Source organism: Ptychodera flava, chromosome 7 (assembly GCF_041260155.1).
Source record: "Ptychodera flava strain L36383 chromosome 7, AS_Pfla_20210202, whole genome shotgun sequence".
Taxonomy (NCBI): domain Eukaryota; kingdom Metazoa; phylum Hemichordata; class Enteropneusta; family Ptychoderidae; genus Ptychodera; species Ptychodera flava.
Window position 1 is genome coordinate 34089225 of NC_091934.1, and position 126094 is coordinate 34215318.

Below are 126094 nucleotides of genomic sequence, written 5' to 3' on the forward strand. Positions count from 1 at the left end.
TCACATACAAAGCATGTCAAAAACCTGATACTTTACTGTTTTTTTTTTAATATGAGAATTCAGTATAAAATAACATGTACAATTTTACGAGGAGAAAAATGACAAGATATTATTCATTTCCATTTTCAACTGTTATTAAAAGATATTTTTCATGAGTAATATGACATTTAACAAACTGCAGTTTTTGCAACTATACGGCGTATGACGACACGTGGCATATGAATATCTATTCTGTCAAGGTACGAAAGATTTAGCACAGGGGACCCAGAGATCTGGTTGTTGTTGTTGTTGTTGTTGTTGCTGTTGTTTTTTTGTTTATTTCTATTAGTCGCGTTGTTGTTGTTGTTGTTGTTGACCAATAAAATTCAACGAACATAACTGTACACTCTCTTCACATATGAAGAGAGAGTACGTTGGCAGAGAGTTGCATTGGGTCAAACAATGATGGTGTCCTTGTAGTGTCCCTTTATATGACATCTACATTACATTTGAAACAACAACAACACCACAACAGTTATGTTCGTTGAATTTTATTGGTCAACAACAACATGACTAATAAACATAAACAACAACACAAACAACGACAAAAACAACAACAACAACAACAACAATAAGATCTCTTGGTCCCCTGTGGATTTAGATCCAATGAGTCGGCGTGGGCTCCTTTCACAGCAACCAAGCTATCCGGACAGCGTTTCTTGAAACGAAGGGGCGCCGTTTTGATGTATAACAGTTTTTCGGCGAAAGCTTCCCGTGTCCAAAATGCTGCGTATATAGCGTGGCAAAGGACAGACAACGGTAAGCTGGTTTACAGTTTACAAGGTCATCGATGATGCCTTCTGCAAAGGTGAAGTCTTCAATCCTGTACCTCTTACATGTGTTACCGCCAGATGTTGAAAGAAGAACTTGACCGAATAGTTGGGTTCCTGTTGTGGGAACCTATGAATTTTGTCATAGCTTGTATTTCAATTACATTTCAATATTTTCCTATAGTCATTTTGACTAGGTGGATTGGCCACATTTAGTCCAAACTCGGCCAATCCACCACGTCTATTAATAGTGCATGATTTGCCCAGTGCAAACAGTTTATAGAAAACACCAGCGTCTGTATACAGTTATACGCGTTTCCTATTAAAGCTGCAGGGCTGTACGTAATGAGGCAATTGTAGCAAGGGGGCGACATTATATACGGCCTCGGGGTCAGACTAACGGTCGCGAAAATATATCCGGCATCGTTGAGAAGACTCCAAATTGTAGCTCACGTGTTCAGACACACTTGTTTCGCAACGATGCCGGTCTGCCTGTCTGTCTGTGTGTCTGATTCTATGTGTTTAGTTGTCTATAATTTTGTAAGGCACAATAAAATAAATTGTTATTTAACAAGATAAAGATACAAGTATTACGGTAAGAATATAACTTATCTAGTTTGGCTCATAGAAATAGTCCACAGGACTAGTTGAGTCTATGGCCTACTATCAACTAATAACAGTAAACTATAATTCCATACAAGGCTTGAGTAAGGACAAAAACTACTAAATGTCAGAGACAAAGAGATAATGAAATATACAATAAAATAAACAAATATATCAAGATAAAAGATACAAACTATTCTGTGTTCATTAAATAGCTTAATTCCAGTTTAAATGTTTGTCTACGCGTTATTAAATATAGAATAGGGCTCGAGAAGAATTATCAAGGGGAAGGGCTACTGTTTTTCAAAATGAAACCTACCCTAAAATTAAGGGACATACTTTGACTGATCGCTGTTATTTTAATAATTCAAGGTGCATAACAAAATACAAGAGCCCTATTCTTGTGTTTTTAATAATTCATGTATTTAAAAACGGCGACCAGTATGACTTCAAAAATGTCCATATGACCTCAAGTGCGTCATATTGCAGAGTAGTATATTTCTATACAGACACTAGCCCTCTCATCGTTAATTCTGTCCTTAACCCCAATTTTGTATATTTATTATCCAATTTGAAGCATTAAATAGCAGCTAATATTACTTCAGAAATGTCTATGTGACTAAAAAGCTTCCCATTATGTGGTGGGTATTGTCAGAACACCTCCGAGGTTTTATTACACGCATCGACCCTGTCTTCCTTCGAGTTCAATGTCGTTGCGCTGACCCTTATCGTACAAGCCAGCAGGTAAAATATACTCGCTTTTAGCAAATGTCCCGACTTCGTCATGTTCGTTTGTTTATGCGCTGTTTTCAAATGTTGGCATTACTTGAATACACACGGGTCGTGATCCGGAAAAAGCAACAGTAATAACTGACCCGTACCATTCACAATGCTGTCTTTTTATGATCCCTGATTTTGTTTGCGAAGCTAAATTGGCTAGTAGTACAAGTTAACATCAAATAAGCTTATTGCAGAATGAACAGACATTGAGAAGAAATACTGAGTCATGTGAGTATATCGTTGTCGTTGACCGAAGACCAGGGATTCCCAGGAATTTACATGACTGAGGTGGGCCGTTCGGGGTCCAGACACTTCGCACCAAAACCAGTTAGCCAAACACAACTTCGTCCCAAAACCATGCATTTCGTATCAAAACAACCTCGTCCCAAGTATACCGTACTACCTCGTCCAACGCCACTTCGCCCCAAGTACCACCTCGAAATAAGGGAACGAGCACAATTAACGGCAGGGGGGCTGGAAGAGAAAATATGTGGTGCATATATTTTTTACAGGCCCCCCTAACACCAGCAAAAATTTTAGTGCCCCCCCCCCCATCACCGGCAACAAAATTTTTGTGCCCCCCTCCCCAAAAAAGAAAGATTACATAGGTACAAAGTTGTACACATATATATAATCCTTATAACTTTTAATATATGCTGAGTGAAAACAACATTCTTGCATTCTTGAAATAAATAATAAACAAATAAATATATAAATAATAAACAAACAAAATAACATATGTTCAAGCTTTACTACTTATAACACCTACAGCTACTTTTCAGTATTGTGTTGTGCTATTTTAATCTCAAAGAATGATGAAATTACCAAATACCTTATAAACAATCTACAAGTTCATTCAGTGCTGTTATAGTTGTTATAGTTGAAGCATTGATTTAGACATGAATTATTTTTAATGATGACAGTGTTCACTGCACAGTTTAATATAGTTTTAAATTAACCCTTTACTCAAAAGTCATCCGAACAAATGGTAACACAGGGGTCATGTACATATTACCCATGGTATATAGAATGAATGCATTGTCTTTTTAATTTCCAAAGTATGATACAGCAAAGAGTAAGAATTTTAGGACAATTTTGTCACTGAGAAGACTGAACTGAACTGCATAATTATTTTTGAGTCTGTTTGCTGGTATGCATGTTTAGCATTTCATATACCGGTATGTCTATGCTTTACTTCAACTGAGTATCTGTATGATGTTTTCAGATGTTGGGGAAAAATGTATAACATGACCATTGTGATTTCAATGCACTTTCCACAACCCAGTGTCTGCCTTTCTATGACTACCCAAGATATTCAATGTTACTCCACTGTAATGACAGTCTGCCATTGGAATAGTCCTTCATGGGCTAACTATAAAAGACCCATTAATGCCATTTTTTTCTCTCTTTTTTTCAGTATTTTTTTTCCTGTGTGTCCACTACGTATTCTAGTTCTTCCTGTAGCATGATAACCAGTTTCAACCTAGCCTCTGTATCATTACCAACCATTATTATTGTTGACAAATGAAGTCAATTTTCAATAATAATATTGCTCATTTTACACATAACAACTGCATTGTGAGGTTTAAGACTTGGTATTTCATCATGCTACAAGAAGTTTAACAAGGAACTCCAGCTTCAACAAGGAACAAAAATGCTGAAAAATATTCTCTGTCTGTCATGGTGTAAAAAATTTTGGTGGCCCACCCCTTACCTTCCCTGGAATTTTCATGGCCCACCCCAAGAACACTCATTTTTTTTTCGTGCCCCCCCCCCCTTTCTCTTCCGGCCCCCCATGCCGTTAATTGTGCTCGGTTCCTAAAACCACTTCGCCCCAAGTCCTACAACAACGATGCCACGATGTATAATAACGTTGTATTTACCTGCAACTTGGAAGCAAATGTGTCAGGACATTCTGGCTACCACGATCCATTTATTGTTGCATGAAACCATAAAAGGTATATTAGAAAAAGGAAACACGCAAACTACTCTATGCTACTACTCAGGTGCCGTGTGCGGAATTGCATGATGTAATTTTCTCGAAATTTGCACACTTTCCAGATTTCAGTCCTGGCATGACAGTTGAAAACTTCGATGGTAATGGTTGGTTATTTTCAGCTTTGCCGGTTGGCGATAAGTTTGGGGCAAAGTGGCATTGTTTCAGTGGTTTTGGGGGCGAAATGGTTTGGGGCGACGTGACTTTTGGGGCGAAGTGGTTTTGGTACGAGGTTGTTTTGGTGCGAAGTGGTTTTGGTGCGAAATGGTATGGGACGAGATGGTATGGTGCGAAGTGGTTTTGGTGCGAAGTGTCTGGGAACAAAATGTACCAAAATACATGTACCCGTAGGGCTGTCACAGTGTGTTACCGGCGTTATAGTGCCTCCCGGCCGTATAACGTGTCGTCGGTAACACAAAGCCCTGCCATGTAGAGCTAATGTACCCGTTGCTACGTGTCGTGACGTCCGCTTGTTTTCTGAATTTCCGCTCTTCGCCTACGTATGGAAGACCGGTCACGACATGCGACATGCGACCTGCGACTTCAAAACTGCGACCTGCGTCCTGCGAGTTTGAAACATACGACCTGCGACTTCGGCATTTAGACCAAGGTGTAGGCCTAACCTGCGACTTCACAACAGCGACCTGCGTCCTGCGTGTTTGTCAAACTGCGATATCAGTCTTGATTTGTTCGCACCATTGCTCTGAACACGAGCCTGAAAAACACGAGGGACACCATTGCACTATATTAAAACAGCTGGTTTACCGCATTCTCGCGACCAGAGCATTATTTTCGCACCGCTGGCCTACGCAAAATTCGGCCAGCGAAAGAATTCAACCAGCGATAGAAGTGCATGAAGCTGTGACGGTAGAGAATTCCACAAACGAAGAGCACAAATTTATTTTCCTTCTTACGAAAGGCAAACCGATCTGAAATAATGCAATAGCAATAGGGTTTTAAACGTCTACATCAGTGTTTAATAGTTTCTGGAACTTTTCTGCCTACATGATCTAAAATATTATATACACACAAAAATAATATGTACATATTATAGTATGTACATATTAGGCTTAAAGACTGAAAATAGGATTGTAGGAGGGTTTAATTATGTCCTGTTTTACAGTTTTAACTCGCGTTATCTATAAAGAACTTGAGTCGGTCTCTGGCTATTCATGGTTAGCAAATATGTTTGCACTTCTGTCAATATCAGTATTATTTTAACTGCTTTACTTTGCATATGTTATTTGTGTAGACAAATGTAGTCCGAAGTTAACCAGTAAGAATATTTTTATTTTTCCAACAGAACAAAAGTTGGATCAATTCGATTTTTTGACGAAAAGTAAAAATGAAATTAGACCAAAAGATGGCAACATCCGATGATCAATCACTAGAGAATTGGAACAAAATTGGAAATGTTAGAAAATGAACGACAATAACTGAAAATTCGAATGTTTGCAATGACACTGACGCAGTTATGATACAGGGGGACAACTGATAAACAGACAGCTAGATGGTTATACCACAGTGAAATGAGGATAAATACCAGAGATTTCTAAAAATCAAAAAGTTTGTCGATAACATAAGGAAAGAAGCGAGGTAAGGCAGACGAAGAATATCTAAAATAATTTGAAATTATAATTTAATATAAACATATAAATGCCTATCACGTAGCATATTATTTTCCATGCATTAACACTGACTGTCAACATTTCCGTCATAAAATTATCTCTCCAGATGAAAATGAGTGAACTGGTGTGTACATGAATTGAGTTTTGCCAGACTTGGTGAACGATTTACCAAAGCGAAAGCAATGGCTTATTAATTGATCGATGTTGAACGTTAAATCTCCATTCTACGTTTTACCCTTTGAGCGCTGTAATTTTCTCCCACCAAAATTTTAGTGCAAAATTTAACCAATTGTATGATTTTTCTGTAATTTTTTGATAATTTTGGACCAAATCGACATCACATTTCATTGGCTACAGGTTTTTCCCAATTTTTTTGCAAAAATTGGAGAAAAATTGACAGGGGTTTATTAGGCCTATATAGGCCTAGGAAGGGGACAAAATAGACTTTGGCGCTCAAAGGATTAAAGTTCACGCAAGACGCCTCCAATCTAATACTGAGGAAAACACCATGAAACGTTACGTGTTGTTGTCACATGTCGCAGTTGTGAAGTCGCAGGTCGCAGTTTGACAAACACGCAGGTCGCTGTTGTGAAGTCGCAGGTTACACGTAGGTCTAAATGCCGAAGTCGCAGGTCGCATGTTTCAAACTCGCGGGACGCAGGTCGCAGTTTTGAAGTCGCAGGTCGCATGTCGTGACCGGTCTTCCATACCTACGAGCACATAGACGTATAAAGAAGACGTGTAAGAAGGCTCCTAAAACAAGCGGCTATGGCTTTATCGAAAGGGGTGGCCCATGATTGAGTAGCGAACCAGCGTTAGAAATGGTAAGAGATGGATGGGGAGCTGAGCAGCGCAGCCAGCGGTAGAGGCTACCATTTCTCGTAATTTACCGGAAGTTGGTATGCGCTTGCGCACCGTCACCCACATGTACACTAGCTTTTCATTTGACGTTGTGTCGTGCTTCAAAAAACTTGTTTATTAAGCTGTTTTTAGAGACCACGATGGCAGACGATGAATGGGCCAAACAAGTAGAAGATCAAGAGAGGGGGAAACTCGAGAATAAGGTAAGTAATTTACCGGAAGTTGGTGTGCGCTTGCGCATCCTTACCCACATGTACACTTGGTTTTCATTTGACGTTGTGTTGTGCTTCAAAAACCTTTCAATTAAGCTGTTTTCATAGACTAAGATGGCAGACGATGACTGGGCCAAACAAGTAGAAGATCAAGAGAGGGGCCAACTCGAGAATAAGGTAAGTAGCCCCACCAAGCACCATGTTGAAAAAAACATCAATGTGATGATGATCGTTGGTGCGGTGATACATCGAGAGTACTACCGTTTATGAACCAAAGGTTTCACTTCAGTTGTGCAAAATAAAGGATAAAAGGGTAAAACCGCATTCATATTTCCATGAAGTTAAAAAGACTCCATGCTATAACCAGAATATATCATTTTGGGGCTTAGAACTGAGAGTGCAATGGGTGTGATTGATCCATGAAAGAAAATAATACAAGTTGAAGTAAGAGAAGAATCCAGATCAGACGGCATGAAACTGAGTCAAAAAGTATCAGTTGCATCTTCAACCGGCTTTTTGCCTTATAGAAACAAGGAAAAGTTTCATTTTTGGCTGCTCGGGTCACATTACACAACACCATTCACATTATTAATGTTGTAGTTGTAGCCGTCCAGATGTTGGAAAATCCTGCAGATTAACCCTTCTTCAATTCTAATGTACCATTTCATCATGAAGGTCAAAGATATGAAAATCACCGTCACCAAATCCAAAGATGAGGGCGGCGGAGGCGGTGATGCCAGGGAAGTCAAAGTTACCGAGACAACTGCTTCCAAGGTGCCGTGGAATGAGAACGACGGAGGATGGAATGATGCTGAAGATGCATCCAAATCAAATGAGGCATCAGGTGCTTCACCGTCAAAGGAAGACAAAGCTGGCGATGAGCCAGGTGTGTGAGGCAAACACCAGCCAAGCAATAAAGCTATAAAACTGAAATTGTACAGTGTGGGAGTAACCCACAGATGAATACTATGTGTTGAATGTTTTCATATTTTCTTGCAATTAATGTAGATCAAATTTACTGCATGCATGATACTGGTGGTGACACTATTGTCCAGTGGAAGTGCTCCATCTTCTGCTGAAAATTAGTGTTTCTTTTGTTTAATGGCCCATGTCACACCTTAATGATTTAGCCAGCATATGCCAACGTACGAAAAATTAGGCAAGTATGCCCAGCGTACGTCAAATTCGTTATGGGTAAGTTTTGTATAATTTTAGAGCACGCTCAAGCACATGTTGTAGTACGGCTAGGTCGTTGAAAAATCTTGTGCATGCTGCATGTACAAAAGTTTTCGACATATGCCAGCGTATGGCTCATACGTCCCGCACACACGGGCCATAAGTTGTAGGTACGTTATGCGCTTGTTGACACACGTTCACACACATTACTTGTAAGTTACTCATAAGTCAAAATGCATCAAGATAATTGTCTAGCGTACCCAAAACGTATTCTTAACCTGTAAGTACGTTATGAATACGCTATGTATACGCCAGAAATCGGTTAGCCAGCATTTAGAGAAATTTTGATACATTGGCATATGCTGGCTAAATCATCAAGGTGTAACAAGACCCTAAGGTAATTGACGCCTTGAAAATTAAAAACATAAACTCTGCTCAAACTTTCCTCAAACTTACTTTCTACCATTCTCTTTCAAAATCAAGAATGAAAATCAGGGATCACTGTGCATGTATTGCATGAGGAGATACTGGACTCATTTATTTGTCAATCATTGTGATTTGTATGAAAATGATATTCAGATGATTTTTGTTGCCAAGTTCGTGGTGCAATTTAGATTGTCTGATATGTCAGAATTTTGGATAACTTTCTATGAGTGCATTTACTAAAGAGTGCCTTTAAATAACAGTTCTTGCAGTGATGACATTTTGGTTGCACTGACTGAAAGTGTACTGAGACAAGTGTATCTTTACCACAAAGGAAACTGGGTCCACTATTCCTCAGTTGTGCTTATTTTTTGACTCTGAAAGATCCATACAGTGGTTCACCAAAGCCATTTATTAAACACTGAATTTTTTCTACTCTTTCAGAGACGTCAAAAGCTGATGCCTCGCTGATGAAAAAAGCTCTTCGGGACAAATTAGTGAACATAAAGCATGAAGTTGAAGTTTTACGAAAAGATCCTAACTCACCTTTGTATTCTGTAAAATCATTTGAAGAGTTGCATTTGTAAGTATTTCCAGTGAATTTGTGTAGTTCAATATTAAAGTCCAGTAAGCAGGGCCATGCATAAGTGACACCAAAGTTTGGTTTGTGAGGGGACAAAAATAAAGCAAAATATTATTAGCTCTAAAAAAGGGATTCTATGCTGTAGTCTTTCATTTTGCAATCGGCCGCATTTGGTTTTCATCTTCACTGGTACATGATAAAACACTTGACATGAACCACCCATTAGTTCAAATTTTGGTCTGCCATGCTGAAGTGTTGTATGCCGTTTTTAAAAATACAACTTGTGGTATTTAAAGAGATCCTAGTATTGTAAAAGTATATATAAAGTTACCTTGTACACAGCTAGAAATAATTTGACCCCTGAAACACATATTTTCACAATGCTGGCATTTTAGGTCTTTATCAGGATATACACACAGTGGGGTTAAAGGTACACTGTCACCTATTCCAATTTTGCCACAGTTACCATGGAACGAGAAAATCTAACCAATCACAGATTTTAAGCGGGTGGCCGCTTTTTAAAAACAGCGCCCTCAAATGGCCATGTTGAATACCAAGGAACGCCCCTTTGACCATATATGGGCATATTTAGATTACAGGTGACTGTATAGCTTTAATGTTAGGGTTAGGCTGTTATATACAATACTGTATAGACAGGTCTTCTACTAGGGGAATGCAGATTAGGATAAATTTTACCCATTACAGCTCTGTATCAGTGTTCACAGCATCAAAATAAGTGTGAATCACTTTACTTTCCCTGTTTTCCCTTGCAGACGACCAGAGCTATTGAATGGAGTGTATGGACTAGGTTTTAATTCTCCATCCAAGATTCAGGAGACGGCACTGCCCATGTTATTGGCTGATCCGTAAGTTTCTAAAAAAGAGAAAATTGTATGTCTCTTGTGTCGGAGGACAAGATTTGTACATGTGTTGTTTACCACGAAATAAGGAGATAATCAAATGTACTCTGTTAATGGTAATATCGTTTGTAGGCATTGATTCACAAATGCATGCAAAGTCTTTGTCTTGTCATCTAAATGCATCACCACCCCTCGTCAGTTCATTTGAGGTAGTTTGTGCCTCGAAAGTGAAACACTTAAACTTTCCTGATTGAAACTTTCAAACATTCTCCTACCAAATGAAGAAGAATAATCAGTGGTTACCGTGCCAAGTTTATATGTAGTACTAGAGAAACAAATTATCTAACAAAATGGCTGCCACCCCTGTTTTAACTCTATTGGGAAAAATAAAATGTCTGATTTTCGAAAAACTAAAGATAGTGAAAGTTTTTCTTACTCCAAGAGCTTTAAAATGAGCCCCCACAAGTGGTAGATCAGAAATGTATTGTAAAAATTTGAGAGCCCAATTATCTGTCCCAAGGCGCATTCTACCTTAATGTCAATATCATTCATATTCCTCATCAAATTACACCAAAAGTAGCTTTTATATGTTGACTACTAATTATATCACTGGTGTGTCATTAATATGGAAAACGTTTATCTGAAATTTTATAAGCCTTTTGAAGCAATAAGGTGTATAAGGCTTATCAAAATGGAACTATGTTACTACAGATGTTTATGTCTGGGAACAAACAATAGGAACAGCTCGAAGCACAACACAAACAAAATATGACAAAATTCTGTCAGGTGCTGCTATTGTCACATATGCGGTGCTATATCAGGTAACGTCATGTATTATTATGATTAGTGTTATAATCTGAGGTATTGTTCTCTGGGTACCTAGGTGTGCAGGAAAATACTCCCTAATTAAAGTAAATTGTGTCTACTTTTCAGTCCAAAGAATATGATAGCACAATCACAGAGTGGCACTGGTAAGACAGCTGCGTTTGTACTGGCCATGTTAAGTAGAGTAGACACTGATAAACACTATCCACAGGTGAGTTGCATCTTTGGTAGGGGACTTCCAATTGGCAGTGTAGTATCAGCCAATTCCATAGTTATTCTTATAGTAGGGGACTTCCCATTGGTTGTGCAGTATCAGCCAAAATCTATCAGTTATTCTTATAGTAGGGGACTTCCCATTGGTTGTGCAGTATCAGCCAAAATCTATCAGTTATTCTTATAGTAGGGGACTTCCCATTGGTAGTGCAGTATCAGCCAATTCCATCAGTTATTCTTATAGTAGGGGACTTCCCATTGGTAGTGCAGTATCAGCCAAAATCTATCAGTTATTCTTATAGTAGGGGACTTCCCATTGGTAGTGTAGTATCAGCCAATTCCATCAGTTATTCTTATAGTAGGGGACTTCCCATTGGTAGTGCAGTATCAGCCAAAATCTATCAGTTATTCTTATAGTAGGGGACTTCCCATTGGTAGTGCAGTATCAGCCAAAATCTATCAGTTATTCTTATAGTAGGGGACTTCTTATTGGTAGTGCAGTATCAGCCAAAATCTATCAGTTATTCTTATAGTAGGGGACTTCCCATTGGTAGTGCAGTATCAGCCAAAATCTATCAGTTATTCTTATAGTAGGGGACTTCCCATTGGTAGTGCAGTATCAGCCAAAATCTATCAGTTATTCTTATAGTAGGGGACTTCTTATTGGTAGTGCAGTATCAGCCAATTCTATCAGTTATTCTTATAGTAGGGGACTTCCCATTGGTAGTGCAGTATCAGCCAAAATCTATCAGTTATTCTTATAGTAGGGGACTTCCCATTGGTAGTGCAGTATCAGCCAATTCTATCAGTTGGCGTGTAGAGATCCAAAGAAAAACCATCATCCACGGAATATTGCCATTTTTTCAGAAACATTCAGAAAAGACAAAGAGTGAGCAGTCATTTTGAGAAGTATATTAAAAAAGTGGTGTCACCCATGCTAGATTTCATGTTAAAATAACAAGATGATTCCTTTCTGTGAAAAAGAACCTGCAAAAAAAGACTAATTTAGCAGTTTTGCTGAGGGCTTTGGATAAATATATCATCGTGTACCTTCATTGCATGGTCAGAAACACACATTTTGCCATAATGTTAAAGTCATTCTGTGAAGAAACGTTTTAGAATTATATGCTGCCAGGACTGAGGCTGAGGACACAGGAATGCTTCAGTCTCAACAGGCTCCCTGCGGGTTTTAGGGTTATAATTTGACTTATTATGGCGCATATTTCTATAAGACGTATCTCACTTTACCCTACAGCATATGCAATTATATAGAAAATACTCGGGTTGTTCCTTCAAAAGCTTTTTGACAAAATATTAAATGCTTTCGACAGATTGACGTGATGGTTTTCCTGTCATTGTTCCTATCAATTAAATCTCTGATTTGTTTATTTCGTTTTCATGAATGTTTAGGCGCTTTGCCTGGCACCGACTTACGAATTGGCTCTACAAATCGGGGAAGTGGTCCAGAAAATGGGTGCACGCATGACAGAGTTAAGTATTCGATATGCTGTCAAGGGAGAAAAATGTAAGTTAGCTGATCAGCACTTTTTGTATATTTTTTCATTTTAATCAATCCTGTTTATCGCTTTCTCATCTTGTTTGCCAGAGATAAAATTCGCCAAGTGAATATTTTTTCAAAGCTGTTTTGTGTTCAGTATACATTTGATGTTGATAAAATTTTGAGTACGTCAGGGTTCACAGATGATTAAATAATGATCTGGAGAGGTCTTGTGAATTCAAGTACTGGCAATACAAGTAAACACTAGTAAAATCGAAAGTAGAGGGAAAATATTGGTTTTGTTATGTGACAAGTCTGATATAGATCTGAGTGCATGCACACTGTTGCACCGCTAGACCAACGGCAGTTTCACCATAGAATTTCAATGTGACTGTTAGGGAGACTGTCATTATATACACTGACTTTGGCTACGGACACACTATCTACTGGTTCAGATTTGTAATCGCTGTTATACATCATGCAAAAATCTATTAGAGTGTCTTTGTTTGTGTTTCAGTGGCCAGAGGACAGAAAATTTATGATCATATCCTTATTGGCACGCCGGGAACGACACTGGACTGGGGTCTAAAGTTCCGGTTCTTTGATTTGTCCAAAATCCGTGTGTTTGTCCTGGATGAAGCCGATGTGATGATTGCAACACAGGGACATCAGGATCAATCGATGCGAATTAAAATGTGAGTTTTTCACCCCCAAGTATAAAGTCATTATTGTTCATCATTTTTGTTCAGTCTGTAAGCAGTAGTTTCTTGTCATACTGTCGAAATCATCTAAAAATACCCGATGTTGAACTTGTCAGCACAGCAGTAGGTATGTTCTTTGCAATGTTACACCACTCTTGACCTTGTAACCCTTTGTTCTAGCAGTGGGTATAATCCTGTAAACCCATTGCCATCCTTTTGCTCTCATGCAAATTAGTAAACCAACATACTGTAATTCATATGAAAAATTGTTTAATCTATACTTTTCTGAATATAATTCATTAGCATATCAAATAAATGGGGGTTTACTAATCTCAATATGAGTAAAAGTGTTGTGATTTACAGATCTGCAAATGAGTAAGTCTTGCATCACGATTACTTGAGTAGAAACAGACATGACAATTTTGTGCAAATTGCAACTTTATAAATATAACTTTCAAGTGTTTATGGTCATATGTTTGAACCTACAGCCTGTTGGTGTATTTATATGCTTCTGACACAACTTGTGAGGTTCCACTGTAAACCCATTCCAACTAGTGGCATTTCCTATAATTATTTTCAACTTTCGTGTTTCTGGCGTTTTGATGCATTTCTTGGTGAGGTTAGGCATCTTGCCACTGTGTCAGAAACAAAAGACAGGCTGACACCTGATCATTCAAAAGTGGGGAAAACATCAATAGCCAATCAAAATGATCGGCTGACAGATCATAGCCAATCAGATTCCATCTTACAAAGTCTGTCAGCATCAAATCACCAGTTTATTTTTAGTCCCCGCGGACACAGTCCAGCGGGAACTTATAGATTGGGTCCCGTCAGTCCATCCGTCCATCAGCAGCTGTTTCTCTGTCACCCCTGAGCTGATTTTTTCAAACTTTGTGCAAGGATAAAGTACTGTGCCATACATATGCACGTCAATTTATTTTACAATACGATCCAATATAGCTGCCGGGCAGCCATTTTGATGGAATTTTTCATGTTTTTTAACCATAACTCAACTATCCCTAAACCGATTTCGTTCAATGTTGGTACACAGATAAAGTTCTATGGCATATATATGCATGTCAATTTATTTTGCAATGGGATCCAATATGGCCGCCAGGTGGCCATTTTGGTACGATTTTTTCATAATTTTTGAACCATAACTCAACTATCCCTGAACAGATTTCGTTCAAACTTGGCACGCAGATTGTATTGTAGTGTGCATGTGCATGTCAATTATAATCCAGTGGGGACTGTGTCATCAGCAATGACTTGTTTAATTTATAAATGCCTCTTGTACACAGAAAACTGAACAAAGACGATTGCCAGATGATGTTGTTTTCGGCCACATATGAAGAAAACGTTATGAAGTTCGCAGAGAAGATTATCCCAGACGCTAGTATCATACGACTCCGACGTGAAGAAGAGTCACTGGCTAACATTAAGCAATACTACATAGATTGTCGAAATCAGCAAGACAAGTTTGAAGCACTTTGTAACATTTATGGAACGATTTCGATTGGACAGGCCATGATATTTTGCCATGTAAGATCAATTTATTGATATAGTACGTTCCTCGAAATGAAAGATTGAAGCCTTGCTCAAAGTTTCAAGTACACTGGAAACTGTTACCTTTGAAAATTGAGAAGAAATATCAGAGGTCAATCAGAGCGTGAAGTTTGGTGAAAGAGAAAAAAATTACCTAAAACTTCTCAATATTTGAAATTCAAAAGGCTGTTATGTTAACTTGGTGCAGAAAAAGTAATTTCCACAAAAATTAAGGAGGTAAAAATTTCCTTTACTCCACAGGGTTCAAAATGAAGCAACACAGGCAACATAACAGCAAGGCATTGAGAACATTTGAAAGTCTGAATATCAATTTCAAAGACACTTTCTCCCTCAATTGCAAATTATTTTTATATTGTTTACCTTTATGTTGTTGTGTAGGTATCTAGCTTACGCTGTGAAAGATTATTTCAAAAAGCCGCTGACCATTCTCAGAGAATATAGAATGGTATCCTGTAATCACTTTTGCAATTAGATCAAATTTCGGAGCCTTCTCTTTCAACTCTTTGTGAAAATTTAATTTTTTGCCACAATTTTGATTTTACCATCCTTTCAGCTGATTACAATGAATGATTCTTTCAACTGTTCTGTTTGCAGACGAAGAGAACCGCAGCGTGGCTGGCAGAAAAGATGTCCATAGAGGGCCATGCAGTAGCTCTGCTCACAGGGGAACTGGATGTGTCGCAGCGTGTCGCAGTACTCGGTAGATTCAGAGACGGCAAGGAGAAACTTCTTATCACAACAAATGTCACAGCTAGAGGTAATATTAAATATTTAAAGGTTATAATTGAAAATATGAAAGTAACCTTTCAACTCTAGTGTTTATTGGTTGAAAGGAATCACCTGATCATATTTAATGTTGCTGATTGGAGGAGAAGAATCACATGATTGATTTGCATATCGCTTAACCATCTAACAGCCAACTTTATTCACAGTCAGTCCATTTAACATATGACAACTTTGCTCCGACTTTCAGGCATTGATGTTGAATCGGTGACTGTTGTGGTCAACTTTGATGTTCCGGTAGACGTACACGGCAATGCCGACTGCGAGACCTACTTACACAGGATCGGCAGAACTGGTAGATTTGGTAAATCTGGAATAGCAATCAACATGGTGGATGGGCCTAGGTCTATGAGTTTGCTCAGAAAAATAGAAGAACATTTTGGTAAGTCTGCTTTTTTCCTGGCATTTTTTCAGACATGAAATGTAAAGCAGTAGTAATTTGACAATCTCTGTCAATCACTTTGGTTTTCTTTATTTTCTTCACTCAACCACCATGACTTAAACATTCAGTCTTCAAATTAACTCCAGTAATTTGACAACCTAACTAGGTCTAGTGAAACTGTCAAGCTCCCTAACTCTTAGTTGTTTGATCTTCATGTACACATAACTGTTGTACAAGATGCATTGAGTAGGGCTCCATCCAAACTGGCAATAGGACAAGTCATTGCAGGGAGAGCCAAAGATGTTGTGACCACGACAGAAAGGACGAAAATATATGAATGTACTCCTTGCTTAATCACCGCTAGATTAGACCCCATGCATTGTAAAATGTGATTAAGATATATTAATTTACAGAGATTCATTGTAGTGGTAGCAAAGAATATAGTCAATGCAAACCCACAGACTAAAACCAATAAACCATTTTCAATACTTTTTCTTGAATTGTAAAAACTGATCAATCTCTATACCTCTACAACAGGTCGCAAGATTGGTAGACTTAGGGCTGATGATGCTGAAGAGATTGAGAAGATAGCCGAGTAAAATACTGGAAAATAAGTCCCTTTTTTGTTTTAACAATATATTTATGTTCCCTTCTATGTTTATCCACTGCTTATGTGATCATTATGAATCAAAAATGCGCCAATCACCGGGCGCAATTTCATCGCGTCCTGTCACCTCATATAAGTTTTGAAGTGAAGACCTTTTGGGAACGGAGTATTTCTTTCAAGGAAGGTACGCTGGATTCATATGGTATGGGAATTTAGATCGACCATTTACCAGTGTTGTAGCTGTAATTCAGTAACGTAATTCAGCGGTGGGTTTTGTGTAAGGTTTTAGCTGTGTCTGTGAGCCGCGTGGCACAAAATGCCATAGCTGTATAATTAGAGCTAGATGCCAGTAACTCCTTGCACAACAACACAAGGTGGAACTCCATCCCAGTTTGATACAGGCTCTGGTTTAACCTTTCCACCACCATGGTTTGACCGTGGTTATCAATGGTGAGTGTGGACTTGTTTACTAGGAATTGGGGGTGGACAGGTTAAAGAAGTGTTTTGCAAAACAGCTGAATTTTCTCTCGCTGACTCGATATGTTTGTGCAAGGCAATAGAAAAGCTTTTCAGCAGCTGTATTATCCCTATTTTATGAGTTATTCTAGCCATGTTAATCAGGTTACATTAGCTTTGGACAATTTTTACTCGGAAAAACTTTCTTAATCCGATAGTGACCCTCATGGCATATTGATGTTTTTACTGTTTCGGGAACATAAGTGATCAAGGCTTTGTAAAAGTATTACATAATTCTGAGAAATAAAAATGATGCGATGTTTTTTTTGCAATACTTTGGCTCAGCTCTAGTAGATTTTTGAATTGATTTTTAGCTCATATTTGGTATGTATATAAATACCAAAAAGAGCTTATATAAGGAGTCAGTGGTGTGTATGTCTGTGTGTATGTACATGTATGTATGTATGCATGTTTGTGCGGATGTATGTCTGTCACATGCAAAAGCTCCAAAACCGCTGCACCTACCATCACACTATTTGATGTATAGGTAGACCCAGGGGTTGAGATGTGACGTTGTTCAAATGAACATGTCAGTGTCAAAAATATGCAAATGAGGTAAGAAAAAGGGGAAATCCTGCAAATGTGCGGCAGTGGTGGCATTAACTGAAACCGCTCATACATCTGAGTTTGAGATTCTGTAATCTCAAATCTTTTTGTATGCAGTATACCTATTATGTGTAGGAGTGGTGGCAGTGACTGTAACAGGCTACTCCACTGACCTTGAGTCATTTCCTGTCATTGTTCATGAACTGATACATATTGGCAGACCTGCTTAAACCATGAACGACTGTGTTGAAACATTCCCCTGCTAAGCCTGTTCCTAAAGTTGACCTCCAGTACCTAAAGTTTCAGACCTTATTTACTTTTGTCATTCTTGTTTTTCTGGTTTAAATATTTCTTGATGGACCAACTCAAAGCAAATATGAGCACACTGTCCTTGACGGTATTTTTTTTAATCAGAACAGTACCTGAAACTTCTGTTAAGGTAGTACATGCCTTGAAATTGAAAGACTGCATTGCATTGGAATCTTTACAGAAACAATAGAGTAGTCCAATATAATGCATAGTGCTGAATGTTTTCGACTGGGACATCATATGCTTTGTTTTCTTTGTAATATTACCAGTTTTTAAAAATGGCGGGAAATCAAAATAACGGCTAAAATTTAAATTTACTTGTCCAATCTTTCAGTAGTAGAGGACTATATCCTTTAAATTTGTAAAATTCAAAGAAAACCAGAGAAAATAGACTCTTTCAGGTCAACAAATTTCAAGAGTTATAGCTACATGGGCTTTAACTCTTTGGGAAAAATAAATTTTTGATTTTTCGCAAAATATAAGCCAATGACAAGTTACGATACTCCATCTGAGCTTCAAAATAATCCCCACAAGTGCTAGACCAAACAAAGTAAAAGTTTGAAAGTCTGAATATCTGGCTATGAGGCGCATTCTTCCTTAATTACAGTTTATTCCCTTTATGAAAATGATACATCTGTTTGTGCAACTGATAAATACAGGGCCCAGTCTCCATCATGTTATCAATGGAGTTTCCCTTGGGATGGGGATAGGGGTGGGGATGAATTTACTCCCTAGCATTATGTTGCTTTGTAAAATTTTGCAGTGTGGGCATACATTGTAGTCTGTTTCAATCTTGCTGGAAGAAACAGCATGATACTTCCATGAACAGATTGAATAAAGATTACCCGTTTCAGCCTCTGAACCAAATATTCATAACTTCTGACTCTTGATTGACAAAGACAGATTTCTGTGTTGTCAGGATCTGTCGGAGTCTGAAATTGTATACTGCAAACAATCAAATATTGTGTGTTGTCACAGTGAATCATGGGTACTGATTGGCATTTCAGGAATATATCATATTGTACTGTCGTGCTGGAAGGAAAAAGCTCAAGAATGGGAAATGTTTTTATATGATATGTATATTGCTTATAACTTGAAATACGTCTAACCTTTACCACTGGATTTTTCACAAATGTTGTTTTCATTTTCACAAAGACTCGTTTTATTGTTGGAGAACAGCAAGTCAGTGACTTGGACCCATATACTATTTTTCTGCTGACCTGAGGGGAATTTGACACCGCTTGGGGAAAAAATGTCAAATCCCCCTGTTAGGCCAGTACTCTACCACCCTGGTGGAAAACATTGATAGATAATTGGAACACACTGACTGCCACTCTCTCACATGTTATATTCTCTGTGTTTATTTGTACTGCAACATATTATGTGTAACAAGGGAATCATACACCTTTTTATATTTCATAAACTTGCTATCATATTCAAAGGCAACGTAATGGTTTAAATCTTTCATAATCATTTAACTTCTCATTCTGGTCATATATAAATTTAAACTTAAGTTTGTCTTTCAAGAAAGCAATTGCAATTGAGCTTTGAAATTTTGTGAGCGCCCTCTAGTGACATCATTTGCACGGAAACCAGAAACATTTTGACTCGAGAGTCTTGTAGTTAATAAGAATTCAAGATAAATAAAAAGTATACCAAGGTCCTAATGTGTGTCCATTTCCCTAAAAGTGTTCAGTTCTCTAATTTCCTGTACAACCGGGGTGTACAAAAATTTCAGTTCCACAAATGTCCAAAGCACAGTGAATTTTATACTACAATATCATATATCAGGCTTTCCAGGCAGTGTGTTCTCTGTGTTCATCAAAATGGGTGGACACATCAGGACAAAAATCTGGGGATGGCAAAGTAACTGCACAGCTAATTGACCCATCACATTTGGTTGTCATTCTAATTACTGATTATGATTCAGTTATAAAATTCTCACACAAAGTCACCTTCACACAGACTAACACAAAGTGTAAATTGCATGGTCTCCAAAAACCAGACTAAAATGTCCTTTTCTTTTGATCTTCATTCCTGCAATTACGTCCACCATGTGAGGGTGAAACCAAAATGGGTGATGGTTTTTCTGCTTCTGCAGAAATTTCACTCAAAACTAATTATTTTCCGCAAGAGCATGTGTGCTAACAACAATACTCTCAATGTACTTTTCATAGGGCTCATCATCCTACAAAATGTTCAGTGCTGACAATGATGTAGCCAACAGAAAACACTGATCATGTCTAAACAGCTCCTCTCTATGAAGAGCAACAAGTTGTCTTGGTAAATAATCAAATGACATCTTGATCTACAAACAGAACATGACCATCCCGATAATGTCCAAAAACCACCAATAGCTAACTGCAACAAACTCACAGAAATCATGAAATTCTTTTCATCATTCATTTATTTCCTCCAAAACAATACTGTGGATATCACAGGTGATGGTATGTAATCAGTATGTATGTGTCTTACAGGTTAGACTGAAAGATCCGTAGCTCGACGACACTCCCTATGCACCCCTCCTGTGAGGAGAGTGTAAAGAGCGCCCTCAAGCGACGGATCGTCAAGTCTACATTCTGGTGTGTGAGAACAGAAAAGTTGATCAACAGGCTTTCGGTATCGTCTCCGACAACGGGAGATGAAAGAAAATTTGTCAAAATTTCCAATGGAATGTAAAACTGATAGGCTTTACAGCAGGTACAGTATCAGGTACATCAGCTTTCTATTTGTGATCTGATAACACTGCAAGACTCCAGACAAGTGACTTTCCAGTGCTTTCAGTAGATTATCGGTCCATGACGATACTGTCCTGTTCATTGCAGTCAATAGATGGTAAACCAGAATGTGATAAGACTGTGATGTGAAATGATCTACGCTGGAGTCACACTTGCATGGGATAAGATGGATTTGAAAATTTACTTTTTCAATCCAAATTTATTATAATCCATCACATAATTGATGGATTTATCTATTGCATAAGAAGTGCGGCAAAACATCACCAGAAGGAGACACTGCAAGCAGGTTTTACAAAAACTATTTTCACTACTTTCTTGGGTTTTCAGGAATGATAATTCACAATTGCACATGAAATATTAAAAGTTTCAAATTCCCCCTTTACATTTCAACCCAGAGTGATAAAATACATTGTAAAGTGGTCTCCAATCCATGTGTGGTTTCATCAAACAAGAATGGGATACATGTATAAAAAAACAGGGTACAAGAAAACTTGAAGTGTTTCAAAAACTATTTCCCATACATCCTATACAGTGACTTTGACTAATATCAGGTTACCAAAAATATACAAGGACCATAAATTGCTAATATTGGAACTTTCCATGCTTGTGAAAATTCAATTCAATACAAGGGGAGGATACATTTTCTCACAAACAAAACCATTTATTCCTGAATTTCAGTGTACTTCAACACATTAATAATTGTCAGGTGCAAAAAAGACTTTTTGCAGTATAATTTATGAAAAGGACCTCAACAAAAAGGAAAATGATGTACCGACACTAGTTTTGAATGCGTAGTTGAAAACATTACTAGAATAACAGGCATACAGGGGGCTTCAAAAGACAATGGTTGGCTTTCCACTCATAGGTACCGGTACTGAATTAGTTATAAGACACCATGAAAAGTTCACTGCATCGGGGGACAATGACAAGCAGTCAATACTTTTCACAGAGAAGTACAAATTTCTTTGCTGATGAACACAAACCCAACACATGTAAAAGTCATTATCATAACAACACTCTAACATGATAGCAAAACCAAACAACGTTCACGTCATTAGTTTCCTTTTTGTTTGAAAATATTTAATTCTCTTCATGACAGGCATATGTATTTTTGCATAGGGCTGAATTGTGTCATTAAAGTTTTGTTACATTTCTATCACAAATAAAATTTCAAATACAGAAATATTTTTCAAATACATTCAAACTCATAAATCAACAGCCGTGTGTAAGTAGTTTGGTCAATATTAATAGATAGTGAGTGAAAAATGTAACACTGTATGTACATAGAGGCAGTCTTTTTATATGACCACTGAGGGCGCTGTGAACCTCTGATCATGTAGGAGCAGGTAAGTACTATGAAGGAAAGGCATTCACAAAATATCTTTTAATTTGATGTTTGGGAAATTTGCTTTAGTTGGAGTGCTGTTATAATTATCAGATCACTACATAAAAGTCTGGTATGATAAAGCTATTTTCATTCCACTCTGAGAAAGCTGACATTAAAAATTTAACTTTGATGGGTGCATCAAAGTGATATAAATTATTTTCTGTACATTTATATACATATTTACACATTTTGTCTGCATTTCCACACAAAGTGTGATACAAGATAACAATTCTCATAAAATAAGTATCTTTGTTTAAAAAAAAATAATCAAAATACCACACATTTATTTTGAAATTGTGGCTAGAATACAGCATGGCTGTTATTTTCCACCGAAAATTCCAATGAGGAACTTTTCAATTTGTGATGGAAACGTCACTTGGTTTGCACTGCTACTCTAATGACTACCAAATAAAGGTAAGTACATCAAAACAAGGGAGGACCTTGGGAAAGTGAATGGTGATGTCCAGATCTTGGTTTTGTTCAGCCCTGATTACAAGTCAGTGGTATGAGAAGTTGCTTTCTTTTGTGTTGTTATTGGAAGCAAAACGGTCAGTAGAAATGAACACCACGGTGATAATTGAAGTTAACACTGTGCACATCTCTGGCAGGGTGAGGGGCATGTCTGATTTTAATCAGACTGGGCCTCTTTAAGCTGTAAATGTTGGATGCTAAAGAAAAACTCAGTGTTCTGTTTCATGTTGCTCCACAGCCTTGTTTGGGATTCAAAATGTATAATCATTATGTACATTCTCATAAGGTATAGATCCTGAGTGTTAATCAAAACAAATGAAGAACAGTACGTTCTGTTGTTTGGACAAAAACAGGACGGCTAATTTACATAACAATACATAATTTGCATATCATTTTGTTGTGAAAATGATTTTTGGTATAAGTTCTTAACACAGGAATAGAGTGCTCAAAACAAATTGTAGCCCACCCCTCAAGATTTCTTGTGGAAAACCCTAAAGTATTAAAGTGAGATCAGCAAATGCCATCACATACCAGGACTTGTACCCAGATCTGAACCACTGCTATTTTTTTAACTTGTTCAACATTCATGTAGGAATGAACAAACATATCTAGATCAATGTGATCATAAAGTCTGGAAAACTTTCAGAAGTAAATGTTGCAATACTGAAGCAAAACTGATGGGAGAAAACAAGTTCACTTGTTACTTAATGCATTTGAAGAGAATTTGTCGACAAAAACTGAATGCTCTGACAATAACTGTCTGGCAAATAAAAAATATCACTGATCTAAATTACATTTCCATCTGACTGGAAGGGTGAGGAAGACAAAAAATTTCCTGTTTTTCATTTCAGTTGTTATTTTTTAAATGATATCTTATTCAAACACAGTGTTCAGTCATATATTTGAATATCATTGTTTGTCATTTCAAGTATGTTTACGTCAAAAAACTGTTCAAAAATTTGAATTTGCTCATGAATAGAATGATAACTATAATTGTCTAGCCCTATGAGAGGACTGGTACCAAATTTTAGAGTACAACAAAAAATTTGCTCTGGTGAGACCAAATCAACGATATTTCAACTTGTATACTCTCTTATTACAGAAATGACATGGTTTGGAAGTATATGTATAACACACACGCTTTTGTGGCATTCACTGAGGACTGACCAAGTTGTTGCATATGCCAGAGAATCAAGGTGAATTTCAAATAATTAAAGTTTTCGCCAGAGGTTTCAGTAAGCTGACGTACAGTAAGCAGTGTTTTCAAGTTCATTATCAGCATTTCCCACCATGTGATTTGAAAATGTAGCCACACAGGGCAAGTGACATGAATCCACAAAGTCCTGAAGCTACATTTCAAAACTTTAACTAAGGCATTGTGCACAAATGGTTATTCGATAATTCGGGAATGTAGAAATGGATATGATGCTAAATTAATCAGTTTTCTTGCCTCTTACATAAATGTCTATTCAATGGCCGATAAGCGATAAAATACCATCTGTGCTAGTGGAGTTTCATTCTGTGACAGTGCATAACTTATTCTCTAATTTTCAGAAAAAAAATCTCAGCAAATGAAGTCCTGATTCACAGTTATTGAGTCAATACTGCATCTGGCAGGATCTCTTTGTATCAATGATGGGTTAACCTTTTGAGCGCCCAAGTTCAATTTTTGTCACCTTTACAAAAATATACCCCAGTCAATTTTTTTCAGATTTTTGCCAAAATTTTGATAAAACACAGTAGCCACTGAAATGTGATGTCCATTTTGTTCAAAATTCTTAAAAAATGTACAGGAAAATTCGTAAAGAATGGTTAAATGTTGCACTAAAATTTTGGAGGGAAAAATTACAGCACTCATTTTCCTAAAGGTGTGTGGCATCAAAGCAAAAAATTTAGCTCTGTGATTATTGTGTAAAATGTACATTGTGAGAAGAAACAAACCCTCGAGGTTGTAAATTTTGTCTGAGGAAAATTATTAGTTAGCAAAGACATTGAGGCCCATAGCTTCGTCTTTACCAGTAAGTTTTATGCAATTGGACGGAATGGTAATCTTCAAAAATCAACAAATTGTTTAAGGTCAAGGAACTATTGGCACAAAGTAAAATCCAAATGTTGTAGCAATTATGGTATATGGAATACAATGTTTGCGTACTAGATGACGTTCTGGAAAGATCCAAAAGAGCTTTTCTGAAAACATAAACCTGTTTGTGATAAAACGGCATCTAACGGTGTAACCTATGTGTGGCAATTACACAATCTTCATGAATGTGAGCAATGCACTTTCTGTTGTTCTGCTCATTCATATATTCAGCCTCATTCCAGACGTGGGAACTTGGAAATGACTGATATACACCAGCGGCTACTAGGCTCCACTAAATAACTGCCAGTACTGTCATACGCGTAGCACAAGAGGACAGAGAAAATCATCAATACTCTTGAAGGTAACCCAGGTTTCAATCAAAACTCCCTTTTCTAGTCATCCTTTTCTTCCAAGTAAATGACCGTCTTATCACTGAGCTTGGACTCATGTATGGATTTACTAAGATCTGTAAATATTTTCCTAGGTACATCATTCACAAACATTTCACACTCCAGGAGGGAATCTTTACTGAGAGAATCTGCATAAGCAAGAATTTCCTTCAGAGTGTTCGTTGGACGGAAATACCTCTGCAGTCTTTCGCCTTCAGGTAACCGTATTGCGAGTAAAACTCTATCCTCATTTTCTACCGGTTCATCCGGTATAGCAACGTTTAATTTGACCCTGGCTATCCTTTCCTGTTGTTTTTGTCTGAGGTCTCTTCGTGTCACCCTCTTTACTGGCACAGCTTGTGGCACTGGCGAAGTTTCAGAGTTCTGACCGGTGCCTTGCACAGTCCTGCTGGAGCCATACTCCCGCTTTGATATACCTGGCCGAGTTTCTGCTCTTTCATTGGCGTTTGAGTTCTGAGGCAAATTTCCGGACTGTAGAGGCTCATTGTAATAGTCAGGCATCGTTGTGTCCTCAAAACTCGGTATATGGACTTCCTGAAGACCTATCATTTCCGAATGACTTTCCATTTCTCTCTCCTGAATGTTCATGTCAGCTGCATGCCTGGTCAGTTCTCCAACCTCATTGGTCGGAACTGGGGTGCTCCTGCTGATGCCAGGAAGTGGTTTATACTTGGACAAGGACGAACCCGGTCTTGGGGTCAATCCACTTTGCATGGTGCCGTCTGAACTGTTTGAATCTGAATCTACAATTTGCCATGGGTGAGGACTCTCCCTGTATGCAGATGAACCAGGTCTGGCTCGCCCCTTGGCTGACTTTGGTCTTGACCTTGGTCTATTTTTTATCGTATAATCTGGACTGACTGGAGGTGTCCTCCCTGGTGGCAAGTCTAGTGACCGTGAGGATCCTAATCTCGATTTTGGGCGAGCCTTTGGATCTGAAACACAAAATTTTGCACAATTAGTTTCCGCCTTCAAAGAGAAATTGAAGAAACAACAATTTATAAAGTCTGCATTGAAAATCAATAAAATATTATATTTCCCCTTGAAAGAGGAAAACAAATATGTTTATTTAAGAATTTCCCTTCAGTTAATGGTAGGTGCAAACAGCAAAGTATTTTATTCCTGACATCCAAATCACAAAAGAAACAATAAATTTGTTCGATTAATGTACTTTCATGATGTATTTTTGTTATCCTCAGGCCTATTATGATGAAAGACTATACTAAGACGTTGAAAACAAACAACAAAGACAAAAATATATAAGCTTTCGATGGTGAATAAGCTGATCATAACTGTAACTATGTATACTCAATAAGTAAACTACACTCATGTACTGACTAACACCTGGCAGAAAAAACCCTGGTGATATATGTATTTTGATTCATGTAGCGACATAGTGTTTTCAATAGCACCAACCATTACACAAAAGATGTAAATACGAAATATTTATATTCCAGTAATATCTTGATTCACTCGTCTTAACATCATTATGGACACTAAAGGTTGACTGACGTCTACTAAATTGACGGTTGGGGTGTCGTTTAGTTAATAAGCCCCATTAATAATGATCATTGTGAATTGAAAAGCCATCGATACAACGTTGACGCGTTCCACTGTCGACCTTGACACCTGCAGAATTTCCATTGTTCACTCCCTTATTGCAATACCAACAACGGCTGCTTTAGCCGGTTCGCTTGCACGCCATGGCAGATCCGAGATTTTTTATTGTACGGCCGATTGGACACAAGTTCAGGTTGACTACATCACGGTCCCTCTGATGGAGGGACCGTGACTACATGTTGATCAGTTGATCATCAGTATAGTGATTCACAACTGGGTCCGATCAGTCTACAATATGTCAAAGAATAATAACGCGGTTCTTGGAGTTTTCCGGCGTTATTATACAGGTGACGTAAAGAATAACACATCAATCCATATCAGTCGGGCAGAAATGTATCGGTCGTTGAAAAGTTCATGAATCTCACAGGTGTAAACAAACTTTGGTTGCGGTCTCGATGAAAGCTTGACGTTCGGAGCAACACAGACGCTTCGAGACATGAATGTATCAAACACATAGAAACGGGTCCTTACAACAGCCGAAACTTTACCTGATCCATAGCGTAAGTTCATAGCATCCAACTGTCCCGAATCTATACCTCCTCCGACGACTGGACTCGGCCCGTAACTGTGTCTACGAGAAGGTTGGTTCCGCGACACAGGCCGAACGTCCGCCATTTTTCCACAAGAGTAAGTATGTCTCGCAAAGTCTCGTTAGTGAAACCTTTGTCCGAAGGTCACATCGAGACTTACGGATTGATAATCCTATAATTCACAGATAAATAAGAGTAGATACATCGATTGTTTCTTTTAATAGAAAGTTATTGCATAGAGAGAGTATTAAAGGTTGTTAAACCTTATGTCTACGAATACTATTCGGTTAGTTATCATGACCCACAAATCCGAGGTTTCACTTCCGGGTTCATTTAGTTTAACGCGCGTGAGTCGACGAGCAACACACGCTGTAGTGCAAGTGGGCGAAGTGGTTGACAACACTTGTTTTCAAATATACTCCTTGAAAACTCTCGCAATGCTTGAAGATATTCTACACGGACGGGAGTCGTCGCGATCAATTATCATTTTAGGTACGTGTAATGTCCTTTAATCTGGGATTATTTTTCCCTCGTAAAAATCTTTAATTTTCCGGGCGAACGTAGATACACGGCCAGTGTATATCTGTATATTATATGCCACAAGTTACCAACAAAGGAATGAATGAAAACTGTTCGCATAGCATGACGCTGAGACAGCGAAAGTGGTTTCGGAGCGACATGTCGAAATGCCCTTCTGACTTGCAAGAAGTGTATCTATTGCAAATGCTTTGAGGCACAAATGTGTAAAAGATTGGCGCAGTTAGCCACTCGCCACCCAAAAAAAACCCAAAAACAGTTGATCGATGCACGAGGTTTTTCATGGATTTATTATTCTGTTATTTCACTTCCTGAGATCGGGAAACTCCTTAGGTTGGCTTTCCCAGGTTAGCATTTTAATCCATTGGTTTTCCAACATATTGAAAATGTCCAGCGTTCGTCCAAAGTCGCAGATAGCTTGGGAAATTTGCTTGGCGCGACTTTGCTCTCAGTGTTTATCAGAACTTGGGTGATTTATTGCGAGCGCGTGTGCCAGTGACGTTTTCAGATGCGGTAGTGAGATTTCAGCTCGGTAGGGAAACAACAGGCTTTGGCAAGGACAATGGGCAAACATTGTAACATATGAGGGATCCTAAACATCAGATAAATTCATCTAATTTATCTTAAAAATTATTGGTTATTGCGAAAAGACAGCGGATTTTTTTGTTCAGTCGAAGTACAAGTCGAGCGTAAGAAAGAAGCCTTGTGGTTTTTCTGCGCAAACCAAGGATGCGCGATATCGATGCTACCGCAGCTGTTCTGAATTTTTATCTGCAGAGTCAAACAAAGCAGTCTTACGGCCTTTAAAATCTAAAGATGTAATCGCTCCCAAATCCGTTTGTGCATACAGTTGTTTAAGAAAATTTAGCTCAAAACTTTTAAAATTTTGTGATATTAGCGATTTTCAGTGAAAATCATGTTAACAAAAGCCCCCCCCCCCCTCTTCTGTCAACATAAGTGCATCTGAATCTGCCTGGATTTTCACAAAAGTCCAAACATATGAGAAAAATGAAAGAAAAGTAACATACATTTTCTTGAATTTATCGGTGATGGTCAACATTTAGAAGATTGATAATTTATACAAAATACAGAAGTAAAAATAAAATACAATAAAATACTGAAAATACTTTCCCATCTCCTATCTTCAGACGTTCACTTTATCTTTGTAAACAGATTATCAAAATATTTAAGTAAGTCAAAATTTGATAACTACAAAAAACCAATTCGTCGTTGTCATTTGCTCCTCAATTATACTGTATATATACAGATAGTATAGGAAGTTATCATTTTGATGAACCAGCAAATTTCTTTATTACAATAGGATATTGCTTTGTGATACTAAACAGAGTTATAACATCAATTATGATAACAATAGCTATATTACACTACTATATGGTCTGTGGATACAGTATGGTAAAAAAATACCAATAATTCAAAAAAATTGCAGTTTACATCCAAAAAAACAAAAGTTTGCAAGGTATGATTTTCATAAGTACACATGCACATACATCAATAAATGTATTGCATCATTTGGAATATGTTTGTTGGTACACACACAGTCGTGAGTTAGAGGGACTGTGGTACACATCAGGGCTGCAACCATTAGAGAAAGAGTCGGCGTACATATTAGTAATGATAGATAGGATGGCAGGATGTGAGTGATTGTGAACAACATAAGTCAGTCAAGGCATTTCATAAGTCAAGGCAAACATTTTGACCATTAATCAGTGGTGTTCAACTGTTAATGCTGACTATGATGACACCTCACACACAGCTGTCTTTTTATATCTTTTCCTGTTGCCAGTCTCGGGACAACGTCATTCTGTTTCCTGTTTGTCCGTGGTCCAAGGTATTTTTGTTGCTCAGAATTCATCCAAAGTTGTGTACTCTATGCTTGTTTGTGTGTATATAGATAGACATCCTGACCTAGGAGCTCCTTGTAATTCAAGTACTGAATTATTAAACGAAGTGATTGTATTCGCTGTCTGCATCACACACAGCAAGGCACTTTACTCTATATAATATCCATGCAGTGTGTAATCTCTATCCTGTAACACTGACAGACAATTTCCAGCTTGACATGTTGTATACAGATTGTATTCTTAATATGCACATTTCTACTTTTGAAACAGTGATCGTTGTGATGCATTACCACAGTGTAATTCTATGAAATGGGAGAAAGACTTCATTTCTCACGACTTTTGTGCACCTGGGGGTTTATGTCATTAGTCCAAATTGAGTTATTTAAATTATGAATATTCAAGAGTGATTTTCAAAAAATACATAAAACTAGCTGGGTTCATTGTAGTACATGTTTATAGTCATGGTGGAAGTTGGTGTATGTGCAGGTTCAGCATTCAGTGTCATTTGAACTGTCTTGTCACTGTGTATAGGTATACTTTTTGTACCGGTACAAATCTGAACAGTGATCTCCCCAGGATTTTCTGATAGAGTGGCAGCTAATTTGCATAACAATAAATGCAACTGTTATGGTAATGAGTTTCTATTGTTTACCAAAAATTATAGAGTGGCGGCCACCACTCTATAATGGCTCTGGGGAGAACACTGCTGAATTTGAAAAATTGTGACCATTTCATTTCTGATTCCCTGTAAACAGGTCCCAAGTCATCCTTGATAACAATGGGTTTGGGCTAAACCATTATGATGAAATGGTTGAAGGGTTATAATACATGTGTATTATTTGAAAGAACTGTATGGATAATATTTTTTGCGGCATCACTTTCTAAGTGTATGTGTTCCAGTTTGTGTGATCTGCATATTAAATTTTCATCTGTGAGAAACGTGCTCTACCCTAGAACTGTGATGATTTGTCATTTAGTCATTGATGTCCCAGACCCAATGATCAAAACTCTGGACATATCAAATGCACCCTCCCCTCATTTTCCCCACAAATACAAAATATGACTTCATGAGGGGTTTTTCATGGATAGGTCAATCCTGTGTTTCTGGCAAATCTATTCATATGTTAATTCCTACACAAAAGAATTCAGACTGGAATATAAAAATTAGGTATTGTGCAAGTTTTGCGACTCTACAAGCACACTGCAATGTATTTGAAGCAAGACACTCAAGATAGTATTTGTCATGCAGGCTATACAATGATGCAATCTGTCTATACTAAGCTCAATTTCATGTGGATAATAATTACAAGCTTGCATCAAGGTAATTTGAACCCCATTGCTGTCAGTCCAACAAGAAACCCTGCATACTAACCTTGTTATCATCTTCAATTCTTTATTATCCATTCGTTTCTCAAATAATTGAAGCTGTTTCGTATACAGAGTATCTATTTTATGTGTGCAATTAAATCTGATATGAAGACACAAAATGAATGCAGTCCATATTGAGTGACTTCACGTTTCATGTGTGCAGTCTGATTGATGAATTTCTCTGATTCTGATATATCACAGATAAATGAAATGAGTTGTCACCAAGAAAAATATTGCAAGTCTGCCGACAATTACTCTGTTGTGTTCACAGCATTACTGATGTGTACACAAATCTCTCTCAATTGCATGCAAAATTACGCCATAGAAAAGAAAATATGATCATAATCGATTAAGACATGTGTCCAAATTGGTGTAAGTAATCAAATTCTTAACAGGTGATGCATATTTGTAATTATTATTATACGGCAGCTCATGCAAACATGAAAGCAATGAAGCAAATTTAACTGCAATGAGGCAAATGTCAAAGAAATACACATATTATTATGGGATTTCTGTAGATGAAATGGGGTTGCCTGGTTCCGTATGTGGATATCATTGTTTTCCTGAAATTGATATCTTATCTTTCTGTTTCAACAGAGTCCTGGCATGATAAGTTTTCAAATGTGCAACCCTGTGGGGTTATGGAGTTACACTATCACTTTGCATGCACGTCAATTCTTGTTTTTTTTCTTACAAAATAGTCAAGGCAAATAAGCCATATAGCCTTAGCAAATATTCAGTTGTAGCCTTAATAGCACTACTGAAGAAATGATGTGATCGGAATTTTCAAATTTTCTGGTCACATCCTGGTTCCATTAGATGAATTCACCATCACACCCTGAGATGCCTGATGATAATAATAATTTGCAATGAAAGTCACAAGTCGCAGAACAGCATCGAACAGATCATGCAGTCTGTGTAGTGGAGAGGTCAAAGGTTAAACCACTGGGACCATTTCAGCACATGGGTTCATTTTTCCCAAGACGATATTCTGTTTTCAATTGAGTGTTCTTCCTGACATTCAATATGTCTCAGTGTTTACTCATAAATCAGGTTTCTGTTTCCGTATTTTTCACCCTTTTCTGTTTTCCTTTGGTTTCACAGACAGTCTCAAACATTTTGGAAGGACGCTGCTTAAGAGTTTCACAAAAAGCTTAGCCTCTAGGTGAGTTACACAATTTTTAAGAAATGATAATTATTATAATAATAATAATATTTTTATTGCTTGCTTGTAAATATAGGATTTACATCACATTTGTGGCAATAAAAGTGTGATACAAAAATAAGTTAAAATTTTCTTCAATAAAGATAAAGTATTACAGTATAATAATAGTAGCTAATAATAAATATAACTAGGTATTTCTTTGTTTATATAAAGTAAAAATATAATCAGCAAGTTGTTCATTAAAAGATAACTCTTGTTTTGTTAGTAGAGAAATAAGCTGATTTTCAGTATCGTCGTTTGGGAAATTGATTTTACTGAAAAAGTACTTTCTTTGGACTTTGTATTTCTGACAGATTAATAAAAAGTGTGTTTCATCTTCAATACTGTTGGTGTTACACTGATTGCAGTATCTTTCAGTAATTGGGGTTTTTGGAACAGTGTGTCTCCCTTTTTCAATTGCTAGATCATGATTGCTAATGCGAAGTTTGGTGAGCAATTTTCTTTTCTCACCTTGCAACTGTGTTAAGTAGGGTTCTAATCTAAAATTACGTTTTATTTTGGCATACATTCTTAGTTTACTATTTTCATCAGTGATCAACTTTTTTCCAAAAGACTTCATAATTGTTTGTTAAATTTGTTTTCATTAAACCAGTTATAACTTTGTGGTGTTTAAGTGATGGAGCTTTATCAAGGAGAAAGTCCATTCCATTGTCTTTAATTAAAGCACTTAAACAGTTAAACCATGATCTATTGTTAGTGTTGTTTACCATTTGCTCCAGAAAAGCTTCTTTAGCAAGATTACAATGTGGCAGTTGTACGATTATTTGATCGTCAGCTTTCTGAGATGTATGAAAATATTTCTATACGCCTTCGAAAGTGTTCAAAACAGTGATGTGTCCCATCTTTATTGCTTAATTAAGGTAATATTGTGCCTCCAAAGTGAAAGACTGAAACTTTTGCTCAAACTTTCCTTAAGGAATCTTTTCAACCATTCTCTTTCAAAATCAAGAATAAAAATCAGGGATCTGATACTACTAGGGAAACAAATAACCCAAGATTTACCGATATTTAAAATTCAAAATGGCCGCCATCCCTGTGTTAAGTCTATGGAGAAAGAAACAGTAAAATTTTTGAATTTCAAAAAAAGTAAGTCGGCGAAAAGTTTTCTTATACCAAGAACTTTAGAATGAACCCCTCAAGTGGTCTATCAGAAAAGAATTTAAAAAGTTTGAGAGTTGTAATATCTGTCCCCGAGGTGTGACTTCTACCTTAATCAAAAATAGAGATCAGCTTTCTGACTCTATTCTGAGAAATAGACTAGCTTTCTACCAAAATAGACCAAACAAATATTTGCTCAGTGCTGTCTGTGTTCAGTACAACCCAAGTATGTAAAATGATTTGTATATACAGTGACATTTGTGTCACTGCATGTATCTTATCAATCTTCAAATCTCGCTGACTTGCCAAAATTTGTTGTGTCCAATTCTCAGCCTGGTCTGTATAATATTAACAGTATGACTCTGTGAACTGAATCTACAGCAAAAAACAGGATGGTTGGACAGTCTCATATACATTACGTTTACTTTTTTGTACGTGGCACACAAGTTTTGTAGATAACATTGTCAATAAAAAGAGCCGACTCATTTCAGTGTCTGGATAGAACACACAAGGGAATTGCTAAATTAGTTATAGAATTGATCGTAGAGACGGAAGTTAATTAGGACAGCACTCTGGCTAAACAAACAATAAAACAATGTATACTTACTGATGCCAATCTGTTTTATAGACACACAAGGATAAACAGTGTATTTCACTCAGAGGAGTCGGTTCTTTTTATCTACAATGTTATCTACAGAACTTGTGTGGGACATACAAAAAAGTAAACGTAATGTATATGAGACTGTCCAACCATCCTGTTTTTTGCTGTATATCAGAGCAAGACTACATACAATACATTGAATGCTTTAATATTTAACCAAATACTGGTTTTAATTTGCTTCTGTTATATTGGGTCTGAATATGTCTTTATGATGTTTACAGTGATTTCTACACTGACAGCAAATTTGGTACAAATTAAGTTACAAAAACCGCTTTGACAACTGTTTCAAGCTTGCTGTACTCCAAGACCATTGCACTGCTTGTACAGTGTACCATAGTTGAAGATGCACTATCTGGTGCAGCTGTGTAATTTCTGTATTTTCATCCAGGTGACGTATTTCCTTAGTTTAATTTAAGATGTATTCTCAGATTGTTAGACACTAAGCCAATTAACTGAACAGCGGGAAGGAGAACATTCAACATCATTAGGGAAGCTGCCCTCCCTCAAAAATCCTTGAAAACATCCTTCTGCTCGTTTTCTGCATTGAACAGCTTCATTCCAAGTCTAAGAAAGGGCTCTCTGTTGTTCAATGTCATTGATGTCTTGTGTTGTGTCTTATATCTTCACAGAGTTGATGAAGTTCACATTTTTCACTTTGATACTGCCCCAGAAGTCTTCCTCACAGGTTTTGACGACCACACAAAGAAAAAACTTCACAGCCATGACGGTTGGTCAGATCCGCTGATGTGGAGGTAAAATATAAATCGCACAGCTCACTGTGGAAGATGGGTTTTGATATCTCTGTTGATTTCTGAAAAACAAAAATAATGATAAGGTTACATGTACAGTTGGTCTGATATATGCATGTCCATATTTCACTTTTGCAAGTCTTTACAAAACTGTTTGTTATAGAGTAGACTTTTCTTCAGTAATTAGCAAGTCTCTCATAAACCAATTTGCGAAATTAAAACATGATGCAATTGTACAGAACTTGATGATTTGTTTCATATGTAAATATTGACAAAATTTGATTTCACAAGCTATTGTTGGATCAGTGGTTTCAAAATCTGATTATGGTAAAAGTGTAATGGTAAAAGCTAACTGCAGTAATACTGTACTAGTGTCCCTGAATATGCTGTGTACAGCTTCTGCATACAAACTGTTCATTGTTAGAATTCTAAATATAGCCTCTCCGTCTCACATTTAGGTGTTGAATCAGTATATTTGTGTGTTTGTCGCTTATTTTCAGTTTTGCAAGTTACAAAACACACCAGTGTGTGCCTTCCCTGACATGTATGCGCATTTGAGTGACTACAAATTTTTCCTGCAGCGTACAGTACATGTAGCTTGATATCGTAAATTCTGATTCCAAACCAAAAATAATTGGGGCAGGATGAAACAAAATGTAAATGAAAAAGTGTAAGATAAGAACTGGATAAGAATGTGGCACATTATTGACATTCATCATGTCATGTCAGTCACACATGCTCCATGCGACTGTAAACAATGTACTTTGTAAATGATCCCTGCATGTGTATGCTGGATGTCCTTTTGTAATTGATTGATTCATGCGGATTTTTTTCTCCCCAATTTGGTCTATTTTAATACAGTTTATTTGCTTTCTCAACCATCTTGTACAAGTTCTGTGCCTAAAACATCACCATAATACATTAATTTGTAAATCCTTTTAATTTTGGTCCCGAGAGGTCACAGTTCACAATGGCCAGACATCTAGCTCCAAATACATATATGGCATTGTCAATTTTTTTATCAGTAAAAATCAAACAATCCTGTACTGGTTCCCTTCTAATCGCTAAGCCATCTCTTTATATCTGAATTTTGATGTTTATTTTGAAATACCAATCGGCAAATCTAATCTTTAGAGTCTGGCTTGTTGGTTTGATCTTGAACTTCACATATTCAATGGGGCCATTCAACTACAAAATATCAACTCAAGAGTGATCAGAGAATGTTTACTTCTGTTCCATGGTCTCCTATCGTGTATCTTATAGCATTACGATATAGCGACATGTTTTGAAACCTTTGGTCAAGTAAACTATACTTGCCCTACTTGAGTCATTTTTGTCCCATATCTACATGTATCTGTATTGCAGGCAACTCTTAATCAAAGCTGATATGATATCATATTCTGTATAGAAATGTGATATCTTTGTATACAGTTTACCAGTACACAGAAACGTGACGAAAATAATAACGATAACAAAATAAGTGATTGTGGGGAAACTGTGTTCTGTTGCAACAACATGTCAGAAGGATATATATGTGCAAGTTCTCTAGAGCGATAAGTGTTTTCTATTGTCATGGCAGCCATAGTTGCTTTTATCCGCAAATCACACCTATGTGTTGGCTGAACACTTCAGTAACATATTGAAGCTAGCTTGTGCTAGTTCCTGAATAATTCAAAAACACGACCACTCATGACTGCGTAAGGGATAAATTACAAAACTTGAAAAACATGGCTCCAAATACACACATTGAGGCAGGACTTAAATACTTGATAGTGGGTGTTTCTGTAGCCAAAGATTTTAAATATTCACTTTTTTGAGTCGTGAAGCACGGAAAGTTAAAGGAAGGAATAATGCCAAGGGCAAGGAAGTAATCTCATTAAAATGAAATCCATGAGGAAATGGATATTTGCAATCTTTCACCAAAATGACGGTTTACTTAATCAAATTAATAAATCAGCTTTTGTATGGACTTTGCGCTCATGCAGTTAGTTTGTGTACATTGTTATGTCCATTTTGGTGTAACTCATTTTGAGTGAACATTGTTGAAATGTAAATTTCTTTTTCCCACAAATTTTCCACATTTCCATGAGAATATGGACAAAGACAGGAATGTGAAAAATGTTGGTTACATGTGGCAAAAATAAAAGTATAGGCTGTTACAAGTGGTGTGTGAATGTACAAAGTTTGTGCAAAATGTCTTGATATTTTTTACTGAAACTAAATTTTCATAGCTTGCAAATTTTAGCTAACAGCAGGTTGTTTCTGCCAGCTATTTTCTACATCCCAGAAAGACATAGCAAAAATCATAGCAAAAATCCCATAAACTAAAATGACCCTACAGTCCCATGTACATGTGGGTCAGATAAAACCAAAAATAGTTCTCTTTTCACTGAATTTACTGTAATTTTTAGAATTGCTGTTTTCTACCTGTAACACATCTTAACATTTGATAAATTTAGGGAAAACCAGTCCACTTATTATGATAAGAGAAATTTCCATACTTCAAACAATCTGGTGAGAGTACTGATAAAGTTAATCGGATAACATAAAACGAATGGAATTTTTGGGAAATAGTGTACTGCAAGAACGTCAAAATTTAGACATATTTTCAACTCAATTTATCAGGTCAATTATGAAAACGTTACTCTTTACCAAATATTTTGAAAGAAAGAAGTTCAATAGACAGAAAATTTTGTACCTTACTTAGTGATTGTGGGATGGAAATGTGCAATCAGTGACATCTTCATTCAGTAACAGGCTTTCTCTCCACTCCTTCAGAAGCCCAACAATACCAGAGGGTTCAAACGGCAAACTCTACCTAACGGAGCCACTAGATCTGCTGTCGTATATCAGAAAACAGAGGCAAGCATCCAATGGCAAAATAGGAGTCATCATCGACTCCCTCACTCCAGTACTCGTACACAAATGCATCTCCTTTGTTGTCAAAGCTTTATATCAACTGTGCAATGCCGCTGAAGAAGGTCAGTTGCTTGATATTTATCTAACAGCTATTCAGATTATTCAACTACAAAGTGTCTTGTTAACCATTCTTGTGTTAGTCTCTGTGTTCGTGTCCTTTACCTGCCAAGTTCATATTTCACCATCAGGTAAAGTTGGTGAAAACTAATGAAACCCAACATGCCCCATATGGTTAATTTTAACAAAAAAATGAACCTTTGGAAGCTCTTTAGAGCACAGATACTGTAAGCATGATTTTTACAGACTAAACCTGCTGCAATATACTAAGCCAAGAGGGTGAAAATACATATGGTATTGGCTCAATACCGCTTTTTACTGACTTGGCAGATGGAGAAGCGATACCGTCTTGCAGGAAAAGGGTTAACCATATCACCTCATGTTCTGGTGTGGACGTCCCAGACACCTTCATATGCTAAAAAACAACCAATTTATATGTAGCTGTCAAATCAAATTGGTTAAAACCAGTAAAGCAGAAGATATCCAAGACAGTGTGTTTTTACACTTTCGACTATTTGAAGACTCTTACCTAAAAACATATGCAAACATACTTTGAATTACTCTTGCAACGATATGCATAAACACAGCCATGATTTTTGAGCTGACTTCCCGGCATGATATACCGGTAGCGTGTGACTAGGCAGGGTGTGTCACACAAATCCTTTGGGTATCTAGATTTTTAGCAAAGACTTCCTTCAGCATCATCCCTCAAATTAGTTCGGGAAGAGACTTAAGAGTTTGGGATAGGGGTTAATTTAGGGTTGGCGTTTGTTTAAAACAAAGTTTAATATATCTTATGTGGAAAAGGAGAAGATTGGGAAGGAGGGTCCAAAGATAATCTTTCTGATTTTGTGTTTTTATGCAGTTTTAGAGAAACTTAATCTGAAAAGGGTTAATATTGACTTAGGCTATGAGTACATGTATGCATATACATACCCAGTGGTCTTCAAGGCCTGTGTTGGCGTCAGGTTGTCTTGCAAGGAAATCAACTTACTAGATTACAATTTCAATAGAAAACAAAAGGCTGTGACACTCAATAATCCTCTAACAGACTAGAACAAATTTGATCCCGGGGATCAAGTCCCTGGCCTTTAAAATACAGACATTATATACTCCACATCAATCAGAAGCTTGGTTTACATTGACATTACACCTTTTTTTCTCCTCCGTAGATTTCGAGATGGTGCAGTCTATTTGTCTTATTCACCATGACGTGCATGAAGGGCAGGTGATAGACATGATTAGCCATGTAGCAACAAGTACTATGTCACTGACAGCCAATGCGTCGTTAGCGTCGTTCTATGAGGAGCCGTATGGCTTCTGCAAAACAGTCCACAGAAAGGCAAATGGAAAAGTTGTCAGTAAAGTAAGCACTTCATTGCTTGTGTTACTGTCTTTGTGAATGGAAATCACAATGGCTTAAAAGGCCAGAAGATGCAACTTTTGATGTTTTTTTCACTATTTTTACTTTCAATGTCTAGTTCAGTTTCTTGTTCTGCTCCCCGAAGCATGTCGAGATACACAGTATTCAGCTTGTCAACTCAGCCTGTACATGTGTAGACTGCCATTGTTAAGGTTGACAAGTAAATTCTGGTTCGGACCTGACTTCAAACGTGAACAATGATAGTACATTTTATTTGTAGAGATTCAACCTGAATCGTGGATGTTTCAACATGCTTTTGGGAGTCGAGCAAGAATTTGCAGTTGACATTAAAAAATAGCAAATTCATCAAAAGTTACAGCTACTTGCCGTTTAACCAAAACCCGCTTCTTTCAGAGAGACAAACAGACCACAATACAGGCAATTCAGGGAGATGAATCTGGTCTGGTTCATCTCTTCAGGAAAATATATCATAAAATAGAAAATCACAGCAAGTCTTGTGAACTATTAGTTATGGTTTGATGGTTAATGGAAATTTCTGTAGTTTCACCCCGTTACCAATATAGTTTGATCCAAACCCATTGTTATCAACGGTGATTACAGACGTGTTTACAGGAAATTAGGGTGAACAGGTTAAATTTCCTCAAATCACAGAAACAGATAGAAACACTGTAATAAAAATAATTATTGTCAAGTGCTGATACTGCAGACAATTGTGTAATGTCAAAGGGATTTTTCCCGGAGTGTGTTATTACAGTGATGATAGTTACAAGTACAATACCAAGGTCAGTGATTTGTAATGTAGACATGGACCTGATATTATTTGTTTCATCTGGTTCCTTTTCTGCCTCTTTCTCAATGATATTCACCATGGCAACTATTGAATATACACAGAATTACAATGATGTTTGCACTGTACCATAAACCATGTCAAACTCTTTATCTTCACAGTATGAAGGTTACAGTGTTGTTGAGGATCTTAGGTTACTCACGTTTGATTCCTCCAAGTCAACACAAAGCAATGAAGTTTCTGTTTCAACTGCAGTAAGTGTGTTACATTATTTATTTGTTTCTTTGGATGCCATTTACGAATGACTCTCGCAGGCTTTGAAAGATTCGTACAGCAGATGTAAATGATAATTGCAAGTCACTACCAATTGCAACAGAGTGTTTGTGTTATGTTGTTAAACATTCAACATTCAAGTCAGTATGTGGTGCTGTTTGCAATCTTAGGTAAATGTTCATTTCAGAATCCACACCCCTGATACGTCATTTCTTACTGCGACCCCATTTTTCATCCACAGCCTGACCCAACTGCAAATCTGACCTTTAACCTCAGCCTAAGTGCAGCTGAGAGGCAAGCCAAAAGTAATGTTGTACTGCCGTATACAATCAGTCAAGACAGGTAAGCCACTAAATGCTCCATCTTAGCCGTTTCAAATTTGCATATAGCCACCATGTCAATTAGGTCTCATGAATATTTTACTGTTGTCTTTTTCAAAGAGTCTATGTAAGATTTATCTTAACAACATGCTGTGACATGGGAAAATTTCATCAGAAACAGCCGTGTTACCATGTGTTGAAGTTTAATCTGTTTGCCAAGCAGAACTTGATAAGACAATATCATTGTAATGTGTTGTACTTACAGACAAGTTGCTGATGGAAGAGGGCCAGTAGGCTCTGGTCAGATTTTCTACCAACCAGATGAAATGGACGATTTTGATGATGAAGATCCTGATGACGACTTAGATGTGTGAAAAAACAACCAGAGAAATGACACGACAGTGCGAAACCCGTCGCGTCGTCACTTTGTATCTTGTGTTAGTGTCTGTGTTCCTGTCCCAATACATGTGTGACAATAGTGACTGTCACATCGTTGTGACCAAGATCACTTTTGAATGTTTTATAAAACCCACAGTGACACACACACATGCAAATATGTAAAATAGAGTGTATGTGAGAGACCTCTCATCACCTTGACGTAAATTGTTTTTGACCTTGACCTACATCCTGTGTTGGCAATAAATATTCAAGAGGGGAGAAAACTTTGGTGTTGTTTGTGAGTATGCCTGTCTCTGCCATGTAAGTTGTTGGTGGTGATGCACCCTGTGCTTCTGCTAGCTTGGGGAAAGCTTTGGTAGTACCTCAGGGTTTATTCGTTGTTAGCTAAAAATCTGTATCAAAAGTATCCCTGTGATGTCCTTCATGGCTTAGAAAGGGTTTCTAGACTTTTGACTCCAGAACAATCATCTCGACCATTAATCCTTTTCCTGCCAAGTTCATATTTCACTACCAGGTCAAGTTGGTTTAAACTAGTGAAGCAAATCATGTCCCATATGGTGCATTTTAACAAAGACTTGAAGATTTGAAGGTCCCTGAAGACAGATACTGTAACATGATTTTTACAGACTAAAGCTGCTATAAAATACCAAGCCAAGTGGGTGGAAATACATACGGTTTTGGCTCAATACGGCTTTCTACTGACTTGGCAGGTGGGGAAGTGATACTGTCTGGCAGGAAAAGGATTAATGGGACATTTGTGTTGAGAGCTTTACTCATGAAATATCCAACAAAAAATGTGAATCCATACTGATTGTGCAGATACAAGTCTTGTTAAATACAGTAGATGTGTTGGTGCTGTTTTGTAGGCCAGCAGTGAGCCTTGCTTGGATGATTGCGTACAAGTACAGCACAAATAACCCTGATCATGTCATTCTAATTTTCAATCAGTTTAGTCTTCACATGCCAAGACATTTCATTCTTTTAGGACTTGTTCAGCCGCATCTAAGCAGTTCACCCCAATATCACCTGTAAAAAGGTCCACAATCACCTGTGATAACAATGGGTTTGGGCCAAACCATGGTGTTGAAGGGGTTAAAGTGGCTTGGGTTGGTCAAAGACTTGCTGAAAAGATGTTATGTACATTTTCTGAGATGTCTCCAAACACGTAAGGGTCATTTCTTAAACTATCACAAGTCTGAGACTTTCAAATTTATATTTCTTTTGAGGCAAGTCGTTGTAACGTGACAGTATAAGAAAAATGAGAGTGTAGTATGTCACTATGGTGAGGAGTATTGTTTTGGTCCATGCAGAGCTATCACAGCAGGGACTTGGTAGAAATTCAAATGCTTCTATCGGAAGAGAAATCTGCTTTCATCAAACATTGAACAAATCAAAACAAGGTGTTTCTCTCATGATCATGATTATGTGACTAATCTCACAAATGAATTGAAGACAGTAATTCTCATTGACGGAGCAAACAAAGGATATTGATTCTTGTGGACCATGCGCTGTAAAACTGTTGACTGCCTTCCCAAATTCAAAATGGCAAAATTTTGCCGAATGTTCCAGTTTTTTTGTCTGTCCAGAGCATCATACACAGGATTTGCAATAGAGTACAAGTTTCGTAGCATCTAAAGTATAGAGCTATACAAACAAAATCAAAAAGACAAATATTTTTGTATCAAAGGTCTGTATGTCATTTTGTTCTTTTCAACTCACAACAAATATTGTGGTTTTTCTTCAGTGTCTAATGTAATCGTGTAATTTTTTTAAATGTTCATAATTTGTGTCATTCAAGTGAACTATGCACTTTATTCAATGGAAGATTGGTGACATTGTAATGTACTTTGTGATTGTCTCATGTTTATTTCTACCAAACACAGCATTAGACAAGTAAAGTGCCATTCTGTATTCCCAAATTTGTGTCTTGAACATTTATTTTGTTGTTAAGGTAGTAATTACGCCTTATTAATGAAAGACTTTCTCTGAAACTTTCCTCAATGAAATTTTCTACCATTCTCTTTCAAAATCAAGAATAGAAATCTGGGGTCACCCTGCAAATTTTGGTACTAGAGAAACAAATCACCCAACATTTACTTACATTTGAAATTCAAAATGGCCGTCATACTAGTGGTAATTCTATGGAGAAAAATGAAATCTTTGATTTTCACAAACTAAGATGGTGAAAACTGTAATTACTCTATGAGCTTCGAAATGGGCGCACCACATGCGGGAGACCGTATTCTACGTTAATGTGCGGGTGTGTGCCGGGTCACAAAAGTCTTTTTTATTTAGCTTTGTTTGTGTTTTGCATTGTTTGTTCCCGTTAAGGTGAAGACAATACCACTATCTTAACCCTTTGAGCGCCAAAGATGATTTTCATCACCTTTAGAAATATACTCCAGTCAATTTCTTTGAGATTTTTCTCGAAATTTTGATGACAAACTGTAGCCAATGAAATGTGATGTCCAATTGGTCTAAAATTATAAAAAATTACAGAAAATTTTATATATATTTGTAAAAAATGTTGCACTAAAATTTTGGTTGGAACAATCACAGCACTCTATATCTATATCTTGGTAGTCAAGGTTTATAATGCACCAGCTTCCTGCAGCTATTGAGACAGCTGAGCACTCCAAATTTAATGCTCCTTTATCACAGTCTCTAAGTAATGCAGCAAATCCCATGTCTCCTAATGAAAACAGTGAAATGTTTGTACTGTTTGTGAGTTTAGAACTGATGGCCCACCTCACCACTCACTGAAACTACTGATTACCGGTATGTTGTAAATAAAACCATTCAATGCATCAAAACTAGCATAGACCTGACAAGTTCAAGTTCTAGCCCAAGCTGATATCACAGACAGCAGATATCTGAAATCAATCAAAATACACACGCTGTAAAATTACGTGATTCTCTCTCCTGGGCAGACAAATCAACAAAACTCTGTCACTCCATAACAGCATACAAAACAAGGCACATGTGTGTCCCTCTGATAGTATCATAGTCACAAAATCAGAAAGTCACTATTGTACAGTCTGCAGTATTGTGTTAGAGTAAACTTTGTTAGAATTTAATACTATATATTATTGCCTGAATACATGGCTTTATGTGCCTGAGAGCAGGTGACAATTTGCCCGACGCCAGGAGGGCAAATTGTCTCCTGCTGCGAGGGCACATAAACCCATGTATTCAGGCAATAATATTTTTATTACACCCCTCTTCACAGTTAATGGTATATGACATTTCGTTACATGCAGGGCATTTTCAAACAATTTTACCGTTATCAACAAGCATGAAACAGATTTTAACACAAGCGACCTAGCGGCCGATATAGCTCCGCTGTGTTTATGTAGAGAGTAACTATTTTTGACACATGTTGATGAAGAAGGTGGAAATCTTTGATAGCTCAATGCAATGGCCAGAAAAAAGTGGCTAAAATAAGCTGCAAAAATACACAATTTCATGATACTTTGAATATATCACATCGGATCATCCCTAAGAACATGTCAACCAAAGCTATCCGATGAGTAGTTTTTTAAGACTGAAACTTTCTGACCAAAAATGGCAACATTGCCCCAAAAATACAAAATTACAGATTTCATCAGAAATTCAATATATATTACTTAGCTCATCTGTAGAAACCTGTATACCAAATTTCAAAGCTATCAGAACAGTACTTTTTGAGAAACACACTTTTTGACCAAAATGGCAAAAATTGCCGCAAAATTACAAAATTGCAGATTTCATCATAATTTCAATAAATATCATTAAGGTGATCTGTAGGAACCTGTATACCAAATTGCAAAGCTATCAGATGAGTAGTTTTGGAAATACACATTTTTTGACCAAAAATGGAAAAAATTAACCCACAATTACAAAATTGCAGATTTCATCATAATTTCGATAAATATCATTAAGTTCATCTGTAGGAACCTGTATACCAAATTTCAAAGCTATCAGATGAGCAGTTTTTGAAATACACATTTTTTGACCAAAAATGGCAAAGATTGCCCCAAAAATACAAAATTACAGATTTCATCAGAAATTCAATACATATTACTAAGTTCATCTATAGGAACCTGTATACTAAATTTCAAAACTATCAGGCCAGTTCTTTTTGAAAAATACATTTTTTGACCAAAAAATGCAAATTTGCATATTTCTGCACAATTTGAACAAATCTAAAATAGATCATCCCTAGGGACATATGTACCAAATATCAAAGCTATCTGACTTGTAGTTTTGAAGAAGAAGATTTTTAAAAGATTTTTTTACCAAAAATGACAAAAATTGCCTTACAAATACAAATATGCAAATTTCACCACGATTTGAACAAATCTGAGTGAAGTCACCCTCAGTAAACTGCATATCAAATTTCAAAGCAATCAGACAAGCGGTTTCAGAGGAGAAGATTTTTTTACCCAAAACACCAAAAAATGCCCCAAAAATACAAATATGCAAATATCACCACAATTTGAACAAACTTAAGTGAGGTCACCCCAAGTGAACTGCATATAAAATTTCAAAGCAAGTTGACTTGCGGTTTCAGAGGAGAAGGCAATTGTTGACGGACGACGACGGAAAATCAACCTATTTGATAAGCTCCACGTCGCTGACAGCGGAGCTAAAAAGTCAAAGTAGAGCGCGCGCGTGGATATTTTACATCTAGCGTGAAGCGTCTAGTTTGACGTCGAAAGGTAACCATGGAAACCGCTCAGTACATTGTTCGCCGGCCTGCTAACATCCCGGATGTTCCTATTCAAATCAATGCACTGATTTGCACTCATATCAAGGCATGTAATAATAGCGACAACACAAAGTTTGACAAAATGTACCTCATTTCAGTTAAGAAATCTGTGGATGCTGCAGGTCTGCTTTGGGAATAATATTGGTAAAAATGAAATGATAGACGTTAGCAGAGCTGCCCATGGCAGACTTCAAAAACTTCCAAAAACAGAAGTGCTCTAAAAATGCATGTATCATTATTTGATAATGTATATCAAGGATAGTAATGTCAATGCTTTATGTTTGCATTGAAAATGCAAAGTTGATGTTTTCTTGTAGTCTGTTGACAACTTCCATGAGGGGTTCCGACAGCATGCATGGTTAGGATAATCATTTCCAAGCAGCACATTGAGTTCTGTAGCAAGGCATGCAACCTGGTTTCCTTGATCAATTAATAGAAACAAAGGAACCTTTGAAACAATACAGAAATCAAAATTCATAATTACGCCAAAAAAATGTTGGTCTCTCATCCTCGCATTTATTAACCTTTCAAGCGCCAAAATCAATTTTTGTTGCCTTAGTTATATACCACACAATTTTTTTCAGCTCCGCTGTCAGCAACGCGGAGCTTATCAAATAGGTTGATTTTCCGTCGTCGTCATCGTCCGTCGTCATCGTCCGTCGTCGTCCGTCAACAATTGCCTTCTCCTCTGAAACCACAAGTCCAATTGCTTTGAAATTTTATATGCAGTTCACTTAAGGTGACCTCACTTCAGTTTATTCAAATCGTGGTGAAATTTGCATATTTGTATTTTTGGGGCATTTTTTGGTGTTTTTGGTAAAAAAATCTTCTTCTCTGAAACCGCTTGTCCGATTGCTTTGAAATTTGATATCCAGTTTGCTTAGGGTGCCTTCAGTCAGATTTATTCAAATCATGGCGAAATTTGCATATTTGTATTTTTAAGGCAATTTTTGTCATTTCTGGTAAAAAAATCTTTAAAAATCTTCTTCTTCAAAACTGCCAGTCAGATAGCTTTGATATTTGGTACATAGGTCCCTAGGGATGATCTATTTCAGATTTGTTCAAATTGTGCAGAAATATGCAAATTTGCATTTTTAAGGCAATTTTTGCCATTTTTGGTCAAAAAATTTATTTCTCAAAAAGTACTGGTCTGATAGTTTTGAAATTTGGTATACAGGTTTCTATCGATGAACTAAGTAATATGTATTGAATTTCTGATGAAATCTGTAATTTTGTATTTTTTGGGCAATTTTTGCCATTTTTGGTCAAAAAATGTGTATTTCCAAAACTACTCATCGGATAGCTTTGAAATTTGGTATACAGGTTCCTACAGATTAACTAAATGATAGTTATTGAAATTATGATGAAATCTACAATTTTGTAATTTTGGGGCAATTTTTACCAGTTTTGGTCAAAAAATATGTATTTCCAAAACTACTCATCCGATAGCTTTGAAATTTGGTGTACAGGTTCCTACAGATGAACTAAATGATAATTATTGAAATTATGATGAAATCTGCAATTTTGTAATTTTGGGGCAATTTTTGCCATTTTTGGTCAAAAAATGTGTATATTCAAAACTACTCATCTGATAGCTTTGAAATTTGGTATACAGGTTTCCATAGATGAACTAAATGATATTTATTGAAATAATCATGAAATCTGCAATTTTGAATTTTTGGGGCAATTTTTCCTTTTTTTTGGTTAAAAAATGCGTTTCTCAAAAAGTACTTGTCTAACAGCTTTGAAATTTGGTATATAGGTTTCTATAGACGAACTAAATTTGATCTTATGAAATTATGATGAAATCTGCAAATTTTACTTTTGGAGGCAATTGTTGCCATTTTTGGTCAAAAAATTTATTCTCAAAAACTACTCATCAGATAGCTTTGGTTGACATGTTCTTAGGGATGATCGTATGTGATACATTCAAAGTCTGATGAAATCTTCAATTGCGTATTTTTGCAGCTTATTTTAGCCACTTTTGTCGGGCAACTGCATCGAGCTATCAAAGATTTCCACCCTTCTTCATCAACATGTCTCAAAAATAGTTATTCTCTACATAAACACAGCGGAGCTATATCGGCCGCTAGGTTGCTTGTTTCAGATATCTGCCAAAATTTTGATAAAAAGCTTCAGCCAACGAAATTTGATGTCCATTTGGTCCAAAATTATCCTAAAAATTGCAGGAAACTTCATAAAAATTGGTAAAATGTTGCAATAAAATTTTGGAGGGAAAAAGTTACAGCACTCACAGGGCTATTTTAGATTAGTTTTGTCTGACTTTATTCACAGTCGCTCAAAGAAACAAGATGTGAAAAAAATAACTCTGCCGTAAGCAGAAATTTTAATATCTGAAGGAACACATGTACGAACTATTAGGGTAGAGACTACTAGCATGGTGGGTGCATTAGAAAATGAATGTGTTGGGTTTCCCTATACAGGTTTGCCTATACTGGTGTCCATCTTTCTTCCCCTGATATTGGAAACTGAAAAATTCTTTGACAAAGCTAAATGAGGGAAGAAGAGAGACCAAAAACAAATGCTTTGTTTGTAAAAGAACAGAATAAACGTTCATAAAATTGAAATATGATGTATCTATTCCCAGATGGGACGACTGACAATTAGTTGACACACCTTTGGTTGCGAACTAAAAGTGATTTTCTCAGGGGGCTTTAAACAATAAGTGATGGTATCAGTGGATACACTGACTAGGTTACTGACAAATCAAAATTTCTTTGTGTCCACTAATCTTCAGTACTGCCTCACAGGTATAATAATACTCCCATTCTGAGGAGAAGAAATTCAATGCCGCAACCACACACACTGGAATTGTCATAAAGATCTGTTTATTTGCCGTTTTCAACAACACCATCTACAGATGACCTCTACACTTCTATTTATATCTACTGAATTTTTCTATTGCTGATCAACATGGAAAATATCGGTCTCTATTTCTAACAGAAATTGTCATAGAGGGCGTCTTACATTCTTGGATGTACAGCAAGTAATGAAGTTTTCAGAGGGCTGGTAATACATATACAAATCTTCTAGTTGGATGAGGTAATCATTATTGCCTTATTTCAGCAACTCTTTTGAACATTTCAAGTCCACATAAAAGTTGATACAGTGAGCTATGTCACTTCCTAATCAGTAACCCGGCCCAAATGCAGTGTCACCTCCCTGCACAAAACAGAAGTTCACTGCTCACTGGTGCAATGGATTGGTGGACATCAAAACCAACCATCTTGCCCAAAGTCTTTGATAAAGGTATTTTACTAAAAAGTTCAGTATAGATGGCACAACTGCTTTCAAAGTCTCTGTAGCCTTTCTTAGGAGGGCTGTGATTGGTTGAGATTGACCTCTGCTGAGTCACATGACCCAGATATCCATCATGTGGATCGATCACTGAGTGGAAGATCTGTTTGAGTCTGTTTCTCATTTTCATATGCCTGCACGGCCAACTCCAACACTGGTCCATTTTCAGCATCCATTTGAATGAAAGTCTGGAATATTGGAAGGAAAACAGGGATAATCAGCCATGATGTCTGCGGAAATTTCATTTGATTTAGCTTGCATAATTTTTGCAGTGCTTCTGGGAAATTCTAATTTATTACTGATTTCGAAAAGTCAGGAAGACGTATTTTCACATGGTTATTACCCTGACACTAATGAAATCTACTAACGCTAAGGCAACATTGATACCAATAGAGAACTAGATTCTCAAACAGGCCCAGGTTGGTTATCAGCTATGCAGTACAGCCTTCTCTTGCCTGAATTTTGTACCTTCTATAGCCTGGCTCAGCAAGCTGGTGTAGCTATTTGGCTCTGGGCTTGCTTGACAAAACCGCTGAGGGTATATCAGTGTATGTTACATATGAGAAGCTGTGTAGCAAACCAGGGGCTGTGAGAGAGTCTATATGATTGAATTTACCTTCACAATGTCAATGCCCTTGAGGTCAAACTTCTTCACTTCCCTGGCTGACGCACACTGCGGATGCAGCATGTGATAAAGAGTTACTAGGTCAACTGCATCGTCAATTCTGCAACAAAGTCAGAAAATACCATTCAGAACAGGAAGATGGTATGAATCTGTGAGTGTACACAATCAGTGTAGTCACATCCCTGGTAGTTTCTCTGTAAAATTACAGTGAATATTGGTATGGATGAGTTTCCAAACAAACAAACAAACAAAAGGCACAAACGACAGATAAAAAATTATTATATTGTTCACAAACTTCATCAAATTGTGACTTTGTTACAAGGATTACTACCTCTAGGTGTACCACAGCAGTCTTTTGGATGTACAGCAGAAAAATGGGGGAGGGGGGAGGGTCAAGAGATGTAGATACTCACAAATCTCTCTGTATCATGTCTTTTAGGAGTCCATCTATTCTTTTCCTCTTGGTGAAATAATACGCCATCCCGCCAAAATGTCTCGTTGACCTAAGATGATCATATCTGTTTCCTTTTGCAATATTTTCATATGTTCTCTGATGAACCTAAAAATAAAAGTGTTGACGACAAAGTTACTAAAGTGAACTTAAGTGTAAATCATGTCACAAAGTGTTTGCATGCTTATTTCTAGGTGGCAGTATTTTACAGCTTGTTCTTCAGGATGAAATTTGCATATGAATGGATTACAAAACAGGTACTGTTCAGAGGGTGAAAGTTGCCATTTCTGACATTACATTGGTGTTTTTACTTAATGCTGATTTTCCCATGTTGACTTCAAACCATTTTAAAATTCACAATCAGATCAGTAGATGTGTGTAAATACATTCATCTACTATAATATGACAAACATGCACCGATGCTGTACATTTACACATGAATGAAATTCAAAAATTATTATTCCTCTGTACCAAGTTCAACTGGGCTGTACCATGGACCTAATGAGCTATATTGCAGTGACCTGGCATGTCAGGCTGACAGGACCAATGGATACCTAATGTAACATAGTTTGCAAAAGCTTCAATACCAACTACCACATTCCCAACCATCATGATGGTTATCACCTACCCTGATAAAATTTGGGTCATCTGGTTCAAACTGTACACAACAGTGATTTAACAAGTCTTCAAATCTTCCTTGAGAAAATACAATCTGAAAGAGGAGAATGCAAAAAAACAATTACAGAAGCATTGCTTTCAGCAGAGGAATTTGTAGGCATGTACCATCCCTATGGTATGCACACAAAACTTCTGAGCTTTGTAATCTGCACAGCAATATAACTCTTTTACCGCAATATTCACCAAAGCTAAAATACTAGTGTTTTCTATGGCAAATTTGGGCATTTTCTGTCCACAGATGGGTGGATGCAGCCTGAACGGAGGGTACCTAATTAGCATATATTAATGGGAATTACGTTTGAATTCAGACAGCGCCCTCTAGTCGGAGATTGCCCGTTAGTAATTTTCCACCGAGATTTTCATCACTGAATTTTACCGTCATCGTTGGTCAATCGTATCTACTTTATGGTGATATTGAATGATACTGTTGGAAAGTATTCGCATGTAATTTTTTTAGAATTTCTATGCTGTGAAACTGTCATTTTAACGATATGATTGGTTTTTTGGGATCGACTGAAGGCCCAAGTTTAGCGATGCCGCAAATACATGCAATGATATTTACGCCAAAAAGAAGACCTGCAATCGATTTTTTGTGGTTTTAGAAATGTTCAGACGTAATTTCAGTTTGGCTCAAGGTCTGGATACAAACTTACAGACATTTAAACTTGACCCGTGAATCGGCGTTTCCATCATGGCGGCCTTCACTTCGGACGTACTGAGTACGTGTGTGTGCATGTGTTGTGCTTGTGTAAGCGTTCTAAACAAAGTGCTACACACTCAGTGTGATAGTTTTCGGACAGGATGGTGAATTTCGCCCAAAGCCGTTTCATAAATGACAAGCACAACAAAATCTTATTATCATACCTTTCGAAACTTTATTGTGTTTATCCTCAAACTGTTAACACGACGGAAGTGGTATTTAGAGGGTAAAAGTTGTCAAATTTTTTACCCAATGTTGAGTGCGTAGTAATCGGACTGCTATCGCAGTAATCGGACGTCGTATTTGGATTATTATTGTAGGGGCTAAATATTGATATTTTGAAACTTCAAACCCCAATTTAGGTGTGTTTAGAAAACTTTATATAAATATTTCGTGATAAATTAGTTACGTAATCATGGACGACGCATATATATTCCGACGTGTATGGCGCTTACATATCGGACATGGATATCGGACATGGACTGTCTCTGTGTGTTGCTTTCGACGCCTTGTATCGTACGGTGTGGCTAATTTCGCCAAGTTTGTAGCCCGGAATAGCTTGTACCGAAAAAAAACTATCCAAAACGGGACAGCAGCATCACCTGACTTAATATGCAGTACTATGACTTGTAAAACGCGATTAATACAGAGCGAAGTGAGTACAACGAACAGCATGTCATGTCTGAAAACTGTCACACTGAGTGTAGGGTGTCTTATTTATGTACACGTGATGGGAAACCCGTGAACAACAGCGTAAAACAGCTATACTTGCGTTGTCCGTTTGCCGTACTCGGCAGCGTGGACGCCCGCACCTCAATTCAATGCGCACACCGGTCTCTACACGGCGTCACTTAATCATGCCGCAAATACATGCAATATATCGTACGGCCCTGAAATTTGGACCACTTACTATCGATACTATAAGGAACATTTTCTGAAAGTTTCAGTTTGGCTCAAGCTCTACAAGACCCTTAAAAGTTAGGTTTTTCGGCAAAAGTTGGATTCCAATGCGTCGTTCGATCGTCCGCCTTGGCACGGTAATTGTGCCATCGTAAAAAAATTTTGCACTCTCTGGTCAAATACTTTGAAAAATCTTAATAAATGGTTTATTGTCAATGAAAATCGGCATAGTTAAAGAAGGATAAGTTTCTGTTTGAGTTCATGGCTTGTTTTTGAGATCGTACGCCGGTCTCTCTCCCACACACACTTCCGCGCTCAGCGAGGTAGCAAAAACGAAGCTCTCGAACACGATAAAATATGCAAATTTGGTACCCTCTAGGCTGGATGGGTAGATGGCATGTTTCCTTACGACTTGATATGATACATTGTAAAACTACAAATCTTCTTGCAAATTCAGAATTATTTTTAAAAATAATCAAAATCACTGACTCAGTGCAAATACTGGATAATTTAACATCAAAGTAATTCTTGGAAAATTAAAGAAGTTGTTCTCATTGGTATCGACCATGTCAATCCATGTGACAAAACAAAATGAATTCAAGTATGTGTGCCAACCTCATCTTTCTGAAAGTGTTTTAATAATTTATTTGTCTGGGCAAATCAGTATTGAAAGCTTCTCTTTCTTATCATCTTTGACAAAACACTGATTACAACTGTATAACACTTCATGAGAAAACTATAAAGGTACCGAGTTTGTCACTCACATCTAAATTTTCATCTTCAAACAACGGAGGCATTTCAAGTTTCCTTCCTTCCCTTGGAAAGTACACTTCTAACATTCTCGCTCGCTCACTCCAGTTGGCTTTGCGGAGTACGCCGCTTGGTTCTCGCACTACCACAAAGCGTTCCTGAGTACAAGGATGAAAAATCATGAGTTATATGTGACATTTTCCATCTGTAATCCTTACTCCACACTTTAACCCCTTCACCCCCAATTCCTTTTAAACAGGTCCACACTCACCATTGATAACAATGGCTTTGGGCTAAACCATGGTGGTGAAAGGGTTAAAATTAGTTGATCTCAATCACAATCTGCTAAATGCCAGATTATGTCTTTAAGTTGAAACTTTTCAAAGAAGTTTAAATCTGGAATATACGAACAAAGGATGCAGCATGATTTGCAGATTATGTTCGGATATTTGTCTGTTGTGGGTGTCTTCACTGTAATGTCACTCTGACTTTCTATATCTGTGTCTCTCTAACCCTGACAAAAAGCAGCAACATGCTTCGCATGTTGTAATTTTTCCTACTCACACGTCAAGCTGTAGAAGCAAAACTGGATGCTTGGACTATGTTAGTGATAGGATAGTGTTGGTGTAACAATAGGATACATGTGTCATAATAAGTCAAGCTGAAAGAAGCAATGTGTTGGAACAAACTTGGAATACTCAGAATAATGAATTTACATGCTTATTGTTATGCAGATATGATTTCTGTGTTGATATCGCTCAATTGAGCAATCATGGAGATACTCAGATTCATGAAAATCACAAAAAAATGTTGTCCATGGACCAATGTAACTCATCCAAACTGCCAGGTGCGTCCGAAACCAAAACAAATATAATCAAAAGTAGTTGAATGACAAAAGGTAGGAGAGGTTGGCTTACCCTGTCGGTGACGCCATATGAGATATCCGTGAAGACAATGTTTGTTGAATTTAATCCTGCTAACTCATGGTCATCTGAAAGAACTGTGTCAATTTCATTTCTTTCATCCATCACCGGCGGCATCTGTAGTTTCTTCTCTGCTTTCTCTTTGGCTTCTTGAAGAAGCTGCAGCAACGAACCCGAAATGTTACAAGGTTTTTGATTTGTTCAGAGCACAATCCCTCCACCGTGGGTGGAGGAACTGTGTTCAGAGTGAGCATTGCAAGCCCCAAGGGTTGTTCATTATCTACTCTCTTGTGTCAAAGTGGAAATTTGATTGAATTGCATTAAGTAACTGTGGACAAGCTACATTACTTGAAATTCATGACAATATGTCATTGGATTCGTTTACATTGCACATTACACAACATTAAAATAGCGAGGATCTACAGGCGGTGGATAACATTGACTCGCAACACTCAGTTACATGACCAACAATATTTCTGTTCACTGATAAATCTCCTTGGACATGCAATATAACCACTTTCAGCAAGAAAGTGATCTCTGTACATGATATTATCAGATGAGAAATTCAGGTAAACACTTTTGGCTTTGCTCTTCTATAACTTGAGATTCCAATTTGGCGCATAAGAACATGCTTTTACAACAGAGTATTATCTGTTTACAGAACAAATAAAACATGAGATAAAATACACTTCAGTGAAAAATATTCAGACTCAAAGTTTTAAAATACATTTTTGGTCTCCTACTATACTTTTGTGGACTCATTTTTGACACCTAAGGAGCAAATGAAATTTTCAGTCTTGATTTTGTGAAAATTAAAAATTTTATTTTCCCCATCCCATTCACTATGATGCAGGACTGGAGACCATTTAGAATTTCAAATATTGGTAAATCTCAGGTCATTTCTTTCTTAAGTATTAAAATTTGTATGACAACCCCTGATATTGAGAATGAAAGAGAATGGAAATTTCTAGCGGAAACTTTAAAAAAGGTTAATAATTTTTGTTGTTGTTGTTGTTGTTTCGTCATGCGTACCACCTAAATTCTTGAAATAATTCTTGCTATACTTAATCTATTTATTTCAGTTTTTTTGCTCAATTTATCCAACTTGCTTTTCATGTTTTCATGCCAACCGATATCTACAAATCAATCATCACATGGCATTGACTTTTGGGGGTCTTTGTCTTTGAGCTCTCACCTCCTGAAGTCTTTCTTCACTGACCAACTTATACTTTGGTGGTTTCAGTTTTGTCTTGGCTGGTTTAAATACTTTTTCAAAGTCCATTCCTGTGATTCGTTTCAGAATATTTTGGACTGATTCATCAGCAAACCCTGGCACATCTAGACAGGAAACACAAATAAGTTACTAGTAATAGGTCAGTAAACAGTTGTCATACACTCATGACACACGCAACAATATATTATTGTGGATTTAACGCATACATTGAACAGTTATCTGTGTATACCAATAAGTGAGGTGTTGCTGTATGTAATTTCAGTATGTAGACAGAAAAGCCTCTTAGCCATGGACGTACCACAGATGGGTAGTGTCATTGATACTATCACTAGTACTATATATACCAATGGCTATGTGCATGTGATAGGTATAGTCGAGTAGTCATATAACTAGTTATCCAATACTGTGCACGTGCAGACGACGCCAGAAATGCGTTACCCCTCCCATGGAGGTAGTTCGCTACAACCATGCCCCCCCTCCAACTAGCAAATGCCTTGGTCAAAGGCGCACGGGGTTTCATTTGGTGTACGGTACTCTTCACTATAAATACTCCAGGGTCTGTGGCCTTGTAGGGTATACACATGATCATGTTGTTCACCATTTTGCATGACCGGGTCGTGTCGAAATGAAAAGAACGAGCTCTACTTCCAGCGTTATTTTTGAGAGATATGACCACTTCCTACCGTCTCCAGTATTTGTGGAGCAAAGCGCTCGGGCCAATTGCACTCTTCTACAGTAAGTCTTCATCAAAGTCTCCGTGAGACTGACACCCCTGCGCAAGCACGTTCGGACACTGATCGCCGCCATCTTTAAGCGTTCGTTTCAAATGGTTGGTTGAAACTTTCCTCCAATGCAGATGTCAATTTTGACCTGGGTCACGCCCTGAGCCGTGTCACGTTGTCATGGCAATTCTTAGAACGAATGATCAATGAACGGAATACGTGTAATAGGAATACATGCGTACGGGCAGGAACAGGTAATGAAACGTGTGTATGATTTTTACATGTGATTTTTTTCGTTCGTAAATTTCGCTATTGAGGGAGCATTCGTTATTTACGGGGAGGGGGGGCCGGTGAATTTGAGCGACAAATGAAACGTAAAAAGCGACCCCCCCCCCTCCAAATCAAATTTCTAAAATTTGACACCCCCCCTCAATTCATCAATTGTAAAATGTGACCCCCCCCCCCATGAAAAAAAAAAAAATCATCAGATTTGATTCATTAACCCTTCGCACCCTGTGGCCCAGGCTGAAAAAGTTTCCTCACATACTAGAGAATCAACATTTTTGGTGAAATGCCAAAATCAAATTTTTTGCACACACATGAACTTTTAATCGCTCTAGTCTAATCAAGTACACTAATATCAATAATCAAGAGTACATAAATACACAGATTTACCTAGTTTTATATTGGAAAAAAATTATTCATAGTTTCCATATAGACAAGATAGTGAATCAACATTTCGGTGACATTCCAAAATCAAATTTCTTGCACAAACATCCACTTGTTACCACCCTAGTCTAATCAAGTAAATTAATATCAATAATCAAGCGTACATAAATACACAGATTTAACTAGTTTTGTAATGGAAAAAAATTATTCATAGTTTCCTCTGACAAGATAGTGAATTAACAATTTGGTGAAATTCCAAAATCAAATTTCTTGCTCACACATGCACTGGTAACTACCCTAGTCTTATCGAGTACATTAATATCAATAATCAAGAGTCTATAAATACACAGATTTAGCTAGTTTGTATTTAAAAGAATTATTCATAGCTTCTCATAGATTATGTATGGAGGACCTGTGTATTTTCTATTTTGCCTGGGAGTTCTTGTGTGTTATCACTGTATACCTAGGGAGTCCAAGACGGGAACTCCAGAGAGTGTTTTACGTTGCATGCTGCACTGGCACCGGAAGGTTTGAGTGTCAGCGTGTGCTTTTAAGTCAGATATTTCTCTATTTTGAGTCTTACTCAAGTCAGCAGATATGTAAAGAAACCGGTGAGTGGCAGAGATCGAATTTTATGCCGATCGGATTGTTTATTTAAACCCTACGCCATCCTCTACTTTAGTCGATGGCTCACACAAGTGAAAGCCGTGCCGTATATTTGCAATATACGCACTGCACGCTAAGATGATAATATCACCACAAGTTGAAAGCTGATCTTTCTGCAGCAAATTGTGTGTTAACTGTGAACTTTATTCCGTTTATGAGTTCAGTCAGATGTCTGAGATTGTCATGAGAACATTATTTATGATTGTTCCACTGAACTTTTGTCGATGCGCGGAGTTAGCAGATTAGTTCTTCAGATTAGTTCGGCATGTCCCGACCGGAAGTAAACAAAAGAGCTAAGATGGCTGCTCCCGTGGTAGCTGAACTGGACGCTGCTTAGCAGTGAATTGCGTGTGTTGTCGCCGACTTTCATGTGCAGACATTACACGGGACTTACAATTGTGCTCATCATCGAACATTAGTTAAAGTCGCGTGTGAACTATTTGTGTTTCCCAGCCGCGTGGTCAAGTCTGAGGTACCTCTGCGGTAACGTTAAGTTTTCCATAGAAATTGTTAAGCATTTAGAAAGGGTTTGAACAGAGTTTTTGTTCTGAAAGTGTGTTCGACTCCTGCCGTCAGGAGGTCGATCAGTACGGTTATTGTTACCATGGAGTAATATTTACAGTTTTGAAGTACGGTTTTACTATTTTATATGTAGACCCAATATTTGACACAATATAGTAATATACAGAAGTTGTTTGTTACATTATATGACTGTGTGTTGGTTCCTCATTTCATGCCCCATGCTGTGTGCTAAGCCCTGCGTACAGGTGTGTGCACGTGTGTTCCCAGCATTATATGGCCTCTACCACAGCCCTGCAATGGTCTTTGAACAGACTTTAGGTCTCTGCGGCCTGGACCGCAATGAAGACTAAACGGTCTTTTTGGCCGAAATTCTGCTCTATTGGGCAAAATCCTTTCCCTGCCTACCTTTACCTACTAACCAATCCCAGAAAAGATGCGATTGACTTCTCCTAACGTCCAAAACCGCTCATTTTCTGAAACATAACATACTCGACAAGTTGTTTACCCATGGAGATCCCCATTTTGAATCTCGCTGCAGAGACCCCAGTTATCTCCACAGACCGTTGCAGGGCTGTGGTGGAGGCCGTATACGCCAGGAACACACAGACCTGTACTCAGGGCTACATGCTCTGTTGCTGCTCTAGAGAGGTTAATGCCAGTCTCGGACTTGTTGGCCCTGCTAGAGAAATAAATTTGGCTGAGCTTCAGTCGGTTATTATTCTGCCGTCTCGAAACATCGGTTACACAAGCACATTTCGATGAAATTCCAAAGTCAATTTTGTTTTCCGTAACTCAATACAAACCTTTGTAAAATTTGACCCCCACTTCAATCATTGATTGTAAAATTTGACCCCCTAAAAAGCGGTTTTGTAAAAGTCAACCCCCCCCCTGATTTCCACCGGCCCCCCTCCCCGTAAATAACGAATGCTCCCTGAAGAGGAAAAATGTACTCCTTCAACTCATCAAATTTCTTAGCAAGTCATCAAAGGTGGTATAGTGGCTTTGAAAGTTTCTTTTTACCTCCATTTCAACCTTCTTTTAGCCTTGTTGACCACGATTTGTATGTCTATGACGAAAGATTTCAAACCATCGTAAACAAACCAAACAGATCGCCAGATGGTGGACTCGGACAGTAAAACACAGCACAAACGTAAATGAACCGCCGGTCATCGCCTGGTACTTATTGTGATAGATGGTGAAAAGAAATAAACTTGAAAAGTTTATCAGTAGTGCTTATTTATTTATTTATTTATTTATTTATTGATTTATTTAATTATTTAATTGTCCATTACATCATACGCACTATCAGAGAATGCAGTACCTAAGGTACGATAACCTAACAAATAATGAATGTAACGTTGAAGAAAAGATATACCATTGAACAATAAAATTTTAACATTCTTAATATAACAAAGTTGAGGCATTTGTCTGCACTTCTGGTTGTTCATAAAACCACCAGAGCAACCTACGGACCAAGAGGTAGTAGGTAGAACTAGAAGCGGGTCAATGGATCGACTGTGTTATCACTGATCGACAGACACTTTGTGCGCTGTATCCGTGCCGCGTGTGGTATAATAAATAGAACTCCAGGCCCTGGTCATGGGTATATCGCGTACCAGCTGGCCTACTAGTACTGCAGCTGAGGCTACCCGCCGAAAGCCCGCACGCGTAAGAAGCGGAGCGGAAAGATCCGCAGGTACAGATAGAGGGCGTGCGTAATTCCAGAAGCGAACAGGTTCTTGACGACAGACAGGCGTCTTAGCAACAGCGTCTGTGGGATCATTCCGCCGTAAAATATAGTGCCACAAATATTTGTTGCAAAAATGATATCCTGATAAAAGCATGTGTTTCGTGCCCTTCTTATAATAGATAAGTGAAGTAAAAGAAGAAAAGGGCCTACTTAAACCTACAATTGTGAAGGTAGTATGATAATATTTTTTTGCGGAAGAATCTAAATATTGTCAAGACAGTAATTCGTTCATCTGACTAAATAACAACGAGGGCAAAGTACACACATAGTAAAAGCTCTTGGAAGCAGACCCATTTTATCGACACACGGAGTTTTGTCGGGTTTATCAGCAAAATGGCCCAGGGTGATCCAAGAAAATGGAACATGCCAGGATGGAGGATAGAGCAAAGGTACAGACAGGGAGTTTTGATCGGAAACTGGTCTGAAGAGCGGCACAATGTAAGTATAGAATGGACATAGCGGTGTGTACGTGATCCGTGTCTGCAAATGTGAGTTGTTCACACCCTTTTTGTAGTTACAGACTTTTCCGATGCCCGATTAGCCCGTCGCGTTGATCTGTGTTACTTTAGGTTCGTGTCCACACAAACTCGAAACCCTATATATTATTTGTCACGTTGTTGATCGTGAAAAACCGCAGCTCTGCCGCACCAGCCAGACGATGTTGACTCTGCGCCCGACTCCGCGAAGACGCAATCAAACCCTCGAGCTCAAGGAGCTGAATACACCATACGATTAGCATAAGATTTATGGTAAACCCATTTGATCGCGTCGTAATGCTGTGTCTCAAAACCGCAACAAAGGTCTCTACATCGACATTCAACCCGTGAAACACAAGACGGGAATGTCTTTCACGCCTTTTAGAAATTTTAATCTTGTCATTCTATTCAGCCGCAGGGCAACAAAACTTTTCGATCAACGAATGTTTCCTGATTTTGTTTATGTCCAACACCTTCGCAGTTTGTTTTGTATATGATACGGTAGGGTGGTCGGAGCTGCCAATCACAGCCGTGTCGACGCAGCCGAGCGTATTTTGTAGCTCCCTTGTTTTCAAAGGCATCTTTCGAAGAAAACCTCATTCCCAATGCTTTCTGATTTACCACTGATTCAACCACCTGCAGTCCCCACCACACCGTACCACAACTGTCCTCAAAAACTTTATCAAATAAACTGCAATGTGCTTAAAATGGTAATAATATACATGCATAGTGGCAAAAATATTTACCCCGAATGATTTACATTCTGAGCCATATTTTCCTTTTCAATTTCTACTTAATCCTTTTCTGATTCCACTTTTTATGAAATGTTCTCGTATACACAAGCAGAGAGACTGAAAAATGTAAATTTAATTACACTTCCAACTTTTCTGATACCATTGTGCCAATACCAACACTGCTTGAGCTTTTCTTACCCCACTGGCTTTTCTCAAAGTACACCTGGACACACAGATAATCTCAGAATTCCAACAGTGATGGGCATATTGTGTCGTAGTGCATGAACCAATAAAATGAAATTGTCCTTGAAGTGTTTGTGGACACTGGGTCTACAGTTGACAGCACACCTATGTTACTTACAGCCTGTATGTAGGTCCATGAGAGTCAGTTTGTTTTTAAAAACCTATCTATCAGAAAATTGTAGAGTTTGTGTTTCGTAGTTGGAAATCATAAGGGTACATCTTTACCATATTATCAAACTTTTCATATTTAACCCTTTGAGTGCTGTAATTTTTCCCACCAAAATTTCAGTGTAACATTTTACTGATTTCATGAAAATTTCTGTAATTTTGTGGTAATTTTGCATCAAGTGGACGTAACTTTTCAATGACTACAATATTTTGACCAAAATTTAAGGTAGAATCTGAAAAAAATTGTCTAGATCTGAAAAAAGTTGCTGGCTATGTTATAATGTATTCTATCTATAAAGGCAACAAAAGTTGACTTTGGCACTCAAAGGGTTAATACATGTAATACTCAGTGTCTTACTACTTGTTTTTTTGTCTCTATTTTTTCTAGTTTCTAAAAAGTGGTCACAGGAATTCCTCGACACACAGAGAAGATTTTACTCCATACCCAAATTACAAACCAGATGTTATGACGAGGAGAGCCGCAATGATGCAAAATGAGGTAAAAATTCAGATTAATATGTTATATCTCATTCATGTCAACTTACCATGTTCCACACTTTTCAAAACCACATTGATTTTCTTATTAATAGCTTTTATGAAGTACTTAAAGGTATACAGTCACCTGTCACCTGTAATCGAAATATGTCCATATATGGTCACAGGGGCGTTCCTTGGTATTCAAAATCCCCATGTGGGGGCCCTGTTTTAAAGAGCGGCCACCCGCTTAAAATCTGTGATTGGTTAGATTTTCTCTTTCCATGGTAACTGTGGCAAAATTGGGACAGGTGACCGTGTACCTTTAAGGGTTTTTGTCTTTGTAGGGGAATTGATGGAAAACGCATGGTTTATTTGACCTGTAAAAGGTATACTTACAGGGTTAAAGTTCAAAGGTGACAGTGGATATACAACATAGGTTATCAGCGTGTACAGTTGTATCACTGCCATTTTGTGTTCATTAATGAATGCATGTACTTCAAATTGGTAAAATGCCAGGTTGGGGTCAATCATTTGATATGATAGAGCTGTAGAAAATTGGTCCCAAAGCAATCCTTTTGGTAATCTCTGTAATGCCAATTTTTTTAAAAAAACATTTACATATTTTTAGGAGGTTGTAAGTGTTCTTTCTATCTGCAGAGAAAAATTTTTTTTCTGAGAGTTGCAAACATCATTTTTTAAACTGTTAACGTTTGCTGTCTCCCATGTATGGAATAGTGCATCCCAATGTTGATATTCAAATGTCGATAAGCATAGTAAGATTCCCGAAATCAAAATTATATTCCATGTTTCTGCTTCTTTTTTTTGGTGGGTAGGAATTATAAACTGTTATATGAAAACTCACACATTAAAATTATACAGAGTGAAACCTAATATACATAACATGCCAATGTGATCATCTTTCCACAGACCTTAAAATAGAATTTATTTTAAATAGGCGACTTATTTTTCAAACATCATGGTCATATACTTAATACCTTATCATTATTTCCTTTACATTTGCAGGGTTTAGGAAGCCATCACATATTTGCTCACCATGGCAACCGCTATTCTAATAACATGATTTCCTGGTATGATGAGCATTACAACAAACGTGAAAGAGACGAGAAAAACAAACTGCCTGAACTGCGTCACTGGGACTCACATCAGTTATCTTGGGTTCCTGAGAAGACAGATTACCCAATACAGGGTCAGTAATCTACAATTTGATGAAAGATATAAAATTAACGTGTATGCTTTTGTCTTTTTTTATGTCCTTATAAGTTATATTTTATTTGTTTCACAGAAGGGTTTATGTCTAAACAAATTTTCAAATAAATATTGTATGACTTGACTTTGCCATATAAGTCTATTGCATCTAAATAAAGCAAAGTAAATATATTACAAAATTGAAATATTTTTCACTGATAGCTGAATATAGATAAGTTTTGTGTGATTGGTGTGCAGTTTTAAATGTATGACTACGTAAACTTTACTTGTAGTAGTGGTGGAAGTTTTGTAGTTTGATGGCAAATGTATATATGCATATATTTTTTCACAAAAATGATCATGATGCATGATACGAAAAGTTGATTTCAAATGGCACGAGTTTAATGGCAAAAATGTTCTACTGCTTTGCCCGACAGGTGCTCCAACGAACTTCGGTCTAAAGGCAAGCAAAGATGCGAAATGGGCAAAACTGGAAGCAGCGGAGAGCAAGGGCGACTACTGCACCACGTACGGCGCATCGTACGAACCTCACAGTACGGGCGCTTACATTCAGAAACACTACGCTGCACCGAGGACGATCTCTGCCAACTTGCACCCTCTCAACAAAATCAACAAGGACTTAGTATTGCGTGGTATTCCATCCAACGTATACAACCCGGAAGCACTGTACCTTCAGAACGTCCTGCCAAAAACTGTTACCATTTGAACATTTCTATAACCTAAAATTAATTTTTTTTTACGATAAAACCTTGGACGTTTTACATGCATTCTTGATCTACTGGAAAAGTCGAAGTAAGTGTTTATCTAGAGTTCACAATATAAAGTCACAGACACAGTAAATCAAGACTGCATCCCTCTGATATCACGTGTCACGCAAGTGTCAATAAAATTTTTACTTTGCAAGGAAAAACGGCAGTACACGTAATAACTTTGTTGTGGTGTGTTGTATATTTACTGCAGTTGGTTTTCCTTCATAAATTCACGCCAGAATTCTCAAACTCAAAATACTATCACAGTCCCAGTTTCTCAAATTCTGAGCAATAATATTCTTTGATTTAGGGGGAACAAATTCAACGGACAAAAGCTGAGAAATAAATTTAAAGGAGTACTGGTACCACAAAAATTCTTGAAGTTCATGCTATTTCTGATTGTTGCCATGTAAAGATGTTCGACAATGCTCTACGTATGATTGAAAACATCTATAGAATTACACATACGCAATGAAAAGTTTGAAAATTGAAATTAACTCGTCATCTTTCTGGATGTTACAAATATTGATGCATGAAAAAATGTATTATTTTTATATCGGTAGTTGAATCTTGTCACCTCCAAAAACCACAAAAATACCAAACATTGTCTCTGCATCATACTTTCAAGGGACCTGGCATGAGAAACTATTACCTGTAATTTTTCAGCCTTATTAACGTGTACAACAGGTAGATAAATACTTCCATACTTTAACCATTCCGTCCATTTTGTTATGAATCTTTTTCTATTTACACTTCTCTGTTTTAGATTTCCTTTTTTTACAAGTAATGAATTGCTTATGTAGGCATCCTCAACATCTTTCACAGACAACATGGAATGTACCACTCTTTAGCAGGGGTTGCCAGTATGAGACTATGCAGGACATCTTCTTCTGTATTATTTAAAAAATCATGGTGCTGATCACCCCTTGACTCCAGATATATTGGTTTCATCTCACTGCATTGCACGTGTGAATGAAATCTTAATGATTTCAGTTACTGAACATAGTTACACAGCCAGGGAAAGTGCTAAGTTGTGCGATACAATGCATGATGGATTGTACACAGATAAAGATATTTTTAGAACAGATATTGGATAAATTGAAAAGTTACGACAGAGTGACGACTCAGAGATAAATCATGTCAGAAAATAATTCTTTGCATATTGTAATTTTGTTTTATTTGTGATTGTGTAAATAAAGTTTATAAATACTGAGTAATATTTTAATGACATGGCTAGTAGTAGATGGTCTCTTTTTCTGTTATACAGACTGAATGATCATAAATTTTTATTAAAATCTATTTCACAAGTTTGATTTCATTTGTTCATACAGCCAGTCCAGATGTTTATTTTCTTTATAACCAATATTCACATTGCCATGACAACTGCACTCTGAATTCTGACAATGACGCAAAGAATGTCAAAGTTAAAAAACACACACATTATGGGTGTGTCTTTTAAAGGGATATAGTCGTCGGAACTGCGCCTGTGCGAGTTTCTTGTTTACAAACAATGTATTTCGTGTACGATATCAAGATGAACCTCATCATCATAGCTGCAACATTTAAATTATATGATGATAGATTATGACAGACATGTTTTAACTGTCGTTAATCACCATTGTGCCTTGGATAGATTGTTGCCATGGGTCGTATGGGTCCCATACGACCTTTGAGCGCAGTTCCGACGACTATATCCCTTTAACTTTGACATAGCATATAGCCTTGGTAATGGCAGCAAAGTTAGAATATGTAATAATATCTCTTAAAAACCTCTTGAAGGTAGTAGGTGCCTCAAAAGTCAAAGACTTTGCTCAAACATTCCTCAATGAAGTTTTCAACAATTCTCTTACCAAATCAAGAAGAAACATTAATGGTCACTTTACTAAGTTTGGTACTGGAGAAAAAAATTACCTAATATTTACCGATATGTGTAATTCCAAATAGCAGCAATCCCTGTGTTAACTTTACAGGAAAAAATCATTTTTTTTTAATTCAAAAACTGGGACTGACATTTTTTGTGCCTACAGAGCTTTAATATTTGTTCCCCAGACAAATTCTAAAACCGATTCAACTATACATTGGGATAGAAAAATATACTAAGATTTGGTAAACATGATCTCTTGGTAACTTTCAAGGATACATACAAATCTGACTTTATCATACACAGATGATCTGTTGCTATGGTGATCCAATAATAGACTGATGGTTGAACTTGTTGCTATAGTTACAAACATCACTGAGTTTGATCCTTTACCCACAGTTCATGTTGGCAATGAACCCAGTACAAGTGTTTGCACGTTTCAAGTACATGCCATCTACTGTCATCAGTCGTCTGGTGAACGAGGTCAATGAACTTTCTGAGATGGCTTTTACAACTTACACAAGTGGGCATGCAAACACATAATTTCCACAGACCAAAAGGATTGCTAGGAAACACGTATTTCCAGGATATTATCCGATAAATTGCAATCAATTTAGAGAAACAGGAACACAGGTCAGGAAAATGTAAACTTTCCCATAAAATTTCAATATCTGTAATTCATTTAACATTTTCTATAAATACACATGTACATCTTTCTTTAATAAATACTGTATTAAAATAACTTATGATTAAATTGTGTCTTCTGTATGTGTGTCCCTCCAAAATTGACCCAATGTCCTTGACCTGCTGAACTGTGTAACACACTGCAATAGAAAGTATGCATGTGAAGTTTGTGTGTGCGTGAATAGTGCAGTGTACGTGTAAATAAGTCCCCGGGCAGGCCACACACAAAAAAAGACATCGGCCTTCACCCCTCTCCAAACCGGACACCTCTCCAAACCGAACGATCTTCTCAGTCCCACTGGTGTCCGGTTTTGGCAGGTTTTACTGTATATGATTAATATATAATCTATCTATCTAACGTTTTCTATAAATATATGAATAATATATAATCTATCTATCCTCTATCTATCCATCTTTATTTATATATTTGTGTGTGTGTGTGTGTAAATATGTATATATATCACAGTAACAGCACTATCATTTAATTTACAACCTATTGCACTTAGAAAAAAATGAATTCAAATCACCTTGATGTGTAATGTTGAAGAGTATTTCTTGCAATATGATAAAAACTGCCACCCTTATGGAGCAGCTGTTGATTCAGATATCATAAATTATCATTGCAATCATGATCTGTTTCACCCATGACTGAGCAAAATGAATACAGTAATACTGTACATAAGTTATCAGCATGTTTAAAGGTGCTAAAAGATGTAAAAGTCACCATGTCCAAGACTTTTGAGAATCAAGTTAAGTCATATAATTGCCACTGTGGCCATGTCCAACTTTAATTTTGACATTGAGTCACAAATCCAATTATTCATCTTAAGAATATTGAAAGTTATCAAATATTGGCAACTGTACTGGTGTCATTATTTTCTGACTTGATCTTAAAGAGTGTAACAATCAAGGTTATACCTATAAAATTTCATACCTGTGGTCCAACTCACAATACACTGTGAATTACAATGAGTCTCCATTGTCCCTACTACCAGAGGCTCTGACTATAAATCTAACCTACTTTACACCATTTATCCTTGGATAAATCGTAACACGCATGGGACTTCGTGACCAAGCCCCCACCATTCAATTGTGAAAAGAGCAAAAGAAATTCAATTTGTGAAAGAAAGAATTGCTATTAAGTGGAAAGACAGAACTTTCAAAGCTGTTCACTGTATTAAATGTTATTGGCAGGAATTTTCTATATTTCTACTCCAAACCTGGAAGTATTTAATTACATGTATATGAAACATACAGATGCAAACATAAAGTCATGAAACCTGTCTTTATTACACAAAATTGCCATTTCTTTCAATTCAAGAATACGAAGTGCGAATTTGAAGTTGTAGAGCACGGAGGCAATGGGAAGAAAATGTGTGGTATGTGTAAACTCTTTTATGTATAGATATTTAACTGTCTAGTTTATGTTAATTGAGATACACATTTTATACATTGGCCAAATTCTGAGCAAAAATTTCAGGGTTGCTAAAGAAACATGTCTGCCAAGAAATGTACCTAGGCTTGAAACAAACATGGCTGCACAATTGTTTAACTGTAGATTCAAGTTTGGAATAAAGAATACGCAGCGTACCATGGAGAAAACATTGAATTTGTAAGAATCAGTCACAGATCCAGTCATTTATTTTCTTGACAGTGGGTTAGCATGTAGAATTAAGGATAGTAACCTTGTTATTTTAGAACAGTCAAAGTGTTTATTCTATTGTTCATTGCGTATTCATCAGAATCTCTACCATAGTTGTGTTGGTATGTTGCTATGGTGACACAAAACCTCCAATCAGTATTAAATATGCTATGGAGACACAAAAACTCTGATCAGTATCAAAAGACATTATTTGCAGAATAAAGGAGGACAATAAATTTTACAGACACAATATGTCACTGGCAAAGCTATGCTTTGAGTAAGGCCACATTGCAACCGGAACTTAAACTTGATCAAGGCTTAAAATATGGTCACTTCATTGTACTTATAAAGTTGAATGCACTTTTCATCTGCTTCTGTCCTAAACATCTACTGCCTTCAGTACAGCAGTATTCATCACAAATTTTGAAGAAGTTTTCACCAGGTTTAAGAATATTTTAAGTCTTAGCACAAAAAATAGGAAAATTTAATGCCATAGCATTGTGAAGAAATCAGAGTTGGTTCAAAATGTCCTATTTCAGGTCAATTTGTGAATTATATATGCACACAGATATTTAAAGTTACAATATACGAGTGTACGATACGCGTTATTTTTCTTTTTTCTCATGAGTAAAGTGAAATTTTAAAATCCTGACTGAAATATTCTGACACTTGTCCATGGCAAATCTTCACTGTGGGGTGGGATGTCCTCACACCAAACAACGCTAATTGACAGAGCTCTCATCATCCGGGTTTTTTTCTTTTGTTTTCTGACACTTGTTCATTGCAAATCTTCACCAGGTTGGGATATTCTCATACCAAAACCACACTAATTGACAGCGCCCTCAGTCATGTTTTTTTTTCTTTTGTTTTCTGACACTTGTCCATGGCAAATCTTCACTGATTTCTTGCAATTATCAGTTGCGATATCTGATCAGATTTCCTTGTAGACTGCAAATGTCCTCACACCACTGTGGTTGGTTGGCCATGACTGGATATAGCGATTAAAGATGTCTCATTGTAATATTTTAACTTATTGATACTTAATCATGTTCATACTGAATACATGGCTCAAGATTGCAAGATTTTGTCCAACATACTCCACCATGATAACTACCTCAATCTTTCGCTTTCACTAAATGTTGAGATTGTTTGCATTGGCGAAGACCACGGAGAAATTTTGTAATGTATATTTTAAACAAATTGATAAATGAATTTTAAAAAATTGATTGAAAGGAAATGAAAAGTAGAATTCATAGCTCAAATGATACAGATCAGACCTGGACATGGATAGAATGAAGTAAATGATTTTATTTGCCTTAAAAAATGTCACATCACAAAAATTAATAAATATTATACACACTTTGGCGACAGAGTACCTCATCTTGTAAAATGCTGAAATGCTGCAAAAACGTTTCCTTGATAAATCTTTCACACTTTGTGACTATAAACAAACAGCAATTGTTGAATTCACCATTGTTACTCATGCTGTAAAAAACATTTGCTCAAATACTCATTTTTCAAAATATTCATTTGGCGACTTTCCCAAATGCTTGCACCTGATTGGTCTAAGTTTGATTAGGTCATTTGCATAATTGTAGTGACTGGGATTTACGCAAGTTTTCAAGTTTAAGAAAACACAGAGGTAGCCACAGAGGTAGCTACTGGGGGGCTGACTATCAGACCCTCTTAACTTTTACATTTTGTTTTGGTCTACCACTTGTAAGGGTAGACCAAAAGATCCATTGTTCAAGGGCGCTCGAGCGACAGATCTTTTAGTCTATTGTTTGGGCCTTTGAAGCTCACTGAGTAACTAAAGCTTTACCGGCTTATTTTTATGAAAACCGAAAATTTAATTTTTGACCAAAGAGTTAATATAGGGATGGCAGCCATGTTAAATTTTAAATATTGATAAATTTAAGGCAATTGTTTCCAAAATACCATAGTTTGCATGGAGAACTCAATTTTTATTGAGTTTGAAAGATAGTGGTTGGAAGTTTCCAAGAAGCAAGTTTGAGTAAAATTTAAAGACTTGATTTTGAGGCACACACTACCCAAAATGAGTTGCCTGGTGGATGAAGATGTGTTCTAATATATAGGAACTGCAAACACTATGAAACACACTGTAGTCTAGAGCTGTTGCAAATTTTTTCTAAATGGCACTTTTGTTGGTAAATCAGTTTCTATCCTTTGAGTCATCGCAAGGCTGCTTTCATAGAACACCAGGGCCTGAATCTTGAATTGATAATTAAAGAAATCATGAAAAAAAAGAAAAATTTAAGAAGCATGGAAAATATTTTGACAAACAATAAAACTACCTAAAAAAGACAGAATTAGCAAGTAAAAACAACGATAGATACATTTACACACAGTTGTAAAGGATAAAGTGTCATATGTTGACAAGCATTCATTTTTTTCATAGTAAAGTATCATATTGTCTTGTAATACACACTGCAGATACCAAAACCTGAGAAAACTTTTTTCAAAAACATTACCAAGTAAATAGTTTATACATAAAACAAAATACAAATTTTCAGTTTTCCAACCCCTAGAACTAATCACATTCAAAAACAATTTCTCAAATGCCTTAAAACACAAACCACTCTTTAGTTTTGAAACATCCTGCTTGCATATCTAACATCTAAATTTACCTCACTCATTTTTCTCTCAAGATAATGTTATGATATAATAGCAATACAGCACCTCAGCAACTGATACTGTATACCACTCAATTTTGACAAGGTCACTCTACATATTAGACTGAAAGATCTGTCGCTCGAGGGCGCTCTCTAAGCTCCCACCTCTTGAGGAAGAGTGCCCTAAAGTGACAGAACTTTCAGTCTTTCTTGAGAAACGGATTTTTCAGTCTATCCATATGCTATCTCAAAACTATAAATGCGATTTCTATCGCCTGTATATGTTTGAACTTATCAAATTGTAACAGAAATATAGTGCAAAATTTTATTTCAGGCCCATCTGATCCATGTGCGTGTTAATCTATACAAGCTGTGCCTGCTGTATTTTGCGTCTTTGCTTGAACCAAATTTGGTCGGCAAATTACTGCACCCTGCACACTGCAGAATGATTAATACCTACAGGGTTACACATACACAGTGTATAGTTCTGACCATCAACTGATCATTGTAAGCTTGCAAGCATGTTAGATCACAACAGCATGCATACATTGCCACTTTTCTTACTTTTGTAGATGTGTATTTCAATCTTGTACACTAACGTTTGAAAATAAAAAAAGCTTTACCAGAGCACTCTTGTAAACACCTTAGATGAGAAATAAAATCTGTAATTTTTTAGGGTTAGGGGCCTTGCTCATCTCAAGTTCGTGAAAGACCATCGACACTAGTACAAATATAAATAACTGGTGATTGCCAAGCACAGCTCTGCATCATTTTATCAGTGGGGAACACGGCCATTTTGAATCTACACAGGTTGTCTGACCTAGGAGGCATTGCTGTACTGCTAAGACAGTTTCCAAATAAAACTATTTTCTGTGGTTTCACATCTATCGTTCAGCTATCGTTATTCACTAGTCTGGTCAACCTGATGGTACCCTGAAATCAATGACCTATGCAATAAACAATGAAATGGACTGCTTGTTTATTTCAGATTTTTCAGGTTTCCTCCTCTGTTCAATCCATCATTTTGATTCGTTCATTGATGTTACCTTAAAGTCTAGCAGCAGCAGAATTGTTATGCAACACATCATTTATCAAGCTGATAAAAGCATGGCATTTCTTTCCCATAAATTACAAGCAAAGACAACATACAAGTTGCAAGAAACAAGCAAAGCATAGCATACAAGTATTTTTATGTACATAGCAATTGACTGGTGAATTTTAAAGGAGTGCTCCATTCTGATGATATGGCTGCGATGCGTAGCATAGCTTATTCTAGTACATTTTGCCTTGAAGCTTAGTTCCATCATCAGTTCACCTGTCGACTGCTATCCTTTCCTACCATAAAAGGATACAGCCGCTGGCTTGTAAATTCCCGGAAGCATGGCCCTCAGAACCTGGTCAGTAGCGATGGCGGTCAACCCCCAGATTCTGTACGGTCCACCCAGAAAGACTGGCATACAATAGGTTTTATCAGCTTGGCCTTGCACAATAAATGTTGTGTATTTCTGATACTCCGGAGTACACAGCTGTTTCACTGTCATCACAAACGTTTCTTCTACCTGAAATGATACATTTGGATGTGAAGTACATGCTGTACCTACAAGTATCTGCACATTTGTCACATGGTCAAAGGTCATAAATCTTACATTTCAGTAACATCTATCCCCAAAACAAAGTTTTCATCTTTCACTCAAACCAGGGTCAATACACTCAAAGTCACTTAGAATTCTAGGACTTTCTGCAATTTCAAGGACTTTTTGAGGTGTCAAGTACCATTTTTCAGACATAATTTTTACAATAGATCATTTTCATAAATCATTTTCTTTTCATTTTTACGACATTGTCACAACTGATCATTGTATCATTTTTGAAAACTGGGGGAAGATTGGCAATTTCCCAGGTGTTTCCAAAACTTGTTTTCAGTTTCCAGAACTTTCAAGACTTCCCAGGGGTGCACTTTGCTAATAGAAACTTTACACAACCTGTATTTTTCTTTCATAACAAAGATTCAAATCTAGGCATGTATCTAGGCAAATATTTTGAAGTAAAAAATGCATTGCCTAAAATTCACCATCTTTAATGTGAAAGTGAGCATTCCCTGGTTAACGCCTCACAATTTTCATAAAAACCTGGCAAAAAATATTATGTTTTCTCTGCAAGTTTTATGATGAGTTCACAAAGCTGTATGCTACTGAAGAATCATGAGATTTCAAAATGTCCAAATATCGATCATTGAGGTTCATTTTTAACATGCATTAGGAGACAATCATTTCAGGAGACTTGCACTTTCGCCAAGGTATGCCTTTAGCTCCTTTAAACTTTCAATGCTGGTTGTCAAGAGTGATGACAAGGTATGACAAGTTATGGTAAGGCCAAACAAAAAACTTGTGCTGTTCCGATAAGCCGACCTACACTATTTTTTGCCTGCTGACCCTAAACTTTTTAGAGCTATGTAAACACGAAAGTAAAAAAAAGAAAGAAAAAACCCGTAAAATCACGTGTTCGTTGCTTAGCATTTAATTCTTGCTTGGACTAGGACTTCTTTTTATGTTTTTATTCCATGTATATGTATGATACGTTTTTCTGGAAATGTTGTGGCCAGTGTTTGATCACCCTGAACCCCTGAAAAGTGCATATTTAAAAATAAAAATGTTTTGGGGAAAAAAATCCACGCTGACCTACCTAGCGTACTTTTGAAAACATGTCATCGAAACAGCACAATTTTTTTTGCCTAAATGGGAAATTTGAAGCACACTAGAGCTATATAAGACTCAACTTCAGCAGCATTTAGTCATGACTTTATGCTGTCAAGGAAAGAAATAATCTTGAGTACCTCATCAGAGTTTGGCTTGAGGGCACTTATATTGACATCTCCGAGGAAACCCACGATAGGCGTCACAGCTGTTTTCCGTGTCTGTGTGAAATGAAGAGTACCACACTGAGTTTACAGAGGAACAACAAAACTGGTTTTCATCAAACACTCACTGAGGAGAGATCATTTGCGGTTTCACTTTCGTCTCCAGTGATGCTGTCGTGGCAACAGCTATAAAGGCAAGATTGACAATAATTACCAATAACCTATGCAGTGCTTTCTCCAGGTTTCTCTTTCTCTCACACTGGGGTAACAACCCCTTAGCTTGAATTTTTTTTTGGGGGGGGGGGGATTTGCTTCTAAGTGAGGGGACCACAATATATTACACAAACTTAAGAAATGCTAATTATGTTTTTGAAAGGTATTGATAAAATTACGGTTATCATGTAGATAAAATATAAATGAAGGTCTCAAATTTCTTACTCTTTCCATCTAGTACTATGTTTAATATACAAGAAACCTTCACAAATCATTCATAGTGCAAAGTTTTGTAATCTGGAGGCAAACTCTAGTTGACAGTTTAACAGTTACCACATCTTGCTGCTGGTTAGAAGCTTAAGGTAGAACGCACCTCAGGTACAGATATTCGGACTCTCACATTTCTACCATTCTTTTCTGATCTACCAATTGTAGGGGTTCATTTTAAAGCTCTTGGAGAAAGAAAAAACTTTCATCATCTCAGTTCTTCGAAAATCCAAAATTTAATTATCCCCCATAGAATTAGCACAGATATCCCAAAATGTTAACGTTGGGTAATTTGTTTTGCTAGTTCCAAACTTTGCACGGTGACCCAGATTTTTATTGTTGATTTGGTAAGGGAATGGTTTAAAGTTTGAGTTTGGAAAGTTTGAGCAAAACTTTAAGTTTTTCACATTTGAGGCGCCAACTACACTTAAGTTGTCTACGTAGAAAGTGGGTTTGCTCAACTATTATGTGATCTTTACATCAAATGCAGCCATTGTGGTGTATAATACCACTATCAATACTCTCTGCAAATCATATTTAAGATGTCATAGTAGTTTGACGATGTCAGGTGTGTGTGTTCATTGAAAGGGGGATTTTGATTAGATAGGTGGGGATTAGTGTAGCTGCACACTGTCGAGAAAACACTGCCTAGGGTGTCATCAGGGTGAGAGGTGTGGGATAAAGGGGCACATAGGATAACCCTTTTAGTATGTATCCAAAACTCTATGTCCAGTACACATCTGGTGCTGTAAATACATATACTGATAGTTCTACACTGTGACTTTACTACAGTGAAAACTATGGTTTGTTATGACTTTAGAAAATTCATTGTGGGTTCCAGTATCCATCTTTGCACACGGAATCACACACAGTATATTCAGGCTTCTTTTTTCAGTGTCAGACTAAGGAAATCACATTAAGGTAGTATGCGCCTCGAAAGTTAAAGACTTAAACTTTTGCTCAAACTTTCCAAAATGAAACTTTCACCCATTCATTCTCTTACCAAATCAACAATAAAATCCCGGGTCATCAAGCAATGTTTGGAACTAGCAAAACAAATTGCTTAACATTTTGTAATATTTGAAATTCAAAATGGCTGTCATCCCTGTGTTAACTCTTTGGGGAAAAATTACATTTCAGACTTTTGAAAAACTAAGATGGTGAAAGTTTTTCTTTCTCCAAGAGCTTTAAAATGAGCTCCCACAAGTTGTAGATCAGAAAAAGAATTGTAGTAATTTGAGAGTCTAATTTCTGTCCACAAGGTGTGGTCTACCTTAACCCTTTAAGCGCCAAAGTCTATTTTTGTCCCCTACATAAAATAAACCCCTGTCAATTTTTCTCAGATTTTTGCCAAAATTTTGAGAAAAAAACTGTAGCCAATAAAATGTGATGTCCATTTGGTCCAAAATTATAAAAAAAATTACAGAAAAATTCATAAAAATTGGTAAAATTTTTCGGTAAAATTTTGGTGGGAGAAATTACAGCGCTCAAAGGGTTAAGCTGTTCACCCCAGTCCACAATGGCCACTCATACTGGTGAGTGTGGGCCACACCAAGGATCTCTCACAGCCTTTCAACAGCTATAAAGCCTCAGACCGTACAAGCGCCCTATGCAGTCAAGCCAAGCGTAGCTTGCTTAGCAAGACAGCGAAGACGCCAAGTTCAGCTATGCTTTAACCATGGACGTACAGGCTGGCTCGGTGAACCTCACTTGTCAGAAAGACTGTTGAGGGCGCATCACTACGTAGAGAATGAGGAGCTGTGAGAGAGTCTAGGCCAAACAATGATTACAAGTCTTCTCTTCCACCACCACAAAAACACAGTCCACACGATTGCATTGCTCACCTTATCAGGCAGTGGGATCAAAGAACCCCATACCTCAACTGTACTGGCATCTATCCCAAGCTCCTCTTCAAGCTCTCGCAATGCAGTGTGGGTAACATTCTCGTCCCTTTTGTCTGCCATGCCACCTGGAAAACTGAACAGCGGATGTTTCCGAGTCAAGTTACCATCAGATTGAGTTCAATATATAGTTCAAGTGAGTGTGAGGTCAGCTTGAAAAGAGTGAAAGACAAAGGTACAGCCATCAGTAATGTCTAAAGTTTAACCCTTTCGCCAACATGGTTTAGCCCAATTCTATTGTTTTCACAGTAAAGTCAGACCTCTACACAGGAAACAGGGGTGAAAGAGAAGAAGAGTTTGTACAAAACAGAAAAATCATGAAGGAATGGCATTATATTGAGTTTGATAACCCGATAATGATACAACTGTCCCATACTCATGTGTTCTAAACTTGTCCACCCAAAGTCCCTGTAGACAGGTCCAAAAATCACCATTGATAATAATGGATTTGGGTCAAACCATTGTGATAAAAGGGTTAAGTAGACCCACACCTATCCAACTATTTGAAGTGACAATTCTCACAACTACTTCACGAGGGAGGCTGGTAGTTTTATTTCTGCTTCAGCTCTTGCAATACTGATTTGAAAAGCCCCAGCCTTGTAAATTTTGTCAAAGCTTCATTCATTAAAGATTATGTTTTTTTGATATTTCATTATGATAAAAATATATTTGTTAGAAAAATGTGTTATGTTTTTATTTCATGAAATACCAGCATTCTGTTGGTGACTTGGCATTCAATATCATAGTATCAATGGGAATTATGCTAATTTCATTAAGAAAATATTTCACCTATAACCAGTACATTGCAAACAATTTCATGGAACAGCATGCTTTTTGTTCTGATAAGTATTGCCCATATTTTGAGGTATGTTTCTTAATCTGAGCACGATATTACTGAAATGTTTGAGTAAAAGAATGAAAACTCCATGATGATAAAACTTAAATTGTTACCATTATTAGCCACCTACATGTAAATTGGGGAGTGTTCAGCTACTGGCTAGTATGCTAGACTGCCCCTTTCAATACAAAGGAGTATAGACAATAGTACAGCTGCACATTCTTGACACACTCAGGCCTACCTTACCGTCACCTGTATAGAGACACTTCCACAAGAGAAAATAACTGAGAGAAACTGTCGCTGTAGTGTTCAATGCAACTTGGCAAGTTCAGAGATGCCATAATTTCAGATTGCCTTCTGACAAAGCAGTTCTGTATTAGCCACTTTGAAGCCTTTCTGATAAAAACTGTGAGCACAGCTTACCTGACCTCCCCACGGTGCGTGACAAGCTGGTTGGACCTCAAGGTGTACAGAATGGCGGGTTGACCATCGACGACACACAGTGGTATACAGACAGCTCCCTGCTGTACAGCTTCCTTAGTCAGAGTCCTCAGAGGTTTGATGTGTTTCATTCTATTGACAAATATGCTTTTATTCTCCTTTGAAAACAAGTCTATCAGAGCTTTGTCCAGAGTCAGGCTGGAGAAGGCGCTAGTCGAAGTAGAAAAGTGTCTGTGCGTGTGCTCTATGGGAATGCTCCGTAGATACAATTCCTGAGGTTTGCCGGCAGCACGAGCATGCCCAATATTCCGGTTGCTGCACTGATTTAAGATCCTGAGCTGGTTTCTTGCAAGTGTTTTACCAAGTGAGCTAAGTCTAGCAAGACTTGTGCACTTATTGAGAGTCATCTTGAAGGCAAGCGGACTTTGATTCCTTACAAACACTTAATGCACTTGAAACTGGCGCTGTCACCTGATTGGGTAGAAGCTGTTCAAAATCACTGCCATCAAATCGTTCTGCTGGCAAGTTAGTGGTTTAGCAGAAGAATTTGACCTCTCCAATGACCTCTTGTGCTACTGAACTGAAATCGATACAAATAGATGATCAATAATATAGGGTTATTCACAAAATACGGCCCTGTATGGACGAGGGCTCAGTGAGTGACGTATTGGACTCGCCTTCGGCTCGTCCAATACGTCACTCACTGAGCCCTCGTCCATACAGGGCCGTATTTTGTGTATAACCCTATTATTATACACCTCCCTCCATTAATCGTCCGTATAAACTAATTCTATGGTAAATTTTGAGGGATGCGGCACGCGCGATATGAGTGGAACGCGCGCGATTGTTGCGTTGGCACGAAGCCAATTAATTTCCAGTGCAGTACAAGCAAACTTCGCTGAATGTTTTCAATTTAATTAGTTTTTTTAAAATAAAAATCAATTGCATTTAGACTCAGTTTTGTGTTTAGCGTGTTTTAAACCTTATACTACGAATACATTTTGGTGGAAGTTGTTATTACGTCTATAACTCACCGTAATATAGTTTGTTTACATCCGATAATCGCTAGGTCAAAGGTCAAACAAGCGCGTCGCGCGTCTCCCGTATTCGGGACTCCGCGTACTATACAAAATACGGAAAGTTATTGGACGGTCAAACTCCCATAGGTTACGGCAGTAGGTGTATAATAATAAAGGTATACAGTCACCTGTAATCTAAATATGCCCATATATGGTCAAAGGGGCATTTCTTGGTATTCAAAATGTCCAAGTGAGGGTGCTATTTTAAAAAGCGGCCACCCACTTAAAATCTGTGATTGGTTAGATTTTCTCTTTCCATGGTAACTGTGGCAAAATTCGAACAGGTGACAGTATACCTTTAAGGGCTTTTTACCAATTAGCACTACTGACAAAGTAGCCAGAACCACTGAAAGAAAATTGCATGATGGATGTAATGTGCGGAATTGTTACTTTCTTTCACTTATGTAACCACTGTACAATGATTCATTTCTGCAGTTGTCCACAGTCCCACCATTGAGGTTTGTCTCTAATGCTCCCATGTATACATATTGCAAAACTACGGTGTGCAAAATAATTGACAGCTCAGTTTAAATGACATTCAATCCCCAGTGCCTTCATTGTTGAGGAGCTGTAGTAAAGGCTATCTCGGTATACCCAGACTGCACTTTAGAGACAATGTAACAGAAATCATAGCTTCAAGGTCAATGTAGAGGTGGCTGTACTTGGTAATGAGTCAGATAGCTGCAAAATTGTAGCTCTACGGTGAGGCGGTCGGTGAGTTTTGGTTTTTTGCGACCTCGCTCACCAGTAGAGCTACAATGCCGAAGGCCCTGAAGCATACAAAATAAGCACGCTGCACATGGCACGGCAGTTTGATGTAAAATCTCATATGTTTACTGCATTTGGTCATACTGATTTATCACTACTGAAGATTAAACACTACACTACACTAGCCTTGTCGTGTATGGGTTTGGTATTTGTTCAAATACGTTGATCGCGTTCAAAAAACATTTCTTGGGCCGCCATTACCAACTTCCGGTAATGGCGGCTCCCAGAAACACGTTCAATGTTTATAAAACGCGATCGACGTGTCTGTGCTAATATCAAACCCCATAAACGACAAGGTTAGTGTAGTATAGTGTTTAGTCTTCAGTAGTGATTAATCGGTATGACCAAATGCAGTAAATATGTGGCATTTTACATGAAAATGCCACGCCATGTGTTGCGCGCTTATTTGTATGCTACAGGGCCTTCTGCATTGTAGCTCTACTGGTGAGCGAGGTCGCAAAAACCAAAACTCACCGACCGCCTCACCGTAGAGCTACAATTTTGCAGCTATGAGTCAGAATGCTCTGTGATTTTTCAATGGCATTTCCACAGACTGTTTGGGGAAGGGAAGAAGAGAGCCCCCAAGTGCAGTCTGGGTAAGGGAAATATTATTTTTAATAAAGCATGGTCTTGTGCAGGGACCATGGTTAAAGGTAAAACAAAGGTACAAAAGGAAGCTCAACGGAGCTGCATATTTAATATTATGCAAAGAGTTGAAGTTGTTTGGGTCATTCCACATGTTAAATGCATGAAGCGTCTACAAAATCCTAATCCGTACTGCAGAACGATACTACCAGGGAACTAGCTGCAGTACAGTAGCTCGAGGTTTTGCCTGGGTATTTGGGTCGCCCAGGCAAAACCTCGAGCTACTGTACAGCAGCTACCAGGGAACCAGACTACTACGGCCCAGCCCGGTATGTAAGTAAACTGCCTGAATACCAACACATCGCCCACCAAAAGCTTGGGCGGCACTCATCCTATCTGTGCAATCTAAGAGGAAAGACCAGGTCTAAATTAGCCGAGAAGAGAGACCAGGTCTAACAAAACTTACCTCAGTGGTAGGAAAAACAGGAAATGTTTTACAAATACAGGTCTTCACATGTAAACAGCTGACCTGACCTCGGGTGTTTGCCTTGCGACCCAGCATGCCTTGCGCACCCACCGGATGTGGAAACGTGACCTCGCTCGGTCACCACCTAGCACCTGTGTGCTTACAAGTTTTCGAAGTGTTTTTTAGCTCACGTGTTCACGCGCAAAGTTAGTGATAACTCGAGGCTCTTACCAACATTGATGAAATTGCTATATGAATTGATGGTAAAGTGATATAGCAGTTGTGAACGACATATTGCATTTTCTCTTTATTTCAATAGTTTGGCGTAAAAAGTTTGAAGGACGTAGACATGGATGTACATCCATCACTTGCTATTAAAAGTCAGCTTGATGTAAAGTGGTGATACAATGACAACAGTCAAAGGAAATTAGTATTTTCATTTCAACAAATTACATACTTGCATACTCAATGAGTTTTGAAATTAATCTTCAGTGAATATTGTTCGTGATGTTGGTCACAACAATTTAAATGAAGTTCCAAACTTATGGCAAAATTTCAATTTTATACTTGGGAGCATTTCAGTTCATAAGCTGATTTATAAATTACACTGCTGATATTAAAAGCCCAAGTCTTCAATTTTAGCCAGAGGAAAAATAAACTCATTTTCTTGATGGTGATATTCAAATCCGAAAAAAAACGCTCAACTTTCCTGAAGGCCACAATGCAAAAAAGAAATAAACTTCATATAATTATAGAGTCACGACCTACTCCTCACACGTGATATGCGCCTGTGAACTCACGCTCAGCTCTAGCTCCTGCGCCCTCATGTGGCAGTATTTCCAACCTATTTGTTTTATTCCACTGCATGTATTTAAATGTCTTCTTCAACCATTATTTAATTTATGAGTGGAATGTCTTGGCCAATGTTATCTCTCTCACTTTTTTGTCGAAACATCTGTTTGATAGTTTTCTGACTGCTTTCATATATGTTTTCTTGAAGGTGCACACGCCTTGGGATATCCTCCGACATTAAGATGACTGATGGAAAGCCGTAATGTTGCGTATGTGGACGAGGGTCAACGTTCTTATGTTTTGAATAAACAATGTCTAAAACGGCGTCGTTTTCAGATTTCATTTGAAGGTCTTCATATGTACTTTTAAACATTGCTTTTAGGGTTCATAGGGATGACCTCAGTCATATTTCAAAACTAAAGTAAAACTTGTTACGAAAGTGTTTGTTTATTGTGACAGTGGGCCAGTTTTCTCAGCTTTGGTCATAATATCAACCCTGAGACTGATTCTCTGATAGTTTCAAATTTATGCAAATACGTGATGTCATTTAATGAAGGGGAATTCCCTCAGAAGGAGCACATTAAAAAGACTATTGTGCGCTCAGTGTTCCGCCAGCATTTAACCACTTTTTTCACTGTTCCTATTTGCCCATTGAATGATTTCCAAACAGCCAATCAGCAACGCAATAGCCTCATAGGGGTCATACTGCATAATATTGAAATGCATTTCTGGTGAAAAGTCGCCTTCACACCACAGCAAGAGTTTGAGATGGTGATTTGATAAAAACTTTCAACGAAAATACGTACCATCTTCTTCATGGCAAAAAGTTCTGCTTGTCTGTAAAACTAGCTAAACTCGTGCACCTTTTCATCTTTGTAAGCATTTCTGGTAAGAAATTTGTGTGTTACCTAAAACTTTTTTTGCTTCTGTAATCTTTCTGTGTCTTACCTGTAGAAATCTGCTACCTGTCTGATGTTTGGTGTCGCAGAAGGTTGTAGCTCATTTGTTGGACGAAAATGTGTTGAAACAACCAATCAGCTAAAAACCTTCTGAGCGGCCGCACAAACAAACAACAGGTTACAGCGTTCACAGTCGCTGCCTGTTGGCCCAGTTCAGACCCGTACCATGAGTATAAAAGTTACAATCACAAATACGCGCCACTGACAAGTCAAGGGGTAACTTGATCAGCTCACATTAGACATTTAAATTTGAGTTTGAATTTGGAATAATTTCCAGATTTTTTAGTTGTAACTTACATGTAGTTCATTATTCCCCAAACTTCATAACTTACCATTGTACCAAATGTTGCCATTTTGTTTAATCATTCAAATATTTATTCATCATGATAAACCTTGAATTACCAGCATCATCAACAGATACGACGCTTCGGTAAGACAACAAAGAGAGGCCAGTGACGTTCTGGTAAAACAGTCAGTAGCACTTCGGTTTTAACGCGCCCCAATCTCTTTCAAAAATCAGGGGTCAGGGGTCACTTTGCAGACGTTGATTGTATCTCAACAAATTATGTTTACGCAATAATGTACATCACGTCCCATAATGGACGAACGCCAACTTTTTTGCACAACATAATGTACGATATAGTACAAAGCTTGCTGAAGTACTAGAGAAACATATTACATAATATTTCCGACATTTGAAATTCAAAATGGCCACTCATTCCTGTTAAGTCTATAGGGAAACATAACATTTTCAACAAATTTTTGAAAATTTTGCTTACACCAAGAGCTTTAGAATGAGCCCCTCAAGCTAGTGATAGACCAGAAAGTATTGAACAATCTGAAAGCCCGAATGCCTGTCCTCGAGGCGCATTCTACCGTAAGGCAATATGCGCTTCGAAAGTGAAAGTTTTGCTAAAACTTTCCTATATCATATATATGTATATGAAACTTTCAACTTTTCTCTTGCTAAATTAACAATAAAAATTGATGTCACCGTGCAAAGTTGTGAACTAGCGAAACAAATTACCAAATATATTTTGCGATATTTAAAATTCAAAATGGCCGCCATCCCTGTGTTAACTCTGTGGGGTAAATTAAATTTTGATTTTCCGGTGAAAGCTTTTCTTTCTCCGAGAGCTTTAAAATGAGCCCCCACAAGTGGTAGATCAGAGAAGAATTGTAGAAATTTGAGAGTCCGAATATCTGTCCCTGAGGCCGGCGCATTCTACCTTAAAAAGTAAAATCATGAACGTGTAAATATGAGATAACGCAGCTATTGGGGTTTTGTGGTTCCGCCCTTTGACTTAATCATTGTCCTTGTCACTTCATAAAACAATTTTATTTCTGTGTTATACTTCTCACACAGTGAATGGTCAGTCATAACCCATGTATTACATGGACATACGTTTACTAGATCTTCAGTCGTGATGGCATATCTCGCTAAAATGCAATTTTTCAAGATGTGGTCTTATCTGATAGGCAACCACTGTATGATTTCCGTTGGGTGAACAAAAACACACTTAAATTTTTCATCACGGCGATGGACCGAGAATGCGGCCAATTTTTCATAAATGTCCATTGGTCATCGTGTGTCCGATCTCTTTGAGATCAACTTTCCACCTCTTCAGCGTCCGTTCTGTCGCCAGATGAATGGCCCATACAAACATGAATAGCGCACACGTATACGCCCCGGGCCAGAGCAAGAGCATGGCTATTTTCCAATTGTACATTTTTCGGATGGCCGGCAAGAGTAAAGTCAAGTTGCCACCTATCATGTTGATGGCGAAAACATACACCGCGATGGCCGATGTTTGTCCTTCCCGGCGGGGCTTGTTCTACTACGGCCGTTATGGCGATTCCACTCCACATTTCATTGACAACATACCCAGGTATTAACATTAGGAAACACAGCGGCGGTGGCAACGACAAGACAAGCATTGCGCATGGCAAAGACAACACCTGAAAGTAAAATGCGAAATTATGAGAAACTAAATAACTAACAAACTGAATAATAGCTGGCTAGATAGTGAAATACTGAAAGAAAGTAATAAGTAATTTGACTGACTGATAATTTTTGTCAAAAACTAAGAAAGTAATAAGTAATTTGACTGACTGATAATTTTTTGTCAAAAAATTAAAAAAACCTTACGGGAACAATAGCTATAACATTTGATAATAATTTTATTATATTTTGTATTGGAAAACAAGTACTTTTTGTTCTCCCATTGTTCAAAAACAAAGTGCTGGCCTCGCACACACAACTATATGAAATGTTATTATTGACAAATGAATTCTAGTACGGACTAAAATTCAGTTGTTAACAGTAGCAGCTGGAGGGTAGTACATACACAAAAGTCAGTGTTGACAAGTTCAACATCAAGCATTTCGGCAAGCCTTTGGAGTAGAAAGAGAAACAATATTTTTCACAAACAGAACAGCCATACTATTAAATGCACCAAACGATACGGCTTATTGAGCTTTAAACTAATAAACTCAAAGTTGCACTATCATTGCCCCTTTGAGCGCCAATGTCTATTTTTGTCCCCTTTATAAAATAAAGCCCAGGCATTTTTATCAGCTTTTCGCCAAAATTTTGAGAAAAAACTGTAGCAAATGAAATGCGATGTCCATTTGGTCCAAAATTATCAAAAAGTTACCGAAAAATTCATAAAAGCTGGTAAAATTTTGCACTACAATTTTTGGCGGGAGAAAATTATAGCGCTCAAAGGGCTAAAGCAGTATGCGCGTCGAAAGTGAAAGACTTAAACTTTTGCTCAAACTTTCCATAAGAAATATTTCAACCATTTTTTTTCAAAATCAATAATAAAAATCGGGAGTCGCCATGCAAATTTTGGAACTAGAGAAACAAATATGCAAGATTTACCGATATTTGAAATTCAAAATGGCCACCATCGCTGTGTTAATTTCGAAACACTATAAGCCGATGAATAGTTTTCTTACACCAAGAGCTTCTCAAAAGATCCGAATCGGTCTGTCCCCGAGGCGCGTTCTACCTTAAAAGTAAACTTTTTCATGGACGGATGATTTCATTTCTGTTTATTCTGCAAACTAGATAATTAATCGGATATGAATGGTATTTATTTGAGTGTATAGATCTATGTATATGCGCACATGTGTGCGCATTCGAAGGAGGCAAGCTCACCAATGAAAACAGGATCACCCGAAGTCTACCGACGTAGCCTTGTTCATAATGTATGGCTATTCTATCTGCTATTATTCCTCCCGATAGAGATCCAAGTAACCCCGCAACGGCCGGTATCCAGCTTAGATAATTTTCTGTGGGAAAACCAGGGTAGTAGTGATTGATGTAATTGTGGATATTGTAGTAGAAAGTGTGTCCACCACCGCATCGAATTGCGCCACCAACGACAATCACGGCAAACAGTGGATTTATGAACGGCGCCGGTGCAAGTGTCCGGGTCGACATGTGCTTAGATGCGAATGATGTTAATGGGCTGTAAAAGCTGGATTCCTTGTGTTGGACGTTTTCTGGTAACTGAAAAAGGGAAGAAATAGCCAATATATTGATCCGTAGCTCTTACATAAATCTAAACAAGGTACATGAAGATGTTAAATGGTAGAGAATGGAAAAAATGGAAAGATGTATAACGAGAAAATGAAATTGATTATTTCAAGATCATAATAGTAAATACATGGTTCTGTTTCTCCTTTTGTTTTTTATTCACCATCCATATTGCGAACACTTTATAACTGAAAGTATGCCATCGATCGAATGAAAGTTAAACCTTTCCAAGGATATGAAGTCTCTCTCTCTCTCTCTCTCTCTCTCTCTCTCTCTCTCTCTCTCTCTCTCTCTCTCTCTGTTTTACCTGCGTAGCGGGTTCTCTTATGGTACAGTAGGTCAATATTCCAAGAATTATCCCTGGCAACCCTGTGACGAAGTACGCATGTCTCCACCCAGAATGTGCTGCCACCATCTTGATGACGTAAGCCAAACTGTAGCCGATGTTGACACCACACATGAACAGACTCATAGCCATGGCGCGTAAATTCTACAGAGATATGTGGATGACAGATCCATGTCATTTCTCATAAAGATATATTTTTTGTTTCAAACATGATCTGCTTCAAAAGGCAACAAAGATATGGATATATCTAAAACACATGACTTTATAAAAATATGCAAGGCCAAAGAAAAAATTGTGCTGTTCCGATAACCCGACCTACCCTATTTTTTGCCTGCCTACCCTAAACATTTTAGAGCTATGTAAAAAAAAAACGAAAAATACCCGTAAAATCACGTGTTCGTTACCTAGCATTTGATTTTTGCTTGAACGAGGACGTCTTATATGTTTTTATTCCTTTTATATGTATGATACGTTTTTCTGGAAATGTTGTGGCCAGTGTTTGATCGCCCTGAACCCCTGAAAAATGCATATTTAAAATAAAAATATTTTGGGGAAAAAATCCTTGCCGACCTACCTACCCTATTTTTGAAAACCATGTTATCGGAACAGCACAATTTATTTTTTTAGCCTAAATGCAAACTGTGATTAAACATTAATCCAGTCGGCATCGGTCGTATTGGATTAATTTTATCGATGTGTAAACTTGTTTTAGTTTCATCAAAATGATTTCATGTTTATTCTTGCTATTGATGCTGACAAAGCGACGTTTTCTGAATCCCAAAAGAGGCAAACTTCCGATGCTGAGAGAAAACTCTATACTCACTGGCGGGAAGTAACTGGATAGCAGACTCGCTGCAAACGCCGCAAAAGCTGCTTCGCTATGAAGACAAAGATAATACATGAAGATTGTCAAACGTAGTCTACATTCGTAAGAACTGTCAAAATTCCTCCGCAATGTTCTCAAATTCACACCTATTCCCCCTAAGCTAAATAACGGACAAGCAAGTAGCCCCTTGACCGCGTAGACCGAGCCGAAATGTCCGATTGACACTCAACTACAAATGTAAAGACCCTTGAAATCTGTGAAAAGTACTATGGCCAAGAAAAATAAAAAGTTTGTTTCTCATCCTAGACATATTGCAAAAATGATGCGGTGACGCGGGTTTTTCTTCTCATTTTTTTTATTTTTCGACCAACAAGAACGCGCAAAAAAACCCATAAAAACAACATATGAATGCACGCAGAGATAAATGCACAGCAGTGTTGCTTTTGTGTTTTTGTATAGCAACAGTTCTGTGGTTTGTCTTTTAGTGCGGAAATGTACAGTTTTAACAGCTTAATATAACAATGACAGATGTGTAGTTCTGAAAAGAATGGAATGTTAGTCTCAGTTATTTCGTTTACAGTTCTGTTTTATACAGCACTGAGTTATGCACTATCGTCGCGTATTTTTGCGTTTATTTAATATATTTTTCATTTTATTTCCTCATGAGCAGAGAAAAAAGGTTGACACGGCGGGTCTGAATTGACACGCGCGAGGATGAGAAACGAACTTTTTATTTTTCTTGGCTTAATAGCCTGTTTCCTATTTCCACACCTGGGAATTATATCACTCATTTTCTATGTATCTAACGCAAATGTCTGGGCACCGTGAAATAATATTTCCACTCTCATATCTGCGTGCCTATGGAACAATTGTGGGTTGTTCCTGAAATACGATGACGTTCATAATATGATATATATTGTGTCGTGTAACATCATAAGCTGGACTTACCAGCTCACAGACCATTGTGTCTTTTTTATTGAAATCAAACGTTTCGTGTTCCGTCTTATTATGTCATAAAATATTCTAATTTTATTGCATTATACAGTTGTTATTTTTCTGGTGTTCAGGGTGATGCAACCGGAAGATAGGTTCTCGCCGTATTCAAATGCGCGAATAATTCGACTTTTTAAAAGAAAACAGAGATTCAACTAAACCCGTTAAAACTCTTTATTTTGTCTGACAGTGGTTACCATATAGTAATAAATTCAAATTAAACGTACAAATTCTCGATTTGGTGCCGGGGATTGGTGTTGTGTGGTTATGTGGTTTTACTCCTGAACGGAGTCAAGCGCGGTGACCAGATTGAGTGAAATGTTTCAGTGATCGATATCGTCGGGACCTTGAACTCTGATAGTGAAATTTAACCGCCCAAAATGCGTCATGTAACTTACAAAAAAGCGACTCCCAATCTTGTCAATGCCAGCTGGATGAAGGACGATGCGTACGAGCCGAAGATGAGCATTGAACTCCAGGATATTGCACAAGCAGCGATTACGTTTTTCCTGTTGTTTCTGTTCCTTTCCATGACCACTCCGACGAAGACTCCGGTTATTCCAAAGATGACGTTGAAGAGCGGCCCAGCGAGGAGTTGGTACTGAACTCCAGTGCCGGTATAATGCCAAGTACACGTCGAGTGATTGTCCGATGGTACCTCGCAACTGTATATGGAAAATATACAGTTATTATTCATTCAATTGAATCGATAAACTGATCGATCAGTTAATAAATCATCAGTCTATCAATCAATTGACCCACAAAGTGTCAGCCCAGATGGTTCCATGAATCTATAAATAATATATCTATTTACACATCCATTATTCTATACTTAGGCACACACATAGACGCACACGTATATACGTACATACATAATACATAATACATAATACAAACAATCATACATACATACATACATACATACATACATACATACATACATACATACATACATACATACATACATACATACATACATACATACATACATACATACCGACATACAGACATATTGACATCAGTCTCTGCAGACGTAATACGCAACTTGCCTACGGTTATATGTGACTCTCGCTTTAAAATCATGGTGATTGTATCTATTGTGTGTCTGCGATGAATTGAAAACATTCCAAACTCTATCCAATTATTACACAATTAAATTGACATGAGAAACAAGGTCACAATGACGTCATGATTCTCATTCTCGATTAAATGATAATGTAGATATGCAGATTCGCAATCGGCATTTACATTATACATCTAACATGCTACTATTAGCAGACTTTACATAAACGACTCTGTTATTACTTTATAATAGAATAATATATTTTTATAATGATATTTATTATGGTATAATATATTGTCATAATGATACATCACCATATGCTGACATGTTACGTCGACGCCAATACATCAGAGTCTGATTTCTATTAATGCTGTATTATAGAAGTGATGCATAGAGTACTTCCAAATCGGCTTTTGCAAGTTAATATCAGGTGTCATTTGTCCTCATTGAATTTTGATTGATGCGTACAAAGTACAAAATAAAACATTGCAAATTCCAGTATCTGAATAAAAATGTAGTGTTTACATGTCTTTCCTGCTAGCATACGGTAGCGTCATCGCGGGAACTAAAAAAATCGCGAGTTCTGATTCAATGTCGTCAATGCAATGCAACTAGTCATCACATCAATTCGATTTACGTGAAACTCTATTCCTTTTTTCCATTGATACGAAATACACCATATTTACTTGTTGAAAGGGGATTATACAATAACTATTGTTGTGCTTTTTAAAACTCTCAGTTCAAAAGCGCCCATTATTCTACCATAAAGGAATTAATTTTTCTACCTCTGCTGACAGAAATATTGTTTGTCTACATAATGCTACATAATAAAGTTTGTTTGCATTTCTTTTATTGAAATATTCAAAAAGCATTGGTCACAGCATGCACTAAGAAAATAAAGTAGATATTATGAAATACAAGAAAATATATAGCCAGGTCAATTTTTTTGAGAACAACCCCTCGGTAAACAGCTATATACGTGTCAATTTATGTTAATAAATGCTAATCTCGTGAGGAGTACAAGCTAAAAAGGCAAGATTGTCCCCAACATGGTGACTGAACAAAGTTGTGACAGCTGTTGCCTAGTGGTATATACCGACATAATCAACCCTATTTTCCTGATAACAGAATATAATTACATACGAAGGACATTAAGTGTGCCATGGTGTCACATTTACCTTATACAAATACGCGCGAATATAATAATTTTCAATTTACATATGCTACATATAGTACCCTGAGTGAATAGGCGAGCTTGATTCTGCCCTTCAGCATCACGGCTGTTAATCCTGTCACTGACATACACAAGGTTGGTGGTGACTCCGGATTTCCTTCTAAATATAGCAACGCGCGCCCGCAACATTGTGGTGCTGCACACAGAAATTCTGACATACCCTCTGTTTGTTTAGCTGTTTTTTGTTACCGCTCCATCATTTGGCATTAAAATTTATGTTTTCAGTCAGAATATCGGTGCTATCAAAATACCATCTTTACCATTCAGATTATAATTTCCAAACTCTTGTCAATATTGTCTTGTCAATATTAAGATTATAATTCTCACGTCCTCAGTGCGCTAGGAGTGTGAGAACACCAGTGTGAGAACAATTTGTTCTCACACTCTGTATTGTTGCGCGACCGAACACCTCGTATGTGAAACGTATGTTGATTGGTCAATTCTGCTCAGCGCCTAGTTCTCTGTACGAATTATTTGACGAATAGAACATCGCGTAATGTACAACTGGCACTATAGCAGACAGACGACTGAACCGCAGAGTGAACAGGTTGTTCTAGATTTGAGTACGGTCAGCGTCGGCAACAAATACACGGAGGATGACCGCTTTTATGTTGTAACGGGAGAATTCAGGCCATTACAAACCTATCGGCTGTTTACGCTCGTCGACATATTTTCTTGAGAAGAACTGACTTGACAGCGATACAGTTAGCGAAAGATGAGCGAGCCATCTACACACGAGGCTGTAAGCACTATAGCAGACGACAACGTTCTCGCAATGTCATCAACAGATGGCCACCAGAGCTGTTTCGCAACATTTTCCTCAGATGACCTGGATAATTTTGTGGCTGACCAACAAAACAAAATTGCCATATCGGTAATATACATGTTAACGTGTTTGATATGCGCATCAATGAAAGGAACTTCATTTTTCTTTGCGGAATGATACAAATGAAACAAGTGCAATCGTGTGCTGGTTTTTGATAGTATAAACCTACCACAATAAAATGCAATTTTCTAAAGATATTGGAGGGACGTGAGAAAAATAATCCCACACCCCAATGGGTTGGGATGGAATGTCTCACACTCGTTGGGGAATTCTGTCTCACACTCGCCTTCGGCTCGTGTGAGACAGAATTCCCCAACTCGTGTGAGACATTCCATCCCAACCCGTTGGGGTGTGGGATTCTATTATTCCAAACTCTTGTCAATATTGTCCGACAAATAATTATATTTGCATATCACTGATGGAACTCTGACGTCATCATGATTTTGCCCTATTCCGTACATAGTGACGTCACAGTGTACTTTTGCAGTCTACTTTTTTAAAATCTGCTTATAAGGAATTTGCAACATGTGTAGGTGTTAAACTTTAAAAGAATTCTATTATTTGCATGATGCATAGTAACTTTAGTGAAAGATCGTCTGGCGAAAGTGAAGGTTATATTTTTCAAAACTCTGCATCGCAAAAAAAATCATTTTCAGCAATGTTTGCTCCTCCCTTTTTGTTAACTACCCTCGCCATAGATTTATCATCCCATGCCCAAATCCTGTGACTGAGAAACAGTCGAATAACAGTGTCATGAGGTTTTTGTTTTCAGGTCTTAGTAAACCCTTAACCCTTTGAATGCTGTAATTTTTCCCACCAACATTTAAGGTGCAACATTTTGCCAGTTTTAATGAACTTTCGTGAAATTGTTTTGATATTTTGGACCAAATAAACATAACATTTAATTGGCTACATTTTTTATCAAAATTTTGGCAAAAACTTGAAAAAAATTGTATATTTTATAAGGGTTAATATGCCATGTTCATATACCACCATCGGGTAAAGTTTGGTACAGCCATAGAGGCATAACATGTGCCATATGTTGAAATTTGAACAACAATTTGAACACTTTGTTACCCCCAAAGCGTTCTCTTCACTGACGTAATCCGCTAAAATGTACCATGCCGAGTAGATTTTGGCATTAATACACTTTGTAGCGATTTGGCAGATGGGGAAATAACACGCTGGCACTGTCAGTGTTCTGATATTCTTTCATAAATGTATTTCTAGACTATATTCATAAACAATTATAGTTTATTAAGTTTTCGTCTTCCAATATTCGCATCTTAAATACTCTTTCCTATCGCCACCTTATCTTAATTGCATGGCCAATTTATTGAAAAATTCAACCATGGCATCACGAACTACAAATTCAACTCTCACATTTTACCGGGCAATAAAGATTGTCATCTTTAGAGATGATTCTCAAAACACTTGTACGCGATCAATTCGCTGCCTTTGTAGTTAATGCAGACCTTACTAGACTTGTTCTATATTGTTGTATGTTTGATTCAAGTTGCTGCACATTTTATGTCATCTTTTCATTTCGCTTGTTTTGTAGTGTGTTGTGGGGAATTGGTTTTGTTTGGTGATTCTCACCTATTTCAGTCTCCCAATCCTCTGCAGACTCGTCTTTTGATTGTTTACTTTTAATAAATATAAATAACCAAATAAAAAGAAACAAGAATGTAAATTCTTTCTCAATATAACATTTTACTTTGAAATGGTAGACGGCATGCAACTCAAGTAGCAGGATCCATCTACCAAGGTATGTCATGGTCAAGTACACGATAGTTAGAGGATGTAGATAACATTGAAGACCTGGCAACAGGCGAACCATTACGGCTGTGACATATCCCTGGCTAGAGAGTAAAATTTTTCCATTGTTTTTTATATATAAATCTGAACTCCGAAATTAGAACATACAGGCACAGGTGACCTTTAACCTAAACCATGGTCGGATGGTAAAAACCGCCCATTTTCAATAAAAATATTAAATTGCTGTCAAGGAATTTTCACTCACAGCGTCATGTTCTTTCGGCAAATATCGTCCTTCTTCGGTATCCGCCGTTCGGTGGTCCGACATTCTCTATCGCCGAAGTGCATTTCGTTCGCCATCTGCACGTTCGTAGCGACAATCACATATCTATAAAGTAAGTTCGCAGAAAGTTAAGCACGACCATAATATTACGGGGAGTGCAAAGTAAGCTTAAGAATTGTTTCTAATGTACATCTATATTCCTCTAAAATATTAACATGAAGTGTAGACTATTGAGAAACATGCAGCATGAAATAATGTTGGAACATTGTTTAACACTAAAACATGTATGCCGGGACACGCACAAATAAAGACATAATAGATAGATAGATATATAGATATATATATATAGATAGATAGATAGATAGATAGATAGATACATACATACATACATACATACATACATACATACATACATACATACATACATACATACAGACAGACAGACAGACAGTACAGGACAGATACTGTATCACACACAGAGAATTGAGCATGCCTTATTGTACAGTGTAGGGGCTTGCACTTGTATTTAACTGATATCGTGTCCTGGAAGACAAACCACTAAAGTGAAGCATGACACATTTACGATTTTGTTCGCGAAGTATCATTTATTGCGTTAACATTAAGCTTACATCGTACACGAGTTTTATATTCCATTGGATCCAACCAGGTGTACAATGGACACAGCTGTATTTTATCCACACGACAACATATCACAAACATTCATCACAGTGCATTATGGGTAGGTTCCAGGACTTCCCAAAGTGTTTAATACCATGTTGTTGTCATTACAGAACGAGAGCATTAAAAGCAGTATTATTTATATAAAAGAATGATTTATTTGTGTTGCCGACCTTTCTCTGAGAATATTAAGTGTTGCTAACATTCTGAATATAACAGAAGGCTGGCACACACCATTTGTGAAATGTCAGCCATCCTGATTAGTCTCGAAAAGACCACAGCCTCTCAGACCGGCGTTGCCATGGAACCCTGTGAGTCCAGTGAAAACCACATCAACATTTCGTGCATGAGTAGAATTGCATTATCGCAAATTGCAGGATGTAACCGAGATCAAATCGCAGGCACAGATGTACTATAATGTGCATATTAAATGTCCCGAGTTACAGTATATAGAAACGGTCGTTTAACCTTTAGTTTTATGTAGAGTGCTGTTTGGCATACAATGGTAAAGACTTATTACATGTATGTATGTATGTATGTATGTATGTATGTATGTATGTATGTATGTATGTATGTATGTATGTATACAAACTTGCAAGGACTGAAGATATGATTAATGTTCATATTCTTGTAAACTTCTCTTCAACGAATTCAATCTACGAATACACAGAATGTAGTCGTGCTATGGAGGGGTGATAACATTGTTGATGCAGGCAGAGACCACTCATACGTCGGCCTCTCTCGTATTTACAGCAAAATACTCCTTTAATTTTACGACGTCATCCATCACTCCCGTAATACTCATTAAACACAAACAGCGCACTCTTTATTTCTGTGTTATGCACCATGGAACCGACGGAAACAGATGTCCACAACTACGCTCAGTTGGGAAGCAACGGTGATGCCAAACGTATATGTTACCACAGGGCGTATCAACAAGTTGCTAGTCTCGAACTCACCACCGACTGTGAGGCCAGTATTTCCGCCTTCTAGAGGGAAAATGCCATCCATGATTTTTACATTATTGCTTATGCAACTTTTTATGTAATATCTACGGCTTATGGAATATGTGTAACGAACTCCACACAAAAGCTGGTCAATATAGGATTCACTTCCGTGGCTCGAAAATGTGGAATGCCTCACCCACAGAAACCAAACAAACAAACCAAGAACCAAGCTATACACCTTCAAACGCAGACTATATCAGAATAAATGCTCCCTCGCTACTACTCTCTTCTTTTTGTAATATTTTTTGTGATTTGTAGTTATGAACATTACCCTCTGTATGACCCCCTATGAAAATTACTGTAAAGGGCGACACAGCCGCTCAATGAAATTGTAAATAAAATAAAATAAAATATGAATCTAAAACCTTTAGATACGAGTGACATGTGAGAGCAAAACAGACCTGCTTATCTGATTGGAAGCCAGCAGCATCATCATTATCCAAGCTACATACAGTGGATATTTGTTGTTTGACACATGATGGACAAAGTCCTTATAAAAATATCCAGTACTGCTGCCCGTCTCTCCCATCCCGTCGACTTGAGCACTCCAATGGCGCGAATCTCACGCACCCACCCTGTACACAGGGCAAAATTAGAAAGCTACGTCGCCTGTATACTGTGTTACGTGTTACATTCGGAAACACTGACGCATCTAAACTGTCTCTATAAATGCACCACAATGAAGCGCGTAATCCAACGAACAGACGTGCAAAAGACGCCCCAGTTACACTGAGAGCTGACGACACCAAAGCGATTTCATGATGGTGTCAGCTGATGTCGATTGCCACAAATGAATAATAATGTAGTAAAATTGAAATATACACAAGAGGCCGGGCCCTCGCTGGCACAAGTGTATGGTAACACAATGTCATTGCCCTCCGATGATGTTGTAATTATTTTCAGAGAAAGAGTTAGGTGTCAGAGGGCGTTTGGCAGCTGTCATCATCGAAAGGTAGAATTTCGTCAAGCTTATATAAAATAGTAGGAAGTCCAGTCAACAATAGCTAACTACAACCATAGACACTAGAGGAGGAAGACCTCAAAACCCATGCTACAACCTCTGAAAGGGGTACAGCGGTTTAAATGCAGTGTCAAACGAAAAGTCGATATCACAATATTGATCTAAGTTATTAATTTTCAATACATCTATTGTACTAAAATTTGCCACGTGCACAATGACAGGTACTGACGGGTATTTCTGAATCACTGCACAATAAAAAATCATCAAATGTGTATGCTTCCGCATGATAAAACTCTGATGCTTATTACATTTTGGCCTTTCTGCATGTATCAGAGAGAGAGAGAGAGAGAGAGAGAGAGAGAGAGAGAGAGAGAGAGAGAGAGAGAGACTGAAATGTGTCCTTTCACCATTCTAACATTGGACACTATTCATGAAGAGCAAACATCACTCGATCATATCCTTTGTCGTATCTGTCAAAACTGGAAATTCCAACAAATTTTCGTCCATTTGATGGTATCAGTAATAATGGCGAGGACACACATGTATGTCCCCTTTGTCGATAACTGAATTCGCTTTTCTACTCTGGAGTCCGAAGTTCGGCGCGTTTGCAATTTCAAAAAAACAAGAACGACACAGCGTCCGTTCCCTGTTGCAAAATGATGAACGCACCAGGTCGGAAGCGGGTGTAATATTTTGATTTGCACTCTCCCTGCGGCCAACATGTCGATATTCTGCTATCACAGCGTAGCTTTACTTTTAGTCTTGCAATATCTGAACCAACACAGACTGTTCAGAATTGCTTTATCCTAATATATCTTTTAGGGACAGACCATTAGATTTTGGGAGGTGGGGATGGTCACATCAGATTGTGAATATTTTTTGGTACACAATTGTAAATTTTTGAATATGTTTTTCTAGGTAAACTGTCAGATTTATCATTTTTTGCTTTCTGATTTATTTATTTTTTATTTTGCAAACTAGTCTGAAGATTTTTTCTAACTTTTTGCATTGAATTATTTTTTCCGTTTTTGACCACCCCCTCCAAAGATCTAATGGTCCATCCCTTATGAATTACACTGGCGCCTTGAATGACAGTCTTTCACATGACGTCAAGTACCATCCTGAAATGTCACAAGTAGCACACAGGAAGAATCAGTGTCTAACCTTTTATACAAATAATATTTTATGGAAGTTTCCTTTTTGGGAATCATACATTTTCATGCATTATTAAAGAGGGTTTCAGCATTTTATTGTGAAACAAGTTTCACACTCAAAAGTCTGTGAAAACCAACAGTTCAACACTTCTTCTCATTCAATGTCAAGTCCAATTGTATAACAGTGCACACGAACGAATGAGCAAGGAGCCTCAAAGGTCACTGTCTCATTACTGCAGGTATCAGCTTTGGTGACGGCCATGTACATCGAAGTTTTGGCTGCACGAAGAGTTCTCTAACCGGGATACTGTTCACTATGGAAATCAAGGATCACAGAGTACGGCAAAGCATCCCTAAGTCTTTACTGGGGAAAATGGACCTACTCCATCGAGCCCCCCGAGGTGTTGGGCGGCCAAAAAGGCTGCCACCATTGTGGCGGTATGCATTGCCCAACACTACAGATAGAACACGTAAAGAGACACGGTCTATTGCCTTGTGGTGATGTGTGTTACACGGCGACATCAACGTCACATAAGACGAGTGCCTTTGTCTTTCGATGACTGACACTGTCAAAGTGAATAGCACCAACTCCCATAATAACCGGGAGAGTTAGTAGAGCGCTGGCGAGGGCTAATAAAAGAAAAGTCAACATACTCACGGTAAGTTAATTATGAACCGATTAGAAATCTTATCCATGCTTGATGTTAGAAAAGTGTAAGGTAGCAGGAATTTTGAGGTTGTGGAAACAGAATATGAAAAACGAATATGTAATAACCCTTGGAAATGCTCGCTAGGGAAATCTTTAAATGAAATTCTTTGTTTTGTCATAGCTAAAACTTACATTCTTAGAAAGGGATAGCTTTCTCAGTTGTTTTTCCAAATCCAATAGAAATAGAAACATCACCATCTGTATAGTAGATATCAGAGGTAACTGGCGATACGAAAGAATTGACACATTTCCAGCAGACGGAAATATTTCTGTTACATCTGATCCAGTGAAATTGCATCTTTGCCTCGTAGAGAAACGACAGAAGATGTAAACCGACTGGCCAGTTTTGCTCTTGCCCTAACAATTAAAGCTAAAGGTACAAGCATTTTTCAAAATCTTACGAAGTAAGATCGAAAATGTAAAATTTTATTTTCTCCATAGAGTAAACACTGGGATAGCGGCCATTTTGGATTTCAAATATTGGTAAATGTTGGATAATTTGGCGCCAAACTTCAACTTTGAACGGCGACCCCTGATTTTCAGTCTTGATTTGGTGAGAGAACGGTTGATAGTTTCATTGGAGCAAAAGTTTAAGTCTTTCACTTTTGAGGCGCATACTACCTTTAAAAGTTGAAATTTTAGCATCAATCATACGGTAATGCCGTGGATACCGAGAAAAATCTTTATAAGACGCTTAAAATAGAATTTTTTATTTACCGGTCGCGTACTGGTAGGTTTTCAGAGAAAATTAAGAAAACAAACACGATGTTATCACTATTACAAATAAAAACATTATTTTTCACAAAAAAACTAAATAAAAATTGAGCTAATGTTAAGACTTGTGTTTTTTGTCTGTGTTTGTTTTCCCCTGGCTGGTAGGTTTTCAAAATGCCAAAGACAGCAAACAAAGAATTTTCTTTAAATAGCCTTAGCCGTAAACTCTGGACGAAAGTTTCATCTTTTTGCATCCACATCGGACAAGACATTCTCCCTGTCGTACACGGAATACTGTTGACAACAGAGTATTTCTTTAGGCTTTTAGATGACAAGTCCGCCTAGTTATACTTTCGCACAAGATGGCACCGCCCATGCATCTCTACATCATGACGTCATCAATGAAACTATATGTCACGGGTCGTAAAAAAAAAAGATCCCGGATGCGTTTCAAATCATGTTCTAGCTACGGTCGATTAGTTCCCAGGCATGAACTTCTGAACTGTTTGTAATATTGACCTACAACATGAATCAATTTAGCTTCCTTTAGTTTGAAAAATTATGCTTCATAGAACAGTGTGTATAAAAATTTGCAAGATATGATGATGGCGGGATCTGTCCGGTGCTTTCGATTTTAAACTCCTACTGTGTTTTGTTTGTGGGTGTGCCTTCCATCGCACCTTCAAGTCTTCCACGGCCGAACAACCAGAGCTATTTTAGGTCAAGTTCAGGACTTTCTTAAAAAAAAGAATGCCAATTCATCTTACTAGTAGCTCAGATTGTACAGATTAATCTAATAATATTTTGCAACTAAAGTAAAAAATCAAAAAAACAGAGCGTGAGATTAAGAATAAAGTCCGATTACAACAGCATATGGTGAACACGTAGCAACACAAGCATGTTGATTGATAAGAACGCTGGGCCGCTAAGTTAAACCCATTTGCCACTTCAGTACAAAGCTGCATGACGATCAATGATTAACGTATTAACATAAAGCAGAGTGTACCAATGGAATGACCCGTGTCATCATCGTACTCATTTTGTGATGGCGCCATTCAACAAGATGAAACTATGACGAACGCCACATCCTCGCCGGCGATTACAGCTGACAGGTTGGTGAGTGAACGTAGGACCAGTTCAAATATTTCTTGTAACAAAATCGCCGTGTAGTGGTGTTCTTTCGAGTATAAGAAGAGGAGGCTGTACATCTTAACAAGATGTTTAACAACAGTACGTTGGTATATCTACTCCGGTTTAAATATTTCTGCCCCATGTCTACAATGCAACACAGAACAGCCGTAATTGTGCGTGATATTCGGGCAAAACATTTCCCCTCATGCTTGTTTGTGTGCGATTCAAAACTATTATCCATAGTGCGAAGACTAACGCAAACACGCCATTTGAAATTTCATTTCGTTTTCAGGAGCGTCACGTGTCCCTCTACGGTAAAAGGTTGAATGTCAAAAGTGGGTTACTGTGACGTGCCACTACCTATGAGCAATCTGCAGGTATGTGAACAAAAGTGCAACGTCGTTTATGAAATGACATTTCTGTTGGCATATGCGACTTTTATTCACGCTTGTTCCAATTAGGATAAATGGCTGGCTGCCCGCATGCCGCTGCTGTCTATCGATCGTGTGCATTGTTCGAGAAGGGTGGTCGGTAGCTTCCCTGAACTCTTTCGCCTTGAATTCACAGAGATCATAGAAACGCACTTTCAGAATCACGCGAGAAATGAACCCTTGTCGTCATCATTGCCTCCAGAACGCAATGTCAAGGTTATCATACAGACAAGTGACTGAAAAGGCGTAGGAACCCACCAATAAAGCCATCGAAGTGAACAAAAACAGCTCGTTAACGAAGGTTTTGTTGTCATTCATTATTGATTACTGCTAGGTGGTTGGCGTGCCAAGTCCTGCACAATGCAAGCTAACGCTGGTGTCGCTTTTCGATTCCTGTAAAATATACCGCAATGTCACCCGGCCAAGCTGAGGAGTGTTCCTTTTTTAACCATTTGCTATGTAGTGATACATAGAGTCAAGCAATAAAGAGACACTTTGGAGCAAAGAATGTACGCAATTAGATGGTATACATGTTTTGCTTATGACTACTAAGGGGTGGCTTTTTGACTGAAAATAGCCTAATAATTTGAATTCATTTAAACCCTACATATCTTATTAAATTCAGTGAGGTTTTACCGTAAAAACAACGATAGATTATTGCAAGTTTACTGAGCTTGGTAATTACGTCGGTCACTTTCTGACGGGAGGAAACACTGCCTTAGAAAGGGTATACACAAATGTGCCGAGGATTTCAACATCCATTATCGCTTTACATATGTTGATAAAATGTAGACTTTTGACCCTCATTTTTGACTTCTGAACAATTTGTTGCGCCGTTTGACCTATGATTTTGTTGAAGAAGTGTAGTTTTTTCAACCAAGTATTTGGTCAAAGATGTAGACTTTGGACCCACCCATTTTGACGGAAAATTGTAGAGTTTGTGCTTTATGGTTGGAACTCTCAGGGCATACCTGTAACCAATGCGGAGTAAGCGCCACCTTTCGAGAGTTTCTTACTTCCATTATCACAGAGGGCTAAATGGTTTTTGCAGAACAAAAACATAAAGGCTCAATTCCAAGTGTATCAAGCCGCTCATTACCGACACTTTTTTATTTCATTCTTGACTTTGATCTTGGTCTGCAGGATGATATCCAGGTGGTTTATTGCCACCATATATTCAGAACTGATATATCTTCTACTGATAACAATCGGGGTTATACTCCATAGCGCATTCGACTACAGATGGCTGATTGCAGAAGCTGTTATCTGTAAGTACTCCCTTCACCAACCATAGTCCATCTATAGCACTGGCAGTACTAGTTAGAAGCTAAGACCGATAGAATGGCTTATCTCATTGTGATTAAGACTGGGCTTTGTTTGCAAATTGTGAGATCTCGCGAGACTTCAAAATCGGACAGATTTCAGTGTACAGCGAGATCTGGCCGAATATTGATATTTGTCTTTTCAGCACTTGATAAATAACACGAATCGTGCTTATGACGTAAACTGTAATCTCCCCTGCATTTATGGAGGGACTGTGCTGTAATCAAAAACTACTGTGGTACTCAAACGCCGGAGACATCTTGGACTCTGGTCTCTCAAAGTTATAAATGAATTTGTTAAGGGTCAATGTGAAAAAAAAAGCATTATTTTTGTCGAATACCTATTACATTTTCTATTTATAGCTCCTGTTGCCAAGGTAACATGTGCCGTCCTTTGCAGAAGAATACAGGTTATAGCGGTACGTTGAACGTTTGAAATAAAGACCCTTACTATAGACTATGTACAGAAAACAAAAGAAGTTAGATACAAAATCGGGCCTGGCCATTGATCTTTGATTTGCTTCTTATCTTTACAGTGAAATATTGCTTTTGATGCATTGCTGTTAATAACTACACTGCCGGGTGGGGGAGGGGGGCTATTTCTTTTTCGCACCAAGGTTAGACGAAATACCAGACTGCACATTCTGTATATTATTTTTGAATTTCGGCTGTCATTTAATTTTACCAGGTAATTCACTCGAATACCTAGATGTCCCAGAATGTACAAACAATTGATATGTGAATCTGTAATGATGTAAAATATTGGAACATTTTTCTCTGAACCAAATTAGAGAAACAGGACCTATGGAGTACGGTCAACAAGGCTGGAGAAGTTGGTGCTTGCGTTTCTCATTTTAGTCACAATGGCTGACTTTGCACTGGTAATTGCTTTGGTTATAATCTCCTGGGCACAAAGAGAACTTGACTCTGGAGTCTACATCCTAGCAAATAGCGTCATTCTTCTAGGCGTTGTGTTCTTGCTGAAGGTTGTCTTTTGCTCGGCGAGACTGAGTACGATGGTGAGTGTAAACCTATTGATTTCTAATGAAGCTCGGTGAACTAACTCTAGACGAATGTTTAAAAGCCAGTTCGTGATTCGATTTGGCTTTGGGTAAAGTGTTTCCCACGGCAAGAATGCCCAGCCAACGAACTTCAAGTAAAACTGCCACAATGGAGGTATCACACAGACCCCCGTAGTGTCAGAAGGATTCATTTTGATAATGGTTAAAGCAAAGACAAGTTCTCTTTGTCTGTGGTTAAAGAGACGGGGTACTGCGCCTATACGCCTTTTTTGTCTATAAACAATCTATTTCATACATGATATCCAGATGCATCACGTTAACATAGCTGCAACATTAAAATTTTACGCTGAACATTGTGACAAACATGTTTTTACTTTCATCAGTTGCCAACGTACCTTGAATGCAGTGTTTACATTGTTCCCATATGACCTTTGAGCGCAGTTATGACGACCCCTCCCTTTAAACTAAACTTGCCTATAGACAATAATGAATTGATCAGCGTACCCAGCAGATTCTAACCTACTAGCAAGTGAGCGAGCTACCTAGTCATCAACCACTAACCCACCAACCTACCCGCCGTACCTACCAAACTCTCGCGCGACAAGTCCATCCACACAAACATCCATACATTGGTATCTTTGATCGATCACAGTTGCTTTGTTTGCTTCTCAGGAGAACTATGGCTCGGGTTCATCGTGCTGCTCACAATCACAATACTCGTCACCTGAACATGATGATTATGTTTACTCGGTATCAAGGGAAATAGGTACGGTAACGAATAATCGATTTTATCTCCAAAATTCCACGAATAGTCCGTGTATCGCACCATATTTTTTTACCCATTTGGCCACATCTTATCTAATTTCACTAAGATGGCGTCATGCATGCATGAAATATCACTCAACCGCCTACTTGTTGTTTACATAACAATCAATGGCATTAAGTAAAAAAGTCGTAGAAAGGCGAAAACGTAATTTGGTTATCAAACACGGAAACAATCTGTGCGATTGTCATAGTACCTGAAAAACGACATTACATTATGCGTTCAACCTATAAAATTACATCAGCAACAGATATATATATATATATATATATATATATATATATATATATATATATATATATATATATATATATATATATATATATACTTCAAGTAGAAAGTAATAATATCTGTAATATCTGTTATTTGTTACTTAGCTTTCATGAATTCTGCGTTGTTCACGCAGAGAGTCAGACAGTTCTGTCTAAGTGTCTGTCTCTGTCTGTCTGTCTATCTGAAGAGGATGCATGAAACTTAAGTAACACATATTACAGATATTATCACTTTGTACTTGAAGTAATTTGTGTATAAAGCTCCGCTTTTAATGGTCAATATATATATATATATATATATATTGACAGCAGTTTTTCATCGTTATTTTCACATAACAACAGATGAAGGTAATACGCAAAGGAGAGATGGTCCTTCGAGCTATGGCGCGGTCGCTCCCCGGAGACAACGACAAGATTCAATCATCTCCAGAGGGCGCGTTCGTGAACTATTTCAATGTGCAATATGTCTAGGGGATGTCAAAATGCCGGCAACTGTTTGTACATATAGGGGAGGCTGTGGCCAGATAGTCGGCTGTTCCTCCTGCTGTGACCCTGTCAATCAGTGCCCTTTGTGTCGGGCGAACTGGCCACACGTCAGCGAACGTACGCCATTGAAAGTTCCCGGTCTTGGTGAACTCATGGGCCAGTGACGTCACGTGCGTCGCCGTCGGCTTTACACAGCCCTTCTCAGTACACCAAACATTCTTGAATGTGCAGAGATATCCGATAGCGAAAATCCACTTTGGAGAGAGGGGCTTGATTGGTGCAGGAAAGTCGAAAACACCACTCATTTTCTGCTTCATAAAAAGTATTGTTTGCAAACAAACACTTGGCGGCAAAAGTTCTTGATATGCTATTTTGATCGAACGGGTTCATTAACTAGAATGCGCCTCAGGGACAGATATTCGGACTCTCAACTTTGACATTACTTACCTGATCTACCATTTGTGTCGGCTCATTTTAAAGCTATTGGACTACTGAAGTTTCACTGTCCTAGTTTTGTGAACAGGAATGTGATCAAACTTGTCTGACTATGACTGAAAGTCGTAAGTTAAAATATTTCAAAAAAAACTCTTTGATTATTTTCAAAAGGCGAAAATATTAACATCACTGATCAAACTTTACGTAACATCCGGGCAAAAAGTCTTGCTCTTTTTTAAGGTATACTAAAACTCGGCTGATATTTTACAGTCCAACATATCTAACCATATAATAAAATCTTCCGCGCCGATGGGTGTTTCTCTTACGTAGTACTACAGTTTCAGACGACCATTTTCGGTTTGCTTATTTGATGCTGGTTGTTTACAAAACAAAAGTTAGTTACGAGTGCGCACGAACATAGAGTTATGGTATAATGTTGTGGTATTGCACTGCAGTGCAAATACCATTGGCACGCGCGCGCTCTGATGAAAGTGAATGGCGGTACTTATGCAATGGTGTTTTCCTGTGGTTGCGATCAAAGAAAAATATAGCTATTTTACAGTCTAAGAGTCCAACCACAAATAAATACTGTTCCTTGGGATCTTGATTATACAAGACTATAAATGTACTAGACATAAAAATCGTATTAACTTGGGTGCGTCAACGCAGGTGCCACTTATTATATATGCAAGGAAGTGAAAACAGTTAGATGACAGGGTCATAGCACATTCAATCGTTACTGTCGATCGATGGGATAATACGGTGATGCGAAGAAATGAAGCAGCCCATACACTTTTTCCATTTCTTTGGTTCGTTTGACACGTTATATACGAGACTTCAAATCCACAGATGTATGACATAATATACCACATAAGTGAATAAAGCATTCTATTACAGATTCCTTGCCACTGTATTCTTTCATTCGCCATGGAAACAACAACAGTTTCATTATGTCTCTGTTTCTTGATGTTACCTCACTGTCAGCCTCTTAACAGCGTCATCGTATGCAGACTCTTCCAACTTGATGTTGAGAATACCTGAAATATACTGATGCGACGTGAGGGCGCTGCATAGCGCTCCTTTCTTTCAAACTATGACTACATTCTCCCCACAACAAATATCACACAAAGGAGATTGATCATAAGGAGTAACCGAAAATGTCAGATCAATAACTTATTATCTTCGCCCCAATTTTATCTTAACAAAATCGGAAGCATGGACAAATTGAGGGAAAAAAAGTCTGTATGTATATTCTACTGTTAGCATACTATCTATGCTTCACATTTGCCAAACTAAGCCTAGACATGATATTTTAACACAGTAAAATATTCTCTCAAATTGTTCTGGTGATTTTACCTTCTTCATCGACTTGTTGTAGTGCGTAAGATACAAGACCATGTCTTTCATCTGTGGTAATAAGTCATCACCACACCCAGCGTCTTTGTACGTCTTCAGAAGTTTCAGAAAACAGTAAATCGAAAGTTTCTCTCTCAAACACGGATGGACCTTCCTCTGAACCAGTAAAGACAGACATGCCACAAAATATACGGTACAAACTTGAGGGTACTTGACTTAAAGCGATCAGTAAGTTAAATGCTCAGTTTCTCACGTCGTTGTATATTTCTTGGTCATCTAGAGGTGACAATGCAGCATGAACCTGAGCGCTATTTCTCTGAAATCACTAACGGACCCACTTTTGGAAAATCGTCAACTTTAGATCCTAGGATTGCCGCGTTGCACAAAATTCAACATCTTAGTTTTTCGAAAATCGAAAAGTTTACTTTTCCATAGAGCTAAAACAGGGATGGCCGAAATTTTAGAATATCAAATATCGGTGAATGTAAGGTAATTTGTTTCTCTAGTACCAAACTTTGCACAGTGACCCCTGATTTTTATCCTTGTAGGAGAGAGACAATGGATGATAGTTTTCACGATTAATTAAAGTTTAAGCAAAAGTTTTAGTTTTTCACTTTGAGGCACAATCACATTGAGTTGAAATTTTATCATCAATCATTTGATACAGTAATGCTGTGTATACCGGGAGAAATCTACATAAGCCGTAAACCCTTGAAGAAAGTTTCACTTTTTGGATCCACATCGGACAAGACATTATCCCTTTCGCACTCGCAAGACTGTGGTCAATGGAGTAATTCTTGGGCCTTCAGATGACAACTCTGCCTAGTTATACTCTCAAAGAAGATGACATCACCCATCACTACATCATCAAGTAATCAATGGAACTATATGTCACACATCGTAAAAAGGATTCCTGGTGCATTTTAAAGCATATGCTAGATACGGTCAATCGGTCCCCAGGCATTAATGTCAGAACTGTTTGTCATCACGGTAATATTGACATCCTATGCGAATCACTTTTGTTTCTTTGAAAAAATTGTGCTTTATAGAACAGTTTGTATAAAAATGGGCAAGATCTGATGATGATGGACACTGTCCTGTGCTTTCGATTTTGAACTCTTACTGTACTTTGTCTGCGGTTTTGTCTGCGGTTGTGCCTTCCATCGCACTGTCGAGTCCTGAACAACTGCAACTGTTTTAGGTCAAATTCAGTGTTTTCTTCAAAACAGAATGTTAATCTATCTTCTAGTAGCATAGATTATACCAATAAACCTATAGTATTCTGCAGACAAAAATCAAAAATCGAAATACAGAGCATGAGATTAATAATACAACAAGTCCGACTATTAATGCAACAGCATATGGTGAACACGTATCAACACAAGCATGTTGATTGATAAGGACGCTAGTCCGGTAACCCATATGCGCCATTAGTACACAGCTCCCTTACAATTAATGATTAACATAACAGTAAGACTGCGTGAACCGACAGAATGACCTACCGTTTACTGAGGTTATCATACAGCCAATTTTGTCTATAAATGATGGCGCGATTCAACAACATGGGACTATGACGAAAGCCACATACATGCTCGCTGACAATTATACCACTGACAGGTTGGTGAGTGAAGACTACCTTAAATATTCCTCGTAACAAACTTGCTGTCGTTAGTTTGAACAGAGCAGGCCGGCTATCTTACTGGATGTCAACTACGGTACGTTGGTATCTACTGCTATTTATATATTTCTACCTAACCTATACAATGCAAGACAGAACAGCAGTAACTGTGCGTGATATTCGGCAAAACAACTCCCCTCATTCTTGTTAGCGTGTTACTCAAACCATATTATCCATAGTGAGTAGGTTTTACCGCAAACATACTATTTCAAATTTTGTTTCGTTTTCAGGAACGTCGTGTGTCCCACTGTGCACGCAAGCTAAATGTTAAGTGTTGACGTGCCACTCATGTAGTACTTCTGCGGAACAATCGGCAGGTGTGTGAACAAAAGTGCAGTGTCGTTTTTGAAATGACATGTCTGTTGGCATATGCGAGTTTTATTCACGCTGGTTCCTATTAGAATAAACGGTTGGCTGCCGCTGCTATCTATCGATCGAGTGCATTTTTCGAGATGAGAGGTCGGCAGCCTTCCAGGAAGTCTTCTGCTTTGACTTCATCAGATATCATACAAGCAAACTTTTAGAATTACGTGAGAAATTAACCCATGTTGCCATAGCTCATTTCAATTTTACTGAGTTTGATAACTACGTTGGTTAGTTTATTAGGGGAGAAAATATTGAACGGCGTCTTAGAAAGGGTTTTAGAAAAGTTACATTTGTACCGCAGTCATGGGTTTTGATCATCCGATGTAGATAAAATAAGCTATTGACGCCCGAACAATTGTTACCCCTTTTGACCATCATTCTGTAGAAAATATAGTCTTTTTTCCACTCATGTATTTGGCCAAAGATATTGACCTCCGATCGACCCCATTTAACGGGCCAAATTGCAGTGTTTGTGTTCTTTTGTTGGAACTGTCCTGGACTCACCTGTACCAAATGCGGGGGTGGGCACCACCTTTCGATAGTATCTTACGTTTTGCAAAACGAAAGCATAAAGGCTTCATTCAAAGTGAAGCACGCCGCTCATTACCGTTACTTTTTTCTTTCATTTTTGACTTTGATCTTGATTTACAGAATGATATCCAGATGGTTTATTGTCACTATCTATTCAGAAGTGATATATCTTCTTCTGTTAACAATCGGGGTTATACTCCATAGCACTCTCGACTACAGATGGCTGATTGTAGAAACTGTCATCTGTAAGTACTCCCTTTACCAACCATAGTCCATCTATAGCACTGGCAGTATACTAGTTTAGGCCAAGACCGATAGAATGATTTATCTCATTGTTAAATACAGAATAAAGACTAGGCTTTGTTGGCAAATTGCAAAATCTCGCGATACTTCAAAATCCGGTAGATTGCAGTATACCGCGAGATCTGGCAGAATATTACGTGTGTCTTTTGAGTAACACGAAACCTGCTGGTCTTGTAAACTAAAATGTCTCCACAATTTCGGTAATGTAAACCTACTGGGGTATTCAAACGCCGGAGAGATCCTGGACTACTTGTGGAGGCGTTCGTGTATGGCCCTCTGGTCTCCGAAGTAATAAATTAACTTGTTAAGTGTCAAGACAGAGCCATATTTTATTGAATGCCAATTACATTTCTAATTTATAGCTCCTGTTGCCAAGGCGACATGTGCCGTCCTATGTAGGAGAATACAAGTTATAGAGGTACGTTGATCATCGAAATATAGACCCTCACTAGACTTTGTGCAGAAAACAAAAGAAGTTAAATATAAAATTCCGGCCCTGCCATTGACCTTTGACCATTCTTTTGACAATGAAATATAATGATTGCATTGCTTTTGATGCACTGCAGCTGTTCCCTACACAACTGGGGGAAAATATTTCCTTTTAGCACCAAGATTAGACGAACGACCAGACAGCACAGTCTATATATTTGTGAAATTCGACCTACACTTTACCAGATACATCACTCAAATACCTAGATGTCCTAAAATGTACAAACAATTGATATGTGAATATGTAATGATGTAAAATATTGGAACATATTTCTTTGAACCAAATTAGAGAAACAGGGCGGATGGAGTTCGGTCAACAAGGCTGGAGAAGTTTGTGTTCGCGTTGCTCATTTTATTTACACTGGCTGACTTGGCACTGGTCATCGCTTTGGTTGTGATCTCATGGACACAACGAAATATTCACCATGGAAACGACATCGTCGCAAATTGCGTCATAATTCTAGGCGCTCTTTTCTGGCTGAAGGTTGTCTCTTGCTCGGCGAGACTGAGTACGATGGTGAGTCCTAACACAGACCTAGTTGATTTCTACTGAAGCAATGTGAATTAATGCTGGATCTCATGAATATTCAAAGCCACTTTGTGCGTCATTCGTTTGGCTTTGGCACAGTCCCTCTATCCATGGATAGAGGGACTGTGGCTTTGGGGATACTAGTGGTATTTGATATTGTAATAGTGTTTGCCTTTGCGAGAATGACCAACCAACAAACTTGCTGTAAAGTAAATATGCCACCATTGGGGTATCACACAAACCTCCACGGTGCAAGAATGATTCATTTCGCTCTAACGATTGACGGGTGGAAGAGGAACTGAGCCTATACGACTTCCTTGTCTACAAACAATGTATTGCCACGCACGATATCTAGGTGCAACACGTAAACGTTAACATAGCTGCAACATTTAAATTACATGATGTAGATTATGACAGACATGTTTTAACTTTCATCAATTGACCCTTTTCATAAGTCTAGCGCCATGCTGTGGCCACTGTGACGTTGAAGACAAAGCAAGGCCACCGGGGAAAACCCTGGGCAGGGGCTGGAGGGTTTTCCCCAGTGGCCTCGCTTTGACTTCAAATACAGAGTAGCCACAGGAGGGCGCTAGACTTATGAAAAGGGTCTATTACCATCGTACCTTGGATATAGTGTTTACATTGGTCGTATGGGTCCCATACGACCTTTTAGTGCAGTTCCGACGACCCCTGCCTTTAAACCAAAATTGCAGATACACGGTAATGAATTGATCTGCATACCCAGCTTCTAACCTACTCGCAAGTGAGCGAGCTATACCAATATATCAACCACAAACTCACAAACCTACCCGCCCTGCCTGCCAACCTGTCTAGCTAACCAAAAACCGTAACTTATGACTCACCTACTTAGGCAACACCCATATAAATCCATCCACACAAAAAAATACATACATTTGTATCTTTGATTGATCACAGTTGATTCGTTTGATTTTCAGGAGAACTATGGATCGGGGTCATCGTGCTGCTCACAATACTCACCACCTTTTTACTCGGTGTCAAGGGAAATAGGTAATTTATTTATTTTTGTTTATTTATTTATTCATTTATTTATTCATATCTATACTGGTTGGATCCCTCAGTGTAAAATAAATAAAACATTGTAATACAAAACTCAAAAAATTAAAGGGAAGAAAAGACAAATTCATAGCATGATAGAAAAATTAAAATCACATGGCAAACAAAAAGCGAGACATATACAATAAAACCATCACTGCAAAAATACTACAACATGTCTCTTAAGCATTTGTTTAAATTACCGTATAAAGAGGTGATACCGTGAAAAACAGCAGCTAAACTATTGGAATAATTAATTGCGCCATAAATAAAGGAATTACATGCTGTAGTTGTTCTGTAAGAGGGTTTAGAGTAAATATATTAGAATTTCTTGTCTGATATTGATGTGTTGGTTTATAACAATCGAATGTGGTTTCTAAATTTGGCGGAACAATATCCCGTTGATTAGATTTTAAACACTTGAACATCCTTTGACACACATGACCTCAACGTCTCAACTCAATCGTGTGAGTAACGAATAATCAATGTAATCTATTTTCTCTCTGAAGTTCCACGAATAGTCCACGTATCGCAACATAATTTTTCCCAGTCGACCACATTGTCTTACCTAATTTCGCCTAGGTAAAGTCAAACATGAAAGCTTACTGAACCGCCTACTGGACGTTTTCGTAACAATCAATCGCGTTGAGGGGAAACCAATCGAAGCAATGACGAACATGCTGTCACTTATCAAATGCTGAAGCAACCTGTGCGATTTTTATTGTATCTCCAGAACGACTTTACACTTTGCGTTCATATATGATGCATATATATATATATATATATATATATATATATATATATATATATATATATATATATATATATATATATATATATAGTCTACTGTCAATATGTACACACACACACACACACACACATATATATATATATATATATATATATATAGAGAAACTAATATATATACAAATATATATATATATATTTGTATATATATATTTGTTTCTCTTATATATATATATATATATATATATATATGTGTGTGTGTGTGTGTGTGTGTGTGTGTGTGTGTGTGTGTGTACATATTGACAGTAGTTTCTCTTCGTTCTCTTTACATAAAAACAGATGACGTTAATACGCAAAGGAGCGATGGTCCTGCAAATTATGGCGCGGTCTCTGCTCCTCGGAGACAACGACAGGATTCAACCATTTCGAGACGAATATGTGCAATATGTCTTGGGGATGTCAATATGCCGGCAACTGTTTGTCGGGGACGCTGTGGCCAGGTAGTCGGTTGTTCCTCCTGCTGTAGTTCTCTTGATCAGTGCCCTTTGTGTCGGGCGAACTGGTAACATGTCAGCTAACTTACGTCATTGAGAGTTCCCGGTCTTGGGGAACTTATGGGCCAATGACGTCACATGCGTCGCCATTGGCTTCACACGACTTTTCAAGTTCTCAGCAGAAGCTCTTTACTACTCCTCAAATATTCCTGAAATATATAAAGATATCTGATTGCGTAATCCACTTGAGATGTAGAGAGAAGGTCTCTGCTTTATTGGTGCAGGAACATCGAAAACACCACCGATTTGTTGCTTCGTAAAAAGTGTTGGTAGCGAATAAACACTCGGCAGCAAAAGCTTTTGTTATAATGCTATTTTGATCAAACGGGTTTAATAAGGTTTATTGCGCCTCGGGGACAGATATTCAGACTCTCAAATTTGAACATTACTAACCTGATGTACCATATGTGTTGGCCCGTTTTTAAGATCTTAGAATACTAAAGTTTAACTGTCTTTCTGTTGGGAAATCGAAAATATAATTTTTCTCCATAGTGTTATCACAGGGATGGCGGCCATTTTGAATTTCAAATATCGGTAAATATTTGGGTAATTTGTTTCTCTTGAATCAGATTTTCAACTGTGACTCTCGATTTTAATTGTTGACTTTGAAAGAGGATGGTTGAAAGTTTCCAAGAGAAAGGTTTTAACTATTTCAATACCTTGCAGGATGCAGAACATCAGAGTAAATACCAGCAGTGAAAAAACGGGAATCCCTCAAGGATTCTTATCGCTTATGTTTAATATATTTAATATGTTTAGAAAAACATGTATCATTTACCTTCGTATTTATCTAAGACTCCTCTTAGTCTGTGCTTGAAAAAACTGACGGAGAGTAGAGGGATATACAATGGTCTGACATAGCTGACTTAAGGTAGAATTCGCCCCGGGAACAGATATTCGGACTCTCAAACTTTTACTGTTCTTTTCTGATCTACCACTTGTGGGGGTTAATTTTAAAGCTCTTGGAATAAGAAAAAATTCCCATCTTAATTTTTCGAAAATCGAAAAGTTTATTGTTGTCCATAGAGTTCAAATAGGGATGCTGGCCATTTTGAATTTCAAATATCGGTAAATTTAAGTTATTTGTTTCTCTAGTAGCAAAGTTTGCAAGATGACCCCTAATTTTTATTCTTGATTTGACAAGAGAAAGGTTGAAGGTTTCAATGAGAAAAGATTGAGAGAAAGTTTGAGTCTTACACTTTCGAGGCGTGTACGACCTTAATGAAACCATGGAAACATCTCCGTGTAATCACTGAATCATTTGTATGAAGAAAAAACGAAGGTGTACACAAATCTGATCAAACTTTTTTGATTACAATTGAAGTCATTAAGTTAAAATATTTATTGAAAACCTATTTGATTATTTTAAAATGGCGAAGGCTAAGATCTCTGATCAAACTTTACATAACATGCAGGCAAAAAGTCTTGCGTTTTGTTAGAGTATACTTGAACTCGGCTGATATTTTACAATCCAAGATATCTACCATATAGTGAATCATTTAAATGTTGCAGCCAGGATGATGAGGTGCATCTAAATATCGTGCACGAAATACATTGTTTGTAAACAAGAAACTCGCACAGGCGCAGTTCCGATGACCCTTTCCCTTTAAGGTCATCAATTCCAATCGTTTGCTAAAATAAGCCGAGCACTAAAGCTTTGTAGCTATTTTACAATCTAAGAGTCCAACCACAAATGAATACTGTTACTTGAGATCTTGATTATGCAAGACTGTAAATATAAATATATATTAAGTTGTATTAAAATGGATGAGTTAACGCAGTTGCTGCTTATAAACAAGTAAGTGAAGACAGTTAGATGACAGGGTCGTAGCGTTTTCAATTGTTACTGTTGATTGATGGGATAATACGGCGCTGCGAAGAAATTAAACAACCCATCCAGTTTTTCCGTTTCTTTGGTTCGTTCGATACGATACTTCAAAGTCACTGATGTATGATACATGTATATTTATACCAGACAAGTGAATAAAGCATTTAATTAGTTTCTTTGATGCTGTATTCTTTCATTCGCCATGGAAACAACAAAGACAGCGATCATATCATTCTTTCGCTACTTGACTTCTCTCTCTGCGTCTTGACGCAACACTGTCAGCCTCTTAACAATGTCATCGTAGGCAGACTCTTCCGACTCGATGCCGCTCGACTTGAATACCTGAAATAAACTGACTCGACGTGAGGGCGCTACATAACCTTCCTTTCTGTCACGCTATGACTACATTCTCCCGGCAGCAAACATCACACTAAGGAGATTGATCATGACGTGTAACCGAAAATGTCAGATCAATAATTTATTATCTTCGCCCCTGTTTTATCTGAACAAAATCGGAAGCACGGACAAAAAGGAAAAAAATTATCTCTGTATATTCTACTGTTAGCATACTATCTTTGCTTCACATTTGCCAAACTAAGCCTAGACATGATATTCTAACACAGTAAAATATTCTCTCAAATCGTTCTGGTGATTTTACCTTTTTCATCGACTTGTTGTAGTGCGTAAGATACAAGTCCATATCTTTCTTCTGTGGTAATAAGTCATCACCACACCCAGCGTCTTTATACGTCTTCCGAAGTTGCAGAAAACATTCATCGAAAGTTTCTCCCTGTAAAAGAAAGGCAAATCTTTAGAATGATTTAGAATATAATCCTCTTGTTGTATAGTATCAAACCCGTATAACCTCAAACATGGATGAGACTTCCTCTAAACCATTAAAGATATGCCACACGATGCACGATCGATGAAACTTGATGGTACTCGACTTTCAAACTTTCAAAGCGATCGGTAAGTTAAATACTTATTTTCTCACTTCTTTGTTTATCTCTTAGCCATCTAGGGATGACAAATGTAACATTAACAATTTCTCTGGAATGACTAACAGAGACTTTGACCCACTTTTGGCACATCGTCAACTTTAGATATACGAATTGCCGCGTTGCACAATATGGCCGCTGCTGACTGCGACATCGACGCCAGAACGGCATTGTACAGATCACGTGACTTCAATAAATCAGCACTACGAAGCTCTGTCAATGCAGGAGCCGCTTCGCACTGCAACCAGTCGCAGACACCATCCATAATAGCAGACACGTCACGTGAGTTGCCAGGCGAATTCGACGCACCTGTGCATGCCTGCGTCTCGAATAAAATCATTCAAAAAAATGTGTGATCACTATATCATCTCAATTGAATAATTAGCATATTTATCTTAAAATGAGCAATTTTTAAACCACAACAAAGGTGAATTATCAATTGAGGTAAACTTTCATTAGGCATAGCTACTTGTGTCTTTTTTCTGACGTAATATTGGTTTCACCATCAGCCCTCACTAAAATTGGTACGATTGCATAATTTCATACGTTTGAGCGGGAAGGGCGTTCCTTATGTGCTTACATTACTTTCATGGTGATAATCATCGTCTGTAGTGACCACGGTGTTTCCATCCTTGAAGAACCTCGTGGGTGTCATGGTATCCACTTCTACCCTCGCTGGTCTGTAAAATGAGATTCTACAGCAAACAGTCAACTTTTGGCGACAATGAGCCCGCATAGCGCAGGATCTAATCTAATCCAATTTAATGGGAAAGACCACCCCAAATTTTTTTTCTTTGGTATAGATACACAACACTTTTAAGTGTGTTAACCCTAAAACTACCCCTAACCCTAATTCTAAACCCCTCTAAAAGTTGTATTTGATGTGCTTCTTCAAAGGAAAGTCCGCGATTAAAGTGATTTCCAGGGTTGGGGCGCCCAAAGGAACTCTTGTCATTAGCTAGTTCATTTTGTTTCAACCCACGCATTTAAGTTAAAGTTCTTGTAAATGAGATGTAGATTCTAATGGCAATTGATAATCACGATGTCGCATGTGAGAATGTGAGATGTTTGTGGCGGCCTTGGTCTAAATCGCCGTTGGTGTCGTCGTCGTCATCATTGTCGTCATCATTATCATCATTATCATCATCATCGTCGTCGTCGTCGTCGTCGTCGTATTATTATTATTATTATTATTATTATTATTATTATTAGTAGTAGTAGTAGTAGTAGTAGTAGTAGTAGTAGTAGTAGTAGTAGTAGTAGTAGTAGTAGTAGTAGTAGTAGTAGTAGTAGTAGTAGTAGTAGTAGTAGTAGTAGTATTGTCGTCGTAGTCGTCATCAACATCATCATATTATAATCGTTAATACCGCCGGTGCCGTTATTGTGAGTTTCAGTTACCGTAAAAGGGTAGTCATTGCTTTCACAAGGGGTCGACAGAATTTAATACAACTGTCATCGGGAATTTCACCAGCGGTCGCGTGCTCCCTTAGATAACTGGTGAAAAAGTACGTGAAAAAGCTGTTTCCCAGCTCTGTGAACGAAAACGACTTCTCGGTGGGACTGCAAGATGTAAATATGGAAGTAGGTACATCGGTTTTGGAGCTCTGCAAAATATCTTGAGCAAGTTTGCCGGAATAGCAACAATCGAGAATGATTAAGATGTGTTTGGCTTTGGTTTCGGAGAAGGTTTGGTAAAAATCATGACTGTTAACAAGTGCTTCCGAATTCCTCCTGTCAGCAAACACGAGCACGGCCTTGTTTTGACTTGTAAGGAACAGTGTCCAGAGAAGTACAACAGCAGAACGCCCTCATCCGCGGCCTTGGACGCAATCATATTTATGGCTTTTCCAGTTCTTGCCCAGGTCGTCGGCGATTCGTCGCTTTTGAGTAAAAGCACATGTTCCTAGATAAAAATATAAAGTAATGTCGTTCCAAACGTTCAATCTGTAGAATGAATATTCCACAGAATGCACTACCATTCATTGTCGTCTACTATCGATACGTGAATATCGATTTATTGTATGTATGTATGTATGTATGTATGTATGTATGTATGTATGTATGTATGTATGTATGTATGTATGTATGTATGTATGTATGTATGTATGTATGTATGTATGTATGTATGTATGTATGTATGTATGTATGTATGTATGTATGTATGTATGTATGTATGTATGTATGTATGTATGTATGTATGTATGTATGTATGTTTGTATGTATGTATGTGTGTCTGTCTGTCTGTGCCCCCCCTCTCTCTCTCTCTCTCTCTCTCTCTCTCTCTCCTCTCTCTCTCTCTCTCTCTCTCTCTCACCACACACATACACACACACACACAGACATATTCAGATCGCCTGGTAGGTAGAAAACGTTGAATCATTTACTGTACATTAATAAACAACGCGGCGATTTCCTACCTTTGGCCACAGGAGGTGTTCGGTGATGGACTTGTAAACCCTGGTTGCATCTTTTACGTGAAGAGCATCAACAGCGTCTTCAGGTCGATTAGGAAGACTTCCAACTCCTGTCAAGTCATAACATAGTACGGCAGTGTATACTACATACGTCTAAGGAGAGCAAATAGTTCTCATCGGTGTGAAATGTTGTGACAGAGTTGTTCTCTCCTGTAAGTTTATCTGGTTCATTGAATTTATCATTAGAGCCCAAATGCTGCAAAATGTGTGATAAACCGATCTCAAAAATCCTCATTGTGAAAAGTTTTCTTTGAATAAGACCCATTAAAGAATGAAAAGTGTATATCGCTGTCATAAGTGTGAAAAGTGACATATAAATTCAAACCTTTTGACATCATTTAAGATTTCCCATCAATTTAAAAAACTAATCATATGGCAGAGAAATTAAGGATAACAACAACAAAATGTTGGTCATTCTGTGTTGTACACTGACATCATGTGTGTTTGTGGTATGATCACGATGTTAATGTGCAGGAAATACAGGTTGTTTTTTTTACTTTTCCATGGGGTCGGCATGTGTGCAGCACCCGTTTATTATTCAACCTGTTAAAACGTGTAGGCATGGTCCAAATCAGCGAGCAGTGTTATTTCTATACAATGTCTTTCAGTTAGCACATGTACACGAATCAAACTTTGGGTTGAACATAAAATCCTGAACTGTTTTTACATAATGCATAATTAAATTTGCAGCGATCGGGGCTTTAATGTAATTTTGCGGCCCTTCTCCATAGTGTTATCTATTATGTGTAGCGTGGAGTGAAGATTGACAATTTCTGTATCCAAAACAGAAATGTTAACCAATAAGAGTGATGCACAGTTTGCTGTATAATCGTTTGATACCTGCACATACTGCGTAGCTCTTTGTTCTCTTGTACTTGAACTTGTCACTGAGTATCGAACGGACCCGGTCATCATCTGTACCAGTGACGCAACAACAGCTGGCTGTAGACTTGCTGGATATATATAGAATAATTAAATAAGCATCAACTGTGAAATGTCGTCGGTGTAATCGCCTCTGACTCTGTGTTTTGAAATTAATAGCTGAATATTGTAAAAGCATGGAACAGAAGATTAGAGGTTCTCTTCTCAAAGTATTTTGTGCTCCAACAAATTGAGCTTGAATGAGCTTGAGCTTCCAGGATGTAAGTGGTTATACGAATACAGTCATTGGATCGGACACGGATGACGCAAATGAGCAAAAATTATGCTTAGAATAGTGAACAATTCTTAATTCGAAAAGTACTTTCTCTGCACTTTAACATGTGCTTAATATGTTCTTGAGCATATAAATATTACAAATTTGTCCAAACCAAAGTTAATAGACCGGCCGGCATGCAAATGAGCGACAGAAAAGTGGGAAATGGTCAAAAAATAATCAAAAACTACTCGGCGTAGGGCTTTGAAATTTGGTTGGTATATTTCTTTTGGATGCTAAATTATTGTGTACCTACCAAGATAATGAGATGCAATAAACATGCAAATTACCAAAACCAATCTCAAAAAAGTTTTAAAAATTCTTCATCCATAAAGTTCAATTTCGAAGTAGTCACATTTCTACACTAGGACAGTAGTCACTCTTTGACTCCAGTGTTTGCTAAAGATATCCACAACATAAAAGTTCGTTGAACAAAGTTGGTGGAATGACCTATATGCAAATGAGCAAAACAGATTGTCAAACCACACACTGAGCCCTAATGAAACTACTACAATCACTGCAGAAAGCACTAACTGCACAGATTTCTACGCATCATAAAAATTGAAAATTAATGGAAATTTTCCTGAATATTTGTGGTATTTTCACACATTTTCAACTTCAGGCACACTATCATTCATCGCGGCAATTTTTTTTACACATATGGAAGTGAGGAAACTTTGATTTTGAAATTTGTAACTGATGAAGGAATGTTGAAAGGCGCTAGGCCAAATATTTGATTTACATCGAGCTTTTGTATTCGTATGATTTGTCGGCACTCCACGAAAATGACGATAATCTCTTCCAAATATATCAGCCTGTTTACACAACTGACCTTCCTTGTTTCAAACCTAGTTTAAGTGGATGTCATATTTTATTTAACATATTGCCTTCGTCGGAAAAAGGCGGAAGGGTTTTAAAACTTTATATGGCCGAAATTCTGGGGCGACGCATGTTCGCGGGCATTGTACTTCTAACATATACCGTTTTCCGGATCAGTTTTCATCGACTATATTTGAGGAGTGTGTGGTCTAAATGCGAGGTTCGTGTCAAGGTTACCAGAACACTGGAGTATTACAGGAAGTATAAAGGTCGGTCAACGATAAATACAGCTCGCTACAGATGCCTGAGAAATTATGGGCAGGAAGTGTGGATATCACAAAAACGTAATATGCAGACCAGAGAGATTATCAAGCCGCCAGGTAGGGCGGGAATTATTGACCGCACACATTCATGATGCATGTAGTTCAAGGTAGAACATACCTCCGGGACAGAGATTCGGGGTTTTCAAATTTGATCAATTTTCTTCTGATCTACCACTTGTGGGGGTTCATTTTAAAGCTCTTGATGAAACAAAAGTTTTCATCCTACTAGTTTTTCGAAAATCCAAAATTTTTTTATTTCCCCATAGAGTTATCACAAGGATGGCGGCCATTTTGAATTTCAAATATTGAGAAATCTCAGTTAATTTGTCTCTGTAGTACCAAATTGACAAGGTGACCCCTGATTTTTATTTTTCTTCTCTTATTGCTTTTGTAAGAGAACTGTCGAAAGTTTCATCGAGCAAAGTTTAAGTCTTTTACCTTTGAGGCGCATATTACCTTAAATTAACTTTGACTGCACTGATAGACACAGAAGTACTGTGGTCTGCAGCTTAGGTGACCTTTCCTTCTGTAAATATTGATTGGTCCGGACAACGTAAAAGGGGTTTATGGCATTCTACTGTGTTACTTACTCATACTACGGCTAAGTGTCGCGAGATGCCATGCAGAGGTCAAATATACATCGCCAACGTCATAGAATCAGCTGTGAGAAACATTTGTCCATGAACATGAAGTCCAGTCACGTGATCACAGTTCGAAATGCACGTGCAATGTCAAAAAATGACCTTTTTTTGTTCAGTATGCAAGATATTTATTGCCTTTAATAAAATTCCAGACATAGCTCTGCCGAAGTAAGACTTGCGATGTCCAGAGGTCATTACTGGCAGGTGTAAATACATCAACATCAGAGCAATGCGTTTTCTTTCAAAAACGAAACTTTTTACAACCGCATCTTCATGTCTGACGTACCATATCTACTGGATTCTTATAAGTGCGAGTGAGGAATAGTGATAGTAGAAAATTACTGCTGTCACGTGTCATGTGTTCTTATCGATGTGAACGTTTTGCGATCTCGAGGTGTTCGAGTTTAGGGTGTGCATGAAGTCAGCATTACAACCTTCCTGTCGTAGCTTATTTAATATGCAAATTATTTATGCAAATTTCCGGCACCAAAGAGAAGAGTTGACCGGGATTCTTCACCAAGAGGTCAACGAACATCAATGAGCCTTCGATGCATGCCTGTGACTTGCAATGCATAAATGTCGGCCTTATCTCTTTCTGTGACAGGCATACAGCTCAATTTATCGCGAATAATGCACAACAACCGTTCCAGCAAATTACTACGTGCGACGTATGAAGCCCAGCCATAGCAACAAGTCATGTGATACCAAATTTACAAGAATAATTAAGGCTACACCGACACTGAAGGAGGTCCCAATGGCGTCGCGACGCAGTGGACTTTGTAAACCTTTATAGCGACAAATTCGTTAAATTCGTGCCATAACATCATTATATATCATTGCTCAAACGAGGAACTATGTGCCCCAGGGCAGGTGACTATCTGTCCGAAGTCAAAAGGGCAAATGGTCTCCTGCGTCGAGGGTACATAGTTCCTTGTTTGGGGTAAAAAGTTTTTATTACATGCATCTCTTAAATAGCTTGCACTAAAAATTTTGAGTTCGCGTTTTTATGCATGTGAGCACGCTCAGATGGAGTTTTTCAAACTTGTTCACGTAGCAGTCATTTGAATGTTTAACCGGCTGGGTAACATTTCAAAGCCTGTCAATCGGTAACTGCATGGATCTTTGCTCGAACCAAATCTCGCAATCACCGCACGTGATGTATACCTCTTGGTAGTGAAATATTCTCTCCGGTAACATACTTATTACTTGGCACAGCATTTCCTGGGATATAAAACAACGCAAATCGGTACCCAATTGCAGTTTGCAGAAACAATTCGTACAACTTGATATAACTTTTATCATCAGTAATTAATTTTTATGCGCCGGCCCTTTTTGGGGAGATGATATCCTGTTCCTGAAGAATTGACTGAACACCTAAAATACACTAAACTTTTACAACAACAAAATGACCTCAGATCCTTGCCATAAAGACTTAATATTTTCTTAAACTTTCCATAAGGAAACTTTCAACCATTCTCTTACCAAAAACCCAAAACAAATAAAAACCAGGTGTCAACGTACAAATATTGGTATCAGATAAACAAATTACCTAACAGTTACCGATATTTGGAATTCAAAATGGCCGCCATCCCTGTGTTGACTCTATGGAGAAAATAATATTTTCCATTTTCACAACATTAGTTTAGACATGGAATTTTTGTCTTACTCCAAAAGCTTTAAAATTTGCCCTAACGGGAGATAGATCAGAAAAGCATTGTGAGGTTTTGAGATTTCAAATATTTGTCCCCGAAGTGCATTTTATGTTAAGAACCGTGCTGTAAATTTTGATTGGGCAGGTGTTCGCGCGGCATTTTGAGAAATGTTTCGCACTAATAAGAAATTCTAGAGTATGCAGAGGTTAAAGCTAAACAACGCCGCTGCTTTAATTTACTCTCTTCTGAACGAGAATTTATAATATTACCAATAAGTACCACGCAGTAACAGTCACTCGAGGGTTCTTGAAGTTCGTACAAATTATACCATGTCGTATTTCAAACCATTGTGAGAAAGGGTCTCTCTTAAAAATCTCTTCAGGATATCATAGTATAATTTCAAAATCCAAGAATTTGATCTTGTAAAATGTGATATTTTAGCATCACATACTGTAGAGGTCTGGCAGTTTCACTAGTGTATGTTTTACAAAGAGATTTCGACCATTCTGAACAATGCCAGTTTTATTGTTTGGCGTTGCGTGCACCACCTCTCTCAGCACTCTTACATTGGTCTCATAATTCATTCTAGAGAATTCTATTGTTACAGTACTTTAAAATAGCTGAATCGTCAGATGTAAGATTGCGATAACAGTATGCACGTCAACGAAATGGAATTCAAATAGTTCACTTCCTCGTTTATGCAAAATTATATTTTATACCTGTTACGTGAAATATGAACAAGGAAATACAGTCAAACCTCTTTAGAACGATATATAGTCGAATTTAGTCGATATGTAAGTTTTCCACTTTCGAGGCGCGTACTACCTAAAGGCAACCGAACACAATGAACAAAACAGAAATAAATACTAAAAGTTTTTTCATTAAGTGTTTTACATCTGTCGTTATTCTTAATAGGAGTCGTTCACTTACTTTTGTTCTCATAATAATGGGTATAAAATTATACTGTATACATGCGATATCCTTAATATGTCAAGATTTTGATAGTAATAGAAATTGTATACAGTGTATTGTACATACTTTTCCAGTAGACCATCGATACGGGCTTGGCAAACACAGCAACGACTAGCTGTTAAAAAGAATCATAGCTAATGGCGGCTACAAAGGTTATCTCGAAGGACAGGACAATGCATGGTCGCGTTATTGCGTAAAAAGTATGAAATCATAACACAACGATGACACTTTGACAGAAACTATCGGTATTCAATTCTGAGTCTCCGACGTTAAAAGAAACCAGAACATCTCTACTATATAACAGTCCAATGTTTTGATCGACCATGGAAAAAATTAGGATTATGTTAATGTTTTGCAGGGCTTCAAATTGGAAGCTTAATAACATTTTGTGTTCGTTGAATGAGCCACATTTTTCTGTTACCGTCGTTCGAATGTTATCTTTCTTTGGTCCTAGAACTGCATGGGGATGGGATCTTCATATCGAAACAAGTGAGACATTACCGATTTCAAAGGTACATTTATTGGTGTCTTTACAATAGTCACAGCTTCCCTAGCAGTGTAGCGAAAATGAATGATATCAGAGACTTACAACTGACGGTTACTAATAGGCAATCAAAGCAATAACACGTTTGGCGACTCTACGGAAATTACATCTTGACACTCACGTGTCTTCCGAAAACATTATCAGCGATCCCAAAGATCTGAACCTATACCTGACAAATGCGTAGCTTTACCCGATTACAGGAAAAAAATCAAGGAAACTTACTCTAGAATAAATATCCTAAGACTCTGTTCAGAGGAATATTTATTATTGTTCATGGCAAAATGTCCATTGCCTTGCAAGACACTCATTCCAGTATTTTTCATTATTCGACAGATCTTAGTTAGTAGGTCCATGTTTTCTCTTTACCTTGACAATGACGATCTTGGTTTACATTAAATGATCAACTCTGAACTTCTCAGAAGCGAGATGTCTAAAAGTCAAACTTGTCGCTCGGATAGTTTTCAGATCTGAGAACGAGGCCCACTCCCAAATCTACATATCTATATATTTTTGCTGGTGCGCAGTCGAATTTGGAAAACCCCACGCAGCTACTTATCATAAAAAGGCATCCATAAAACTAACCCAAAATACAGGCATGAGTTTAAGCCATTGCGTGAAAGTATTTATGAGAATGCGCCTCTGGGGCTTTCATCAGCTGATTTTTGTGAAATCTGAAGTTTTTATTGTTCCCCACAGAGTTAACACAGAGATGGTGGCCATTTTGAAGACGTTGGGAATGTTGGATAATTTGTTTCTCTTGTACCAAATTTTGCACGGTGTCGCCAGATTTATATTCTTGACTTTAAAAGGGCAAGATGTAAAGTTTCCTTACGGAAATTTTAAGCAAATATTTAAGCTTTTCAAATTCGCGGCGTGTACCTCCTTTACAAGATATATATCCTATATCATGCTGGGAACTCGGCAATGCACGAAGAACGGAACAGACGTTCTGATGTTTTACAAAGTAGAAGTTGATAAAAATACGTTGATTCTAATTTATTTCATACTTAAAGATTCATAGAGTACGGTTCATATTTGCAGTAAAATGTTATCTGTCAGAAGTTCATATCGCTGTCACTCACTTGAAATATCGGAGTCTGTGGCAGTTACATACATAACGACAATTTGATGAGTTCCTCTTTTGACGATAATTTCAAAAAAGCGATTAATTTGATTTAATCACAAGGAATCTACAGAACAAGCAGGAAGCTATCAAGTGCAGTTGCATGAAAAGAATCTACCGAAATCGCAAATAGCACCCCCACCCCCAAATAACAAGCAAACTTCATACTGAATCAGAATAAGGTCACTGCTTTTAATATACTGAAAGGGTTTAAGACCTTTAGTGTACCAGAATCCTTTAACATTCCCCCCGTTATTATAATCTTTAAAATACTTTTGGTCGCTGCTATAGTGCATCTGTGTATTCTGAAAAGCTTACAAGGTAAAATGCACCTTGGGGACAATATTCGGACTGTCTATTTTTTTACAATACATTTCCAGTATATATACTTCATAGTATAAGTTTTCCGAAAACCGAAAATTTCATTTTTCCTCATGAAGTCAATGCATGAATGGCGGCCATTTTGATTTTTGAACTATCGGTAAAAATGTTAGGTAATTAGTTTCTCTCGAACCAAACTTTGCTTTGTGACCCCTAGTTTTAAAGCTTTATTTCTAAGAGAGTGGTTGGAAGTTTCATCGAGAAAAGTTTGAGCAAAAGTGTAAGTCAGTGAATCATTCTTAAGAGATTTTTAAGAAAGACTTTTTCTCCCAATGTTTTGAAATGCGACATGGTTAAGTTTGTACGGAACTTCAAGAACCCTTAAGTGACTGTTACTGCATAGTACTTATTGGCAATATTATAAATTCTTGTTCAGAAAAGAGTACTTTAAACCGGTCAGCGTAATTTACGCTTTGACCTCAACATACTCTAGAAATGCTAATTAGTATGAAACATTCCTCCACATACCATGCGAACGCGTGCCCAATAAAAATTTACAGCACGGTTCTTAAGGTAGAATTCGCCTCGGGGCAAATAAATTTTCAGACTCTCTAAAAATTACAATGCTTCTCTGGTCTATCGATTGTTTTGGGCTTATTTTAAATCCCTTGAAGTAACGGAAGACTCCAAGTTTAAATGACTTTTATTGAAAATGGAAAATTTTGTTTTTCGAGGCGCATGCTATGTTAACCAGATTAAAGGCTGTTTTCCATTATATAAGCCATACTTGCCGCGGTGGGTTACTTCATTACTAGCTATCTCAAAAATTGACATGGGGGCGCTGCACATTAAAGACACATGTAGTCTTCAGTAAAATTCCCGAGTTCTACTTATTGCTTAGTAGTTTCTCTCATTATCATCCTTTTGTCAGTTTTAACGATTTTAAAGCATCTATCCTTGCCTGACACGTATCAGACTTTTCCGAACATTTAATAAACCACGAGTCGATGTGACTTGCAAAACAGAATTCTAGACTGAACGTGATATTGTCCAATCATGCTGACAGATATACTCAGACTCAGTGAAGGGACAATAGCTGAAAAACGATCTCATTTGTCTTCTTCGAAAAAAGAATTTAATTTCATTATTTTCAGTGGAGAACATTAGAATATAAAATACCTTAATATACTTTGTAAATATACATATTTCATGACAACAAATTAATTCCAGGCAGGAAAAGGATTAAGTTGTCCACACTTATGTTGAAAATGACACACGTTCTGTGTGTACAGACAAGCTGTTGGTATTAAGGTAGAATGCGCCACGGGGACAGATATTCGAACTCTCAAACTTTTCCAATTCGTTTCTTAGATATCACTTGTGGGGGCTCATTTTAAAGCTCCTGGTGTAAGAAAACGTTGCACTGTCTTGCGTTTTCGTAAATCGAAAATTATATTTTTCTTCATAGACTTAACACAGGGTTGGCGGCCATTTTGAATTTCAAATAGCGGTAAATCTTGGGCAATTTGTTTCTGTTGTACAAAAATTTGCACGGTGACCCTCAATTTTTATTCTTAATTTTGATGGTTGAAATATTTATTGAGGAAAATTTGAGCAAAAGTTTAAGTCTTTCACTTTTGAGGGGCATAATATCTACAAAATTCAGTTATAAGGGAAGAAGTATGAAAAGTACGTCACAAAATACAGCTATAATGCGATATGATAGCCAAGTATATTATGTAGCAAACAACTTCTCCAAATCAATCATGATTTTGTCAGTTCTTGTATACACAGTATGTTCCCTGGAAGGTTTGTCAGACCTGGACGATAAAGTTGTATAGCAAAGTGGAACAATCAGTCAAACTACAGGGATGGTCCAAAAGCGAGCGTGGGAGCGCACAAACCTTGAAAACATAGGGACAGATAAGTGAGGATGTCAAACCAATGCTGATGAACTAATCTTTATCGATAACAACGTTTCGACACCACTCAGGTTGTTTTCGTGAGGTAAAATTAATAAACAAAATGAATATTTACGACAGTAAAATAAAAAAAGGCATTCATGTGTGGAAAAAGATTGCATTGCGTG

General features: G+C 37.7%; 9 protein-coding genes and 1 long non-coding RNA gene across 13 annotated transcripts; 5 read left to right on the plus strand and 5 right to left on the minus strand.

The window, feature by feature from the left end:
• Positions 1-2284: 2284 nt before the first annotated feature.
• LOC139137363 (ATP-dependent RNA helicase DDX19A-like) lies at positions 2285-17296 on the plus strand. 4 transcript variants are annotated; one of them, XM_070705415.1, is made up of 13 exons: positions 2285-2420; positions 6810-6880; positions 6998-7066; positions 7565-7775; positions 8933-9071; positions 9845-9937; positions 10865-10967; positions 12380-12494; positions 12985-13162; positions 14470-14710; positions 15329-15491; positions 15708-15899; positions 16437-17296. In XM_070705415.1, the coding sequence occupies exons 2-13, from the start codon at positions 6818-6820 to the stop codon at positions 16496-16498; spliced, it is 1629 nt and encodes a 542-aa protein (XP_070561516.1). In that variant the 5' UTR covers positions 2285-2420; positions 6810-6817; the 3' UTR covers positions 16499-17296. The 4 variants fall into 4 exon arrangements, with proteins under 4 accessions (XP_070561516.1, XP_070561515.1, XP_070561517.1 ...); XM_070705414.1 differs by lacking the exon at positions 2285-2420 and having other exon boundaries at positions 6364-6880; XM_070705416.1 differs by lacking the exon at positions 2285-2420 and having other exon boundaries at positions 6390-6880; positions 6986-7066.
• Positions 17297-21673: 4377 nt separating this feature from the next.
• LOC139137365 (UBX domain-containing protein 10-like) lies at positions 21674-27230 on the minus strand. Its single transcript, XM_070705419.1, has 2 exons — positions 27072-27230; positions 21674-25898 (listed from the first exon to the last, which is right to left on the minus strand). Exons 1-2 carry the CDS (start codon positions 27196-27198, stop codon positions 24946-24948), a joined length of 1080 nt encoding a protein of 359 aa, XP_070561520.1. The 5' UTR covers positions 27199-27230; the 3' UTR covers positions 21674-24945.
• Positions 27231-27441: 211 nt separating this feature from the next.
• LOC139137364 (elongator complex protein 5-like) lies at positions 27442-42671 on the plus strand. Its single transcript, XM_070705418.1, has 8 exons — positions 27442-27605; positions 31985-32045; positions 34494-34616; positions 37392-37594; positions 38762-38955; positions 39922-40014; positions 40275-40375; positions 40619-42671. Exons 1-8 carry the CDS (start codon positions 27551-27553, stop codon positions 40725-40727), a joined length of 939 nt encoding a protein of 312 aa, XP_070561519.1. The 5' UTR covers positions 27442-27550; the 3' UTR covers positions 40728-42671.
• Positions 42672-48334: 5663 nt separating this feature from the next.
• Positions 48335-55922, minus strand: LOC139137367 (small ribosomal subunit protein mS22-like). The gene is made up of 8 exons (XM_070705420.1): positions 55765-55922; positions 55043-55185; positions 53842-54006; positions 52939-53082; positions 50525-50608; positions 49859-50004; positions 49437-49545; positions 48335-49008 (listed from the first exon to the last, which is right to left on the minus strand). The coding sequence occupies exons 1-8, from the start codon at positions 55886-55888 to the stop codon at positions 48895-48897; spliced, it is 1029 nt and encodes a 342-aa protein (XP_070561521.1). The 5' UTR covers positions 55889-55922; the 3' UTR covers positions 48335-48894.
• Positions 55923-59631: 3709 nt separating this feature from the next.
• Positions 59632-64714, plus strand: LOC139137368 (cilia- and flagella-associated protein 107-like). The gene is made up of 4 exons (XM_070705421.1): positions 59632-59848; positions 61420-61530; positions 62532-62715; positions 63152-64714. The coding sequence occupies exons 1-4, from the start codon at positions 59744-59746 to the stop codon at positions 63439-63441; spliced, it is 690 nt and encodes a 229-aa protein (XP_070561522.1). The 5' UTR covers positions 59632-59743; the 3' UTR covers positions 63442-64714.
• Positions 64715-68959: 4245 nt separating this feature from the next.
• On the minus strand, positions 68960-79833 carry LOC139137369 (mitochondrial coenzyme A diphosphatase NUDT8-like). Its single transcript, XM_070705422.1, has 5 exons — positions 79720-79833; positions 76804-77401; positions 75486-75618; positions 73138-73218; positions 68960-71863 (listed from the first exon to the last, which is right to left on the minus strand). Exons 2-5 carry the CDS (start codon positions 77226-77228, stop codon positions 71630-71632), a joined length of 873 nt encoding a protein of 290 aa, XP_070561523.1. The 5' UTR covers positions 77229-77401; positions 79720-79833; the 3' UTR covers positions 68960-71629.
• Positions 79834-82787: 2954 nt separating this feature from the next.
• LOC139137370 (MFS-type efflux pump MSMEG_3705-like) lies at positions 82788-94819 on the minus strand. Its single transcript, XM_070705424.1, has 7 exons — positions 94430-94819; positions 92326-92448; positions 87578-87844; positions 86184-86238; positions 85322-85504; positions 84634-84987; positions 82788-83429 (listed from the first exon to the last, which is right to left on the minus strand). The coding sequence occupies exons 1-7, from the start codon at positions 94555-94557 to the stop codon at positions 83079-83081; spliced, it is 1461 nt and encodes a 486-aa protein (XP_070561525.1). The 5' UTR covers positions 94558-94819; the 3' UTR covers positions 82788-83078.
• A 3788-nt stretch (positions 94820-98607) lies between these two features.
• LOC139137371 (uncharacterized) lies at positions 98608-104386 on the plus strand. The gene is made up of 7 exons (XM_070705425.1): positions 98608-98682; positions 98990-99074; positions 100272-100396; positions 100814-100869; positions 101242-101469; positions 102145-102238; positions 102910-104386. Exons 3-7 carry the CDS (start codon positions 100273-100275, stop codon positions 103215-103217), a joined length of 810 nt encoding a protein of 269 aa, XP_070561526.1. The 5' UTR covers positions 98608-98682; positions 98990-99074; position 100272; the 3' UTR covers positions 103218-104386.
• Positions 104387-106313: 1927 nt separating this feature from the next.
• On the plus strand, positions 106314-113123 carry LOC139137372 (uncharacterized). Its single transcript, XM_070705426.1, has 7 exons — positions 106314-106465; positions 106753-106839; positions 107540-107664; positions 108085-108140; positions 108501-108728; positions 109697-109769; positions 110901-113123. Exons 3-7 carry the CDS (start codon positions 107541-107543, stop codon positions 111125-111127), a joined length of 708 nt encoding a protein of 235 aa, XP_070561527.1. The 5' UTR covers positions 106314-106465; positions 106753-106839; position 107540; the 3' UTR covers positions 111128-113123.
• A 2599-nt stretch (positions 113124-115722) lies between these two features.
• LOC139137373 (uncharacterized) lies at positions 115723-117364 on the minus strand. The gene is made up of 3 exons (XR_011553375.1): positions 117256-117364; positions 116359-116465; positions 115723-115844 (listed from the first exon to the last, which is right to left on the minus strand). It is a non-coding gene; the product is annotated as an uncharacterized lncRNA (long non-coding RNA).
• Positions 117365-126094: the final 8730 nt, after the last annotated feature.

Excerpts from the sequence above, each read along its gene's own strand:
- LOC139137368 (XM_070705421.1), top strand. The coding sequence starts at position 59,744 with ATGGCCCAGGGTGATCCAAGAAAATGGAACATGCCAGGATGGAGGATA. Across the intron at positions 61,531-62,531 it reads CCGCAATGATGCAAAATGAG|GGTTTAGGAAGCCATCACAT; the intron begins GTAAAAATTCAG and ends TTACATTTGCAG. Across the intron at positions 62,716-63,151 it reads GACAGATTACCCAATACAGG|GTGCTCCAACGAACTTCGGT; the intron begins GTCAGTAATCTA and ends TTTGCCCGACAG.
- LOC139137363 (XM_070705415.1), top strand. The coding sequence starts at position 6,818 with ATGGCAGACGATGAATGGGCCAAACAAGTAGAAGATCAAGAGAGGGGG. Across the intron at positions 7,067-7,564 it reads GGGGCCAACTCGAGAATAAG|GTCAAAGATATGAAAATCAC; the intron begins GTAAGTAGCCCC and ends TTCATCATGAAG. Across the intron at positions 9,938-10,864 it reads CCCATGTTATTGGCTGATCC|TCCAAAGAATATGATAGCAC; the intron begins GTAAGTTTCTAA and ends TCTACTTTTCAG.
- LOC139137371 (XM_070705425.1), top strand. The coding sequence starts at position 100,273 with ATGATATCCAGGTGGTTTATTGCCACCATATATTCAGAACTGATATAT. Across the intron at positions 101,470-102,144 it reads CGGCGAGACTGAGTACGATG|GAGAACTATGGCTCGGGTTC; the intron begins GTGAGTGTAAAC and ends TTTGCTTCTCAG. Across the intron at positions 102,239-102,909 it reads CTCGGTATCAAGGGAAATAG|ATGAAGGTAATACGCAAAGG; the intron begins GTACGGTAACGA and ends ACATAACAACAG.
- LOC139137372 (XM_070705426.1), top strand. The coding sequence starts at position 107,541 with ATGATATCCAGATGGTTTATTGTCACTATCTATTCAGAAGTGATATAT. Across the intron at positions 107,665-108,084 it reads GATTGTAGAAACTGTCATCT|CTCCTGTTGCCAAGGCGACA; the intron begins GTAAGTACTCCC and ends TCTAATTTATAG. Across the intron at positions 109,770-110,900 it reads CTCGGTGTCAAGGGAAATAG|ATGACGTTAATACGCAAAGG; the intron begins GTAATTTATTTA and ends ACATAAAAACAG.
- LOC139137370 (XM_070705424.1), bottom strand. The coding sequence starts at position 94,557 with ATGGGAGAGACGGGCAGCAGTACTGGATATTTTTATAAGGACTTTGTC. Across the intron at positions 86,239-87,577 it reads AGATTGGGAGTCGCTTTTTT|CGAAGCAGCTTTTGCGGCGT; the intron begins GTAAGTTACATG and ends TTGTCTTCATAG. Across the intron at positions 83,430-84,633 it reads GGGTGATCCTGTTTTCATTG|GTGTTGTCTTTGCCATGCGC; the intron begins GTGAGCTTGCCT and ends TTTTACTTTCAG.
- LOC139137369 (XM_070705422.1), bottom strand. The coding sequence starts at position 77,228 with ATGACTCTCAATAAGTGCACAAGTCTTGCTAGACTTAGCTCACTTGGT. Across the intron at positions 75,619-76,803 it reads ACGCACCGTGGGGAGGTCAG|TTTTCCAGGTGGCATGGCAG; the intron begins GTAAGCTGTGCT and ends TCCGCTGTTCAG. Across the intron at positions 71,864-73,137 it reads TCAAGCCAAACTCTGATGAG|GTAGAAGAAACGTTTGTGAT; the intron begins GTACTCAAGATT and ends GTATCATTTCAG.
- LOC139137364 (XM_070705418.1), top strand. The coding sequence starts at position 27,551 with ATGCTTGAAGATATTCTACACGGACGGGAGTCGTCGCGATCAATTATC. Across the intron at positions 34,617-37,391 it reads TCAGATCCGCTGATGTGGAG|AAGCCCAACAATACCAGAGG; the intron begins GTAAAATATAAA and ends CCACTCCTTCAG. Across the intron at positions 40,376-40,618 it reads TATACAATCAGTCAAGACAG|ACAAGTTGCTGATGGAAGAG; the intron begins GTAAGCCACTAA and ends TTGTACTTACAG.
- LOC139137367 (XM_070705420.1), bottom strand. The coding sequence starts at position 55,888 with ATGGCGGCGATCAGTGTCCGAACGTGCTTGCGCAGGGGTGTCAGTCTC. Across the intron at positions 55,186-55,764 it reads CTCCACAAATACTGGAGACG|ATGTGCCAGGGTTTGCTGAT; the intron begins GTAGGAAGTGGT and ends TTTCCTGTCTAG. Across the intron at positions 49,546-49,858 it reads GACATGATACAGAGAGATTT|AATTGACGATGCAGTTGACC; the intron begins GTGAGTATCTAC and ends ACTTTGTTGCAG.
- LOC139137365 (XM_070705419.1), bottom strand. The coding sequence starts at position 27,198 with ATGGCGGACGTTCGGCCTGTGTCGCGGAACCAACCTTCTCGTAGACAC. Across the intron at positions 25,899-27,071 it reads GAACTTACGCTATGGATCAG|ATCCAAAGGCTCGCCCAAAA; the intron begins GTAAAGTTTCGG and ends TTTGTGTTTCAG.